A 130,542-nucleotide genomic window follows, 5' to 3' on the forward strand; every position below is an offset into this window, starting at 1 on the left:
AGCGAGGATTACAGGTGTGAGCCACTTGCATGGCAGATATGAGGGCAATGATAGAAAATAAAATTTTGCCATTCTCCCCCAAACTACTCCAAAATAGGAAAATTATTTTTATTCATGATTGATAGTACTGCACGTGAAGTTCACTGGGTGAATATAGTGGGAAGGAAATGCCAAAAGTAACCACAGATTGTTTCCATTTATGTGATTCCAGACATGTCAGAATAGAAAATACTTCTTCCAAAAGCAAAAGTGCAGAGCAACATAGGATAAGAGGAGAGGAAATAGAGATGATGGGAGCCAAGAGAACATTCTAGTAATTAATGCTACATTTCAGAGACATTTTTACATGAAATGAATATCTAAAAGCACTACCATCAATAAGCACATTTCAGTTTTCTTTCTTTATCCTGTTTCATATGAATATTGTACTTTTTATACAAAAAAGAAACTAAAGTCATATCATAGTAATGAATTGGGTATATGGTAGTTTAGGATAATATTTTACAGTTTACTGATCATAAGCTGAATCTATATAATAGTGATATTTCTGATTCCTGACTCCATTTTGAAACCCACTAAAGTGCAAGAGTATCACTCTTTTTATTTGCCTCAAATTTTCTTCCTTTTTTTTGCCAGTCTTGGGCTTGAGTTGAGGGCCTGGGCACTGTCCTTGAACTTTCTCAAGGCTAGAGCTCTACCACTTGAGCCTCAGCACCACTTTCAGCTTTTTTCTATGTATGTGGTACCGAGGAATCAAACCCAGGTTTTTATGCATGCTAGGCAAGCACTCAACCACTAGGCCAAACTCCCGGCCCAAATTTTCTTCCTTTTAAGTAGAAAAGAATCAAGTCTCAAAAAACTCTGAAATTCAGTTGTGTTACAGTACTTGCTCCAACAGATGTGTGAGGATATTTGTGAAAGGCAATTGAACCTCAAATTATAACACATTCAGAAGCTTGTTTCCAAAATGAAGGGTTGCTGCAGTGGTAACAAGTAATATTAGCAATCTCAAGTCATTTTGTCTGAAGCCAAATCTAAGGAAGACAGAATTGTAAGGAAAAACAGTTCATGGGACTCTTTTCTTCAATACATTATCATCTTTCTATACATATAGCATGTCTAATTCACCATCATGAACTTTCTGAAATTGACCCATGTTTTAAAAAAATGGTTTAAAAATCACACCTTTCATCCTTTTTCTTTAGTTAAAGTTTTGAACTGAAATGTTATGTGTGACAAGTAGCTGGCCCAACTGATATAAACAACTAAATCATATTAAACTTCTTTGTCAGTGTAAAGAGCTACATCATTCTATCATACTTGCCTTGAATTTAGGCATGAGAAAAACTTATCATAGCAATTCAAAAGGAGCGGATCAAAGAACAGGAAAACTATAGAAGAAGCAAAGACTTGATGAAAGCAATATTTGTAAAACACTCAGATCTGATAGTCAAGTATTAAAAATGCTCTAAAGGAGATAATGAACAAGGTCTACTATAACAGTCAGAAAATAAGACAATCTCACAAAAAAGAAATGGCATTGATAGGCTCTCTGCTGTTAAATGTAAAGACTAATGATTCAGTCCACAATTCCTTTTGGATTCTCAAAGGGGTTCATTTGAACATTATAAATCTCTTACTCTATTTTTCTCTTGGTTCTTTTCAGGGAATAGTTAGTTAGAGGTAGCGGAGAGGGAGAGACAGAGAGAAAGAGAGAGGAAGAGAGGGAGAGAGAGAGGGAGAAAGAGAGGGAGATAGAGAAGTTTCCAGTATCCTTCAAGAGCATAAAGTAACTCATCTTGCAGAGAAACACAATGGTTATAACCAATGTGAGAAAGCCTACCCTTCCTCTACTTACCTTAAAAGCCCAGGAAAGAATTCACACTGGAGAGAATTCCTAGGAATGTAAACAATATGAAAAAACATTCCCCTTTTCCAGGGTCCTTTAATGAACTTACACTGGAGAGAAGCTCTATGGATGTAAGCAATGTGGGAAAACCTTCATTCTTCCCCATTTCCTTAAAAGACAGGAAAGAATGTACACCAGAGAGAAACTCTGTAGATATATGCAATGTGGAAAAACATTCTCTTTGTCTTGTTAACTTGAGGCACAATAAAGTAGTAACACTAGAGAGAAACCCTTCAATGTGAGTGATGTGGGAAAACATTATTTCTGGTTATCTTTGAAGACATGAAAAATCTCACACTGGAGAGAAATCCTAAGGATGTAAGCAGTGTGGAATAATATTTATTCATCCCTGCTACCTTCAAAAACATGAGAGAACTCAGACAAAAAACCCTATATGTGTAAGCAGAGTGGGATTTTCTTCACACAACTCTCTCACCATTAGAGACGTGAAAGAATTCACACTAAAGAGAAAAACCTATTTGCATAAACATTGTGTGAATAGTGTCTCTGGTCTAAGTGCCTTGCGAATCAAACTATACATGATGGTGAGAAACCATGTGGACATAAACAATATGGGGAAGAATTCACTCCTTGTCATTCCCTGTAAATCCTCCTCTTGTTTTTGTTTGTTTGTTTGTTTGTTTATTTGGGTTTTTTGTCATGAGGCAGAGCAGGAACCAGAGCACTGAACAGTGACCCTGCAGGTCAACCAGCTGCCCTTTGCCTCCTGTCAGGCCCTCTTCTGTGATGATGTATTAGGCAGTAATCCTTTCAGGGAGGAAATTTCATTTATTTGGTTATTTTTAAGTTTTATTTGTTATTGTTATTATAAAGGTGATATACACAAGGTTACAGCTACGAAAGTCAGATAATGAATGCATTTATTTTTCTTTTCAAACTTTTACTAGTCAGGGGGCTTGGGCACTGCCTTTGTGCTCTTTTGCTCAAACATTTTACCACTTTGAGCCACAGCACCATTTCTGGTTTTCCGGTCGTTCGTTGGAGATGAGTCTCATGGACTTTACTAATTGGGCTGGCTTTGAACTGTGATCCTCAATTTCCGCCTCCCGAGTACAAGGATGACAGGCATTCGCCACTAGTGCCCAGCTGTCACAGGTTCACTTCTTTTTAGACAGTGTCAGTCTGCCCTTTCTCTCTCCATTTATTGTTTGTGCTCATATTTGTACTTGAAATCAGCCTTTGGCATTGTCCCTTAGTTTTTGTTATCAAGGATAGTGCTTTACTCCTTGTGTCACAGCTCCACTTCTGGGTTTTGGATATTTTGGTCTTATGGTCTTTTCTTTCTGGCTGTCCTCAGATATCAGCATTCTAAGTAGCTAGGATTACTGACACTTGGCACTCTAGAGCACAAATCTTATCTCAGAAGCATGGATGGGCATGGAGGAATCTTTCTCCTCTGGGTCTTGGTGTACCAACACAGGAAGGTTGGCTCATAGGTGGTGATCACCTGATGCCAGGGCACCAGAATGTGATTACCTGTAATGCAGAAGGGCCTGCGGGGCCATATCTGGGGACAATTTGGCTGCCACACCTAAGGTAAGTGCTTCTTACATGAAGATGGAGGCCCCGGATGGTGTTCAGCACACTACAGTGCCCATGACAACCACACAGAGAACGATCCCATCCCAGTGTTCACAGTGTTTCCTATAAAGGGGGTGCAGGAACAGAAGCCCATAGACCAATCAGGAGCTGGGTCAGACCCTTCAGAAAGCCACAGAGACCAGGAAGCTTAATAGGAAGCAATGCTGTTAATCCCTGCCACCTGAATTGTTACTTCTTTTCTCTGTGCCTCAGTTTCCAAATGTGCAATATGGATATCCCAGTTCCCGGTTTGAAGTCTTTAGAAGGACGACTAGGTGAAGTAGTCTGTTAAAAATTCAAACATCCAGTTCCCAGTGCCTGAAATCTGAGCTAGTTTGGGGCTTGAGATTTGAGGATTGTGTTTTAAAGCCAGTCTTGACCAAAAAAAAAAGGAAGCTCAGGCACAGAGTTAAAGCCTTAGGACACACACGCACACACACATGAAAACAGAGTTTGAGAGAGGAGTGCTGCAGCTCTGGATAATTTACAGGAAGCGACTCAACTTGTCTCCTCTCTTCCAGATGACATCCAGTGGTTGGCAGGATCTAGTTCTCCCATCCTATGCTGAGCCCTCAGTGAGGAAGCCCTAGACCTTAGCTGACTGGCCAGAGGCCCTGGCATTGGGGCTGTGCTGTCCCTGCCCGCCTTCCTCTGGGCTCCGCCCCCACACTCTCGGGCATTCCCACTCTGCATAGGGGACAGTGGGTGACAAAGCCTTGGGTTCCTTGACTGGAAACCTCCTTGCTCTGCTCTCTGGGTAATGGATGCACTTGGGAGCTGCAGGAGGATGCAGCACCTTTCTGCCATGCTGCTCACTTCAGCGCCCGGTAGGATCAGGCCAAGTCTAGTTCCTCAGGGCCCCTCAAGGCCCACAGCCTTCCATGTCCCACAGGAGGCTCAGAACCCGGCATGGGCCCCCTGGGCTTCTCCCAGAGCCCACATGACAGACGTGAGCCACAGCATCCAGCTTTTTATTGAGCTGAAACTTGTGATATTTTGCTGTGATGTCCTTGGACTACCATACTCACTTCTCAGCTTCCTGTGTAGCTGGGATTATAGATGTAAGTCACTGCACCTGTGTTAACCATTCTTCTCTAAGTCTTTCTGCACATATATTTTTTCATTTTTTTCAAATTAACATTTTATATGGACGTTTCATGTTTTTGTGTTCTTCTTTGGATCTATACTCAAAATGTGATTATGATTTGTGCTTGTGATATGCCTCACATGGTAAAAGTTTAAATTCAAATCAGCCTTACAGAGCAGTAAGAATTAAGAATCCTATTTTGTTTTTAACCCTTAGCTTCTTACCAAATGAAAATAATTCTAAAGGCTCCAACTTCATAATTTCATATGAATATCATTAATGCCCAAGATAAGGATGTAAATATAGCATGTAGTGTCCAAGTGTTACTTTCTGTGTATAGATTGAGGGCGATAAGAGTCTGACATAACCTAACTTCTTGTGTCTGAAGGAGATAATTGAAAGGGTGTTTAATATTGCAAAACAAATAGAATCTTTCTTTTTAATGAGTGGAATCAAAAAAATACAATCAAGTGTTTATAGACTGATGTAAATACAGCTTAGCATAGATTTACATTGGACATTCTGCTGTGAGTATACACAGATAAAAGACCCTGTAGAGACTATAACCAAGTTGAAGGAAACCATTAACCCACATATCCTGTAGGAACATAGGAATTGGTAATTTATGCCATGTTAAAATTCTGTTATTTATAAAATTATGTATAAAATTGTGTTACATTGTATATTTGCTATGTATAGACACTGAATCAATTTCTCCTTCTGAAAATTTACCGCTGGAGAAACAGTTAATCAGTGAACAAACAGGATGCATATTTACATTGTAGTGTTGTATCAGCAAAGAATTGTCTCCAGAACCCCTTCAATGTAGGAATTGAGAAGGATTTTTCTTGGTGGCTGAAAGGAATACCAGTAGGAGGAAACATTCATATTGAGATATGGCTCCTCCAGAGAAAGAATACTGACAGACATGCCTCCAGGGACGCAGAGCAGAGAGTGCCTAGGTTCATCATTTTATCCTTCCAGTCAGGGAATGAGCAGGAGGCAGCTAGAAAGATACCCATTTCCTTGGCATCTATGTTGTCATAATGAATAGGAAAGGAATGATGGCAGAAGGAAATATTTCTCACATTTAAGAAATATTTTCTGAGTAACACACCTACTACCTGGTGAATGTAACTGTAATCCTTCTATACATTACAATAATAATAATAATAATAATAATAATAATAATAATAAAGAAATATCTTCTGGAAGTCGTGCTGTGGTTCAAGTGGTAGAGCACTAGCCTTGAGCTAAAGAGCTCAGGGACAGCATCCAGGTCCAGAATTCAAGCCCTACCACCGGAATAAAGAAATATCTTCCTACCAAACACAATTTATACTTTTGTTAATCAAGAGGGTGGGAACTGGAAGGTCCAAGTTCAAGGCCAATTCATCACAACAGTCTGGAAGACTCCCTGTCCATAATAAGTAGCAAAAACGTATGTAGGCATTGTGCCTCAAGTGGTAGAGCCCTGGAGTGGTCTAGAAAGCTGAGCAAGAGTAAGGGGCCCTCATTTTAATGATTGGAACTGGCTGAATCTGAAAACCAAAGAAACAAAGAATTGCCCTTTTGCTTTATATCTTAAAGCTTATTATAATTTTTTTCTCATAGAGGAAAGTTGTACATTGTAGGAAAACTTGCTCTATTAAGTCTAATGTGCAGAACAAAGTTTCCATTGAACTCTCTGATATGATTTACTACTCTCTTCTCACTGAAAGCTTTTCCTTACTGCATAGGTTAATATGCTTTTCTGTCCTTGTGTATCTAGGACAGAGCTCTCGTTTTTCCTTTTGGAGTTGCTCCTGAGTCTTGAATAAGGCCCAGGCACTGATTATTTTGTTCCGGGTTAGCAGTCTCCCACTTGAGCCACAGCTTCATTTCTGGATTTTTAATTGGTTCATTGCAGAAAAGAGTCTCACAGACTTTGCTGCCTAAGCTGGTTTCAAACTTTGATTCTTTGATCTCAGCCTCCTAAGTAGTTAGGAGTACAGGTGTGAATCACCAGAGCCCATCTGGCATAACCTTTTCTTTTGTTTAAATCACTATTAGGAATTCTCTTATCATGGGAATATCATCTTTTTATATATAAGCAATTCCTCTCTTGAAAAATGTTTATATTTAATTCTATCCCAGTGAAATAGTAGTACTTTTAAAATTATGTATTTGATACTCTATCTTCCAAAGCTCGTGGGATGTTCTTGAGTTAATTGCTTGCTGAAATATTCCCATCAGCCATAGTTCTGTGTATTTGCAAGGTTTTCCCATACTCACATGCTTGAAGGACATGACCAGTGACCTGACAACTATAGCAGCAACAACACTTGTTTTCAATGCTTATCAAGAAGAAATTGCCTAAATGATGAAGCCAGTACAAACAAGGTACTTTTTACTGAACAGTATTAATGAATATTGAAAAAATAATTTAGAAATAGTAGCCATTGTCATCAGAAAGAAGGATATCACCCATTTGTAAGGAAATGTAAAGACTTGGAAAAAATCATATTAAGTGAAGTAATCCAGACCCAAAGGAACATAGGCTCAATGGTTTCCCTCATTTGTCATAATTAGTACAAACCTTGGACTCTCCTAGCAGAGGATTACAATTAGCTCAAAACCAAGTTACAAAAGGCTACATAGGATGAGGCTAAATGAAAGGACCTCCAGGAGATGGAAACAAGAGAAATATAATATGAGATTGTTGTTCTAAATGTACTATGTTATTTCCCATCTCTTTTGTTGTCCCTTGTCATATTGTTACAGTATCTTACCTTGTTATTTGGTATATGGTATATACATTGATTTGATTACTTGAAAAAAGAAAAAGTAGAATGTATAAAAGAAATAGTAGCCATTATATATAGCTAAAGTAATATCGTCATGTCTTTATCTTATATATTTGCTTCTTAATTTTTCCTCTAACCTTTAATGAAATGTGTTCATTTCAGAAGTATCTTCAGTGCTAATATAAAAAGATAAATAATTACCATATTTATATATTTGATATATGGCATTGAAAGTACTTACAGAAATACATACACATTTTGAACTACTTTTACTTTATAGACCACACACCAAATAAATGGAACAGATGATTCTTTTTGTTATTTTTTATTATAATGTTTTGAGGGGTTACAGTTACATTCGACAGATGGTAGGTGAATTACTGGAACAGATGATTCTAATGTCTCCTCTAAGTTGTCTGAATCAGTCTCGGAAGAGTCTGAATTGCCATATTATGAGTATTTCTCCATACAAAATATACATCAAATGGAGGGTGAAGGTAGGGCCACCACATTGAAAGGAGGATGAAGTTTGGACAACTAAATATGTCAGAGGTCTTTTATCCTTTTTTTTTTGACCTGGGACTTGAACTCAGGCTTGAGCTCTGTCCCTGAGCTTCTTTTTGCTTAACACTAGGGTTCTACCACTTAAGCCATAACCCCATTACTGTCTTTTTCTGAGAATCTTATAGGATGTGAGGGACTTATGGACTGTTTTTTTGCCTTGGCTGTCTGTCTTTGAACCACAATCCTCACATCTCAGCCTTCTTAGTAACCAGGATTAGACTGTGAGTAACCAACACCTGAATTCTGAGGTCTTTTAGATGACTTACACCACCACTGCTTACCATTGTTACACAATACCAATGTGTTATTGTTGCATTAGGGTCACGAATATGCCTTAGGTTACAGTAGAATGAGGGCTACACAGTCTGCCATACAGAGATGCTCCCCACTGCATCGTTCTCAGTGGGAAATCACTCCTGTGTATTTTTCATTGAGTGCTTCTCCTCTGTGCTTTCCCATTCTCACAGAGGGTCACACCACATACAAATACAGTACTGCAGGAACCTTAGACGCCTCTTACATTTACCATAGCTCTGGAGACCATGGTCAGTTCTGCAAATGCTAATCCCATAATTAGTGCCCATCAGATCTTTTCAAGCCTTGGTTCAAAAGCCAGCTACTGTTTCTCATTGGCATGTTACAGACCTCACTTCTCTATATTTCTCATGTACCTTCCCATATCCTAACAGGGGTGTTCTTGCAGTAGAGCATTTAGTTTTTGTTCAATTTTTTAGGTGTTGTTGATGCCTGATGAACTACACATAATATGAAATTTACAGTTTGTTTTCATCTATATATTCCATATATTTTTTATTAAAGAATTTATTAACATTGATTTTTATATCATATTTCAAATGATATGTTTAACAAATGAGTATTCAAGAAGGGAATTTCTATATATAACCATTGGCACTTAGTTTTTAGAACATAATCAAAATTAGACTAAGGGTTTGTATATCATAGATACATATTGATCTATGTAATAAAACATTATGTCTATAGAGTTATAGGTTTTTATGTCTATGTAGTTGTGTTTATATTTCCAATACCATGTCCATAGCATTGGGTATGCAAATATTGAGTCCTCTCTCTTTTACTGTTTGGATCTAATAGCCACATATTAAGAATACCATGCGCCTTTTATTCCTTTGGTCTTGACTTGTCTCACTCAACATGATTCGCTCTAGATTCATCCACTTCCCTGCAAATGCCATTATTTTATCCTGTGTGTTGGCTATGTAGAATTCTATTGCATATATATACCACATTTTCTGTATCCATTCATCTACAGTAGGGCATCTGGTTGGTTTCCATCACCTGGCTATTGTGAATAGTGCAGAGATAAACATAGCTGAGCAGGTATCCATATCATATCTTGGGTTATGATATGCAGGGTAGATGGCCAGAAATGGTATGGAGTGATCATAGGGAAGGTCAATTTTCAGTTCTTTAAGAAACCTCCACACTGCTTTCCAGAGTGGCTGAATTAGTTTACAATCCCACCAGCAGTGTAGTAGGATGCCTTTTCCTCCAGAACCCCGCCAGCATCTGTCATTGTCTGAATTCAAAATCTTGGCCATTGTTGTTGGAGTAAGGTGGTATCTTAGGGTTGTTTTTATTTGCATTTCCTTTATGACCATGGATGATGACCATTTTCTCATATGCTTTTCTGCCATTTTAATCTCTTCTTCTGATAAGTCTCTCTTTAGTTCCCTTGCTCATTTAATGGTTTATTGGGTTTGGGGCGATTAGTTTCTTGATTTCCATGTAGATACTGAATATTAAGCATTTGTCAGATGTATTATTGGTAAATATCTTTTCCCAGTTGGTTGGCTGTCTTTCTACTTTAGTAGCTATGCTTTTATCTGTGCAGAAACTTTTTATTTTTAGGCAGTCCCATTTATCGAGTCTCTCTCCAATCTGTTGTGACCCTGGGATTCTGTTCATTAATCTTTTGCCTGTGCCTATGAGTTCCAGTGTCTCTCCTACTCTATCATATAGCAGTTTCACGGTTTCTGGTCTGACATTGAGGTCTTTGATCCACTTTGAGTTAATGCTTGTGCATGGCGAAAGGCTAGGGTCAATTTTTAGTTTTCTGCATGTGGCTACCCAGTTTTGCCAGCACCAATAATTGAATAGACAGTGTTTGTTCCACAGTATATCTTTGGCTCCTTTGTCAAATACAAATTGCCAATAGGTATGCAGTTCTATTTCTGGATCTTCTATTCTGTTCCATTGATCTTCTGGTCTGTTTTTATGCCAATGCCAAGCAGTTTTTGTTATTATGGCTCTCTAGTAGAGTTTGAAGTCTGGCATTGTAATACCACTAGCATTGCTCTTTTTGCCTAGAATTGTTTTGGCTATTCTAGATATTTTCTTGTTCTATATGTACCTTTGGATTGTATCTTCTATTTAAGTAAAGAATGTCTTTGGGATTTTGATGGGGATTGCATTGAATTTGTATATCAATTTTGGCATATAGCCATTTTCACTATGTTGGTTCTCCCTAGGCATGAGCATGGGATGGCTTTCCATTTCCTAATGTCCTCTTTAATTTCTTTTGTTAGGCTTTTATAGTTTTCATTGAATAATTCCTTTACATCTTTGGTTAAGTTAATTCCTAAGTATTTTACTCATTTGGGGGCTATTGTGAATGGGATCATTTTCTTGATTTGGCCTTCTGTTTATGTATTGTTGGTGTACAAGAAGGCTACTGACTTCTGAAGGTTAATTTTGTGTCCTGCCACTTTGCTAAAGTGGTTTATTAATTCTAGAAGTTTGGGAGTGGAGTGTGTTGGGTCACTCAAGTAGAGGATCATGTCATCTGCAAATGGGGATAGTTTAATTTCTTCTTTCCCTATGTGGGTCCCTTTGATGTCCTTTTCTTTCCTTATTTCTCTGGCTAAGGGTTCCAGCACTATATTGAAGAGAAATGGAGAGAGTGGACATCCCTGTCTAGCTCCTGATTTTAAGGTAAATGGTTCCAGTCTTTCATCATTTAGTATATGTATTCCATATATGTTTAATCATGAATGCTAAAGAAGTGAATATTCATCAGCCACAAAAGTCTCTTCATACTCCTTTATATGGTGTGTGACCTTTCCAAAAGCCAGGCATGTCAACATGTATTTGTACTCCCAAAAAACCGGTTTGAAGTTCCAGATCATCTAGGACTACATAGTGAGAACCTGTGGCAAAAGTGAGATGAGGGTGGGGAGTGAGGGGAACAGAAGTTAAAAGGAAACTTCCAAAAGTTGTGTAATTTTTCATTGCCATCAACATTAGCAGTTTCCTTTTCTTGGCTTTACAGATACACCATAGTGTGACATTTGTTGTGAGTTTTAGCATTGTAGCTGGTCCATGCACATACATGCCCCTTTACTGTATCACTGATGAATGTTGGTATTTGCTGTCCTGTCAGGGGTGATTTGTGTTTGTGTATCGTATCATCGTTGGTGAACTGTATTTCCACAGTTCATCTAGAAGAGTTTAGATCATCCTTAGTCTAACAGCTTTCTTTTTTTATAGTTTCATATTTTTTATTTTAATTAATAGAAGGGTTACATTATATTCATCAGAGACAAGGTGCACTACTTCACAAACATTGATACCCCTTCTTATGTTTTTGTCCTGATTTCTCTCCCCGATCCCCTCCCCTATCTTGTTTTCCCCCTTCTCTATCCTATTTCAAATAAACAAATATACAATATACCAGATAACAATGTAAGATAATTTAACAATATGAGATAACCAAGGGACAACAAAAGAGATGAGAAATAACATAGTACATTAAGAACAATACTCACACATTATATGGCTCTTGTTTCCATATCCTGGAGGTCCTTTCATTTAGTCTCATCCTACATGACCTTATCTATCTAGGTTTTGCCCTATTGTAAACTTCTCCTGAGAGAGTCCAAGATTTATACTAATTATGAGAAATGAGGAAACGATTGAGCCTACATGTTCCGTTGAATCTGGCTCACTTCACTTGATATTGATTTGCACTTCTTTCATGGCCAGAGAAGTCAAGCATTTCTTGGATCCATTTGAAATTAATCCTGGTGCAGGGTGACATAGAAGGATCCAACTTTAGTTTTCTGCAGGTGCCAGCACCATTATTGAAGAGGCTGTCTTTCTTCCATTCTATTTTTTTGCCTCCCTTATCAAAGATTAGGTGACCATAGGTCTGTGAGTTGATTTCTGGGTCTTCAGTTCTATTCCATTAGTCTTCAGGCCTGTTCTTGTGCCAGTACCAAGCTGTTTTGATAATTATAGCTCTGTAATAGAGTCTAAAGTTTGGTATTGAAATTCCTCCTGCACTGTTCTTTCTGCTAAGAAGTGTTTTTGCTATATGGAGTCTTTTATTATTCCATATGAAATTTTGGATTGCCTCTTCTATTTCTTTAAAGAATGACATTGGGATATTGATGGGTATTGCGTTGAATTTGTAGATAGCCCTTGGCAAGATTGTCATTTTCATGATATTGATTCTTCCAATCCAGGAGCATGGGAGGTTTTTCCATTTCCTCAGGTCTGCATTAATTTCCTTTTTCAGGGCTTTAAAGTTTTCATCAAAAAGTTCCTTTACATTCTTAGTTAAGCTAATTCCTAGGTACTTTATTTTCTTTGAGGCTATTGCAAAAGGAGTTGCTTTCCTGGTTGTTGCCTCATTCCTCTCACTGTTGGCGTAGAGGAAGGCAGTTGATTTTTGAGGGTTAATTTTATACCCTGCCACCCTTCCAAAGTTTTGAATCAGCTCAAGGAGCTTGGGAGTAGAGTCTATAGGATTCTTTAAATATAGGATCATGTCATCTGCAAAGAGGGAAAGTTTTACTTCCTCTTTCCCTATTTGGATCCCCTTTATGCTTGCTTCTTGCCTTATTGCACTGGCTAGGAATTCTAATACTATGTTAAAGAGGAGTGGCGAGAGTGGGCATCCTTGTCTCATTCCTAATTTTGGAGGGAATGGCTTTAGCTTTTCGCCGTTAAGTATAGTACTAGCTGTGGGTTTGTCATACACAGCGTTTTTTATATTGAGGAATGTTCCATGGATTCCTAGTTTCTCCAGAGCTTTTAACGTAAAGGGGTGTTGGATCTTGTCAAATGCCTTTTCTGCATCTCTTTAGACAATCATGTGATTTTTGTCCCTGCTCCTGTTGATGTGTTGAATTATATTAATCGATTTGCGTATGTTGAACCAGCTTTGCCTCCCTGTGATGAAACCTGTTTGATCATAGTGTATAATTTTTTTGATGAGTTGTTGTAGACAGTTGGCCAGTATTTTGTTGAGAAGTTTTGCATCGATGTTCATCAAAGAAATAGGTCTGTGGTTCTCTTTCTTTGATGAATCTCTATCTGGTTTGGGGATGAGGGTTATACTGGTAAGCTCTTAATATGGTGTATGTGTGTTTGTGTGTGTGTGTGTGTCTGTGTGTGTGTGTGTGTGTGCTAAGACTTGAAATCTGAGGCTCAAACATGGCTTTTTGATTATGGTTAGTCTTGTTCCACTTGAGTCAAGCCTCCATTTTCTTGTCTTTTGCTGGTTAACTAAAGATAGTGCTCTCTTGTTGTTACCTGCCCCAGGTGGCTACAAACCCTGATCCACTGAGCCTTTTAGTATCTAGGACTATAGGGATGAGCCACTGGCATGTCATTTCTTTATTAAGATATATTGGCATGCTGTTTTTTTCTTTACTAAGTTCTTCCAAATGTCACAGGGAAGCATATCACTTACAGTTGGGACTACTCAGATAAGACACGGGTGGTAAACACATGGGTAACTTTAGTTATCGTCATCAACATTCTGCCTGATTTCTATCATAAATTGGTACTGCATAATTTGAATTTTTGAGCCACAATTTTGGAAACAACTGAGTTACTTACAAACAAGTGGATTCTGTCTTAGTTTTATAAATTGTTAGCTATTTCCAGGGTTGATTGTTAATTCTGCACTAATGAAGCATGTTAATTCTGCACTGCTGAAGGAAGACCTTTCTCATGTCCTCTGTTTTGTAAGGTCATCATTTGCCTGCAGTGTGTGTGAATAACAGGTAGTTTTCTGTCCCATCTTCCTGTATTTCAATCTCAATGCCAAGCCCTTTTCTGAACACATGTGAATCCACATCTGCTAGCCATAAATTAATAAACTACCCTAGGCAGCTGATCCTTTAAAGAATTAGCAAATGTCAGTACTACAGATGAAGAACCTTAAGAATGAGTACCCGTTTCCCTCCCCCCAACACCCCCCACCCGTCTTGGTTTTCCCCCCTTCCCTATCAAATTTCAAATATCCAAATACAAATAAATTCAATAGATAATAAAGTGAGATACTATACCAATATGAGATAACCAAGGGACAGCAAAGGAGATGAGAGACAACATAGTATATTAAGGACAACAATCATTCAGTATATGGCTTTTGTTTCACTATCCTGGAGGTCCTTTCAATTAGCTTCACATTATATGGCCTTATGTATCAAGATTTTGCTCTATTGCAAATCTCTGCTAGTAGAGCCCAAGGTTTCTACTGATTATGACGAATGAGGGAAACCACTGAGCCTAAGTTCCTATGAGTCTGGCTTACTTCACTTAATATGATTTTTTCTAAGTCTTTCCATTTCCTAACAAATGGGGCGATGTCATTCTTTCTGACAGCAGCATAGAATTCCACTGTGTACAAATACCACAACTTGTTGATCCACTCATCAACTGAGGGACATCTAGGTTGGTTCCATATCTTTGCTATGGTGAATAGTGCTGCAATGAACATTGTTGTGCTAGTGGGTTTAGTATGTCCTTGTTTCTGGGTGGTTGGGTAAATGCCAAGTAGTGGAATTGCTGGGTCATAGGGGAGTTCTATGTTTAGCCTTTTGAGGCACTGCCACACTGCTTTCCCTAGTGGTTGAACGAGTTTGCACTCCCACCAACAGTGTAGTAGTGATCCCTCCTGGCCATATCCCCTCCAGCATCTGTTTTCATTCGTTTTCTTCATCCTGGCCATTCTAGCTGGAGTGAGGTGGAATCTTAGAGTTGTTTTGATTTGCATTTCTTTTATGACCAGAGATGTTGAGCATTTCTTCATGTGTCTATAGGCCATTTTTGTTTCTTCTTCAGAGAAGACTCTCTCTAAGTCTTTGGCCCATTTTTTAATGGGATGGTTGTTACTTTAGAGGTTAGTTTTGGAGTGATTCAATTTTTTGAGTTGTTGATATATTTTAGATATGAGGCCTTTGTCCGTTGTTTGGTTGGTGAAGATCTTCTCCCACTCTGTAGGCTTCCTGATTAGTTTACTAGCTATGTCCTTTGCCATACAAAAGCTCTGCAGTTTAATGCAGTCCCACTTATCCAGCCTTTCTCTGATTTGTTGTGATTCTTGGTCCTTATTAAGAAAGTTTCGACCTGTGCCAAGGAGGCCTAGTGTATCTCCTATTCCTTCCTGTAGAGTTTTCAGAGTGTCAGCTTTTACCTCCAGGTCTTTGATCCATTTGGAGTTAATTCTAGTGCAAGGTGACAAAGAAGGATCCAGCTTTAGTTTTCTGCAGGTGCTTAACCAGTTCTGCCAGCACAACTTGTTGAAGAGGCTGTCTTTCTTAGACATATGAAAGGGTATCAATGTATGTGAATTAATGCACCTTCTATCTGGCAAATATCATGTAACCCTTTTACTAATTACAATAAAAAAAAGAATGAGTACCTCCTAAAAGGGCTCCTTCCCTTCCTCACTGCCTCTCCATCCACTACCCACGAGGGATATGCATCTGTCCTCATTGGATATACAGCCTTGGGCTGGGACCCCGCAGCCTTCAGAACCATAAACTTCTCAGAGTCAGGTCTTTTATTATAGCAACAAAAACTAAGACATCTACCATTTCCTCACACTCTCACTATTTTCTAGGTCAGGAAATGCAACTGATTGGAACAAGTAGAGACAATTTTGAAAAATACATACAAGTATAATATTTGATTTTTAACAGACTGTATGAGTTTGTAATATAGCAATCTGATATCCTCAAATATACTTCAATGTTAACTGCTGAAATTAGTATGTAATTTGCCTTTGGTTTTGAGTTCAGTTTTTGGTGGTGCTGAGGTAGTCTTTACCACACAGCTGTGTCCTCAGCCCACAGCACAGCTTCTTCTTATTAAATGTCATTGCACAATATCTCATTGCAATTGAACAATTTGGGAATTCTTCCCTTATGAGTTGGGGTGCTGACCAACAGAACTTACTCTTCATTGGGAAAGGCCTGTCTGTTCATTACGAAACACATGTTGGGCCTTACTGATTCTACTTTTGAGTGGAAAAGCAATATTCACTTCTGTGGTCCTAAAACCATTTTGAATCCCTGGCTGAAGTGAAATAAGAAAAAGATGACATAACAGATGAGGGATTTGTTTCAATTACATGGCATCACAGGCCGTAATTTACCATCTCGTACCCATAAACTTGGTTTCACCCAAGTGTTAAAATTGTCACATAGAAGCCAGGAGAGTGGTGTTGGGGTAAAATGCTTGCCTAGCATGCACAAAGCCCGAGAATTGGTTCTTCAGTACCAAATACACAGAAAAGGCCAGACGTGGTGCTGTGGCTCAAGTTGTAGAGTGCTAACATTGAAAAAGCCTAAGGAAATTGTCCAAGCCCTGAGTTGAAGCCCCAAGACTGGGAAAAAAATGAAAAATTGTCACATACACTGGCATGAGTTATAAATATGGATGTTCGGCTTATTCTATTTTTAGTGTTTTATCTGTAAATTTTTCCACAATAATTCAGACTACTATGTATATTGTATGATGAAACTGTATGGTAAGAAAAGTTTTAGTGACTATACCCATGGTGACAATGAGATTCTACCATGTCAGCCAGTCTATTTTTTTTAAAGATAAAAATGAGTTCAATATAGCCCGGAAGTCATTAAATATAGACAGTATTACTGGTAAACTTTATATTTTCATTGTTTCACTGAAATATAAAAGCTCCAACATTCACTTTGGTAAAGATGGCATGCTATAAATTTGATTGTGCACGGATGGAAAAAATGAGGTCTGAACATTCAGTAGAATATTTTCCATTTTCTCCATCTCTCTATCTCTATTTTAACTGCTGCGCTTTTATGATCCACGGTGCCACCCCTGGAATTTTGCTTATTTAGAGGTAAGAGTATCTCAGAATTTTCTGCCTGGAATGGCTTCAAACCTGGTACAAGTGTGAATTACTGGCACCCACTAATTCTCACTAATGGGAAATATGTTCACAGCCAAGAAATGTATGTAGACAGATTGATGGATGGATAGGAAAACAGAAAGACAGATTTTTACCAACAATTCTTTATTGAAAAAGACACTCAGCCAAGTTCTCTTTTGGGGCAAAATGAACAATGGAGGCCTCAAGTTTGCTTTTACCAGTTCTCCTGGTCATACAGAAAACCCTAGTTCTGCATCGTTATTTTGAGGTTATTTTTGATGTTTGCCTCTAGTGTGGCTAGACAGTGATCCTATATTCTGCTTCCTCCCATAGCTGAGATGATAGGAAGGTGCCACCATGCCCAGGTTTTCTGCTAACATGAAGTTTAACATGAACTTTTTGCCTGTGATGATCCAGAACTATAATCCTCCCAACCTAGCTTTCTACACAGAAGCTACAAGTGTGAGGAAATAAACGCCTGTGTTTAGGATCTCTGTGGTAGTGTTTAATGGCAAAATTGGATAACTAATATAACAAGGATGCGGAAACATAGCATGGAGAAAGGCTGAGCCAGGGTAAGAGGACTACGAACCAGGTGAGGGACAAAGTGAGAAGACAGCGTGCAGGGAAGGTCAGGGAGCAGGCAACAAGGAACTGTCATGCCCCTTTGTCAACTGAGAGGCCAAGCATCTGATTACCTTTCCACCTCAGGAGAATGAGAGGAGCTGATGTGATGATTATTATTTTTTCTGTGATTATTTCTAAGTAGTTGTACAAAGAGGTTTTAAATCAGCCAATGAGTTAATGAGTACACTGCACCTTGATAATTGTCTCCTTCTTCCCCATCTCCCTCAACCCTATGTATCTCCCCTCATTTTACTAGGTTCCAGTTTCATGGAAGTGCATTGAAGAGTATTATGCTATCAATCAAATCCTTACGAATTTTATTTACTTATTTAATACCTGAGTTGAATTCACTCAAAAAATATGACCCCTTTCTATATGCTTTGGACACAATGCTTCTGTTGTGGTCCCTGAGGCACTCACTGGAGGAGAAACCAGGCACGTGGGCATTAAATGTTACAGCAGAGGTGTTCACAGGGTCCTGTGGGAACGTAGTGCAAAAGAGGGCCTAAGTCACCACCACCCACATAATAATCATCAGTGACAAAGAACTTTCAGGATCACACACATACACACCAGACCTTGAAAACGTGCACTCACTGGTCCCTCATGTCTTGCAATCATAGTTACTCAAGAGGCTGAGATCTGAGGGCTATGGTTCAGACAGCCAGGAGAGGCCATGAGACTCTTTATTTTCAGAAAATGCTGATAGTAGTACATAGCTCAAGCGATAGGTGTAGCTTTGGGCCAAACAATCTCAAGGATGGAGCTCTAACCCTGAGATCAAGCCCAAACACACCCACACGTGATCTAGAGGAGTAGTGCTGCCCCTGTGGGTAATTTACAGGAAGCAGCTCATCATGTCTCCTCTCTCATGGATGACATCCAGTGGTTGGAAGGATCTAGCTAAACCATCAGTGCTCAGTCCTCAGTGAGGATGCCCCTAGTCCCTAGCAGACTGGCTGGAGGCACTGGCATTGGGGTTGTGCTGTCCCAACCTCTTCCTCTGGCCTCTGCCCCCACACTCTCGGGCATGCCCACTGTGCACAGGGGAAGGTGGGAGAGGAGGCCTTGGGTTCCTTGGCTGGAAATTGCCTTGATCTGCTCTCTGGTTAGTGGATGCGCTTGGGAGCTTTAGGAAGATGCAGTATTTTCTGTCATGCTGCTCCCTTCAGCGCAAGGTAGAAACAGCCAGGTTCAGTTACTGGGTGGGGGGGGAGGGAATCCCAAGGCCCATAGCCTTCCATATCACACCCAAGGTGCACAAGCCTGCATGGGTCCCAGGGGGCCATGGTAGCCAGGGTACTGCTCTACTATCTGAGCACACACTTTCTTGCTTTCATTCTTTCCTCCTTGACTTTCTTTCCAATTGTTCTCTTTTTTCTTCCTCTTCTTTCTTCTGGTTAATTAGAGATAAGAGTGTCAGTCAATGGATATTCCTGCCAGGGCTGGGTTTGAACCTCCATCCTCAGATCTTAGCCTCCTGCATAGCTAGGATTACAGATATGAGCCACCAGCTCCCAGCCTGTTCATGTTTTGAAACAGTCAATGCTTTTCCTTCTTATGGTTTTAGGTACAGCATATTCAAACATAAAACAAAAGCGATGGTTTGAGGCTCACACATGTAATTCCAGATAGTCAGGATCTGAAGATTGAGGTTCAAAGCCAGCTGGGGGAGAAAAGTCTGAGTTTCAACACTACTTAACCAGCAAAATATGCCAGAATTGAAGATGTAGAATTACAGCCCTGAGTTCAAAAGCTAAGGAGCAGTGCCCAATTCCTAAGTTCAAGCCTCAACACATACTTGTGTGTGTGCATGTAACACTCGCACACAAATGCACACTTACACACATACGGTTCCTACCAGAACCTCCTCATCCACCCCTCATTCAGCTGCCAGACTGGTATCTTCCAGGCAGGCTGCTGGTATTTGTCCACTTTCTTCTGGAAATCCCAGGAATCCCATCCCTAGCTGGAGACTTGGCAGATGCCTGTACTTCAACAGCCAGCCAGCTACTCTCCCAAATCTCAGGATACAGAGGTTCACTGGGCACTATTCCTGGGTTGGTTTATCATTGTCGAAAAAGAACAATCTATGCCTAGAGTTCTCCGCATCTCAGGATCTGAAATAGCAATAGCAACTGTAAGGATATACAGGAAACAGCTTCTCTTCTTAAAGAAAAATCACTAGCTGTAAGCTACCAAGGACTACACTAACAGTGAGAGGCTGTCTCAAAAGAGCAAAACAAGCCAGAAACCAAAGGTTCATGCCTAGACCTCTGGAACTTTAGATACCCAGACAATAAGAACAAATGTTTTTCCACACTGCTTACATTCATACGGTTTCTCTGGAGTGTATACTTTCGTGTCTTTGAAGATGATAGGGAAGAGCAAATGCTTTCTCACACTGTTTACATTCATAGGGTTTCTTTCCAGTATGAATTTGCTCATGTTTTTGAAGGAGAGAGGAGAAAGCAAAAGTTTTCCCACACTGCACACATGTGCAGCATTTCTCTGCAGTGTGAATTCTTTCATGTTCTTTAAGGGATCTAGAGGAAGAGCATGTTTTCCCACATTGCTTACATCCATGGTGTTTGGGTTTCCCTCTAGCATGAGACTTTTCGGTTTTCGAGGTCACTAGAAAAAACAAATGTTTTTCCACATTGCTTGCAACCATGGGGTTTCTCTCCAGTGTGAATTCTTTCATGTCTTTCAAGGTAGCGAGGAAGAATGAATGTTTTCCCGCACTGCAGACATCTATAGGGCTTCTCTTCAGTGTGAAGTCTTTCATGTCTTCGAAGGGAACAGGAAAATGCAAATGTTTTTCCACATAGCTTACTCTCATAGGGTTTCTCTCCACTGTGAATTCTTTCATGTGCTTTAAGGTAATGAGAGGAAGGGAAGGTTTTCCCACATTGCTTGCATCCATAGGGTTTCTTTCCAGTATGACCTCTTTCATGTCTTCCGAGGGTGCTGCTAGAAACAAATGCTTTCCCACATTGCCTACATTCATAGGGTTTCTCTCCAGTGTGAGTTCTTTCATGTGCTTTAAGATAACTAGAAAAAGGAAAGGATTTCCCACATTGCTCACATTTATAGGGTTTCTCCATGGGAAGAGTTCTTTTGTGCTCCTGAAGGGTAGTGGAGTTAGGGAAGGGTCTTCTACAATGCAGACATTCACAGCAGGGTTCAACTTCAGTGTCAATTTCTTCATGTCTGTGAAAAAGACAAGAATGGCTACAGGAGTTTTCACATTGCATAGCTGCAAATGGATTTTCCTCATGGTGCATTCTATGGCCAGTTTGATCCTGATGGGATTTCCTGCAGGCTCTCCCACATTCTTTATGAGTGGTGGGGATTTTCTCCCCTTCCTGATTCACACAGGCTGTCTGTCCTGTGTGAGCTCTGAAAGGCATACCCATGGGGGAAGGTGTAAGGATGGTTTCTCCAAACACATGGGTATTAAAGGGTGCTATTCCAGGTAGAGTCTTCTTATTCAAAATGCTTTCCACATTCTGTTGGAAGGCTTCTTCACACTGACTGACCTGTTCATGTTCATACACTCTCTCTACAAATTGAGTTCTGTGAAACGCACACACACACAGACACACACACACACACACACACACACACACACACACACACACACACACACACACAGAAACTGAGAACTGCTTGCAAACTAGGAAACATTAGAAAGTGTCTCCTGAGCTTTCACGATGTCCTCCAAATGCTCCCAATATTGGCATATTTTTTTAGATTCCTGAATTTTCTAGTTTTGGAGCTCCATTTGTATACAGTTTAAAAGGAAAGTTTTCTAGGATAAAATCAATTTCTATGTGTGTGCATTTGTATAGCAGCTCGGTTTAAAAATTTCCTGCCACTCTGCATAGTATTATCTCTGGTTAGTGCAATTACCTAACTTCCTCCCTGGGATTTTTGCAGTTAACTTCAGTCTTTTCTTTTTCTTTCTTCTTTTCTAAAATGCAAGCATAGAAATCAATGATTTTTCAACAATATAAAAAATATTAAGAATGCAATTATCATCATGAATAATGTGATCACAGTATATATATAATCATATATTCACCCGCATGTTCAATTTTTCATTCCAAATCATGCAGTATCACTCAGGGCAGGAACAGCTCACAGGTTAAGTAAGGCAATATTTACCTAGAGAGGCCAGATTTCTAATGATTTCCCCCATCACATCTCGGTAGAGCTTCCTTTGAGAAAGACTTAGTAAAGCCCATTCTTCCAGGGTAAAATTGATGGCTGCATCCTCAAAGTTCACAGTCTCCTAAAATATTCCACAAAGAATTCCAAAGCAAGAGTTAAAGTCACAGAAATGAGATGAGTCTCATCTTATTTTTATTTCAAAAAGATACCTTATGTTGTCTATATAGTCAATTATTAAATACTCACCAGACATCTTTTCTACATGGTACTTCTCACATAGTACTTTGTTACTTTTTCCTCCCCACAAACCCACAATTCTATTACTCCTTAAATCTGAGAAAGGAAGAAAGAGCTAAACGGGAAAAATATGATGTAACAGAGGAAGAACAAAAGAACTTTGAATTTGTCTAGATGATATTTTACAAAGTGACTGGCAAAATAGATCAAAGGAGGGGACATGAATCCTTACTAGGATAAAACATAAATTCATTCAGGACACAGTAGATAGCACACAGTAAGAGCAAGTCTACAATCTGACATCTATAGGGAAACATGTACTTCATTTCTTTGTATCAGAGACATTAATTAAATTGTCTTGAAACAGGAAAGCTAAAAGTAGAACACTTTCCCCTACATAATGGCAAAGGCCTAAAATTTAAAGCATGGAGAGGATGATGTAGCACAATCTGAAGTTCAAGGTCAGCAAGGGCTAAATAATTTGTTTCAGACTCGTGTATTTTTGTCAGGGCTTCAACTCACAGCTTGAACACTGTCATGTAGCTTTTTTCCTCAAGGTGAGTGCTCTACCTCATGAGCTACAGCACAGCCTCTAGTCATGTTTTGGTTAAGTGGTGAAAGGAGACCCATAAACTTTCCTACTTAGGCTAGCTTTGAACTCTAGTCCTTAGATTTCCGTCTTTTGAGTAGATAGGATTGCAGGAATGAGCTAATGGACATCTGGCCCAGCTCCAGACTTATGTCCTAACACTTTTGTCACAAAGTATTGTAGCCAATAAAACCTTGTCTGTAATAATATTACCCAACACATGGAGTAGTTTAATATGAGTAAACTAAGGGAGACAAAAGAAAATTAGGTGCAATACAAGTCAAAACAAAGGATTAATATATTCAGTACACTAATGAATGAAACTATATAAAAATACACAAGGAGGGGGCCAGGAGTTTGGCCTAGTGGTAGAGTGCTGGCCTAGCATGCACGAAGACCCGGGTTCAATTCCTCACTACCACGTACATAGGAAAAAGCCAGAAATGGTGGTTAGGCTCAAGTGGTAGAAGAGCTATAGCCAAGAACAGTGCTCAGGCCCTGAGCTCAAGCCAAGGATTGGCAAAATAAATAAATAAAAGAAAAAAACCAAATACACAAGGAATGACTAGCTAGTCAAGATAATTTTGTACATATAAACAAATTTCCCTGGGACTGACTCACAATCACAAAGTAAAACGTGTTAAAACAATAAATACCTTTAGTTATGCATGAATAAAATTGAAAATGATGCACACTTTACTAACTTGATTGGCTAAAATTAAAGATCTGAGCCATTGGCATCGGGACATATGCCACGTTTTTTTATTTGGCCAGTCCTGGGGTTTGAACTCAGTGCCTGAGCACTGTCCTTGGACTTTTTCAAGGCTATAGCTGTACCACTTCAGCCACAGCACCACTTCAAGTTTTTTCTATTTAGTGATACCAAAGAATTGAACCCCAGACTTTGTGCATGCTAGACAAGCATTCTACCACTAAGCTAAAGTCCAGTCTCTATATGCCATCTTTTCAAAATGTTATTATTGTAAAGGTGATGTACAGGAGACCATGGTTATATCAGTCAAGGACTAAATACATTTCTTTTTGGACAATGTTATCCCTTGCCTTTTCATCCCAATCCACAAGTTCTTAGTTCATTTTCCTTATAGTTAAACATACCACTGTTACATTTATTCACTGTTTGCCTGGCCATTTCTATTACTCCTTAACCTGGTAAAGACATATATACACAAAGAAAGAAGATGAAAAGAAAAGAAAACAAAAAGAAAGAAAAAGAATCCCCATTTCCACATGCTGGAGTTCATTTAGATAAGCATTATTTTATATGATCTGATGCACAGAGGCATTGCCCCTTCATGTTCCTCTCCTAAAAATATCCTCCTTTGGTCTCACTGTGGTAAATGACTGTAGTCCTGTGAAACATGTGCCATCTTTTTAATATCCAGAAAATGTAATGTGGATTTGTTTCTCTCGCATATATATGTGTTTTGAAAAGTCATCTTAAATGGCCCCAACATCCGGACCACCTTAATAAATGAGGAAGCAGGCTGTCTCTAACCTCATACATGTGTGAAACCTACAAAGGCAAAAAAGATCCTAGGATTTCATCTGGAACAACTTCAGCATTTGCTTTTGGAACTTTCAAGGGTCAAAAGTAAAAGAATAGTATTCAGTAATCATGCAGAGATACAATTAAAAATAGAAGGCCAGGTGCTACCACCTCATAGCTATAACCAAGCTACCAGGAGGCTGAGATCTGAGGATCACAGTTCAAAGTCAGGCAGGGAAAGAAATTCTGTATGACTCGATCTCCAATTAATCACCAAAAATGCCTGAAGGGAAGCTATGACTTAAAGAATATCCTTGAGTGGAAAAGCTCAGGTTAAGCTTCACTACCGACAAAATAATAATAAAAAAAAAGTTCTAAGGGGAAAGCAAGGGCTCCAGGACCTATGAAAAGCAGACAGGACAAGGGAGAGCATGTACACAGGAATGTGACAGTAGAAACTCAGACCCCAACACCCCGCCCAAGAAAGAATGGCGGGAGCAGGGGGGCAAGGAATTTAGAATCCTGTCCCTTCCCTCAACAGCCCCCTACCTCAGGCCATTGACTGGAGATTGACAGGCGGCTACCCATAAGACCCAGCACCACACCAAGGGAGGCGGGGCTGTCCCAACTCCCACCCGCCCAACGGGCTCAACCCCCAGCCCTCTGACTGGAGACTGACAAGCGGGCCGACCCTAAGACTCAGCACCCCACCAGGGGAGGCGGAGCTGTCCCAGCTCCCACCCGCCCACCAGGCTCCTCTCCCAGGCCACTGGATGTGGAGAGTGGAGGGCGTTGGGACCCTGCCTTACAACAGTGGGTAGGGGGTGAGGGAAAATAGGAGCCAGAATCTGCCCCCCCTCAATTCCTGAGCGGGGCATCCTCCAGCTGGGAATCCTGAGCAAGACACCACTGTTGACTTATACCACTACCAGCAACTGTTGAAGGGAGAGGTGGCTGAGTGGTGATCGAGAGAATCCAGGTGATTTGGCGATAGACTTGGATACTCGCTTACATATTAGTGATTGGGTACGTACAGGAGATTTCGAAGAGCCTGGGAATGTGGCCGGTCCATCTTTCCCATCCCAGAGCTGGCACGTCTGAACGATCAAAACCAAGAAAGAAACGACTGCAGGAACATCAGCAGAACTATCTTCATGGATCTGGAAAGATAAGGAAGAAAAATAAAAGGGGAGGCAAGCCCACGACCAACACCACTGGGGTCTGTAATTCACATGAGGGTGCAGCCAGAGACCAAGCTGACCCTGAGCCTCGCCTGCCTTCAGGCACAGTCGGAGCAGCCAGGGTCAAGAGTGTCACAGGTCCCAAGAACAACAAGGATCTGGAGAGGGGCTACCAATACCTGCTGCTAGCCCTGGACTGGAGCAAATTACGACATCAACAGCTCTTCAGTAAAATCCACCAACTAAAGCAGGTAAAGAGAGAGCTGCAGGAACAACAGCAGGAAGAAAATGAGAAGCTGGCCCAGGTGCAAGAAACACTGAAAGCAGAGTTAGAAGACCACAAGGTAGCCACACAGATGTTGCTTTCAGAAAAAGGCCACTTACAATCTGCCCTGGCCCACATGGAAAAGGAAGTCAAACGAAGTCAGGTGGAGCATGAAGATCTGACCAGCCGCCTGCAGGCTTCTCAGCAACGCAGCTTAGACCTAGAGATGGCCTTGTCTGCCCTCACCACCACGCAGAAGGACATTGAGCAGAAGAACAGACAGCTCATCCAAGACCTGGGTGATGTGAAGCTGCAGCTCGAGGAAAAGAGCAGAAGGTGTGACAACCTGCAGGAGCTGAATGCAGACTTACAGGGGAAGCTGGACGTGCTCCGGACCCAGAAGTCCAACATGAAATTGAAAATAGAAAAATTCCAACGAGTGCTAGAGGAGCGGGCAGTGCTGAAAAGAAGAATAGAAAATGTGCAAAGTGCGGTGAGTGCATTGAGGTTGGAGAGGGACAAGATTGCGGAGGACCTGAGGGTGGAGAGGTCCACGTGGACGGAGAAGGTGCGGCGGCTCTCACAGGAGATGAACCAACTCACAGACCAGCGCGAGGAAGACCTGTGGCAGATGGTGGATCTAGAGAACAAGCTGGCAGAAATGGAGAACAAGCTGGCAGAGGCACAGCCCCTTGCAGGACCATCTCAGGCTGACTTAAAGAACCTGGAGCAACAACTTCAATTCCAGGTTCAGGAAAACCAAAGCCTCAGTCTCCAGAACCTGGAGCAACAGGAACGGCTGCTGATACTGCAGAAGAGAGTGGGCGACAAGGCTCAGTCCAACATCTTTGAGGCCCAGAAATGCACAGACCTGCAAACGAGAGAGCTGAAAGAGCAGCTGGAGCAGCTGCAGGAAGCTTTCCATAGGCTGAGCACTGAGAAGGACCAGCTCACCAGCCTCCTGACCTCAGAGCAAACGGAGAATGAACACCTTCTGGAGAAGCTGGAGCAGCGAGAGATGGAATTAGGAGAATGGAAAGAGGTGGCTGAAGGAAGTTTTCAAACAGCCCAGAGTCTTCAGGAGCTCAATGCTCAGTGCCTGGCCCAGCTGCAGAAACTCAAAACCACCTGTGAAGAGAACATGGCCTCCATTCAGCAGCTGAGTGCAGAGGAGGAGGAGCTGCAACAGCACCTGCTGAGGCACACCCAGCTGCTGGAGCAGCAGCAGCAGCAGGACCTGACCCTGACCCAAGAGTTGCAGGACACTCTCCAGTGCCTGGAAGCCACTACACAAGAGAAGGAGCAACTCCAGGCCCAGCTGAGCTTCCTGGCTTTCCAGGAAGGTAAAGAAGGGGACAAGGAAGAAGCAAGGGCTGAGGAGGCAACTCCAGCCACCGTGACCATCCCAGAGGCTGTGGACATCCCACAAGTCATGAAGGCCTTTTACCCGAAAGCAAAATCAGTTGCTGAGGTGACAAAAGTGAAACCCAGCCAACAGCTGCAGGAGCAGCAGGCCCACTGCCAGTGCCTGGCCAACTTGGCAGCCCAGTGCCAGACCAAGCTGGAGCAGCAGGCCCTGTTTCCCAAGAGCAGGAACCATGGTCCCTCAGGGGACAGGAAGCAGGACACGCGGGTGTCTAAGAAGATGAGAATGTGCTTCCTCCAGGCCCTGCCTGACAAAGTGGAGCACCAGAGTCCATCAGGGGACCTCCAGCACCGGTGTGCCCAGCTGTCCAAACACATCAGCACCCTCGACGACTCCATAATTCTGTACAAAGAACAGATGGAAGCCCTGGACCAACTCTATAAGGAGAAAGACGAGTGTGTCATGGAACTCTCCCAGGAGAAGATGCAGAAGAAGAAGGAGTTGCAGGAATTTCTGGTGGTCCTTGTGGGTGAAGGCACACAGTGCCAGGGCCAGACGCCTGCAGACCCTGAGACCCCTGCTGCTGAGGTCACTTCACACCTGCCAAGCCCCTCAAACATTGAAGACAGCAAGGAGCAGAAAATCTTTGCAGATGCCCAACTCAACTACAGTGTGCAGCCTGCCCAGGTAGAGGCAGGGGGGCCTTGTCCCCGAAAGGCCTCCACCCCAGAGCCCACTGTGATGCTGATGCCTGATACCCAGCCCCCTGAAGAGCTTTCTGGCCAGGGCAATGAGCAATCCCGACCCTCTCCTTTCTTCTCCAGGCTGAGGAAAATGATGTGCTGGCGATAGTGGTTCTTTAAAGACTTGTTAGCCACCATGGCAATCTTTTAGGCCTGCACCTAACGGGTGATGACTGGACTTCAACCTCAGGCCAGATAGGACAGAGACTGCGGGAGGTGGCCCTAACTCTAAGTCATCTAAACAGCCACTGGTTGTCGGGGAAGGAGGGCCCTTGATATAGTTTTCACAAATAATCAATTTTTACAAAGAAAAATAAAATGTTATATTTACTGAATCCATCATGTTCCTTTTTTATATAAATGACTAAACACAATGTATTCTGTGAACATAGAAACAAACGACTCAGAGATTGGGCCAGACAAAAAAGAAAACAAAGTTGCATGCAGCAGTATCCTGAGGATCACAGAACAAAAATAGCTCCTTAACTAAAAAACTGAAGCAATCCCAATAAGCCGAAGGTTACTTACCAGCATGGTATCAATTCTAATTGTCTGTTTTTATAATTATACAAAGTTTATGGAAGATTTTGACATTAGGGAAAGTAATATGAAATGCTCTACTACTGCCTATGGACACTGTTACCAATTACTTACTAGAACTTTCTGAATAGCATTACAATAATTCTTTCTTTCCTTCCTTCTTGGTGCAGGGGCCTAGGTACTCTCTCTGAGCTTTGTTACTTAAGGCTAGTGCTCTACCACTTGATCAACAATTCTACTTCTAGCTTTTTTGTTGGATAATTGGAGACACGAGTCATATGCTCTTTCCTCTCAGGCTGGCATCGAACTGAGTTCCTTAGATCTCAAACTCCTGTGTAGCTACAAATACACTTCTGAAAATCCAGCCAAACTGGCTTCTTTAAAGTTCTGAAAGTCAGAAGTATCACTAAGTGAACGTCAAGATGTCAGAAGAGCTGCCTTACTTCTCAAAACTTAATCTGATAACTGTATGGTAAGCTACATCAGACAGACATTACTTTAAAATCACAAATTCAGATTTTCCAGGTTGAAAGACATAAAGGTCTTTCTCTTATCAAACTTGGGAGTCTTTAATGGTAGTGCTGTCTTAAAAGTACCCCAGAAGCTATCTGTGAAAAATGCCATGAGACTAAGAGTTCCTTTAGTGCTACAGTGCTTGGCTTAAACCCAGCTGTCCACTGAGACCTATGACTCCCTGCTCTCTATAGAAAGATCTGTAACTTTCCAGAGCCTCCCTGAGTCTCCAGATACATAGTCTGACATAAAAATATCTGATATCAGATATTGTGTACTGGAGATCAAACATTTCCCATGATGCACCACTATTGAACAATAAAAGAACTAGAAATAAGAAGTTGAAATCTGTGCTAAATCCTCTCCCCAGGAACATAGCCACAATGTATCACACTTTGGCTCTGCCATGCACTGTTGGCTCACACCTGTAACACCAGCTACTCAGGAGGCTGAGTGCTAAGAATTGCAATTCAATCCATATGAAGCAGTGAAGTTTGTGAGACTCTTATCTCCAGCAAAAATCCCAGAGTTGAGCTGTGGCTTAAGTGGTAGAGTGCAAGCCTTGAGCGAAAAAGCTCAGCAACAGTGCCCACATCCTGAGTTCAAGCTCCAGAACTGGCATAAAATAGACTCTTGGCCCAATGATATCCTTGAAGAGTGTCAGTGGGAAAAAGGCTGCATTTTCATGTCTTGTCTTATAACATCCCCTAATATCTTTATTTTATTTCAGCCCCAGATATGCTTATTATTTATTATCAAAACCTTTCCTGAAGAAATTATTTTTATTATCTTTGAGTAACAATTCAACAGAATAATTTATGAATAAAAGCATCTTGATCAATGTCATTCCTTTCCCCAATCTCGCCTAACTCCACCCAGCCTCTCAAGTTACTGGGTTCCTTTTTCACATAGATGCATTGCATATTATTATTGTGCTCACATACACCTCATCTCTTCATTCACAAGTCCCCTGCTCTTGACTTCCTTCCCTCCCCAGCAACACACATTTCAGCTTCCTGGTATTTATTTTCTTACACTATTAGTTATTCAAAGGAGTTATACCATTACAATACTCCCCTACATATACCATACTTTAGATAATACATTTAACTCTATAGACAAATAACTTCTCCTCAATCATAAGGAAATAGAAAGACTTGTAAAACTCATATTAAGTGAAGCAAGCTAGACTCAATGGAACATAGACTCCATGGTTTCCCTCATTTGTAATAGTACACATCTAAGACTCTCCTAGTAGAGGATCACAATAGCTCAAAAGCTATGCACATGAGGCCATAGAGGATGAGACTAAATGAAATGAATTCTAGGATATGGAAACAAGAGCTTTATCTTGTGTGATTGTTTTTCTTAATGTACTATGTTATTTCTTCCCTCTTTTGTCCCCTAATGGTTAATTTCATGTGGATACTGTATCTGACTTTGTAACCTGGTATATTGTATATCCATTTATTTGTTTATTTGAAATAGAGAAGGGAAGGGAAGGGAAGGGGGGAAAATAAGATGTTTGGGAGGGGGTTGGAGGAGGGAAATGGGGACAAAAACATGAGAATGGTTATCAATGTGCAAGAAGTAATGTACCTACTACCTGATGAATATAACTGTAACCCCTCTATATAATACCCCGATGATAAAAAAGGAAATGAAAACTGCTTAAAACCAAGAAAAAAGTAGCATTGTATGTGTGTGTGTGTGTATCATGTTTTCTAATATATCCTTTCACAATAATACAATATGGTTTATAGAATTTATCCTTGCCTATTTCATTCCATAAACATATGAGAAAAAGCTTATTCTGGAGAAAAAATTGTATTTTTGATTATTTAAACCATATGTTCATTTCCCAAAAATGAAGAAAAGAATGATACAGGAGTTATATTTCTCTTTCTCTTGAACTGCAGGACAACCACTTTAAGGCTACTACCCACTGAAAATTCAGAGAAGTCGCAGGGTGATGTCTTGCAACCTAGGATGAGTAAAATTCCAATGAACGTGACAGATGCAGGAAATCTCTGTGAAACCTCTTTCACCAATAACTGTTCTTTTTCTGACTTGTTCCTGGTCAAAATGAATTGAATGCTTCTTTTGGATTTTTGCTTTTTGATTTTTTAAGAATAATTCTATGGCTGGATAAATGGCTTTGCAGTGAAGAGCTGGTAGATAGAAAAATGCATAGAATGAAGTCAAATAGAGAAGACATTTAGCATCAGGCAAACTCTGAATCTTAATAAGAGGAAAAGCACCCCCCAAGATAATGATCTATGTAAAAAAGGGAATAGTTAATAAATTACCTTATATTCTGAATAGATTATAAGATATGTCTTGTAAGAAATAACAAGTGTCATGAAGAGAAATATAAAATCTGTCTTGTCCCCAAAACATCTATTACTATCACTAAAAACAAGAAAAAATGCTTGATGATAAAAAAATGCTTCAATGTCCCCCCAAAATTTTTGAATCTTCAAGAATATGAAAAGGAGATGAAATTAGATTGACAAAGAGATCAGAGTAGTACAAAAGGAAGCTAACATCCCAAAACAATGAAAATAAGCATAATTGATTATTAGCTAACTCAAAGGAAGCTCAAAGTTCAAAATTAAACACACACACACACACACACACACACACACACACACACACACACACCAAAAAAGAGTAGACCAGAATATCAGCCAAGTAATTTATTTAAAATCTAGGTTCTGCAAAACTACAATCATTATTTACCAGTGTTCTAAAAAATAATTGAGCTTCTGGAACAAAAGGCCTTTGACCTTCTATCAAAACCAGTGAAGTACCATCTGAAGAAAGTAGTTAATGTGCTAAGAGATGTCTTCTAATACAAATGTGATGCTCTTCCTGTAAAACCAATAGAGTGATTCACCCTAATGCACTTATTGAAAATAAAACTTTTAAAATAAGAAACACAGCGGAACTAGGGCATACTAAACCCACTACCACAACAATGTTCATTGCAGCATTATTCACCATAGTAAAAATATGGAACCAACCTAGATGTCCCTCAGTTGATGAGTGGATCAGCAAGTTGTGGTATTTGTACACAATAGAATTCTATGCTGCTGTCACAAAAAAACGATATCATCCCATTTGTTAGGAAATGGTAAGTCTTAGAAAAGATCATGTTAAGTGAAGTAAGCCAGAGTCAAAGGAACTTAGGCTCAAATGAGGTTCCCCTCATTTGGCATAATCAGTAGAAACCTTGGGCTCTACTAGCAGAGATCTGCAACAGAGCAAAATCTTGATTCATAAGGCCATATAGTATGAAGCTAATTGAAAGGACCTCCAGGATATTGAAACAAAAGCCATATAATGAATGATTGTTGTCCTTAATGTACTATGTTATCCCTCATCTCCTTTACTGTCCCTTGGGTATCTCATATTGTTACAGTACCTCACTCTGTTATCTGATATATTGAATTTATTTGTATTTGATTATTTGAAATTTGATAGGGAAGGGGGGAAAACCAAGACGGGGGGTGGGGTGGGGGGATGGTAAAAGGTACCAAGACATGTGAAAGGGTATCAATATATGTGAATCAATGCACCTTCTATATGGCAAATATCATGTAACCCTTTTATTAATTACAATAAAAAAATGAAAAATGATTGTTATCCTTAATGTACTATGTTATCTCTCATCTCTTTTGCGGTCCCTTGGTTATCTCATATTGTTACAGTATCTCACTTTGTTATCTGATATGTTGGATTTATTTGTATTTGGTTATTTGAAATTGGATAGGGAAGGGGGGAAAACCAAGACGGGGGGGAGGTGGAGAGGAGGGTAATGGGGACCAAGACATGTGAAAGGGTATCAATATATGTGAATTAATGCACCTTCTATCTGGCAAATATCATGTAACCCTTTTATTAATTACAATATATATATATATATAATATATATATATAAAAGAAACACAGTGGGATACTGGAATCAAAGACAGTTTACCTCCCAAACAGAAGCCCTGGTGTTCCTTTTTTCTTCTTTCTTTTTTTTTCTTTCTTTCTTTTTTACAAGTCCTGTACCTTGAGCTTATGGCCTGAGTACATCCTTCGGCTTTCTCAAGGCTAGAACTCTACCACTTGAGCTACAGCACCACTTCTGGCTTTTTTCCATAGATGTGGTACTGAGGAACCGAACCTAGATCTTCATGCATGCTAGGCAAGCACTCTATCACCAGGCCAAACTCATGGCTCATACCCTGATATTCTTTTGATGAAGGTTCAAGCCTGTCACCCTGCCACACTCCCATAATACCAACAAAGTAACAAGTCTATGCAAAAACCTCTTCCATTACCCCAGAATCCACTATCTGGGCTTCCATGGGAAAAAGAGATTTGTTGGAAAACTAAACCTTCCTTAAATATTTATTTGGGAAGAATGGTGGAGACTTGAGGAATTGGATAGAAGAAATCCATATGTTGTGAAGCATGTTATCAATGAAATCCAGATATATAACACACTAGTGTATGTATGAGAAAATACCACATAACTGTGCCCCCCCTCAAAAAAATTTAAAAAGAAGCTGCTTTAAACACTCCTCTCAAAATCAAATTTTCTAAGTCTGTATTTAAAACAAAGTCTCTACTGATTTTATAAGACATCACCAAAACCAAATGGAACTGAAACATTAAAATTAAAAGGTTATAGTAGCTGTCCATTAATGATTATAACTCAGAGGTTCCCATTTAAGTATCAAAGTAGAGTCCAAGGCAAAATGCATTAACTGGAGAAAAGGTTACTTTCTCTAGATAGAAAGTACAGCCCATAATGAAGACTTCACAATCACGAACCTTTGAAAATGAATTACAAAGCATCAGAGTACAGAAACCCGACTATTAGGATTGCAGGAGAAAACTGACAGCCACTATTAACAGTAGAAGGCTCTCAGTGCTATAAAATGTCAAAGACAGATTAATTAGGCCAAAAACAATCAAGGAAATAAGTAAAAAAAATGAATAAGGATGTAGAGATTTCACACCACATAATACATGTAGAGAAGTTTTATGACATGGACTTTGGATAGTAATGTCCTCTTCTCTTTTCTATCTTAGTCACCTCCCCACCATCTTCTATCACCTATAGTTTTCAAGCATATTTTTTTAAAGGAAAGCAGCGTGTTGTTAAAAAAGAAGAAAAAATACTACAGCATGCATTGATACATTTGAATTGGTGAAAGTCCCTTTAGAATGACAGAGAATGTAAATATTAAATAATCAAATGAGAAAAATGTTACAAATGGGTAGAGTAAAACACTCTAATGAGGTGCATGAAGCAGAAAAGCAAGCCACAGGAGTTGTCTCTGCCCTTGTCAGTCAGAGCCCTGATGAGGATTTCACAACCGTTCTTTGGTCTCATTACTACTTTCAAGGCACAGACTGCCTTGACCTCTGCTCAACTCCTCCTGTCCTTCCACGTGAAGGTAAGGTGTTTTGTCACTATCTTAGATTTGATGCACTTTCTCCCTCCTAGTTGTGAGTTTTGTTTGTATCTTATGAAGACTGTGGGCAGTTCTTCTCAAGCTATTATGATCCAAAATGAATTGGGAAGCCTCATTTTGGAGCATTTGAAGTCAGACAAATAAAGGACTAGGACACTGATTCCTCCCTTAGTTGCCACTAGTTTTAATTACGGCATGTGGAAAGTGACAGAAAGGATGGCCCAGCCTCAAAATTCCACTCTCAGTAACTGTGCAGTTGCTTCTAAAATAAATATCCATAAAGGAAGGAAGTGGAATTTGCCTAGCTCCACAACTAAGAAGACTGTCTAGCAATAAATAATTGCCAAGTGAATGTAATTTATTTAAACTAATATTCCTTGTCTAGTATCAAACATACTAGAAAATACATATAACTCATAATGATCTTATAGAGAGGAATAAATGACTGCAGAAGGTGGTTGGCACACAACAAATGCTCTGTACAGATAGCAATTATAGTCAGTAACATCATTATCAATATAATCAAGTTCAGAAGGACAACAAGCTTAGATATGGATGGAAACCGCCTGTCTTTGTCAGTTTTCAGCTACTGTAACAGGATATAAAAGGCTGATAATGTATGAATAGCAGCAACTTACTTGGCCCACAGTTCTAGAGATTACAAGGGGCCAAGAAAGCAGGGAAAGACCACAGAAGACAAACACCTTACTTCTGTGACAGAATTACAAGCTAACCCATGTTAAACAGAGGGAGAATGAGACCAGACTGGTCTTTTTTACAATCAGGAACCTGTTCCCCTATGGTCCAGCAATCCCACTCCTGGGCATTTACCCAAATGATCACAACTAAGGCCAACCTTAGGCTACAAACACAACCATGTTCATTGCAGCATAATTCACCATAGTTAAGAATGGACTCAACCCAGATGCCCTTCAGTGAATGAATGAATCAGAAAATGTGACATTTATACAAAATGGTATTCTATGCTTCCATCAGAAAAAAAATGACATAGACATTCCTAAGGAAATGGAAAGGCTTGGGGGAAAAATCACATTAAATGATCTAAGCCAGATCCAAAGAAACACAGGTTCCATGGATTCCCTTATTTTTATTAGTATCTGTCTAGGGTGGTCCCAGCAGAGGATTACATACTCAGTGGATTACTTATATAGTTCAATAGCTACGTACATATGATCATAGAATATGGTGTTAATCAAAATGAACTCCGAGATAGAAAAAGAGAGTATTTGGGTGGAGGACAGTTACGTATTTTTCTTTTTTGTTTTAATGCATTGTGTGAAATTATTTCTTTTCTCTTTCATTTGATTTCCTTTGGTTTATCCCCTCTTGCCACTGTTTGTTTTTTTTGCCAGTCCTGGGCTTGAACTCAGGGCCTGAGCACTGTGCTTGGAATTTTTCAAGCCTAGAGCACTACCACTGCCACAGCACCACTTCTGGCTTTTTCTATGTATGTGGTACTGAGGAATTGAATCTGGGTCTTCATGCATGCTAGACAAGCACTCTACACTAGGCCAAACTCCCAGCCCTGCAACTGTTTTGTTTGTTTGTTTGTTTGTTTGTTTTGGTACTCTGTGCTTTGTATATACATTTATCTGATTTGGGGAAGGAAAGGAGAATAACAAAATGATGAGATGAAAAACAAAGGGTGAAGCAGTGGAAAAGCAAGACTCAGATGACACTATGTTGGAAATGAACTTTACAATTTTAGGGGAAAGGAGGAGTGTTGGTGAGTGGGAGAAAACAAAGGAGAGGGTACCACTGTTCAATAAGAAATGTACCCATTACCTTAACATATAACTGTGAACCCTCTGTAATCACCTATTTAACTATTTAATCCTATTTTTAGTCATTCCTGCTAACATCCTCCTAGTTTACCATGATATATTGTTGTTCTTTGAATTTCATAGATAAATAACTATATTTATATTTTCACTTTTAAAAAATATAGATATTTGAAACTATAAAAAAATTCCTCCTAAACAATCTATCATAGGTTTGACTGGGTAAGTTATATGTGAACAGTATGTATTCTATGAAAGAAATATATTATTTGTATTTATTTCAGTGGAATCTCACAGAACTTAATGAACTTGGAGATGCTGCTTTGATTTTTTTGTTATGAGGTTTCATGTGATTACCTATATGTGCAAGCATAGGTAATTTCTTTGTTCTTTATGCTGGCCTTACAAGTATGATTCTATCAGATGGAGGATTTGAAAGGAAGAAACCCTATTAGGTACATTTACATACTTTGATGCCATAATTCTACTTTTCATACTCTATTCTCCGGAAATATTTCTAAATATGGAGACATATTTATTTACAGAGATATTTCTTATATTCTAACTTATTGATGAAAATGATTATTGAAATAACTTAAATATTCAACAATTGCTAGGCAATTTTTATTATTCCCATCTGCTGCAATATTACGAGTCACTAAAATTGTTTATAACGAGATGGTAATAACCCATAATGCAAAACCAACTGTCGAATAAAAAATGGTAATTAGGAAAAAGCAGGCAGAGAAAAAATGAAAAGAAATTTATTTAAATGCTATTATTTCTTATCTTTGGGTAGTAAGATTCTGGCAAATATTTCTCTTCCCTCTTCTTTTTTACTTTCCAAATTTCATGAAGTTTGTTTTTGATAGGACAATATTCTCTCTGTTTTTATTTTTTAAAGAAAAATATAAATGTATTTAGTAAAAGAAATGGTAAAATGTGTTTAAAAAGACAGGTCAGCTCAACAAAAGTTAGGCAAATACACCATCGACTTAAACAACACCATAGCCCAGCTAGGCTTAACAGATATATACAGTCTTCCATCCAACGCCGAAACTTTTTACATTTTTCTCAGCAGCACATGGAACATACTCCAAAATTGATCGTATTATACTTCATACAGAAAACTTAAGAAGATACAAGATGACTGATATAATCCCATGCATTCTATCTGATCACAGTGGAGTCAGACTAGTTCTGAACAATGCAGTAAAAGTCAAAAAACATTCAAATAATTGGAAGCTGAACAACACACTTCTGATTAATTCCTGGGTTACAGATCAGATCAAAGAAGAAATTCAAAACTTTCTTGAATGTAATGACAATAAAGAGACATCACAAAGGAACTTATGGGACACAGCAAAGGCAGTTCTGAGGGGCAAATTTATCGCACTAGGAGCACATATTAAAAAGACAGAAGAGCATGTAAATAACCTAAAAAAACCCGAAACACCTAGAGGAGCAAGAAAATGTTAATTCTAAAACAACTAGAAGGACAGAAACAACAAATATAAAATCAGAAATATCAGAGGTTGAAATAAGATCCACTATACACAAAATTAATAAATCAAAAAGTTGGTTCTTAGAAATACTTAGGAATTAACTTAACCAAAGATATAAAGAAATTATTTAATGAAAACCATAAAAGCTCAACAAAAGAAATTAAACTCCTAGAAGAGGATTACAGTAGCTCAAAACCTAGGTACACAAGGTCATATAGGATGAGACTAAATGAAAAGAACTCTAGGATATAAAAACAAGAGCTTTATCTTGTGCGATTGTTGTTCTTAATGTACTATGTTATTTCTCTTTTGTTGTCTTTTGGTTAATCTCATATTGTTACTATATCTGACTTTGTTACCTGTATATTGTATATACGTTTATTTATTTGAAATATGAAAAGGAAGGGGGGAATAAGATGATTGGAAGGGAGTTGGGGGAGGGAAATGGGGACAAAAACATGAGGGGGGTATCAATGTGTGAAAAGTAGTGCACGTACTACTTGATGAATATAACTGTAACCCCTCTATACATTACCCTGACAATAAAAAACAATTGGGGAAAAAAGAAAAAAAAGTCTATAAGACTCTCATCTCCAATTAACCACCAAAAAAAAAGGAATTAAAGAGGACACTAGGAAATGGAAAGACATCCCATGCTCATGAGTAGGGAGAACCAGCATAGTGAAAATGGCTATACTGCCAAAGTTGATATAAAAATTTAATGCAATCCCCATCAAAATCCCAAAGGTATGCTTTACTGAAATAGAAGATACAATCCAAAGGTTCACATGGAAAAAGAAAAGACCTAGAATAGCCAAAAAATTCTAGGCAAAAAGAGCAATGCAGGTGGTATTACAATACCAGATTTCAAACTCTACTATAGAGCCACAATAACAAAAATAGCATGGTATTGGCACAAAAATAGACCAGAAGATCAATGGAACAGAATAGAAGATCCAGAAATAGAACCACATAACTATAGGCAACTTGTATTTGACAAAGGAGCCAAAGATATACACTGGAACAAACATAGTCTATTCAATTATTGGTGCTGGCAAAACTGGGCAGCCACATGCAGAAAACTAAAAATTGACCCTAGAATTTCGCCATGCACAAGCATTAATTAAAAGTGGATCAAAGACCTCAATGTCAGACCAGAAACGGTGAAGCTGCTACATGATAGAATAGGAGAGACACTGGAACTCATAGGCACAGGCAAAAGATTCCTGAACAGAATCCCAGGGTCACAACAGATTGGAGAGAGACTCAATAGATGGGACTACCTAAAAATAAAAAGTTGCTGCACAGATAAAAGCATAGACACTAAAGTAGAGAGACAGCCAACCAACTGGGAAAAGATATTTACCAATAATTCATCAGACAAATACTTAATATCCAGTATCTACAAGGAATTCAAGAAACTAATCCCTCCCAAACCCAACAAACCATTCACTAAATGGGCAAGGGAACTAAAGAGAGACTTATCAAAAGAAGAGAATAAAATGGCAGAAAAGCATATGAGAAAATGTTAATCATCCATGGTCATAAAGGAAATGCAAATAAAAACAACCTTAAGATACCACCTTAGCCCAACAAGAATGGCCAAGATTTCGAACTCAGACAATGACAGATGCTGGCAGGATTGTGGAGAAAAAGGAACTCTACTGCACTGCTGGTGGGATTGTAAGCTAGTTCAGCCACTCTGGAAAGCAATTTGGAGGTTTCTTAAAGAACTGAAAATTGACCTTCCCTACGATCCCACCATAATATTTGTGGGCATCTATCAGGAACATCATAACCCAAATATGATAAGGACATCTGCTCAGCTATGTTCATCTGTGCACTATTACAATAGCCAGGAGATGGAAACACTTCAGATGCCCTACTGCAGATGAATCGATACAGAAAATGTATATATATGGATACAGAAAATGCGGTATACACACACACACACACACACACACACACACACACAATGGAATTCTACATAGCCAACAGACAAGGTAAAATAATGGCATTTGCAGGGAAACGGATGAATCTAGAGCAAATCATGTTGAGTGAGACAAGTCAAGACCAAAGGAACAAAAGGCACATGGTATCCTAAAATAATATGTGACTATTAGATCCAAACAGCACAAGAGCGAGGACTCAATATTTGTGTACCCAGTGCTATGGACATGGTACTGGAAATAAAAACACAACTACATAGACATAAAAACTTATGACTCTATAGACATAACGTTTTATTACATAGATTAATATTTATCTATGATATACAAACCCTTCGCCTAATTTTGATTATGTTCTAAAAAGTAAGTGCCAGTGAATATACATAGAGATTCCCTTCTTGAATACTTGTTTGTCAAACACATCATTTGAAATATGATGTAAAAATCAATGTTAATAAATTTTTTAATAAAAAAATAAAGGAAAACTCCCAGCATCTAGACAATGGCTAGGACTTGAAAAGGCTAGAAGACAAATTTGGGAAAAATGAAAGGATCGAGAAATTTTCTACCTTTCAGACTTGCCTCCATTCCTGTCCTACCCCTCCAAACCTTATACTCTCTTCTGCTCTCCAAGTCAAAGTCTTCCCTTGGACAGCTCACATTTCAACAAATTTGTAGCTATTTGGTTTATCATCACTGGTTCAGGGACAATTTAGAGCATACTTAGGCAGGCTCTTATAACAATCCGCCCCGTGGTGTGCCTTATGGAAGACACCTGCTTTGCCAAGAAGATGCATTAGCTGTGGGTGACTGAGTAAGAACACAATTAAGCTGTCAAAGATTCTGCCAGACCTGGGCACCTGCTAAGCCTGGGCACTATGCATCTCAAGGATGCCTTTTCTCATGTTGGCCTCAGGAATTGTCCAAACAGAGGGTGGGGCTTCTTTCCTTCCTATATTTTGTCTCATGAAACATCAATACTGTCACAAGTTTCTTGGGATAGCGAACAGGGCTGATTGATATTTCATCCTCCATTCCTTCCAGACTCATTCTAAACTAAAACAATCCTGGAGCTTGCCTAGAGCAAAAGCAGCACCTAGAAATCTGAACAGAGCCAGAATGGGCTTATATCAGGGACCAGGTACTGCTTCAGTTGGGTCTTCACCTAGGTCAACTATTGATGGATGGAATGACAGCTGAAATTTTTTTCAGCAGAAAAATGGCTATTTTGGGAGGAAGAGAAGGCCAGAAACTTCTTGAACTTTTACATCATTTTTCCCCTGACCCCAGCCTAGTTAGATTCATGAAGAAATTGTTTTTGCTGTTGTTTTATTGGTTGTTTTGTTTTTTAAAGGGAAAAAAGCCTCTTTGTATTTTTTACTTTTATATTTATTGTTTTACATTTGCGTTTATTTTGATCATGTTTTAACTATCTTTAAGTAGTTGTGAAAAGGAGTTTCTACTCCACATGTGAACTTATTTATACAATATTTCTTGATAAATGTCATGCTTTTGGGATTTTTTTTGCCAGTCCTGGGACTTGAAATTTAGACACTGTCTCAAGGCTTGTGCTCTACCACTTGAGCCACAGCACCACTTCCTGCTTTTTCTGTGTATGTGGTACCGAGGAATCTAACCCAGAACATACAAGGCAAGCACTCTACCACTAGGTTACACTCCTGGCCCCGGTGTCACAGTTTCTATCATTCTTCTCCCTCTCCATTTTATCCCAACCTTACTCATCCCTTCAAGGTTTCTGGTTCCATTTTCAGCCTGTACATTGTGTCTTATGACACATCTTGCCTGTCTCCATTCTTGGTTTTGCCCTCTCTCATCAATGCCTCAACTACCCAAAGCCTACAGTTTCTGAGCCTCTAGTATAGCACGCGCGCGCGCGCGCACACACACACACACACACACACACACACACACACACACACACACCTTTTAATACCATGTTGTTGATGGAAAGGGCTGGCAGCTGCAGATCTCGCTCTGATCCTTTAAAGCTGCAAGGCCGTGACCTCTAAATATCCTATACATTCAAATGTTAAGTAAATAAAATTATATTGGGAAAATACCTGATAATGGCCTGATAGGTAATAGTTCCATCATCATACACTCAACCAGTGTATGATACTTACAGGTGTACAAGAGTATTTAGCCTCTTGAAAAATGAACTGAGAAATCCTCATTGTATAGCTGGAAAGGAGCTGACCTGTTTTTGTGATGGGGCAGGGCTTCCTGAAAGATGCATAAGCACATTGTGGCCTTCTTTCTCAGCAGTGGGTTTGGCGATTGGGAACTTACAAGTCTACAGCTGGCTTTACTGTGCTACCACGCTCTTCCACTGTGTCCCTAGATGAAGCTCAAGGGAAGAACTTACTCAGGCTGTGGATCCCTCAGAAGGCACCCACATCTCACCAAACAAGGGAAAGCCAGACTATTTCTTTACATTAGAAACAGAATGAACTAATTGCATGTGCTTTTCACCACAGAGACTGAAAGCACAGATCTTGAGCATGTGCCACAAGACACCTTCTGCCTGTGTGGGAGCCAGATCTGGCCCCAGTTATCAAGTATGCCTAATATTTCTTAGTTGGGAAAAGAAAACATCTCCCTAGTAAGAAGAGAGAATTATGTTGTTATTCCTTAGAGAAATGTAAAACAAATAAAGTAATAATTTAAAAACCTCATTAATCAGCTAGAATCTTCATCAATAAAGTATCATCTCCTTCATAAAGTCAGAAGAATTCTCCATGCCGACTAAGATGAATGGTGTAACTCAGACATTATATATTTTTTCCAGTCCTGGGCCTTGAACTCAGGGCCTGAGCACTGTCCTTGGGCTTTCTCAAGGCTAGCACTCTACCACTTGAGCCACAGCACCACTTCTGGCTTTTTCTATGTATGTGGTACCGAGGAATCGAACCTGGGTCTTCATGCATGCTAGGCAAGTACTCTATAGCTAGGCTAAACTCCCGGCCCTCGGATGTTATTTTTAAGAGAATAAATTTCTATAAAGTTTTAAAAGGAATTTGGAACCTGGGATATATTTTTATATTTATATTTATATTTATACCCAAATATATATGCCACTATGATTTTGCAAATTGTGATTGATTTATGGAGTTCCAAGGCATTATCCATCCATCTTGGAAAACATCTAGTAAAGTTACTGAGACAATCCTCCTGTAGGTGGCAGTGGACTGTCTGGTGGACAGGGTACCTGTCTATACTTTATATGAAGTTGCCTTCATCAGCAACTGGCAAAGGTGATTTATATACATGAACATGGTAGCTCTATTTTTATGACAACTATGCAAAGCAACAATTTTCCCCCATGTGGGAAATGTTTTATTTACAAAGATGTTCATCACAGCATCACTCAAATAATGCAAACAACCTGAATGTCCAATAGTACAGAAATGATTAAATCAACTTTAGTATTCATGGTTGATATTTATGAACTGCTTATAATAACATGGGAGAAAAGCCTTGCTATGCTATCATTATAATTTTATACTTAAAGGATAGAAAACTGCATATGCTGCATAAATACCACTATGTAATGCAAACAAAGCAAATTAAAAGCTATTCATAATGAAATTGTAGCAATGTAATAAACTGAAATATATATTAGCAGCAGTTGTGTAGGGGGTAGGATTACCCATGCTATATTTTGCCTCTCTAATTTGCTCTATTTTCCATATCTTTTAATGAGTATGCATTCATTTTTATATTAGAGTCTACCAAGAAACTTTAGAAACAGAAAATATGCATTAGAGGTGGAATTAAAAGATTTCATTGCTGAAGCATAAAGACATTGAAGCACCTGATGCAGTATTTCAACATTTGTAGGAGATGCCTCAGTACCTTGACAGAGAAAAGTCTTCGTACTAACTTCTCCAGAAATCTTCATAAAGGACACACCTAGGAGAATGGGAAGTTCAGAAGAAAAGAGATGAGATTTCTGTAACAAGTGTACCATAGTATGATTTTCCTCAGATTTCTAAAACATTTCACCAGTCCCTGGTGAAGCACAATATCAACTAGCATGAGATCAGTAAGGAAGGAGCATGCATCTACACTGAAGGATGGGAATGAGCCACTTACGCCAAATTCTGGCTTCATTTAGAGTTTTCACAGATAAGTTAGTGCTTCCTATACCCTACAAGCACAGATCATTGCAATCTCATTACTTTACTTGAATTTTGCCATGCCTGTTTATGGCTTCCCTTTCTCCAAGGGCTTTTCTTTTATTTCACTGATGTCTTATTCATGAACCTATCAAAGCTATGGCTTTTGCAAGAACTAGTATAAGGAAGTGACCAAAAGTAGCCATACAGACAGAGCATCCTCGTCCTTCCTAAAAAGTCAGCTCTCAGATATTACCGGATATACAATAGTTTTACTGATATAGATTATTTTTCCCAAGAGATTTTGACTCCATATTCCTGTATAAAGGTCAGGAATCTAAATTATTCATTTTTTATTGTCAGGGTAATGTATGGAGGGGTTACAGTTACATTTGCCAGGTAGCAGGTGCATTGTTTCTCAAAGATTGATCCACCTTCTCATGTTTTTGACTATCTTTCCCTCCCCCACATCCTCCCAATCCTCTTGTTTACTTGAATTGTCTTAAGGCTTGAGCCAAGGGCCTGGGACTGTCCCTGAGCTTTTATGGTCAAAGCCAGCACCCTACATTTAAGCCACAGTTCCACTTCTGGTGCTTTGCTTGTTCACTGGAAATAAGAGTCTCTTAGACTTTCCTGCTCAGGCTGGCTTTGAACTGCCATCTCAGGCTCTAAAGTAAGAGGTAGGAAAAAAATATGCTAATATACAGCAAACTAATATTAAAATTAAAATTAGTATTAATTAATCAATTAATAAATAGTTAAAACCAGTATTACTAGTATTAAAATGCTTTGGGATGCAGTGGGGCATAGTAGTTCAATATAATGGAGCTGAGAGTTGAGAAAATCCAACTTAAACTTTGATTTTAATTCACTGTGACCTCAGACAATAATCTCTTTTCAATGTACAAAATGACTAGAAATAAACATACCCATTAAGAAGACAAAAAAAGCGATAGTGTTTCATTGTGAAGAGAAAATAAAATCATGTATAAAGGCATTTTCCAAAGAGCCTGCTACTTCTTAAATTCTTAACAAAGCTCTGTTTGATGGTAATGATTATGGTGATGATTGTGACAGTTATGATGATGAGGATGGTAGTAATTGTAGTGATGATGACAGTGGTGGTGATATTGCAGGAGGAATACTTAAATCTACAATGGGCTGTAAAGTATGATTGTTCATTCTGAGTGTGTCACATTTTTCCCAAAGAAAGCATCTGGTTTCTGAAGTTCTAGTCTCAGAGGAAACAAAACTTACATGAGCAAAATGGAGGAGAACAAAAAACAAAAGTCCCTCAAAGAAAATGGCCCAGATGTCACACACAGAAGACAAAATGTCAAAACTGGATAGAATCATTAGATGTATAATCTAATATTTTGTCATCATTGTTTCTTTCTCTTTTTTGTGCTGGGCCCAGAACTTGAACTCAGGGCCTTGTAATCTCATTTGCCTTCTTCACTCAAGGCTGCCACTCTACCAGTTCAGGTACAAACTCTTCCCCGATCTATTGGTCAATTAGAATTAAGAGTCTCTCAGACTTTTGATTTCCTTACAAATGGTCAATGTCATTCTTTCTGATGAAAGCCCATTGTGTATATGTACCATCTCATTTTCTTCCATTGAGGAGCATCTGGGTTGATTCCATATCTTAGCTATGGTAAACAATGCTGCAATAAACATGATTGTGCTGGGGTAGTTTTAGTGTGACCTGTTTTATTGCCAATTGGAGTGCCCAGGAGTGGGGTTGCTGTATCATAGGAAAGCTCTATGTTTACTTTTTCAGGGAACCATACTGCTTTTTTTTCCAGAATGCTTGAACAAGTTTACATTCCAACCAATAATGCAGTAGTGTTTCCTTTTGGCCACATATCCACCAGCATCTCCTATTGCTAGTTTTCTTGATAAGGGCCACTGTAACTGGGGTGAAGTGGAATTGCAATATTTTCTTGATTTTCATTTCTTTTCTTTCTCTAGAGATGTTAAAACATTATATTAAGTGAAATAAGCCAGACCCGAAGAAGTGTAGGTTGCATGGTTTCCCTCATTTGTAATAATTAAAATGTGCCTATAACCCTAAAAGTAAATTCAATGAAGAGTAAAAGACAAAAATAACAGCTAGACATGATAAAACAGGACTCTAAACATTCGCACAAAGGAGGATATTTTCAGGAGAGGATCATTCTGGCTCAGTAGCTAGGTGCTTATAATCATATAAAATGATGTTTGCTGAAATCAACTCCAAGAAGTGGAAACTAGAATGGCTTTTTGTGGTTGTTTATTTTCTGTTTCTTCCCAACTTTGTCACTGTTTCTTTTCTATTTTTTAACTTCTCCACTTTTGTCCTTGCATTTAAGTTTATCTGATTTGGGAGGGGAAGGGAAAGCACAGAAACCATGGGACAACCCCTACACTCCCCCCCCAAAAAAACCCCACATAGTAGGAAATCATGTCACTTCTTAAAACAAAAAACGTTTCCAGACTTTTCCACCCGAGCTGGCACTGAGCTATGATCCTCGAATCTCAGCTTCCTGAGTAGCTGGTAGGCATGAACCATCAGCTCATTCTTTTTTTTGTTTGCAGCATTTGAGCACTGATTTTTTCTTTGGAAAGCCTCTCTCTCCCACTCTCTCATCCTACATATGTGGTTACACTAAAATCACTTCCAAAATCAAAGCGTGAGTTCTAGAACCAAGCTTCTCTGACCTGTGTCAGTGGGAAATGGCTGGCCAGGTCACTCAACCACAACATGTCTAGATCAACTTTTAGAATGCTCCCTGAAGTTTTCAGGAAAGAAGCTTGATGCTGCTCATAGATTGGGTTTATTAGTTTTAGACTTATCACTGCCTCAGTGGTGAAGATACATTCTTAAGAAAAACCCAGATATAAGCCAACAGGCACATGTGCAAAAGCTAGAGGTAACGTTAGAGAGAAGGAACAGTCACCATCCCCACAATATGTTTGTTCTTCTGATTATTTTTGTGTATTAAGCCGGTCTTGGGGCTTGACCTCAGAGCTTAAGCACTGTACTTGAGCTATTTTGCTTGAGGTTAGCACTATACCACTTTGAGGCACAGCACCACTTCTGTTTTTTGGGGTGTGTTTTTTTTCTGGTTAATTGGAAATAAAAGTCTCAGGGACTTTCTTGTCCTGGCTGGCTTGTAATCACAATCCTCAGATCTCAGCCTCTTGAGTACCTAGGATTATAGGTTGAGAGTCAACAGCACCCATTAACAGTACCTCTCCATCTCCAGCCATAATTCAATACTTTCAATCTATTTATATCTGAATCAATTCTACCCCTTGGCATCCCACATCCACATGTGTTCATCCATAGGAGTTTAAACAGGGTTCATTTCACTTATAAATAAAGTATTCTGGTCCAGGATGGAGCTGATGCCCAAGAATAAAGAAAATTGAGATGAGAATGCATTTTAGAGGACCTGTATTGGAGTCTGAGCTCAAGGCTTCACACTTGGTTCCGCTGATTCTCTATAATCTAAGCCATGCATCCAGCTTAGCATTTTGCTGGTTATTTTGAAGATGGAGTCTCATGGACTGTTCTGCCTAAGCTAGCTCCCAATATGGATCCTCCAGATCTCAGCCCTCTTAGTAGGTAGGATTACAGGCATACCTTACCGCTGGCCAGGCACCTGCGTATGCTCTCTGTGCCTACATACATACATGTGTGTTCAGATGTTCATGAATAAGGAGTTCAGATGAATGCATGTGAACTCTTCAGCTTCTCAACAAGCTAGAGCTAGCAATTATTATGTATACTCTCAGATATAAAGAAGAAACATTCGAAGATATAATGGGTTTGGCTACTAATTAAAAAGGATGGACTTCAAGTCATGTTAATTGGGTTTTAACGCCCATATCTGACACCAGTTCTGACAACTACAGTTTGAGAGAATTAAAGGGACTGGTCAATAGAACCTGTGTGACAAATGGATAGGGCTTAGGTGAGGCAGTGGTACTAAGTGATAACAAGAGTAGCATATTGTAGGATTCAGAACAGAAGAGTTGATTGTCCTTTTTTAGAGAGAAGCCAGCTGGGCAAGAAACAGACGTAGAGAGCAGATTTCAGTTCATACTGTTTCTTCATACACATTTGAATGATCTTGGAGAATTCCCTATATCTATTTCTTCAGTGAATTCTAAGAGTCTTTAACAATAGTATCAGAGATCAGGTACATATTAGAGAACAAGTAATAGTTACACGTGAAACAGGCAAAAAATTGATATGTTTGTTCATTCAACAAAACTTACTGAAAGCCTATAGATAACAATAATGTATTTCACTAGAGAAAATTTTGAAAGTCTTCAATATAAAATAATGATAAAGTAGGGAGGCACGGTGACTCAGGCCTGTAATCCTAGCCTCACAGGAGGCTGAGATCCAAGGATCAATGTTCAAAGCCAGCCTGGGCACAAAAAGACCTGAGACTCTTATATCCTACTTACCTCTAGAAAATGGGAAGTAGGGCTTGGCTCAAGGGTAGGGTAGTAGCCTTGAGCTGAAGCGCTCAGGGACAGCACCCTGGCCAAGTTCAAGCCCCAGGGATATAAAAAAAGGAATGATAAAGTGGGAGAAAAACATGGGAAGGGGTAACAATGTTCAAGAAAAAATGTACCCACTACCTGATAAATGTAACTGCTGTAACCCCTCTGTACATCACCCCAACAGTAAAATAAATTTAAAAATAGGTAATGATAAATGTTTGAGAAGGCACATATGCTTAGCTGTATTTAAGCATTACGTGGGGTATATATAAATGGGAATATTTTGTGACAGTTCATTGATGAGTATATTTTTTATGTTCATATGTATCAGGTTAAACCACTTTTTTTTAACTGCCAGGTGCCAGTGGCTGACACCTGTAATCCTAGCTACTCAGGAGGCTGAGATCTGAAGATAGTTGTTCTAAACTAGCCGGGGCAGAAATTTATCTCCAATTAACTACCCAACAAACAGAAGTGGCTGTGGCTCAAGTGGAAGAGCACTAGCCTTGAGCACAAAAAGGCTCAGGGACAGTACCCAGGCCCCGAGTTCTGTTCTAATGAATAAAGAACTTTAATTTTAAATAACTGAAGCGTAAAAAAGAAAATCAAGTAAAAATTTACCACTGAGTTTGCTTTTAAAAAATTGGAGATTCTTGGATTATTGTAAAAACTTCTCATCATTCCTCATTCCTGAATGTCACAAAGAATGGCATCGGTTTCAGAAGATGGCCTGGAAGGTATAATGGAAAATTAATAAAGGCTAGTGTTTCTTTTATTACTCAGGTAGCCAGTGAAGAAAGACAAGGAATTAATGTAGTGCCAGCACAAGTACCTCAGCTCCCTGTATATGCCTATGATTTATTACCATTACCTCTCTTCCACCCCACCTCTGGCCCACCGGCACACAGGCAAGCCACAAGACTATGGAGAACTGAGCCAACATTCTAGGCTTGTCTCTTCTAATGTCGACACAGCTGGAGAGATGAGTTATTTTGCCCTACCTCTCATCTTTACCCTGTTCTTTGTAGTTGAAGATACAGCTCTGCTTAGCCTAGGGCTCCCAGATTCAAAATGATAACTACGCTCGAAAAGAATGCCCACAGAACTCATATCCTTCCTGTCCTAGGCTGCTGGAGGTATGAGCACCAGGCATACATATGAGCCCCTGTCAAAGTGGGCCGTGAGTCCCAAATGCAAGGCCTTTCCAAGAACTAAGTGAGTTGCCTCTCATTGCAAACCAATTGGAGGAACCTTCGCAGGCTGAGCTGTCACCTGCAGAGGATAGGGCGTGCTGCAAACACCTGCTCTGGCAGGTGAAAAACTAGATGGTAACTTGCTTCCATCTGGAGGGAATGGACATTTGAGAACATAATTCCTATTTGAGATTTCATTCCAAGACTTAAGGTCAATAAATCAGTTGTAGCAGTATAAAGAGGCAAGAAATGTACTTGTACTTTACTATGGTGCTACATGGAGCATCCAGATTTTCTGACCAAATCAAGAATGCTTGATAGCCAGGGGCTGGTGGTGGCTCACTCTTGTAATCCTAGCCTGAGATCTGGAGGATGGTGATTTGAGCCCAACCTCAGCAGTAAAGTCTGCAAGATTCTACCATTAAAGAAAAATAAATTTCAAAACCTTGAAACTGCTGGGGCCAAGGCTTCACATTTGTGATCATAGCTATTCAGGAGACTGAAATCTGAGGACCCAAATTCAAAACCATCTCAACATCTCAAAATTGGTGAGATTTTTCTGTAAAAAGCCAGAAGTAGAGCTGCAACTCAGGTGGTAGAGCACCAGACATGAATGGGAAAAGCTAAAGATTAGTGCCCAAACTACGAGTTCAAGTCCTGATCCTGGCACAAAATATGACAAAATAGGACTGGAGGCCTGGCTCAAGTGGCAGAGCATCAAAAAAGCCACCAACTAAGGTCAGGTTGATCACTTTATGTTGGTTAATGGATATGACAAGAACAAGAAAGAAGTGACTCTACTTTTACAAAAACTCTGAATTTCTCTGTCTGCATTACTGATAGGCCTGCTTTATGGGCTACTTTCTTCTCCATCATTAGCTTGTAATGATAAAACTCAAAGCATGTCTTTCCACGCTAGGTGAAAGAAAGGTAAGTAAAATAAGGAGCACTAAGACATTTGTTAGTTACTTTTTCTGCACCAGACACCTACCAGATGCTTTTTATTAATCACTGTATATTCTCACAAAAATGCCTGCAAAAGATGATAAATCATTTTCATTTGCGGATGAGAAAGCTATGAGTGAGAGACCTAATGTTGCTTAAGAGCATAAGGCTAAATAAGAGAAACATTCAATTCACAAATCCAAACCTCTCTGATTTCCAAATGTCTATACTCAGAGATCTACTCATGGGAATACACACATATTTGCACATCTGAACACACACACACACACACACACACACACAAACACACACACATACACATACACCTGGAACTCTTTTGCTTTAGGCACAGAGGCACACTATAAGAAGAGACAGACAGGCTGTGTATGCATACCTGCCTGTGTACATATTCTCTCCAGGCTTAGTCTTCAGCTCTTGAAATAAAACCTCATGCTCCTGTGAGTGAATGATTTTACTCCAGCTGACCCCAATACTAGAAAAACAAGTTAAAAGTAGACAAAATGGTATTGCCACCTTCAAAGGGCTGGATACTTCACTGACTGAGTCAACAACTGCCAAGGGATTCCCAGGAGCTCTTGAACATCTGGATCTACAGCTACTCATAGACATTTACCAAGACTCTGGGATTTTCCTTCTCCCAAGTCCTGAAATGCTTCTATGAGGAAAGTAATGACTTTGGTTTAAGTGCTGAATTACATGAGGACTGAACCCAAAAGAAGAATACTTCAGTCCTTAGGCAGGCCTTAGTCTAAGCCCCACACAGAGTAGTAAGTCACTGCTCTGTGTAGTAGCTCCACTTGCAAATCTTCTTCTGTGAGTGAAGATGTTTGCTATACTGCAAGTCTGCAACTGCTCAGAAAAAAATCCAAATCGATTTATCCTTAAGCACAAATTTTTTGGATGAGAAAGAAGCCTTTGGCAGCTTGGTTGAGTCTCTCACTTTCCAGATGGCATGGGCATCCTTCAGTGATGCCTGTCTGGTGATTCCATTAAAACACATAGGCCCTGTGCCCCAGAAATAGACTTCAAACATGAGCACCTGAGGCAAAGTGCTCTCTGCTTCCTTGGGCCACTTCTCTCTCTCAACCCCAGAAGAGTGACTTCCTGTCTGTCAGTTCATCTGCTTCCATTTGGCTACCTTTGTAATCTCCTTTAGGTTTCATTCATTTGGCTTTCTGCTCACATATAATTCTTTGGATTTACATTATTTCTAGCATGTGCTGGAAGATTTTTGTATGTGTATTTTTTTGTATGTGCTAGGGCTTGAATTTGGTGCCTGGGTGGTATCCCTTAGCTGTCTTCCCTCAATGCTGGCACTCTACCAATTCCACACCTCCACTTTCAGGGTTTTGCTGGTTGTTTGGACATAACTGTCTCTCACACTTTCCTGCAGGATCTGGCTTCTCACTGCAGTCCTCAGAGCTCTACTACCTTGAGGAGCTAGGATTACAGGCATGAACAACAATGGCTCAAAAACATTTAAAACAGACCTAACAGCCTCCTCGCCCCCCAGAATCTCAATAAAAACGGCTCCTTTTCCGTTTCCCATCTTGAAGATCACTCCTCCCAATATGTCACAAGCTACCGAACACACAAGTCCATACAAAAATTTGAGAAAAAAGGGAACTAGGAATCTGCTAGACCCATCGTTGTCATTACGAAAGGGATGTACAGTCTTCCATTCCTTGGCAAGTGTACTCAGTTTTACAACTTCCAAATTATATGTAAGCATAATTTGCCCTTATAAAACACAGCTCCTCCCCGACTCCCACCAGGGACTTTATCGGTAACCACAGCAACAGCCCAGGTGCAGTAACAGAGCCAGCAATTCTATAAAGGTAGAGAGCCCAGAGGAAACAAGATGGAAAAGTTCTGGAATGCCCCACGAGCCTGGGACTGCCCAGGAGTCATCCATCCTCACTTTGTTCTGGCCAAGAGAGGCGGGAACATTCACATCTGTTTCACCAGGTAAAATGAGCCTCTACTAGTAGCAAAATCCTTCTGCCTGATAGCAGAGCCTCAGATCCATCAATGTACTTTAGCTAAAAGAAATGGTCAGTTTCAGGACCTAAATCTCTAAAATCATTGGTTGACCCTGGAAAACAAAGCCCTATGTGTTTCAGTTTGCTTTTTCAATGGGATGAGATATTGCTTTCCATCTTTCTCTGGGTTTCTGTTTCAGTCTGTCCCTGTCTATCACTGACTCTTTCCTTCTCTCCCTCTCAATAACAAATGTATGTACACACGCACTGGCAGAAGGGAGGAGGAACAGGGAAAAGCTATGATGAAATTCCCATTACCTGATCACAAGACACACTGCTAGTGCTTTACAAATAATATTTTCCAAGTGCAGCAGCCATGCTCTGGTGTGTATGTGTCAGTCTCTACATCTCTATGTACGTGCACATACATAACTACACAGAGATTTAGCAACTCTCCTAAATTACAATAACTGTCAGAACTAGACATATTCAAGTTTTATGGCTACAGGAATTTCTTTTTAAGATGCTCTTATTCAAAAGAATATCAAGAACTGAGCAGAGGCAATAAATTAATAATGACTTTTATGGCAATTTGACTAGCATTCTAAGCACACCACTGTTGGTGAAGAGAATAAACAGGATATCACTTCTGATGAGACTCGGGACCAGACATGCAACAGACATGTCCGTGGGTCATGGCTGTGCTGGCCCCTGGGAAGGGTCTGTGACTACACATGGATATCCTCTTCCTGCAGGCACACACTGATTATTGGAAGACATTAAGGAAGAAGAAGCCCTTGAGGACACAGTTACATTTTTTTAAATGCCCAAAAATAAGGTATTAGAAAGGATTCTCCACTAAACACACACACACAGAAATCATTTTTTACCTTGTGGTGAGGATCTCGTGACCTCCACCTTGGTACTGTCCTTTGTTCTGACAGAGTGACAGCCATTTGTTATGCATCCCTCATAGGGCTTGACTCTCAGCTTCACCTCGTTTACACTGGCGACTCTGACCACTCAACCAGTTCAGTTTCCAGCTCTATTACTGATGTCTAATGGAAACTCTGCTCCACAGAATTGGAGAGCACATCGCTCCTACACTTGGACAGTTCCTTCCAGATCAACTCAGTCAGGTCAGGGTGTGGCACTTGACACTTGCCATGGCCTGCTCTATTCTGCTTCATCACGACACTTCAGTAACAGGATGTTAAGTGGGAATCTTCTTTTGATTCAGTACATCAGCTACACCGCTCAAGTTGAGAACCTGGTAGTAAAGAAGAGATCCCCAAGAATTAAAACCAATCAAGAGGCCAGCAAAGAAATTCCTTTAGGGTTGGAAAGCTGATTCAGTTTTGAGGTCTACATGGTTTTGAAATCTGTAGAATTTTTAAAACCTAAGTATATAATTTTGAGAATATTTTTAGAAATTTTATTGTCGGGATAATGTATAGAGGAGTTACAGTTACATTTGTCAGGTAATAGGCATATTACTTCTTGGATACTGATACTCCTCATGTTTTTGTCCCTGTTTCCCTCATCCCACTCCCTCCCAATCATCTTGTCTTCCCATCTTCCCTTCCCTATTTCAAATAAACATACATACAATATACCAGGTATGAGATTTTATTTTGGAATGAGGAAAATGTTTTGGGATAATATAGTGGTGGTATTTCCATAAACTCTGTGAATAGTGTTTTGAAATATTGAATTATATCCTTTAAAAGATGAATTTTCCAAAAGTGAAACTAAATTCAATAAAAATGTGTAATCTCAGTCTAATCATAAGAAAATGGTAAAGAAACACAAACTGAGAGTTTTATATTATAAAAGAAGTCTGAATGGGGCTAGGAATTTGGCCTAGTGGTAAGAGTGCTTGCCTAGCATGTAATGAAGACCCGATTCCTTGGTACCACATACTTAGAAGAAAGCTGGAAGTGGTGCTCTGGCTCAAGTGGTAGATCTCTAGCCTTGAGATCAGGAGGCTGAGATCTCAGGATAGCAGTTCAATGCCAGCCCAGGCACTGAATATTAGGAGACTCTTATCTCTAATCAATCACTAGAAAATAGGAAGTAGGGCTGTGGCTCCAGGGTAAGATGGTAGCCTTGAGCTGAAGAGCTCAAGGACAGCACCCAGGCCCAGAGTTCAAGTCCCATGACCCACCAAAAAAAAGGAAAGTAAGAAAAAGGGAAAAAAAGGTAAAAAGAAACAAACAAAAAATAATGACACAAACCTGCAATCAAGCTATAGAATGTGGCTATAGTAAAACTAATGTTGCTTTTTTGTTGTTTAAATTCATCACCAAATTTCACGTAGCCATTACATCTGTCTTGAACATCTTCTTGAAAACATTTTTCCCTCATCCTTTTTCTTCTCCCTTCTCCTCCATCACAGTTTCTCAACTCTACCCCTAAACTTCAGGAGCTTGTTCACTCCAGGAGGAATGAGCACACCTTTACATAAGAATTCCCAGGTCCTGTCTACATCTCTCCTATCTCTTTATACTGGCTGCCATTGTCAACTTTCCAAATTCACATCTCAACTTCCAACTTCAACCTATATTCATGCACTTCTTTTATCAGACAGTTATATCTCTCAAATCAAACTCCACCTTCCCCTCAATTCCAAATAAATTATCTCTACAGCCTTCCCCATTACAGTAAGTATCAGACATTGGCTCAGCTGCTGGTAGCGTCAAATAGAATCCCACTTTTCATCTCTAAGATTAGCCATCAATAAACCTTGGATTTTTACATTCTGGAAATTGCTCCTGAAGCTGTTATGAGAGTTAACTGAAATACAGGAGCAAAAGTCACATTTGCCTACAAAAGGTGACTTTATTCTATTTCATTTCCATGGGATCATCTGCATGGGCCTTTTAATGTTTTCTTCCCTTCCACAAAACAGGCCTCTACATAGTCCTTGCAAACTATTAAAGAATTTGATCTTCTCTTTATCTCCCTTTGCAAAATTCACTGCCTTCTCTCCATGATCAATGCAAACCATGCTCTTTGTTCACTTACATCTCTATTCAAGGCCCCTGGGTACTTTCTACCAGATTTAAGGACTTTATGAAACTCCATACCTCCCCCTTCTAAAGAAAATCAAGACTGGTACTGTGCAAAAATACAGCCTCCGCTTTCTAAATAGATTCCTAGAATTTCCCAAGTCCCCAAGCTTTGTGAAACAATTCCCTGAGACTATTTTCATTTAGGGGCCTAGTAAAATAGTCCTTGCTGATAATACATTGAAAAGACACTTGCATGTCCTTATTAAGAGTATTAATAGGCATCATCCAGATCAGTAACATGTCTGCTGGCCATTGTCCAGGCTGTTTATGGTTGTATTCATCATCCAGCAGAGTGCTTGCCTCCACACAGACTTAGCCCTGAGGCTGCCAGTTCATTTCAGAAGCTAGAACTGCTGACTCTGCAGGTTGCAGTAGCAGCTTTGGAATAACTTTCTGGTAAAGCCAAAAAGGAGAGCTTCCATGTTCATTCTACAGCTAGAGCCCTATAAAAACAAAAAACAAAAACAAAAATAACATTAAGGAAGACAGAATCACGTCATCTGCAAAGAGGGATAGTTTTATTTCCTCTTTCCCTCCTTGGATCCCCTTTATGCTTGCTTCTTGCCTTATTGCACTGGCTAGGAATTCTAGTACTATGTTAAAGAGGAGTGGAAAGAGTGGGCATCCTTGTCTCGTTCCGGATTTTAGAGGGAATGGCTTTAGATTTTCACCATTAAGTGTAATACTAGCAGTAGGTTTCTCATACACAGCCTTTATTACATTGAGGAATGTTCCATGGATTCCTAGTTTCTCCAGAGCTTTTAACATAAAGGGGTGTTGGAACTTGTCAAATGCCTTTTCTGCATCTCTTTAGACAATCATGTGATTTTTGTCCTTGCTCCGGTTGATGTGTTGAATTATATTAATTGATTTGCGTATGTTGAACCAGATTTGCCTCCCCGTGATGAATCCAGTTTGACCATAGTGTATAATTTTTTTGATGAGTTGTTGTAGACGGTTGGCCAGTATTTTGTTGAGAAGTTTTGCATCGATGTTCATCAAAGATATAGGTCTATAGTTCTCTTTCTTTGATGAATCTCTGTCTGGTTTGGGGATGAGGGTTATACTGGCTTCATAGAATGAGTTTGGTAAGGAACCTTCATTTTCAATTTCGTTGAAGAGCTGGAGGAGTATTGGTGTGAGCTCTGCTTTGAAGACCTTATAGAATTCAGCTGTGAATCCATCTGGCCCTGGGCTTTCCTTAGGTGGAAGTTCTCTAATTGCCATTTCTATTTCAGAGCTTGAATTAGGCCTGTTGAGTTGGCTTAGTTCTTCTTGGTTCAGTGTGGGTATGTTAATATTGGCTAGGAATTCATCCATTTCATCTAGATTCTCAAATTTGTTGGCATAAAGGTTTGAGAAGTATTCCCTCATGATATTCTGGATCTTGGTAATTTATGTCGTGATATTACCATTTTGATCTGCGATTTTGTTTATTTCGGTATGCTCTCTTCTTTTTTGGTAAGATTTGCTAAGGGATTGTCAATTTTGTTAATTCTTTCAAAGAACCAACTCCTTGTTTTGTTGATTCTTTCTATAGTTTTTTTTGGATTCCAAATCATTTAATTCTGCTTTGATTTTACTAATTTGCTTTCTTCTACTGGGATTAGGGTTGGTTTGTTGCTCTTTTTCCAGGATGTTAAGGTGAGACATTAACTTGTTGGTTTGCAATTTTCCCACTTGTTGTTGTAGGCACTCAGCGCTATAAATTTTCCTCTGAGTACTGCCTTTGCTGTGTCCCAAAGGAGTTGGTATTTTGTGTGCTCCTTACTGTTAAATTTCATAAACTGTTGGATTTCTGTTCTGATCTCTTCGATGACCCATTGGTGATTCAACAATGTGTTGTTCAGTCTCCATAAGTTACAGGGTTTTCGTTGGTGAAGATGTGTGTTCAGTTCCAATTTGATGCCTTTGTGGTCTGAGAGTGTGCATGGAATAATTTCAGTGTTTCTGAATCTGTCCAGGTTTGTTTTATGGCCTAAGATGTGATCTATTTTGGAAAATGTTCCATGTGCTGCTGAGAAAAACGTATATTGTGTTGTTGCTGGGTGGAATGTTCTGCAGATGTCTGTTAGATCTAGTTGGTCTATATATTTGTTCAGTTCTAAGGTTTCTCTGTTGAGTTTTTGCCTTGTTGATCTGTCCATAGGTGAGAGTGGTGTGTTAAAGTCACCAAAAATCACTGTATTTGGATCTATGTATGGTTTCAGTGTAAGTAAAGTTTGCTTGATGAAGTTTGGAGCTCCAGGATTGGGTGTGTAAATATTTAGGATCGTTATGTCTTCCTGGAGGAAAGATCCCTTTAGTAGTATGTAGTAACCTTCTTTGTCTTTTTTTTTTTTACTAATTTTAGTTTGAAGTCTATTTTATCTGATATGAGGATGGTAACTCCAGCCTGTTTATGGGAGCCATTAGCTTGATAGAGTTTATTCCAACCTCTCACTTTCAAAAGATGCTTGTTTTTTTGGGTAAGATGTGTCTCTTGAAGACAGCAGAACGATGGCTCTTGCTTTTTAATCCAACTAGACAGCATATGCCATTTAATTGGAGAGTTGAGTCCATTGACATTGAGAGTTAGGATTGAGAGATATTTATTAGGTCTTACCATTTTTAAAAACTTTTATTTGGGCCTGTGTCTTGACAGTTCTTGTGGTCCTTAGATGGTATGCTGTTTAGGTGCCATTTCTTTCCCTATATTGCCTTTATTTTGGTTTTCTATGTATAGAAGATCTTTGAGAATTCTCTGTAGTGTTGGTTTTGTTGCGACATATTGTTGCAGCTTTTCCCTGGAATGGAATGTTTTTATTGTTCCCTCAATTATGAATGAGAGCTTAGCTGGGTACAGGATTCTTGGTTGGTAGTTATTTGACTTAAGGGCATGACATATATGCTTCCAGTCACTTCTTGCTTGCAGGGTCTCTGCTGAGAAATCTGGGGTTATTCTGGTTGGTTTTCCTTTATAGGTTACTGAACCCTTTTCCCTGGCTGCCTTTAGGATCCTTTTTTTGGTTTCTATTGATCCAGTTCAGATTACGATGTGGCGGTGGGATGTTCTTTTCTGGTCAGGTCTGTTTTGGGTTCTAAAAGCTTCTTGTATCTGGATGGGCCTGACCTTCTGGATGTTTGGGAAATTCTCTGAGATGATTCCCTGAAGTATATTTCCAATACCATTGACCTCTTTCTCCACGCCCTCCTCAATACCAATTAGCCTTAAATTAGGCTTCCTAATTGTATCTTGGACCTCCTGAAGCGCTCTCTCATTTTCCCTAGATTTGGATTGACTCATTTTCTGTTCTTTCTCTAGAATAACTAAATTATCTTCAGCCCTGGAAATTCTCTCCTCTGCATTGTCTAACCTGCTATCAAAGCTATCTACTTTATTTTTCATCTCCCTTGCTTCTAATTGCTCATTTTTGATGCCTTGCATCTCTTCTTTTAGATCATGTATGGATTTCTTTAGCTCCTTGATTTCCATTTGAGTGGTTAACTCAGTAGCTTTACTTTCTTTGAACATTTGCTGGAGTTCAGTCACCGTTTTATTTGTGGATTCTATGAATTCATCCATCTTTCTTTGAAAAACCTTTATTATGGCCTCCTTTATGGCTTCTTCTTTTTCACTTATCACCTTGCTTATGTTTTCCTCTTGTTCAGCTATGGCTTCCTCCCTTATATCTTTCTTTACATTTTCACATTTTTCATTAATGATGTTTATCAATTGCATTTGTATAGCACTTGGAAGACTCTCCTCTAGGTTTGCCAGTGACTGTTCCATTGTCTGTTTACATTGGGTGGGGGATGTTGTTTCTTGATTTGACATTTTTCTGAGTTTCTTGTTCTGCCCATTTGAAAATGGGAGCATGATTAATACTAAACACTATTATAGTTTTTCAGATATAACCAACCTAGACCTCTGTAGCTGGCAGACTCTAGATGTTCACAAGTTTTGACTGGTGTTATCACTCTTTCTTTTTGTGCAGTTACCGACCAGTCTAATAAGCCACTGATAAGTGATTTATACCCAAAACAATAAGCCTCTCAATCCAATCTCTATTGTCTTTAAGTCCCTCTGAGCCTAGAGAATAATTAAACACCAAGATATACAGAGTTGCTCAACAGCCATCAAGTGTAAATCCATGCAGTATAAGAGTTGAAAGACGAACAGAGGTCCAGAGATAGAAAAATAGAATGAGAGAGGTCAGGGGGTAAGTAGGTAGCGTATTTGAGTACAAAGTTTGGAAAGTATTAGAATAAAACTTATGTGTTGCTGCACGACTAGCTCTTACCCAACCAGTGGCCTCACAGTGGACCATGGGACAGCTCTGCGAGCTTCTGTCTGAGCGCAGTTGGCGGATGTTTTCCTGTGCTGCTTCCAGGGGCGGCCCCAAGCCAAGGGTCTGGGGGTTGAGAGTTTCAGGGGCTCTCAGCAGGACCAGCAGGAGACCCTTCTGTTCCCAGGGGCAGGGCCCAGCTGGGGACGTGGGCTCCAAGGGCGGAGCCGGGCCTTTTTGGTTCTCAGAAGGGGAGCTTAGCTGCTGGTCGGCCCTTCAGATCCCTGCTGTGTTTCCACTGCTTTGTCAGAGTCTGTGACTGTGGGGGGGGGCCCCTCGGTGGTGTCTTGCTCAGGATTCCCAGCTGGAGGATGCCCCGCTCAGGAATTGAGGGGGGGCAGATGCTAGCTCCTATTTTCCCGCACCCCCTACCCACTGTTGTAAGGCAGGGTCCCAACGCCCTCCACTCTCCACATCCAGTGGCCTGGGAGAGGAGCCTGGTGGGCGGGTGGGAGCTGGGACAGCTCCGCCTCCCCTGGTGGGGTGCTGAGTCTTAGGGTCGGCCCGCATGTCAGTCTCCAGTCAGAGGGCTGGGGGTTGAGCCCGTTGGGCGGGTGGGAGCTGGGACAGCCCCGCCTCCCTTGGTGGGGTGCTGGGTCTTATGGGTAGCCGCCTGTCAATCTCCAGTCAATGGCCTGAGGGAGGGGGCTGTTGAGGGAAGGGACAGGATTCTAAATTCCTTGCCCCCCTGCCCCCACCATTCTTTTTCGGGCGGGGTGTTGGGATCTGAGTTAAGTTCTAATGCTTGGCACCCTCTCTGCTTTCCCGATGTGTTTGGGGACGCGCTGTATTACTCACGCCTCTGCGTCCATCTGCGGGTGCTCCACGGTGGTGGGGAGTCTTTCACTCCCCTCGGAACTCCGCCGCCGCCTGTGTTCCACGTCTGGGTTCTGCTGCTTCCACCGTTCGCTGGCCCGGTTCTGAGCTGGTTTCTGCAGCTGTTGGGCTCCCAGCCTGGCTTCCTCCACTGCCGCCACTTTTCATGGATTAGATCCGGCGCCCTCCGCCGCTTTCCCAGCGTGGAGCAGGCACCATAGCAAAGATATGGAACCAACCTAGATGTCCCTCAGTTGATGAGTGGATCAACAAGTTGTGGTATTTGTACACAATGGAATTTTATGCTGCTGTCAGAAAGAATGACATCGCCCCATTTGTTAGGAAATGGAAAGACTTAGAAAAAATCATATTAAGTGAAGTAAGCCAGACTCAAAGGAACTTAGGCTCAGTGGTTTCCCTCATTCGTCATAATCAGTAGAAACCTTGGGCTCTACTAGCAGAGATTTGCAATAGAGCAAAATCTTGATACATAAGGACATATAATGTGAAGCTAATTGAAAGGACCTCCAGGATATTGAAACAAAAGCCATATAATGAATGATTGTTGTCCTTAATGTACTATGTTGTCTCTCATCTCATTTGCTGTCCCTTGGTTATCTCATATTGGTATAGTATCTCACTTTGTTATCTGATATATTGAACTTATTTGTATTTGGATATTTGAAATTTGATAGGGAAGGGGGGAAAACCAAGACGGGTGGGGGGTATGGGAGGGAGGGAAATGGGTACCAAGACATGTGAAAGGGTATCAATGTATGTGAATTAATGCACCTTCTATCTGGCAAATATCATGTAACCCTTTTACTAATTACAATAAAAAATAAAATTTAAAAAAAAAACATTAAGGAAGACTGAAATGGTTCGCAAGAGTATAAGCAAAGCATATTAAAAACAATAAAAATGGGACCATCATAAACTCTAACTTGGTAGCATCCAAATTTCCTTCTAGAAAAGCCATACTCAGCACATGGTAAGTAAGCAAATCAACTTCCCACAAGCCAAGAATGTGTCTCCAGAGAAAACCCATGGGAACTAAGCTTTCCTCTATCTGTTTCATTGTCAATAAAAATAGAGTGTACAGTAAGGGTCATTTGGGATTCTTCTTCTAGTAGGTGGATGTGCTGTGAACACAGATTGTAGATTTGGATGTACCACATATGCTTACTTAGCTCTGAACTTATCCAACTGTATATATTAAGTATTGAGTGTTTGTGTGTCATTCTGCCTATAAGTCATTTGAAAATATGTAAAAAAATGAAGTGTACCTAACTAGTCATGTAAAAGGTCTAGGGGCAGGCTCTAGTGTGAAACTGTGGTGAGCCCAACATACTCCATCATATCTGACATGCCAGTAGATCCAGCATATCCCACCCACACAAAAGAAATACCCAGGGTAGACATACCTGGATATAAAGATGGAAAGAAGGAAAGAGAAGGAAAATCAGTCCATTTTTGAAGGAACAGAAAATAAACTATCCTTTAAAATAAGAATCAGAATACAAACTACAGGGCTGGGAGCATGGCCTAGTGGTAGAATGCTTGCCTAACATGCATGAAGACCAGGGTTCAATGCCTCAGTACCAAATACATAGAAAAGGCTAGAAGAGTTGCTAGGGGCTCAAGTGCTAGAGCTCTGAGCCTTGAGAAAGCCCAAGGACAGTGCTCAGTCCCTGAGTACAAGCCCCAGAATTGGCAACAACAACAAAAGAAATACAAATGACATTGCAGATTTCCATTTACAAACATGAGAGCAAAAGCAGAGTTGACCAAACTGTACAATCCTGTATTCTTAAGGGGCATTATCACCAAAATGAAGGAGAAAAAGAGTTTCTGGCAAAAATAAAAATAAGAAAATGACATAGGTCAGAAACTCAATTCTACACAGATAAAGACAAAAACAAACATTTGGGAGGGTACTAAGATTTAAACTCAGAGCTTCCACATTTGCTCAGCTTGCTGCTTAGCTGGTGTTCTTCCACTTGAATCATATCTGCTCTTTTGGGGGACATAGAATCTCACTGTTTTTTCTGCCTGGCCTGACTTTGAACTGCAACCACAGCTCCTAAAATGCTAAAACTATAAGTGTGAGAAACCAGTGCAGTATATTTTCTGATTCTTATTTGATCAGAGAGGTTAACAGTTTATTCAAAATGATAGCAGTAACATAAAGAGTATTTGTAACTGTGGATGAGCAAAATGAATAACAGCAATGTTATAATAGAAGGGGGGTATTTACTTCTTTTTGTTATGAAATTCCCAACCTACCTCTGGAACAGTGCAGTATCATTTAAAAGTGGCTCAAGTTAGTTACTGACACACTAATCTCTTATTTCCTACAATCTTGGCTTCCATAGGTTTAATTACCCATAGTCAGCTGAAGCCTAAAAGACATTAAACTGGAAATTTCAGAAATAAACCATTCATAAAGTTTTAATTGCATGCCACTCTCAGTAAATACGATGATACCGATATCATTTTATTCTGTTCCACCTAAGACCTGAATCCTTCTTTGGTCAAATAAAACCATAATCTAGATTTTATATGCCCATTAGTCCTTCAGAAGCCTTCTCAGAGGTCACCTCACTTATGGTAACCTTACAAAACCTGTGTATAAGGTTTAGTGTTATTAACAATTTTAGGCATCTATTGGGTGTATTGGAACATACCTTCTTATGGGTAAAGGTAAACTATGATATTACACACTAAGGTCTATTTTTTTAACCTTTACATCCAAGTACTTTCCAAACTAATAGCCTTCTTTCTCAACCCAGAACATTAGAATACAGAAATGAACAATAATAGAGAAATAAGTACCTAAGATGTAGGATCACTTTAGTGATTGTTTCCTGGGTGACAGTGGAAAAGACAGGCTAGAAAGGCACTGACTCCAGCCATATACTGCCTTCACAGTTAACCAAGCACTTCAATTTCGCACTAGCCTTCCCCCAAATCCACTGGAATGCAGTTTATCTAACTTTATATCTCCCTCACATACTCCCATCAGTCAAATGAAAGCCATAGGCAGACACCTTAAATAACCCCCAATTCCTGTATGCCCCATCCAGAGTCAGGGTAGAATGACTTTAGTCTTTTTTTTTAGTGCCATGAATTAACAGCATTAATTCCTAGCTACAGTCAACCCTTTGTGCACAAGGCTTCTGTCCTTCACACATACTCGTAAATGTAGCTCTCCTCTGGTGTATCATAATTTTTCCCCTTTCTAGTGGACATTCAAAAGCACAATGTCATTTCTCTCTTATTAAAAAAAATGCTTGACTCCGAACCCAAATTCCATTTACTACCAAAGTTCTCTTTATAAAGAAATGAATTTGATGAATTACATTAACTTACTGGTTCAATTTCTCTTGCTCTGTTTTGCTCTGGACACTGTGTGATCAGGTTTTACAATTCTGCCACTCTTATCAGAATCTCTAGAAAGCTCTACATTACCAGACCAATAGATATTCCAGTCTTCATATGCTTAGCCTTCAATTTTTATTTGCACATAATCCTATAAAGGCCTATATAATGCAATTAATTTATATAATATGACTATGCCAATGATTCTTATATTTATAGTTCCAGCTAAGGCTTCCACTTGGACTTCCAGACATCTTCATCCATCCAATCACCACTAAATCTCAACTTGGTTGGCTAAGAGGCAGATCACACATAACAAGAATAAAGCCCCCCCTACTATTTCTACCATCCTAAACTTTCTAGAGCCTTCAATGAAATTAATAGTGATTTCATCTTTCCAAGAGTTTAACCCATAATCATTTTTATCTTTCATTTCCAGATTTAATCTATCAACATCAAGAAAGCCTTCCTTCCCTTACCTACTGAAAACTGACTTTCCATCTTGTTTGTTTGTTTCAAATATATCTACCTCCTTCATAATGCAGGTTCCACAAGGTAGAACATTTTTGTTTCAATTTTCCTTTGCACCATCCCCAAGATATCATCCAGTATATAAAAACTGGAAAAAATTCTAAGAAATGACAAATATTTTCGAATTAATATTTAATCATTTGTTTTCTACTCCTCCATATATAGCCTTCTACTCCTTTAACCTGTCTGATAAAAATTTCTTGGCCTTTTTCTGGAGATTGAAGGCCTCTTTTGCATTGCAAACCATTGAAAGTGGACAGCTTCATACAATCCAATTAGTGACCCCTGATTTTCACAGGAAACCCATCATAGATGGGTTGCAATTCTCCATGAAAAACGTTTACCTTCCGGGAAGCTGCTGCTTTTGATGTGGCATTCCAGGAAGGTGTTAGAACAGCCTGTGTACCTCTGGTGTTTCAGAAACTTCCCAAATTCTTTTGCGTTCAGTGATTATCCCAAATTATTTAAATTGGTTCCCAGTCATCTTTGATGCAACTCTGGAATCTTTTCTGAATGTAAGAAAATCACACAAATAGCACAGAGAGAAGATTACAGAATCAGTACTTCCCAGGGAAATTCTATCAGAACCAAATAGCAGGTGTTTGAGTTGAATTTGAAGCTCCACAGCCACACTTCTATTGTACCTTTACCCACAGCTCATAGATGAGTACATAAAAGTTCACAATAATTGCTCATAAAAAATTCTCCACCCAAATGAGGAGCAAGTAAGGCAATCACCGAAGTTAATGTAATTATACAATCAAAATTTTATTAATATGTCCTCATTTCCATTCCCCAGTTGTCCCATATCATTTTATCACGCTGTATTATTCTCCTTGCTTCTCCTGTTTTGCAAGCAAAGGAAATGTCAAGTTAAGATACATCCATTCAGGGGGACCAAAAATAGCCATTTCTCACTTCCCATGATGCTTTCTGTTGTCATCTGTCATTGAGCCTGCCTCCTGTATGAAGTGTTATTCTTCTGCACTTAGTAGAGTCTTTTTCTGCCAGAGGCCTCAGAAAACTAGGTTCCAACACACACACACACACACACACACACACACACACACACACACACACACACACACACACACACATTCCTTAAATACAAAGATATTTTCAGTAAGTGTTCTAGTATGTAGATGTGGGATTCCCTCAGAGAGGTCTGAGGAGTCATAGGTATGGAACACTCTAGTAACTATTTCCCTTTGACCAAGGCCAATGTCACCATCTGTGTGACATATGTCACACTAGAGCTGCATACTAGTAAATTTTCAGCCCCTTTCCAGGAATGCTGTAGGGAAGAAATCGTTTTGAATTTGAGTTACACATTAACAGATTTTCACTAAATATAAAATCTTAAGTAGTTTTATCATCCCTATTTAAATTTCTGAATAGGCATAATTTGGTCACTGAATTTCCTATAATAAAAGAAAATGCACAGTATGCTCAGTGGAATAAGACAGATGAAAACGAATGAACACTGTATGATATCACTTGTACATGAAATTCAATAAAGTTAATTTCATAGAAACTGAGTAGAATGGTGGAACTACCATGGTGGTACTACCAGAGAAAGTGAGATATTGATCATGGGTAAAAAGTTTTAGTAGGGGGGCTGGGAGTTTGGTCTAGTGGTAGAGTGCTTGCCTAGTATGCACAAAGACCTGGGTTGTAGAAAAAAGCTGGAAATGTTGCTGAGACTCAAGTGGTAGAGCTGTGATCTTGAGAAAGCCCAAGGATAGGGCTCAGGCCCTGAGATCAAGCCCAGGACTGACAAAAAAAAAGTTTTAGTAGGACTTGAAGAACAAGCTACAATATGAGCTATTGAAGTACTCTGTGACCACAATTAATAATACTGTACAATTCAAAATTGCCCAAAGAATTGATTTTTAACATTTTCTTCACAAAAATGGTGAGTTAGAAAGGTGATGGATATATCAGTTACCTCTATTGAATATTTCCATACTGTATAGACAGATCAAATATTATGTTGTACTCTATAAATTTGCATAAGTAATGCCAATAGGAAGGAAGGAGGGAAGAAAGGAAGGAAAGAAGGAAGAAGGAAGGAAAGAAGGAAGGAAGGAAGGAAGGGGGAAGGAAGGAAGGAAAGAAGGAAAGAAGGAAGGAAAGAAGGAGGAAAGAGAGAGGGAGCATTTCTAGAATGTACATAGCTGATCCAAGAAACAATCTCTTTTCCAAATGTCTGAAATTCTCCACTCTACTAAAGCTTTCCTTCCATGCTATCCATGCTGTACACTCCAAGCTTTGTTATCACTACTAGTAACTACTTTACCACCGAGCAATCTCCAATACATGGATCCTCTTTATCGAGCCTCCACCTGCTGTCGTTCCCGCATACTGTTTATGATATTGCCCCCCTGCCATTCAATGATGTGATTGGGACCAGGAATCCTTCCTGTGACTTCCCTCAAGTCTTCCCTTCCCTTCTTGCCAAGCTGGGAGCCAATTGCAGAACATACTAACCTAAAAGTTTCATAAACACCCTCCCTCTTTTCATTGTCCTCTTGGCGAAAAACACTACATGTATCTTCTGCTGTCACTAAACTAAACTAGATGCCAGTAAGCTATAATTTTGGTCCAAATACAGACCACTGCCAGGTTTTATAAATGAAGTTTTATTGGAATAAAACAACATTCATTCATTTCTGTATTATCTATTTCATGCAATAATGGCTGTGTTAAATACTGGGACCAAAACTGTGGTCCACAAAGTTAAAAGTACTTTATGTGTGTACTGAATACATTTGTGAAACTCTGAGTTAAATTATTCCTTAAATCCAGATTTGCCAACCATTCTTAGCTTTGATTTATAAACTCAAGACTCTAATCAACACCCAACTCTCTAGCTCACATCTGTATTCCTGACTACTTAGGAAGCTTAGATCTAAGGATCCAAGTTTGATGTCAGCCTAGATAATCATGACTATCATGCCTCAGTTTCTTAACTCTAATTAATCAGCAAAATTTGGAACTAAAGACATGGCTCAAGGATAGAATGCCAGCCAGGAATAAAACAGAAAACCAAGCATATGAGGGCCTGAGTTCAAGCTCCAGTAATGACAAATATGTTCGGATGCATATTCAGGCATGTATAACACTGACACACGGACAGACAGGCAGACACACACACACACACACACACACACACACACACACACAGAGAGAGAGAGATAGAGACAGAGAGACAGACAGATAGAGACAGAGAGACAGAGACAGAGAAAAAGGTAAATCAGAGGTCTTAAAGCCAAAGCATGGGAATGCCTTTTGGAATTTCTCTCCTTGCACTCTCCCTATTTACCTTTGCTAAGCTGTGTTTCAGTATTTCATTATGTTCTGTTTTGTATTCTGTATTTATTTGAGACCAAGCCTTGCCATGTAGCCCAGACTGGCCTTCAATTCACCATGTTGTCTAGGCATGCCTTAAGTTCTCTGTCTTCCTGACTCAGATTCCTGAGAGTAGAAGTATATATTACCATACTTCACTTTTGCTGATTTTTCCCCTATAAACGGTCACAGCAATGTTCTCATCTCATTTGCCCATTGAGTGTGATTTTAACAAGTCTTCCACAACAACTAATATCTAGATGCCCTCTCTTTGTATGAGAACATGCATGTATGGACTTCACAAGTAGAATGTGACCACAGTGGTGCTTCCTGAAGCAAGTCATGAAAGAAATTACAGGTGTCCTTGGTTCTCTCATTCTCAGAGCCCAGCTGCCAAGCTGTTAGGAAATCTAAGCAACCCGTGGAGTGTCTCACAGAAAGCTGCCTATATAGAAAAGGAACAGAACCCCTGGCTTTCTACCCAGCCAAGCTCCCAGCCAATAGCCAAGAGTATCTTACCATCTGTACATCTCAGAAGTAGAATATCCATGCTAGGTACCAGTGGCTTACCCTTAACGACTCAGAGAACTGTGGTTCAAAGCCAACCTAAGCAGAAAAGTCCATGAGACTCTTATCCCCAATTAAACATCAAAAATGGCAGAAATGGACTGTTACTCAAGCAGTAGAATGATAGCCTTGAGCAAAAACGCTCAAGCATAGTGCCCATACCCTGAGTTCAAGTCCCAAGACCTGTACACAAAAATAAATGAAGTAGAAAAGCCAGTTCTGCTCCAGTTTGCCCATTACACAAACTACAAATTTTTGACGTATAAAATTACAGCTATTTTGGATTTCAGTTTTTTAAGATTAGAAGATTGGGTATATACAAAATGGTAAGACCCAACATAATTCACAAGATTCATTACATTTGATGTGCACCTTATACAGATAATCTGAAAATAATTTTATATAGTATTTGACTGGGTCTGCAATTTGACTATGACTCACCAATTGGGTGTGGAATTTTCCACTTGCAGTCATGTCAGCATTCAATATGTTTCAGATTTTGGAGTGTTTCTGAGTTCAGGTTTGGTGGCTGTTCATCCTGCACCGTTCTGAGTGACTATGGGGGAGGGAAAGGGCGCTCATTTGTTACACATGGCACAAAACAAACCAAAACAGCAGCCATCTGGTCTTTTCCTCTCTAGGCCTAGCTTTCTTATCATACAGACGAGGTGGTGCGTCCTTTGACTCCTCTCTCAATCATCATGGGACAGTTCTGGCCTCTCACCTCACTCAGAGTCAATATGCTATTTGTCTTTCAGCTTCTGAACTAAGCACCACTACTAGGTCATTTCTGTTCCTGACATGTATTATTTTAGGCCCACACCCAGCTTCATGACCTCCTTGGGAAGCCAAGTGTGGGAAGCCATACTCTCATAGGCCCATACCTAAAGTGGTGGGTTGTCTAGTTTCAGATGCACTTAAGATTGATGCTGTTGAAAGCATAGGCTGAGAAGGAAAGGACAGGTCTCCAAAATTTGATAGTTTCTCTGTATGAATTATTAGTGCCAAGGCAAACTGTGACACAGTCAGTCATCAGTAATGGGTGACGGGTTGGCAGCACAGCATACATAGAATCCAATGTGAGTCAGAGCAGGGTTGTAAGCAAGGCAGTAAGTAAATGCTTGAGAAAAACTCATCAAAACAACAACATTCTACTAGTAATCGGTCCTTGAAAGAGGGTCTTGAGTGTCAATCACTATCTCTGGCAGTAATTTCTGAGGTCATTCTCTTGGTAACTTGTCATATTTAGGAACTCAATCAAATAGATTGCTGTAGTAAAGCAAATTATGTCTTAGTCACCACATCTTCTTTAACACATGCACAAATTTCCCCCATGTCTCTTTATGTCTCTCTTATTCCTGTCTCTCTGTCTCTATCTCTCTCTGAAATGTGCATACATGGATATTTACACATGCATGTGTGTGTGTGTGTGTGTGTGTGTGCTTGTATGTGTGAGAAAGCAGATCCTATGTCACCACCTGGCTGAGCCAAATATAAGAAAGACAGTTCATACTGATCTTCCACCTCCAAAATGTGGAGACAACTGGACAATGTGTAATGCAGATTTTACCATTTATCAGCTATGTGACCTTTGGTTAGTCACTAAATCCTTCTGAGCATCTGTGTCTTAATTTACAAATGAGACTTATATTAGACAGAGTATGACAAGACTGTATGGTGTGTGTGTGTGTGTGTGTGTGTGTGTGTGTGTGTGCTCACACATGAGTGCATGCAGGTCCTTGGGCTTGAACTTAAAATCTCGTGCTATCCATGAACTTTTTTTGCTCAAGGCTAATGTTCTACCACTTGAGCCACAACTTCATTCCCAGCTCTTTGTTTAGAGATGAGAGTCTCATGGATTTTTCTACCAGAGCTGGCTTTGAACCATTTTTCATTCTCTTGAGTAGCTAGATTATAGGCCTAAACCACTGGCACCCAGATGAACTTATTTTTGTTTTTATGACTAAATAAAATCACAAGGAAAGTATCAAGTATTTCTAGTGAATGGTTCATACATGTTGAATTTCCTTCCTCTGCTGGACAAAACAGCCTGGTCTAGGACTGCTGTACTAAGCCATTTGTCCCCACATTTTATTTAAAGTTTAACCTAGCATATCCTAACTTTCAGGTTTAATCTAATTAGTCACTTCTAGTCTGTAGCTTTAGGAGTCCTGACACCATGCTAAAAACACTCATCAGAAATTTTCTCCCTTACTTTGGCCATTAGTTGCTTTCTCATTTTATCACCAACAAAATCACATTTTCTTCCTTAGCCCTGTCGAAAGCAACAAGCTTACCACTGAGATGCTTGGTCTACATCCTGCAAAGCAATCCTGCCCCAGAGCCAGGGCCTGATTTAACATGGTGCCAGTGGCTCTCTTAATGAAAGGCAGGTGGCAAGGCCTTCAGAGATTCTGTCACAGTGGGAGCACAGCAGGAAACAGATTGGGTTAATTCTCTATGTGCCTCCTGATTTGCCAAGCTTTCAAGCATAGCAAAACTGAAAATAGCCTACTTTCTCACATTTTCACATAGGCATTCCCTTCTAAATCATCTCTCCCCGGCCCCCCCCCCCACCGAATGCCTCATCTTTAGGGATATATATTGTTAGCTAAGACAGGAAGTATTCTGGGAAAAACCTTCTCTGTGTTATGAATTCTGATAAATTCTACAGGTTTGAACAGGCTATCCTACTATAGGTTATCTTTGTACACAAAGGACAACTCTGTCTTAAAGAAAATGCCACAGAGGAAATGAACATGGGGGTAAAAACTCAACAAGGAAACCATCTTACCAAAGAAGCCCCAATGTGGTAGTTCACAACTTTAACCCCAGCTACACTGGCTGGCAGAGATAAGCAAACCACAGTCTAGGATAGCTCTGAGAAAAAACTGCATGACATTATCTGAAAAATAGTACAAAAAGGCACCAAGGACATAGCCTTGATGGAAGAAACACCTTACTAGCAAGCAAGAGTGCTGAGTTCAAACCTCAGTACTACAAAAACAGAAAAAGAAAGAGAAGGGGGAAGGGAAAAAGGGAAGGAAGGAGGAAAAAATGAAAAAGGGAGGAAGGGTTACAGTAAACCAGAATAGAACTATGCTTTGTATATGGCATTATTCAGGACTCAAGAAGCTTCTTTATGAAGAAGCTCATTAACTCAGCCTTAGACAGGAATGGGATGCAAAGATCAGCCCTGATGGAACCCTGCTCTTACGGAATCCTTCACCAAGGAGGTTAAAATAGGACAAGTGCCAGGATCGTCAGGACAAGTTTGGAAAGTCCCCTCTGGAAGACTTTTCCACCACTGCTCTCCCAGCTGAGTTTGGTTCTGCTTCTGACAGCCTTCATTCAGAAAAAGTCCCAGGTCTGCCTGTCCACAGCCAATCATCTGTATCGAGGGTTGCTCAGTTCCAACTCAGATCCAACACTCAAGGGAGTCCCATACTCAGGTTTCCTGGAGTCCCTGCAAAAGCCCAGAGAAGCAGCTGGTGTTAGAGGAGGAGGGATCTTGGACTTAATTATCTTGGGACTTTGTGGAAGTCCTGCTCTGGGCTGACATCCTCCTATTCCAGCTCTGTTCACAGGAAGAAGGCTGGCAGTGATCCCTAGTTCCGGTTCCAGTCTTACCCATCCTTGCTTACTTGTCACACATAGTCTGGGTGGACCCCTTTTTTCTTGGTTCTCACCTAAGGCTTCCATTCTGCAAATTTGGGTCTTACTTTTTCTGATTAATGAAATTAAAAGGTGGAGAGCGCGGAGGTAACGGACTGCGGCCTGCTTCCCCGGGGCCCTTGGGGCCTGGCGGCCCCAGGCCAGAGGCTGAGCGGAGGGCCCTGGGGGCCGGTCCACACCCAGCCGTCCTCCCGCAGGCTCAGGGGCACTCGTAGCAGCGAGCTCTCCGCATCCCCGCGCCCCCCTACCCCAGGCCCCACGATGACTTGAAGGCAGCGGTGGCTTCTCGGAGCCCGGGCTCCATCTTGCCAGGCCCAGACACAGGCTTCACCTGGCTGCCTAGGACGTGGCGCCCTTGAGTGGTGGCGGACGGGCATGGCGCAGCAAAGCCAGAAGAATGGCGGAGGCTTTGTGGGGCTGGAGGATGGAGACCTTAGGCGGCCTGGGAAGCTCACCGCGGAGCCCGCCGGTCCGGAGCCTGGGGTGACCTCCCTGCCCTGCCACCAGGACCGACTAAGACCCTAACAGTCCTGGAAGGTGAGTGGAGCCCCGGATGCCAGCAGGTGCAATGGTTGGTGGCCCCGGCGGTTGGGCTGGTGCCACCGGAGAAACGGTGGTGACGACCACGGGTGCCCACGGAAGCCCGCGAAGACTTACTGGCTGGTTCTAGGCCTGTGTATATAATATGAAAAGGCTGCTCTCAACCTCCCCCAACCTTCAAAAGACGACTTTTAGTCCTTCTGGACTTTGCAGACGTGAAGAGGTTGCCGACGTTTGACACAGTAGAGGTAGAAAGTCACCCTTGCTGTCAGGGCCCATTTTCTGTAAAAACCATAGAAATGTCTTCTGGAAGTGACTTTGAATGGCGATGGTAGACCACCTCTAGGCGAGAACCAGAGCGACACTCCATCCGCGTTTGTTTTGTGGATGGAGGACGTGGAACAGAAGAGAAGAAGAGGCTATCGACCAATACGATCCAGTGACAGTCACGGATCTGTGTGCATCTCATTTCCCTCGCTGTATATAGAGTCGACTGTGCTTAAGTATCTTTTATGTTCTGAAGTGCCTGATGTATTTTTAAAGTAGGAGTAGGGGAATAACACATTGTGTAAACGTCTGTCTTATAAGCCTTGTGGAATGCATGGAGTGGGGGGAAGGGGGGGATGGTCCAACGCTTGAGTTGTAGGCATGGTGCTTTGTAGGCCCTGGTTCCAAGGAGAAAGAAATGTAAAGAGGGCCACACCAGTGCTTACAGTGAAGAGTCACATTGTCCCATTTTGTTCTAATTTCTTGTGTATATAGTGTATATAAAGGACAAAGAGGTCCTAAAGTACATCTAGGCTTTCTAGATGTTAAAGAGGTTGCCAGTGTATGACAAAAATAGTTAGTAGACTTTGTATGTTTTGTGTTAAATCCCTAAAAAAGGTCTTCTGAAAATTTGAGCATTCTAGCATACTGGGTAGGTGGACAAAGGTTCTAGAATGCTCATATTTTGAAGACACTTTTCAGATTATAATTTGTTACATATGTGCAGTCAATGAAGCCTGCTATGTATATAGTGGACGAACTGAGTCCTTACTTGAAAACATCTAGTCTGTCTAGATGTTTAGAAGTGCCCAACGTATGTTGTCTTTAAGGAATGGAATGGGGAAACCACCATGTCATTCTGTGAGCAGAATGACATGTACTGCCTGTACTCATTCATTGGTTTGGAGGAGGTGGAAGGGAGCAATTGTGAAAGGTCATATGCTAGTGTGTTCATACCTGGACATCCTCAGGTGCCATTTTTCTATAGTGTGCATTTTGTTTTGCTGTGTATATAGTGTATATATAATGGACAAATAAAGTCCAAATTTTGCAGCATCTAGTCTCTAGATGTTAAAGAGGTTGCCAGTGTATGACAAAGTAGTAAAATTAGCACATTTTGTGTACTTTGTGTTGCATTGTCATAGGAAGCTTTCTCTCTACAAATGACATTTAGATATGAATTTAACTATCTCTAAGCATTACATATACCTGTACTTGTCCACTGGAAAGAAGGAATTGAGGGAATGGCCCAGGGCCAAAATGGCCATATTTAGAAGATACCTTGGACCATAACCACTGCTGCATGTGCAATTGTATTTACCAGTGCTGTGAGCACAGCATGCAAGTTCGCAAATGAAATAGCCAGTTCTAAGGTATTTAGAAGTGCTTGGTGTACTTAAAAAGTAGAAGTAGAATAATACTGTAAATAGCTTTGCAAAGTTTGGGAAAATACTGTCTGTTTGGAAATGGAGTTGCTAAACCACCTCTGTGAACAGTGTACTGTCTGTTCACTGGGTTGAAGAAAGTGGCAGAAAAACTGCTGCAAAAGTTGTGTGTGTGTGTGTGTGTGTGTGTGTGTGTGTGTGTGTGAGAGAGAGAGAGAGAGAGAGAGAGAGAGAGAGAGAGAGAGAGAGAGAGAGAGAGAGAGAGAGAGGACATTCAGCTTATCCTTTCCCTTGTATGTTACGTACATTTTAAGTTTGCTGTATTGTATATAATGTGTATAGACTGGACAAATGAGTCCTAATTTTATAATATCTAGTCTCTAGATATTAAAGAGGTTGCCAGTGTATGACAAAAGTAGAGTTAGTAAACTTAACACATGTGTATGCATTGTGTTAAAATTCATAGAAAGGCTGTCTTCTGAGAAAGACTTCTGAAGCAAAATTGTAACATCTGTGACTACGTACCTGTATCAAGTGTGATACTAGAGAGGAGTTGGAAGAAATGAAAGGTTCTAGGCTAGAATGCTCCTGAATGCTCTTGCTTAGAAGACACTTTCAGACAGAATCATTGTTACATGTGTATGGTTTATTCAACACTACTGTGTATATAGTGGACAGTTAAGTCCTTATTTGAAACATCTGGTCTCTCTAGATGTTTAGAAGTGCACAAAGTATGTTAAAAGTAGAGGTAGTAAATAATTCATTTTGTAGATATAGTTTTACTAAAATTCATAATGAAATTTTGTCTTTTGGAAATGGAATGATAAAATCACTCCTGAGCAGTACATAAGATGCTTGCACTGCTCAGGGAGGGAGGAGATGTGCTGAGGTCTTTCAACCAGTGGGTTTATGGTGAAGCAAGATTGACCATTGTCTCTTGTGTCTATGCATTTTAATTTTGTTCTGCATATAGTGTATATAAAGGACAGGTGAGTCCTAATTTACAATATCTAGTCTTGCTAGACGTTAAATAGGTTGCCAGTGACAAAAGTAGAGTTAGTAAACTAACACATTGAGTATATTTTAAAGTTTAAAGACGTTAAACATTGATGTGAAATTATTAAAGATCCCCTTGAAACTTTAAAAAAAAGAAATTAAAAGGTACCATGCAGTTATTTTTTAAATGAAAAATCACAATTAAAATAAAAATTGCCACCTTATTCCTCCCTCAAAATAATGCATCCCTTAGGTAAAGTTGAATGTGTATTTTACACCTCGAAAGACAGATTTTGAAAATGTAAGAGACAGAATATACCGGATTCTAAATCAAGAAGCTCTGAGGAGGATGATAATTCTCACAATTCTGCATTTGGAACAGGCTCTAGTAAGAATGAAAGGCCTAGTACTCAATTAAATAATTGTGTGGGCAGGAAAGAGCAGTACAGAGTCCAAATGCCTCATCCATGGCATTCAAACTCCTCTCTGTATTACAGTTGTCAGATCCCCCAAATTGAGATGTGACATTTATGCCATGTGTTTACAGTGATGACTGAGCAAGATAATACACTTAAAGTGGCCCCTAGTAAAAGCCCAGTGGATTGGGGCTATTATCCTCTTTTGTACCAGATCTATTCTAGGTACCAAAGACAAAAGAATGAGGCTTAGTCCCTGCTTTCAAGCAATTCTCTGTCATTTGAAATAACTAAAATGCAATGGGTATTGATCAGTACAAAGTATAGTTGTCTCAAAAGATCCCAGCAATCCAACTGGAGTAAGTTAATCATTTTGTCCATCAAATAACAAATTATCTAAAGGAAACAAGGTCTGCCCATTGAGGGATAATTATTCCAAACTATAAAATTAAACATTGAGGTGATGAAAAGGAAGTACAGGAGGAGTTGGGTACAGTAGTTTATGCCTGTAATCCTAATTACCCAGAAGGCTGAGATCCAAGGATTGAGGTTCAAAGCTGTCCCTGACAGAAAAGTCAATGAAAAATATTATCTACAATTACCTGCCATAAAAGCCCAAAGAGAAGATGTGGCTCAGGTCGTAGAGTATCAGTGTTGGTGGTAAAGCTAACAGAGCTTGTCCAGGCCCTGAATTTAAACCCCAGTAGTAACACAAAAACAAACACAAAAACTTGAAGCACCAGATGAATCTTGACAACTGCAGCGACCCACAGTAAGCTAATTCTTGATTGTTCTGAGATTGAGGAAGTACAAAGAATCAATAAACTAAGAGTCAATAGAAGTGAGTAAAGAAAAATGGACTCTCCTAACTTTGCTTCTTCACTGGCTTGATATTTGGACTAAAAGGAATGATATAGAATTATCATGAAGGAATGAGGGCCTTAAAAAGCATTACAATAATCTAAAAACACCTATGATCCCATAGTGTTTTTAAGTCTGTTGACTAAGACTTTAGAGCTAAAGGAATAAAGAGGGCTTTCAAATGAAAGAGGCAAACTTCCCTACTTAAGGATAACGAACTAATGTGAAGAGGAAGATTTCTAGCACATTGAAAGTGGACAAATGCAGTAGCAATTTCAAAGGAGCAGAATTCTGCAAACTAGAGACAGAGGCTTGGCTAAGGTGGTATACTAGAATAAGAAAAAAATTGTATAGAAGAATCTGGAAGTAATGGATGAATTTCTAGTCTATATTAACATACCCGTACTGACCCAAGAAGACCTAATCCAACTAAACAGACATATTTCAAGCAGTGAAATAGAAAGGGCAATAAGAGACCTCGCACCCAAGAAAAGCCCGGGGCTGAATTTTATAAGGTCTTCAAAGCAGAGCTCATACCACTACTCCTCAAGCTCTTCACGAAATTGAAAATGAAGGCTCTTTGCCAAACTCATTCTACAAAGCCACTATAACCCTCATCCCAAAACTAGACAGAGATTCATCAAAGAAAGAGAACTATAGATCCATTTCTTTGATGAATATTGATGCAAAACTTCTCAACAAAATACTGGCCAACCATCTTCAGCAACTCATCAAAAAATTATACAATATGATCAAATAGGATTCATCACAGGGATGCAAAGCTGGTTCAACATACGCAAATCAATTAATACAATTCAACACATCAACAGGAGCAAGGACAAAAATCACATGATTGTCTCAATAGATGCAGAAAGGGCATTTGACAAGATCCAACACCCCTTTACACTAAAAGCAATGGAGAAACTAGGAATCCATGGAATATTTCTCAGTATAATAAAAGCAAAACCTTGATACAAAAGGCCATACAGTATGACAATAAATGAAAGGACCTCTAGGATATAGAAACAAAAGCCATATGAGTAATTGGTGTCCTTAATGTACTATGTTATCTCTCATCTCTTTTGCTGTCCCTTGGTTATCTCATATTGTTACAGTATTTCACCTTGTTATCTGATATATTGGAAATATGTGTATTTGGTTATTTGAAATTGGATAGGGAAGGGTGTAAATCAAGATGAGGGCTGGGGGTAGGGGAGGGAAATGGGGTCCAAGACACGAGAAAGGGTATCAATGTATGTGAAGAAATGCACCTTCTGTCTGGTGAATATAATGTAACCCTTTTATTAATTACAATAAAATATATGAAAAAAGAAAAATTATATAGAAAGGGAGCCAAAAGAAAAAATATTCCTAAGGGGAAAAATGATGAATTATCGTCCATTGCAAGAAAATAACAGATTTCAAAACTGTGTGTATGCTATATACCTGGTGCTATTCTAGCTACTTTTATATGCACGATCTTTTTAAATTTCCCAGTAGTCAGTATATCAGTCTGTTCACATCTTATAGATTTGGAAACAGACATATAGAGAAAAAGATTGAAGCTAAAATCAATATTTAATAGTCTACCACTGGTCAATGAGCACTAGGAATCCCAGATATACAGAACTTCCTCTAAAAAGGAATAAATCCTGATAAGCACTAGTAATCCCAGCTTCTCAGGAAGCTGAGATCTGAAGTTTGAAGCCAGCTGGGACAGAAAAATTTGGGTTGAGATTCTCACCTGCAATTAACAACTAAAAAAACTGAAATAGAAATAGGGCTCAAGTGATAGAGTACTAGCCTTAATAGAAAAAGCCAAAATAGAGATTAAGGCCCCGAGTTCAAGTCCCAGTACCAGTACTAAAATGGGGGTTGGGGGAGAATGAGGCCAATCATGTCCAATGAATTGTGGCAGGCCCCCTTTTTTTATTTCCAGCTAATATACTCTCTTTTCTGAGAAATACCATCTTAATTTCAGACATAAGGGAGAAGTCAATGAGTGTTTTCCTCGGAAGGAAGGTTTGGATATTTTGGAGACTTTAGTCTCACTTGTTTGAATTGAACTGAACTAGAGTTGGGAACTTTGTACTTATGTCACTGGTATATATGATCTTAGCCATATGTACAAAAGCGATACAAATGAGTAGATGACAGACTACAAAAGACTTAGCAACTCTACAAAATAACTCTTACTCTAGTTGTTTCTTCAGGTCTTCGATTGGTGTGTGTGTGTGTGTGTGTGTGTGTGTGTGTGTCTGTGTGTGCAGAGAGAGGGAGGGAGGGAGAAAGAGGGAAAAGGAGATAGAGAAACACACACACATATATTGCTGGTAGATTTTCTGACAATATTCTTTTTTAACACACAGAAAAGAAGACATTTATTAGGCTAAAAAACAGACGGTGTGGTCATGTTTTCTGATAATATTCTTTCAGATTCTTATAAAATTTTGTTTCCCATAATTAAACTAGGTTGCTTGAGCTTTGGCAAATAATCATCAAAATACCTACTTTGGATGACTATCTGTTGCTGTGACAACTAAGGTCTCCTAAGACACAATTCTGAAACATGACAGAGTCTTATGATAGGCACTCATGAATCATGGAGTTCCCTCATATCAAATGAAGGAAAATTAGAATCGAAAGAACATGAACCATACATCTAGAAATTTAGAACTCTGAAGTAAACCTGAAGTTACAGAGATGGAGGTGGTATTTTTTCTATCTACCAATCTTGTCTTTGATATAAGTATCAAAATTCAAACTTACACATGGCTTCATTTCCCAACTCATGTGTTCATATAGCAAAAGGAATCATGAAAAAGGAGAGAGATTTCTGTCATAAGGGACGAATGTAAGTCAGTAGGCATAAAAACAGTACCGATGATGATAATAGGCAATGCTATCAAAAAGGTGAAAACTTCATCACAAAAATAGGCAACCAAAAAGTATGAACCCAGCAGACATGTCGCAGAAATGATTTTCAGATAAAAATAACAGGGGAGGAAGTGAAGAAGAAAGCATATTGTCATTCTTGGAAGATGGCATTATGACAGAATTCAGATAAGTTCCCTTTCCCTTTTCTTTCTCAAAATATCCATGACATTTTCTGTCAAAGGGTAAAAAAAACCTACATTAACACCCAAAATGTTTGACAAGAATTTCTAGCATATTTCATATTCTGTAGCAAATGAATACTTTCTCTTACAAAATTGGAAAGGATTAACTTAGCACCAGATGCCAACCCAAGTCTAGAACACTTGGTAGAACATAGTCAGAAAGGACCTAGGGTCAGGATAGAAAGACTGTTTAGGGCCTGTAATGTCTTGGAGCCAGTTCCATGTTTATAGATACACAACTAAGGCAGGCTTGAGAATCCTTGAACTGGAAGCTTCCAGCCACATTCTGAACATGTTTGCTTTCATCTAAGAGGCTGTACCAACTAGCCTGAGCACTAACAGAAATTGTAACATGATATAGGAAAAAGCAGGCCTTTTTTAACCCTTCATCCAAATGGAATAGAACCCACTCTCCTGACCTATTCTCATTTAGAAATAGTTGATATTCTGAAAAGTGAGGAAAAAATGATAAACTTCTTACGTTTGGTAAAGACTTGAAATCCTAAATATAAAAATAACATTGATTGTGTCTGGAGTTTGGCCTCCTGGTAGAGGGTTTGCCTAGTATGCACGAAGACCCGAGTTCGATTCCTCAGTATCACATACATAGAAAAAGCCCGAAATGTGTGCTGTGGTTCAAATGGTAGAGCTCTAGCGTTGAGAAAGCCCAAGGACAGTGCGCAGGCCCTGAGTTTAAGGCCCAGGACTGGCAAAAAAAAAAAGTAACGATGATTATAAACATCAATGAAGTAAACTAATGTTTTATATTTCAACAGCCCCAAGAAGCCAAAACAAGAATTAAGAATGTCCCATCACAAAAGATGCAGAAATGCAGCCATGGTACTCAGTAGACACTAGCTGGAAAATCAACTAGATAACTTGTCAGTGGGATGGGAGGGAAAACTGTGAGGGAATGAGTGCCATTGCCGCAAAAGAATGTCCTCATTACCTAAATTATGTAACTGTAGTCCCTCTGTATATCACCTTTAAAATAACAATAAAAAATTAAAAACAATCGGTATACAATATAAGCAATGGCATTTCAAAAACAAAATCAAGACTGTCCCTTCAATAATACCTTTTGACAATAAAAATAAATGCAACTGTGTAATCTGGGACAATGTGGCTAGACCTGGAAATCACTGTGTAAAATAAAGTCAGAGGGGCACAGAAAGGTAAGTGTTACTGGTCTAATTTATTTGTAAAATCTAAAAGTCTCGGGGCCTGGAGTTTGGCCTAGTGGTTAAAGTGCTTGCCTAGCATGCATGAAGACCCGGGTTCGATTCCTTGGTACCACATACATAGAAAAAAGCCGGAAGTGGTGCTGAAGCTTAAGTGGTAGAGCTCTAGCCTTGAGAAAGTCCAAGGACAGTGCTCAGGCCCTGAGCCGAAGCCCAGGACTGGCAAAAAAATCTAAAAGTCCTGACTGGTATGTAATATACATATAGTCCCATCTTCTCAGGAGGCTAAGACAGGAAAATCACTTATGCCCAGGAACTTGAACTTTAGACAGCTTAGCATGACTTTAGGAGAAAGGAGCAATGATTAAGCAGATGGACATGCTTAACCTGACTTAAATGTATACGATTTTGACATTAGTACATTGATAACTAATAAGGTAGGAATCAAGAGGACAGCAGTTAAAGATGAACACAGAAAGAAAGCTGCACTTTATCTGAGCCAATAAGGCTGGGTGTGATAGTGCAGAACTGTCATCCCAACTATGGAGGATGTATAAGTAAAAGTACATGATGCAGGCACACACACATACACACACACACACACACAAACACACACAATCCTTTTTAAGAATGACAGAATGACACAACTCCAAATTTAGAGCCTGAGCAATTTACTGTATTTTTAAAAATAATGGATAGAGGGGTCACAGTTATATTTGCCAGACAGAGGGTACATCACTTCTCACACATTGATACCCCCTCTCATGTTTTTGTCCCCATTTCCCTCCCCCACCCCCTTCCAATCATCTTGTTTCTCCCCCCTTCCCTTTCCTATTTCAAATAAACAAATATATATATATATATATATGTATATACCAGGTAACAAAGTCAGATACTGTAACAATATGAGATTACCCAGTGGTCAAAAAAGACGAAATAATATAGTACATTAAGAAAAGCAATCAAATAATATAAAGCTCCTGTTTCCATATCATGGGGAACCTTTCATTTTTCCTCATCCTATATGGCCTCATGTATCTAGGTTTTGAATTATTGTAGTCCTTTGCTAGGAGAGTCCTAGGTTTGTAATAATATTACAAATGAGGGAAATCATTGTGCTTATGTTCCTTTGGGTCTGGCTCACTTCCCTTAATATGATTTTTTCCAAGTCTTTCAATTTCTTTACAAATAGTCAATGTCTTTCTTTCTGATGACAGCATAAAATTCCATTGTGTATAAATACCACACCTTCTTGATCCACTCATCAACGGAGGGGCATCTTGGTTGGTTCCATGTCTTTGCTATAGCAAATAGTACTGCAATGAACATTATTGTGCTAGTGGCTTTAGTGTATCCTAGTTTCTGGACCATTGGGTAAATGCCAAGTAGTAGGATTGCTGGGTCATAGAAAGAGCTCTATGTTTATTCTTTTGAGGAACTGACATATTGCTTTCCAGAGTGGTTGAATGAGTTTATACTCCCACCAACAGTGTAATAGTGATCCCTCCTGGCCACATCCCCACAAGCATCTGTTGTTACTAGATTTCATGATCATGGCCATTCTAACTGGAGTGAGGTGGAATCTCAGAGTTGTTTTGAGTTGCATTTCTTTTATGACCAGAGATGTCAAGCATTTCTTCATGTGTCTATAGGCCATTCTTGTTTCTTCTTTAGAGAAGATTCACTTCAAGTCTTTGGCCCATCTTTTAATGGGATGGTTGTTTCTTTGGAGATTAGTTTGGGAGTGATTCAATTTTTTGAACTGTTGATATATTTTAGGTATGAGGCCTTTGTCAGTTGTATGGTTATTGAAGATCTTCTACCACTCTGTGTGCTTTCTGTTTAACTTGCTAGCTATGTCCTTTGCCATTCAGAAGATCTGAAGTTTAATGCAGTCCCATTTGTCTGAACTTTCTTTAATTTGTTGTGTTTATGGGTGTTTATTAAGAAATTTTTGACCTGTGCCAAGGAGACGTAGTGTATCTTCTATTCCTTCTTGTAAAGTTTTCAGTGCATCTGCTTTTACCTCGAGGTCTTTGATGCATTTGGAGTTAATCCTGGTGCAGGGTGATAAGGAAGGATGGATCCAACTTTAGTTTTCTGCAGGTGCTTGAGCAGTTCTGCCAGCACCACTTGTTGAAGAGGCTTTCTTTCTTCCATTCTATTTTTTGGCTCACTTAATTTATTGTCTTTAAACATATGAACAAGAAAAAGATAATTTTAAGGCAGCGTCTCAGGTAACTTGATTACTCAGAAAATTAGAAAAACCAGGGCTTGGAGTTTGGCCTAATGGTTAAAGTGCTTGCCTAGCATGCACGAAGACCCAGGTTCGATTCCTCGGTACCACATACATAGATAAAAAGCCAGAAGTGGTGCTGAGGCTCTAGTGGCAGAGCTCTAGCCTTGAGAAAGTCCAAGGACAGTGCTCAGGCCCTGAATTCAAGCCCAGGACTGGCAAAAAAAAGAAAATTAGAAAAACCAGAAAATACACAGACACACATACACACACACACACACACACACACACACACACACACACACACAGAGGAAATTCTTTGGCATTACTGAAAGGGTTACAGAATGAACTCAGCTCTGACTACAAAACAATTAAACTATTAGAAGTGAAATTGGTTAATAGTGGAATTTTGGATAAATAGGCACCATAGGAAAGAATATATATAAATTCTTGTTTTATTCCACCTGACTCCTCAGGCTGATGAATCTTAAACACAAGGAATCGGTTTGCAAATGCTGTCAAGGTGGTACTACCCAGTAAAAAAAGATAAATAAATAGATACTACCCTACATGTCACTAGCTAATTTCAGTGCATTACTCCAGAATCTTAGGAGTGCATGATTAGTTTTTGCCTGTTTTGTTTTATTTTGTTTTGGTCAGACACACTTGTAATATGGGCTTCTCAGGAAGCTGAGCTCTGAGAACTGAGGTTTGAAACCAGCCAGGCAAACATTTCTGTGAGACCTAGTGAAAAGCTGTAAGTGGAGGTGTGGCTCAAATGGCACGACACTAACTTTGGGGGAAAAAGCTCAGGAAGAGGTTGAGGCCCTGAATTCAAGCCCCAGTGAGTGTATGTGTGTGTGTGTGTGTGTGTGTGTGTGTGTGTGTGCATGCGCATGTGCAAATAGCATGTAAAAAGGGAAATTAAACAATTAAACATACTGCTGGGCACCGAAGGCTCACACCTGTATTCCTAGCTACTCAGGAAATTGAAATCTGAGGATCATGGTTCAAAGCCAACCTGGGCATGAAAGCCCTTGAGACTCTAATCTCCAATTAACCAACAAAAAACCAGAAGTGGCACTGTTGCTTAAGGGGTAGAGCACTAGCCATGAGCTGAAGAACTCAGGAACAGTGTCCTGGCCCTGAGTTCAAGCTCTACAACTGCAAAAACAAAAAAATTAAACATACTATTACAATACTTTTTAACAGAAAAAATTTAGGCTTTGTTATTAGGATACATACTACTAATTCACCCCAAATTTGGAAGAGTCAGCATTAGTCTTCATGCTGAATAACAAGATGAAAATTAAGAGACAGTCTTTTGGGAGGAAATGATAAAATTTATAAAACTATGTATCCCTAAGTATAAATAAAGTACAATTTTATGCAGAGAGAAACAAGGGCACCATTAATATGTTTATCACCGTAAATGATCACATGATAAAGAAATTATCATATGGAGATAGGAGAGAGAGTGTTTAATGAACCATGGAGAAACAGAAAATGCTCAAATATTAATAAAATAGACAAGACAAAAATTCAATCATAAAATAAAACTATTTTTTTGCCAGTCGTGGGCTTGAGCTCAGGGTCTCAACACTGTCCTTGGTCTTTTTCAAGGCTAGAGCTCTACCACTTGAGCCACAGAACCACTTTTTCTATGTATGTGGTACCAAGGAATTGAACCCGCATCTTTGTGTATGCTAGGCAAGCACTCTACAACTAGGCCAAACTCCCGGCCTCCATAAAAAAAATTAAATAAAACTATTTTTAAATCACAGCAAATCCCTTTTTCATGCCTTGGTTGCACAAGAAAAGCATTTTTCTGGTTTGAAAGTAGTTTGCAATAGGTGAGATATGAGAGAAGAAAGTAAACATCTGAGAATACAAGAATCTCTAAACATAAAACACTATGGAATTTCTGCAGCAAAATACTCAGTAGAGGAATTCATTTCAGATATGGTAGATGCATCTAGTCTTGACTAGTTGAGTCTACCGTTTTCTCTCATTAGATGCAACTACAGACCGGTCAGATTTTTCAAGAATCTGAAAAGTAAATAATGCCAGTAAATTTAGGGAAGCAGAATAGAATTCAAAGTAAAAGCACGTTAGCACAGAACCATGGTTAATCAGAGATTTGAATCATGGTGACTTCACCGCTCCCATTTTCACAGTCAATGTCATAGACATATGGAGCTCAGTTTTACCAAAACACTAGACCAGGAGTAGAAGCAGTTTCCCAATGGCACCTCAAACATTATGAAAATACAACCTGAAATACTGAATTTGGCACGAGGGTGATTTTTTTCTAAAACACTAAAGGAAGCTTTGTAGCTCTAATTTATTGAAACACCTCATATTCAAACAAAATATGAAAATCTTGGCCTCTGCCTAAGCATGGGTGGCACACACACACGCACACACACACGCATGCACAGAGGACAGCTCCAAATGCCACCAAGATGGCCTTGAAAACAGAATCAACTGTGGAACATTCCATGGAAAATAGAGTGGTAAGTTCAGCTTAAATCTAAATTAATTAATTACCTGCTTTATAGCAAACAAAGCATTCTCCATAGGATTACTGAATGTCAAAGCCTCATAACATAATAGTCAACATTGCCAGGATAAAATTTGAATTTACACAGTATTCAAAGAGCTACAGAAACATCAGTTCAGATAATGGGAAATCAAAAGATGCTAATGAGAAATTATTCTTAAAAAATGTTAAAATTGTCTGACAAGGAATTTAAAGCAACCACTACAAAAAATATTTCACCAGGCAATTACTAACACTCAGGAAACAAAAACAGGAAGTCATAAGAAATAGAAGAGAAAGAAGAATTGAATGGAAATATGAACATTACAAAGTAAAATAACTACATTCATTGGTCTTCATACCAGGATAAAGATAACAGAGGAAGAGCCTAGGATCTCGATTGCAATTTGTTAAAAAGAAAAATATTTACTCTTAAAAGGAGAAAAAATTGAAAAAATAATCAGAAACTAGGTGACAGAATACTAATTAGTGTGGTAACCTGTCAATGGAGGGGAGACAAGATTGTAGACTTAGATAAATAAGCTTAAAGAATTAAGGGCTAAGATTCAAAGGATCATAGGCTCAAGGGTTTCTCTCATTTGTTATAATCAGTAGAAACCTTGGGCTCTACTAGCAGTGATTTACAACAGAACAAAACCTAGATGCATAAGGCCATATAGTATGACGATAAATGAAAGGACCTCCAGGATATAGAAGCAAAAGCCATATAATGAGTGATTGTTGTCCTTAATGTACTATCTTATCTCTCATCTCTTTTGCTGTCCCTTGGTTATCTCATATTGTTACAGTATTTCACCTTGTTATCTGTTATATTATATGTATATACATATTTGATTATTTGAAATTGGATAGGGAAGGGGGGAAAACAAGATGACAGGTGGGGGTTAGGGGAGGGAAATGGGGACCAAAACATGAGAAAGGGAATCAATGTATGTGAAGTAATACACTCTTTCTATCTGGTGAATATAATGTAACTCTTCTATTAATTACAACAATAATATATGAAAAAAAGAAAAAGAAGATACAACAACAACAAAAAGAATTAAGGGCTAAAAGCTTGTCATTTAATAAAATAAATCAAAATATGATACAATAGACCTCCTTGGTACAGGTCGAAACTTTCTTAATAAGGACCATGAATCACAACAAATCAGAGAAAGGCTGGATAAGTGGGACTGCATTAAACTGCAGAGCTTTTGTATGGCAAAGGTCATAGCTAGTAACCTAATTAGGAAGCATACAGAGTGGGAGAAGATCTTCACCAACCATACAACAGACAAAGGCCTCATATCTAAAATATATCAACAGCTCAAAAAATTGAAGCAATCCAAAACTAATCTCCAAAGAAACAACCATCCCATTAAAAGATGGGCCAAAGACTTAAAGGGAATCTTCTCTGAAGAAGAAACAAAAATGGCCTATAGACACATGAAGAAATGCTCAACATCTCTGGTCATAAAGGAAATGCAAATCAAAACAACTCTAAGATTCCACCTCACTCCAGTTAGATTCCACTCACGCCAGGATCAGGAAAACTAATAACAACAGATGCTGAAGGGGATGTGGCCAGGAGGGATCACTACTACACTGTTGGTGGGAGTGCAAACTCATTCAACCACTATGGAAAGCAGTATGGCAGTTCCTCAAAAGACTAAACATAGTGCTCCCCTATGACCCAGCAATTCCACTACTTGACATTTACCCAATCATCCAGAAACAAGGACATACTAAAGCCACTAGCACAACAATGTTCATTGCAGCACTATTTACCATAGCAACGATATGGAACCAACCTAGATGTCCCTCAGTTGATGAGTGGATCAACAAGATGTGGTATTTATACACAATGGAATTCTATGCTGCTGTCAGAAAGAATGACATCGCCCCATTTGTTAGGAAATGGAAAGACTTAGAAAAGATAATATTAAGTGAAACAATACTGAAAAGAAAATTGAAACATGTACAATGAAGGAGAAAAAAAACACACAAAATGTTTTTCAGATCAATATAAGACTTTTTCCTCAAGAGATTCTTAACACTTGTTTTGCTGTTAAAAGTTAAAATAATGACATTTTCTCCTCACGTTTTCTGGGAATATATATGGTGATGTGTGACATCACGGGAGAGGTGAAGGAATTGTGCATATGGGAAAATTTCTACATTCCATTTAAACTTGATAAAATTGCTGATACTCACTAAATTGTGATAAAGTTATAGAATTCCCCAGAGTAGCTATTCAAAAAGCTGTTGTAAACTAAAAACTCTGTGGTTATATTAAAATACTGTACTAAACAGATATTTGAAGCAACACAAAACAGAGCAAGAAATGAGGGAAGAATGAAGAAACCAGAAGGAATAAAACTGAATAGAATGTACAGTGGTAAACTTTCCACATGTATAAATACATTAAATATAAATAGTTTGAGCACACCAAAGTAAAAGACACAGATTTTAAGAATGCATAATGAAACATAACACGATTATATGCTTGCTGTGTGTGAGACTTGGCTCAAATTTAATTCTTCAGGAAGCTTAAAACCAAAAGGACAGAAAACAATACCCAAGGCTCTTACTAAAGAAAATTGTAATGGTGAGGGAAAAACTTATAAGAAATAGAAATTTTATGCAACATATTAAGCGTATATCCAGCATGAAGACATAAGGTTCCAAAATGTATATGAATCTAACAATAGAACTCCAAAAATACAGGGCATATAAATATCAACAAAAATAAGCAAATTTACTATGATCAGTGGAAATTATAAAACTCTCCTGTCAATAATAGTAAAATAAATTTTTATAAAAATCAACAAATACATGATTCAGCGTAATCATTCTTATAATATTTTCTACTAGAGAAACAGAGGAACCCAGTTTGAGGTCAGCCAAATGAGTTAATCAATGAGCTGAACAAGGTAACATATATCTGTAATCCCAACTACAAGGAAGGCTACCTGGACAAAAGCATGCAATTCTAGCCAAACAATAATGAAAGTCCAAAAAAAGATTGGAGGCATGGTTCAAATGGTAGCAAAGGTGGGGCCCTAAATTCAAACCTGAACACTCCCTCCCCACCCCCAAAAAATTCACTAGCATATTTGTGTTCAGGTGCACAGAGAGCTTATACTAAAGGCAGAGCATGAACAATGACAAAGATTCCCCTGTAACACAGCCTGCACTCTGTGCACCAAGAAATAAAACTGAAATTTAAGAGTAGTACCTCAGTGAAGGTAAGAAACAACTCAGCTCACTTCTTGAGTGTATTAACTGACTATATTTTTATGAAGGTAACAATGGAATGTAATCTGGATAATCTATACTGCTATCAGAGTAGACTTCAGAAGAAGGAAAAAAGGAAGATTACTGGAAATAATGTATGACATTTCCTAAAGCTAAAGGGACCAACTCAAAAGAGATCAAATCAGTCCTAAATATGTGTCAATGGAAAACAACATCAAAATATCAAAAATGAAGTAGAGTGTAGTGGTGGTATGAAAGGTAGAAGCAGGAGCACTGGGGATATGCAGCCAAGCTAGACTAGTAGTTAGACTTTGTCTCAAAATATAAAGGCAGAGGATGTAGCTCACTGGTAGGGTATTTCCCTACCAAGTGCAAGGTCCTATATTCAATTCCCAATTCTACAAAAATCATGTAAGAAAGGGAGGGAAGGAAGAAATGAAGAAAAGGATGAAAAAAAGAAGGGAGGATGGCCTAATACAACTAAAGTTAAATGAGAAAATCCACAACTGTAGTAGGAAACATTGAAATCTTTTCTTAATTGGCAGAACAAGACTGGAAATTATACAGAAAATGTGAAAACATTGCCAATTGACTTCACCCACCTGACATTTAGAAAGCACTTTTACAGTAACTGCTGCATACACATTTCTTTTTCAGTGCTCCCCATAATAAACTCTATTGAAGGCCATAAAACACTCTTCAACAATTTTAAAATAATTAATATTATACAAAGTGTGCTCCCTTATAAGATCAAACAGGAAATCAATTATAGAATGATAGCTGAAAAATATTCAGACATGGAGATAGTTCCAAACAGTTTTACCTAGCCCAAGTGTCAAATATCAAGTCATAAGGGAAATCAGGAAATACATAATTGGAATGAAAATGAAAGCATAGCAGACTCAAACGTGTGAGCTGCAGCAGTTGGAGATAAATGTGTTAAATGATTATCATAGAAAAGATCTGTGTCGATTATTAATTTATTCCACTTTTCCTCCACATTTACCCATCAGTATGTGTTCTGCAGTAATGGAAATATTTCTTTGAAGCACCTTCTCTTTCAGGAAATCAATGAGATAAGCTTCTAGTGGAGGTCATGAGATAGACTTTCAGGAGGCAAGGACTCTCCTGATGGTTTAGCATATACACAGGAGAAGGCAAAAGAATGGGTAAGGGACATGTGAATGCGGGGAATCCATGGAACTCTGACCCAGCTGCAGGCCCAGAATATGCGAACATTCATCAACTATGCAGCTTCTTGTAATAACATTTCTACTGTGGGTGTGTGTATGTGTGTGTGTGTGTGTGTGTGAGAGAGAGAGAGAGAGAGAGAGAGAGAGAGAGAGAGAGAGAGAGAGAGAGAGAGAGAGACAGAGAGAGAGAGAGAGACAGAGACAGAGACAGAGACAGAGAGAGGGAGAGACAGGCAGACAGAGAGACAGAGACAGAGACAGAGACAGAGAGGTGGAGAGCGTTCTGCGAATTGAACTCAGAGCCTGGGCACTGTCTCAGCGATTTTGAGCTCAAGGATAGTGCTCTACCACTGGAGCCACAGATCCACTTCTGGCTTTTTTTTTGGTGGCTCATTGGAAATGACTCCTAACAAATCTCCCTGCCCTGGATGGCTTCAAACCTTGATGATCTCAACCTCCTGAATTAGCCAGAATGACAGGTGTGAGCCACCAGACCCTATCTTTGCTCTCTTCTTGACACAAAATCTCCCTCTCTTTAGGTTTTCTACATCAAGATCTTATTGGTGCCAATGTCTACCGGCCTCAACCCATTCCAACATGACCTATCAGTATCCCCAATCTGTTTCTGAGGAGCTAGCTTCCTCTGAAGATCCAAAATAACTCATTTGTGCCCTGAAAATTTCCCACTTCCATGTTACATCAATGCGATGGTTGTTTATCTCCCACAAGACACCTGCACTCAAGAGGATTGCTTCCTGTTTCTCACATCCTGCTTCCCCAGTGACTGCAGATTTTCACTTGCTTGACTACAATAGCAAGCCTCTCTGTTACCCTGGGGACTAAACTACACTTGCTGCAGCAAAGTCCAAACACTTTGCAAGCCTCTGGTTCCTTGGTGCAGTAAATGCACAGACTAACCATAAACAAGTAAGAATTATGAAAACATACATATTAAATATAAATCAAAGAAGGCAAGTGCAACATATGTAGGGTGAACATTATAAAATGTGGCTCAGAAATGTTAGAAATATTAGAATGTAGAAGAAAATATTATGTGTTAGATTGGAAGTTGAACAATTTTCTAAACATTTCCATAGAACAATGGAATGAACAAACAAATCTTAGCACATGAACAGTCACAGAACAAACTGTTTCATGGGAAAGGGGACTGAGAGAGAAAAACTAGGAGAAAACAAGGGGTGAAGGTGACACCGTTGAAAAAGAAATGTATTCATTACCTACCTAAGTAACTGTAATAACCTCTGTATAACACCTCGACAGTAAAAAGAAAAATACAAAACTGTTCCAGTGATTTAAAGTAATTCTGTTAAAAATTCCATCACATACTCACATATGACTGTACATATACTCAAAACTGGAAAGATACAGAGAGGATTACTGTTGCTCCCCTCCGGGGCAGCAACACAGGAACGGGAAGGGACACACAGGGCCAGCCTGTAGTCCCCCGGGGGCCGAGCGAGATGGTAAGTGTCCAAGACCCAGCCCTCCCCCAATCACCGGGGAAGAAAAAACCACGCTGAGTCAGAAGCAGTGTTAACCATGAAAGCGCATCAGATCTCTCTGCTGATCTCTGCTGATCTCTGATGCTCTCTGATGCTCTCCTTATTTATTGCGTCAGACAATTAGTTATATACTGTTAGGGTAGGAGAAGGTGGGCACTGGGAAGCTAGCCAATAGGAAGAGGGCCCCTGTGCTACCACTAAGGGTCTGGGTGGGCTTTCAGGTAGTGGGCAGGACAGGTGCAGGAAAGCGCGCGAGACTTGAGCTGCTGTGAGACCCGCGAAACTGCGGGGGGTTCAATCGAGTCACGTACACAGCCTTAAGAGAGGTATGCAAAAGACCAAATGCCTGGACAAAGCCCTTTAATTGCAGCTGAGCCAGAATCAGGCCTCAGAGATGGAGGCTAGGCCCCAACAATTCCCCCTTTTTTGTTTATTAGAACAAGGGGGACAAGCGCGCAAAACCCCTGTCTTAGGTCGTCCCCTTCAGGGGATCTTACCCGTCATTGAGCGCTCTGCGGCCTTCTGTCCCACAGTACAGATCACCCCCGGGCCTGTCTTAGGTTGTCCCCGCTCCAGAGATCTTACCCGTCATTGGCTCTCGGGGAGACATCTACGGGGAGTCAAGGGATCCTTCCTCGTCATTGGGCTCTCCTTGGTCATAGGAGTTATTGGCATTGGTAGCAAGCCTCTGGTAATGCACCTGTACGTTCATCAATTGAGTGGATTCGTTCATCAACTGAATGGATTCTATCCTGCTTTGAATGAATTGTAACCTTATTGATAACACAGGGCCCAAAAGTTAAGAGTAAGAAGAAGAGGAGTATAGGGCCAAGGAAGGACATAGGGTAGCCATCTGTGCAGTCCGGTCCAGAGGATGTTGATGATGGGTATCTTGACTCCAAGAAGAAACAGGATCAGCACTGTAAGGTCCATCATTTATTCTGAAAAAGAAGAGAGAGAGAGATATCCTCAGGAGGCAGAGAGCCTTCTGGGTGTTCATCAATATTATTGGGGTCCCTCCATATTTGGGGACAATATTTAAGATCCCTTGTAGGGACCCAAATTGGCTTTGTTTCATCAGTGGGGAAAACACAACCAAATCCTCTTCCAGCTGTAATGAGGGGGTCAGGGCCCCTCCACTCCCCATTAAGGGGGTCCTTCCACCGGACATAGACAGTTCGATAGGGAATAGAAGTTGTCCAATGTTTCTGGAAGGGTGAGAGATGTTCCCCTTTGGCAAAATTTAAAATATTGAGAGTAAACAAAGCCATCTTTAGCTGATCATGGGGGGGGGAGTGTATTCCCCCTTTTTTGTTTTATTAATTGAGATTTAAGGACATGGTTATATCTTTCTACTATTGCCTGTCCTCTGGGATTATGAGGGATGCCAGTAGTATGGGTAATTTGCCATTGTTTAAAGAAGTCATCAAGAGACTTGCTTACAAAACATGGACCGTTATCGGTTTTTATTTGGTCTGGCAATCCGAGAGTAGCAAAACATTGAAGAAAATGACTGATAGCATGTTTAGCTCTCTCCCCGGAATGGGCTGTAGCCCAACAGGCATGGGAAAAGGTGTCTATTGTTAAAAAAAATGTATTTAAGTTTTCCAAAAAAGGGAAAATGTGTAACATCCGTTTGCCACAGATTATTAGGCCTAAGGCCTCGAGGGTTGACACCACCCATTTGGAGCGGTGGAACCTGTAAGAAAGGGTGACATGATTTGCAGGTTCTAATAATCTTTTTTAGGTCTTTAATAGCAACTTGGGGAAATCGGTGGTGTAGTCCCCTCCAGTTGGCATGCGTGAGCCTATGGAAAGAGATAGCCTCCTGTAAAGTGTAACATTCAGGATTAGAGGCTAACTGGTCAGCGAGGGCATTGCCTTTGGTCAAAATACTTGGAAGGCTTTGATGTCCCCTCAGATGTTGAATAAACATAGGCGCAATCCTTTGTTTGAGCAAATTTCTAGCTTGAATCATCAAAGGAGTGATGGGGTTACTATCAAGTTTAATATGAGCTTCCATGAGGTTAGCTAACAAATTGACCACATACAGGCTATCTGAGAATAGGTTAAGAGGACCAGTAAACTCATATAGAGCTAAGACCACAGCATAAAGTTCCTTAAACTGCGCTGAGCCCTGTATTTCATGAGACAGGGTCACTGCAGGAGAAGAATTGCCTTTACCTGGGGGGAAAATAACAACAGAAGCCCCCTTCTTGCCTCCATCCGTGAATACGGTGGGGAAGGAGGGATCAGCTTCACCTAGAAAAAGTTTTGGAGGTCGCCACTCCAGCTGACTAAAGGTGCGCATCCATTTATGGAGACCATAATGACAATCCACTTTACCTGGAAAGCCTTCCATGGCTATTGCAAGTCTAGCATTATTTCTTTGTAGCCAAGAGAAATCATTAATCCTAAAAGGGACAATAAGAAAATGGGGTTCACTCCCAAAAAGACGAGTGGATAAGTCTCGTCCTTTGACAATGCAATCTGCCATCTGGTCAGTCATGGAGTAAACTCTAGGTGTTCCTCCGACTGACAGGTGAATCCAGTGAAGAGGTTCCCTTTCCTGGCCTAAAAGGGCAGTAAAGAGGGTCTGTCCTGATAGGACATAGAGTGTTAGGGGCATAGCAGGATCATACCTCTTTAAGGCTGCTTTATTGATAGCTAATTGAATTTTATTTAGAACCTCTTTATGATCAGCTGACAATGTTACTATGGAGGTCAGATCAAGACCCTTTAAGAGATCAAAAAGAGGTGTGAGGGTTGCAGTGGTTATGGAGATCCATGGTCTCATCCAATTAATTTCACCAAGAAGTTTTTGAAGTTGGGGCAGGGTGTAAGTATCTTGGATAGCTAATTGGGGTTTTAAAGGAGACACAACATCCAGTGTTAGGACAGATCCCAGGATTTTAAAGGGGGGTATCTTTTGGATTTTTTCTGGGGCAATCTGGAAGCCATTAACTTTTAACAGTTGGAGACATTTATTAAAAAGACAATCTAAATGCTGAGTGTCCGGGCTTCCTATAATGATATCATCCATATATACATAGAAAAGTGAGCCTGTCTCCTCGTTAAGAGGGGATAAGACTCTAGACATATAGTCCTGACATATAGGAGGATTATTGGCCATACCTTGAGGTAGAACTGTCCATTCAAAACGTAAATCAGGGCCCTTATAATTTAATGAAGGAAGGGAGAAGGCAAACTTCTCAGTATCTTCCGGGTGGAGAGGAATAGAGAAAAAACAGTCTTTGATGTCTATGACTATGAGATATTGGTCATTAGGAATGGCAGGTATCCAGGGCATCCCCCTTTGGGGGGTCCCAAAAAGTTCCATCCTCTCATTTATTTTTCTCAAATCTTGAAGTAGTCTCCACTTGCCATTAGGCTTTTTAATCACAAATACTGGGGAATTCCAAGGGCTTAAAGACTTCCTTTTTATGCTTTTCTCAACTCTATCAACAAAAGTAGACAGGTCCTCTCCTGGTCTTTGGTTGATTCCTGCTATCAGAGACTCAGAGGGACCCTCCTCCAGTTTTCTCCAGGCCGCTAGGCCCAAAGCTCTAATCTGATCCTGATAGGGAGGGGGGATGGCGGCCTGCTGGATCCCCGTTGAGTACTGATCACAGGTCCCTGCAAGCATCCCCAAAGTAATGGGGATTACAGGTTGCACGTGTTGGTTCCTCTCTGCCTGTTGGTGGCATTCTTCTTTATACAGGGCACACCACTTAATGAAAAGCGGGCCTGGAAGAACTGCTTTGGCTAGAGCCATCCAATCGGCTGCAGTATATGGTTGATGAGCAAGGCCTTGGAGGATGGCTTCCGTCCAAGGAGCATTAGGGCCAACTTCTAAGACGGCTTTTTTGAGTTCCTTAAGGTCGCCAGGCTCCCAGGGATACCCGGTTGCAGGGCGGTTACCACCCGGGTCAATATTAACCAGGAATAGCTGGCAGGACTCCGGGCCAGGTTCAAATGGTGCCTCACTAGTGACACTGTCTGTTGGGGTCACGCTCTCCGGCCTTTCTGACACACTTCCACTCAAAGGCTGCAATATCTTGTGGGCCTCAGAAGCACCATGCCTGTCTGGTGAATGGAGCCCTGGCAGGCCCAGACCCTCCTGTGAGACTACTGAGGGTGGATGGAGCCCTGGCGCTGTGGGGGTTGGGAAACTACCTGAGCAGCCCAGGCCCTCCTGTGAGACTACAGAGGCCTCATGGCCTGGGTTTGATGGGGGAGGGGTAAAGGGTGGCTCCTTCTCATCTCCCTGAGGGGAACTTGGCCTTTCAGTAGACAATGAGAGATTAGCATCTCCGCAGGGAGTAAGGGAGGCATCTAGCCTCTCTTTGTTAACTGTGTCCCCAGGGGACTCAGCTCTCAGGTTGAAAAGTTGAGGAGAAAAACTAGAAACGCCTCGTGGAGGAATCTCCCCTTGATTAATCTGGGCTTTTCTGATTAGATGCTCAATTTTGTCCCAAGTATTCCAGTCTACCAAGTTGCTAGTTGGCAGCCACAGGGCGATTTTAACTAAAGTATCCCAAACTTTACATGTCTGTGTAACTAAAATCTCTAACCCTCGACTTTTAAGGAAGACCTTAAGAGAGTCGAGGGAAGGGTCATTCTTAGAAAGGTTCTTTCCCATATTTGATGGGAGTACACTTACCCGCAGTCCGATTAGCTCGTCGGCGGTGAGTTTCTCGAGCACGTGGAGCCCTCACACGGGCGGCAGTTTCCTCACACGGGGCACCAGCTGTTGCTCCTCTCTGGGGCAGCAACACAGGAACGGGGAGGGACACACAGGGCCAGCCTGTAGTCCCCCGGGAGCCGAGCGAGATGGTAAGTGTCCAAGACCCAGCCCTCCCCCAATCACCGGGGAAGAAAAAACCACGCTGAGTCAGAAGCAGTGTTAACCATGAAAGCGCATCAGATCTCTCTGCTGATCTCTGCTGATCTCTGATGCTCTCTGATGCTCTCCTTATTTATTGCGTCAGACAATTAGTTATATACTGTTAGGGTAGGAGAAGGTGGGCACTGGGAAGCTAGCCAATAGGAAGAGGGCCCCTGTGCTACCACTAAGGGTCTGGGTGGGCTTTCAGGTAGTGGGCAGGACAGGTGCAGGAAAGCGCGCGAGACTTGAGCTGCTGCGAGACCCGCGAAACTGCGGGGGGTTCAATCGAGTCACATACACAGCCTTAAGAGAGGTATGCAAAAGACCAAATGCCTGGACAAAGCCCTTTAATTGCAGCTGAGCCAGAATCAGGCCTCAGAGATGGAGGCTAGGCCCCAACAGATTACCACAGAGTGGGATTTTTTTTTTGGTCTGAGATCATGACTTGCACACGGTAGCTACTGCTTTCACGCATTGGCTAGCGCTCTACCAACCAAGCCAGGCCTCCAACCACATAGCACACAGCCTCTATACAAGAAAGACCACAGATTCATACATCTTTCCATATATATATATTAATGAAACCAATTTTAAAATCCCAGCATGAGTTTTTTTGGTGGTAGGCAAGGAGGTCAAACAGCAATTTGATTCCAAAATGAGAAACAGAACCATCACAACAGGCTATAACAGGTCAATTATTTTTTTAAAAAGGATAAAATCAGTTAATAATACTATCTGATTTTGAGACTTATTGTAAATTACCTATCAAGACAGCATTGGTAAGTCAAGAAATAAACCCCAGGCCAAAATGCATATGACAAATGTTAGAACTCCATGGAGAAATAATTCAATCTAGAGTTACAGTCATAGACTTCAACATACATACCTCTACCATTAATTAATACACCAGTAGATATAAAATCAGTAAGACTGTTGTTCTGCTGGATGTAATTGACACAGAATGCTGTATACAATAGCAGTCAAACACACATTCTTCTTACATTTAAAATGGAACAATCCCCAAGACTAACCACATTCATAACTATAAGACTAAAGCAACAAATAGACAATATTAGAAATCACATGAAATATGCTTTGAGATCGTAATGGAATTAAACAAGAATTCAATAATAGAAAGTAGTTGGAATATCCCAAGTATATGGCAATTCACCATTAAACTTCTAAATAACTCATGTTTTCAGGAGAAACCCTAAGAGAAATCTAAAGGATTTAGAACTAAACAAATACAAAAATATATGACATGTCAAAATGTGTGTAAGCAGCAAGAACAGTACTTATGGGGAAATTTATATTATTAGGTAAAAATATTTTTAAAAAGAACTAATATCAGTAAGTCAAGATTTCATGTTAAAAGATTAGAGGACAAAAATAATACAACTGTAAAGCAAGCTGAAGAAAAGCAATAATATATACTATAGGTAGAAATCAAGAAACCTGAATATTGGCACCAAAAAGGAAAGAGAGACAATATGCTATCACGAGAATAACAAACAGATTAATAGACCAAGCAGACCTGAAACACATGTATATATGTGTGGTATGTGACACACACACACACACACACACACACACACACACACACACAAACATATACGAACAAAAGCACACACATGCTGATCTTTAACAAATGATGGTAGAAACATTGGATACAGAAAGACAAAAAATATTTTTTATAAATTTAGATGATAAACTTTTTTACAGAAAGTTACTCAGAATGGACCACAGCCCTAAATGTATAATAGAAAACTATAAAGATTCCAGGAGATAAATTAGGAAGAAATCTAGGTGACTTAATCTTTTAAATTTATTTTATTTGTTTTCTTACTTTAAGTAGCTGAAATGAGACATTCCAATTCAGAAAATCAGTTTACAAACATCAAGCATCCGATCAATATTACTTCTTCCATCCTTCCTCCCCCTGTCATCTCAACCCCAACCAACCCTTAGGTGACTTTTGATCTGGCCATGAGTTTTTGGTAGGCCACCAAAACCATTATCCATGAAAAAAAAAGATAAGTCAAATTAATTAAAATTGAGCAATTCAGAGTGTGGAATGTGGCTCATGTTCAAATACTTGCCTAACAAGATCCAGGCCCTGATTCAATTTCTAATACAACTCCTGTCATCAAATTTTAAGCAATTTTACTTTACCAAAAAAAAAACTGGGGATCTCTAATCTGCAGGATGGGGTTTGTTAAAGTTGTCAAGAATAAGGCCTACTTTAAGAGATACCAAGTGAAATTTAGAAGACGTCGAGAGGGCAAAACTGACTACTATGCTCGGAAACGCTTGGTGATCCAAGACAAAAATAAGTACAACACACCAAAATACAGGATGAGAGGTCGTGTAACCAACAGAGATACTATTTGTCAGATTGCTTACGCACGCATAGGAGACATGATCGTGTGTGCAGCATATGTGCACTAACTACCCAAGTACGGTGTGAAAGTAGGCCTCACCAATTATGTGGCTACTTATTGCACTGGCCTGCTGCTGGCCCGCAGGCTTCTCAATAGGTTTGGGATGGACAGGATCTACGAAGGCCAAGTGGAGGTGACTTGTGATGAATACAACGTGGAGAGCATTGCTGGAAAACCTGGTGCCTTCACCTGCTATTTGGATGCAGGCCTTGCCAGAACTACCCCTGGCAATAAAGTCTTTGGTGCCCTGAAGGGAGCTGTGGATGGAGGCTTGTCCCTGGCTATGATTCTGAGAGCAAGGAGTTCAATGCAGAAGTACATCGGAAGCACATCATGGATCAGAATGTTGCAGATTATATGTGTTACCTAATGGAAGAGGATGAAGATTCGTACAAGAAGCAGTTCTCCCAGTACATAAAGAACAATGTAACTCCAGACATGATGGAGGAGATGTACAAGAAGGCTCATGCTGCTATAAGAGAGAACCCAGTCTATGTGAAGAAGCCCAAGAGAGAAGTGAAGAAGAAGAGGTGGAACCGTCCCAAGATGTCCCTTGCTCAGAAGAAAGATGGGGTAGCTCAGAAGAAGGCAAGCTTCCTCAGAGCTCAGGAGTGGGCTGCTGAAAGTTAAACCAAGTGATTTTCTATGAAGATTTTTTTCAAAAAGACAATAAACTTATTGACAAGCAAAAAAAAAAAACTGTTACGAATTAAAAGGCAAGCTAAGACCAGGAAAACAATACCTGCAAAACACATGTGGAAATATTTTTAAAATACATTTTGTACCTATATAATTACATAAAATATTCTTAAAATTCAACAGTAAACAAAATAAATCTCCATTCTCAACATGGATGAAAGATCTGAACACCTCACCAAAGATGAAAAACAGATGGAAATGAATATAGGAAAAAAATACATCTGGCGGGGAGTTTGGCCTAGGATTAGAGTGCTTACCTAGCATGCACTCTAGTCTTGAGAAAGCCCAAGGACAGTTCTCAGGCCCTGAGTTCAAGCCCCAGGACTGTCAAATAAACAATTGAGAGCACCATATGCAGAAAAATATAAAGCCACTAGAGCACACATGTACTGCTATTGAGAATTCAGAAATGGAATAGCCACTCTGGAAAATGTTTTAAGTATTTCTCCTGAGGCGAAACATGTCTTTTATATACCACCTTGCAATTGAACTCCTAGGTATTTATCTAAGAGAAATAAAAGCATGTTCACAGAAAAACTGGTAATAAATATTACAGTGGCTTAATTCATAATCACAAAGGCAACATATAAAGTCCTTCAGCAGGCAAATACATGAAATGTGTTTCACTTTGCCATGAAAGAAAACATCCCAATCATAATTTTAAAATAGTAATAAATACACCATAGCTGAATTGCTCATGCATTGTACAAAATGATTTTTAAAAAGCCTGCCTCAAAAGATTGCATATTGTTTGATTCCAATTGTGACATTCTGAAGTCAACAGTACAAAGACAAAAATCAAGTGATTCTCAGGAGATGGGGTATAGGGATAAGATAATTGTTGTCCCAGGCAACAGAAATGTTCTATACCTTGATTTTTTATTAGTGGTGTCATGAATATACATACATTTATCAAACAAATAGGAGTTTTCACTAAAATGCTTGATTTTAATTAGGGAAATTTTAGCTGAACAAACCTATTAGTTAAATTTGTCTTCTATATAATTAATTCAAATATTTTGTCATAAAAGTTGCATTTTGTCAAAAGCTTTTCCTGCATCTGAGATTATTGATTGAGATTATCAAAAGATTTTTGTCCTTGATTCTACTTAAGTGCTGAATTATGTTCATTGATTTACATATGTTAAAGAATGCATGCATCTGTGAAAGAAAACCAATTTGATCATGGTGTTTGATCTTTACATGATAAATTCAGTTTGAATTTTACTGAGAAAATTTCATCAGTGTTCATCAAATAGGTTATTCTCTCTCCTTCTTGCTCTCCCTCTCCTTCTCGCTCTCCCTCTCCCTCTCCCTGCCCCTCTCCTTCTCCCTCTCCCTTTCTCTCTTCCTCTCCCTCTCCCCCCCTCCCTTTCCCCCTCTCTGTTGTTGTTGCATTCTTTTTTTCCATATATTTTATTGTAATTAATAGAAGGGTTACATTATATTTGCCAGATAGAAGGTACATTAATTCACATACATTGATACCCTTTCTCATGTCTTGGTCCCCATTTCCATCCCCCCACCCCCACCCCTCATCTTGTTTCCCCCCCCTTCCCTATCCAATTTCAAATAACCAAATACAAATACATCCAACATATCAGATAACAAAGTAAGATACTGTAACAATATGAGATAATCAAGGGATAGCAAAAGAGATGAGAGATAACATAGTATGTGAAGGACAACAATCACTCATTATATGACTTTTGTTTCTATATCCTAGGGGTCCTTTCATTTAGTGTCCTACTATATGGCCTTATGTATCTAGGTTTTGCTCTATTCAAATCTCTGCTAGGAGAGCCCAAGGTTTCTACTGATTATGACAAATGAGGGAAACCATTGAACCTAAGTTCCTTTGAGTCTGGCTTACTTCACTTAATATGATTTTTTTCTAAGTCTTTCCATTCCCTAACAAATGGGGTGATGTCATTCTTTCTGACAGCAGCATAGAATTCCATTGTGTACAAATACCACATCTTGTTGATCTACTCATCAACTGAGGGACATCTAGGTTGGTTCCATATCTTTGCTATGGTAAATAGTGCTACAATGAAACATCATTGTGCTAGTGTATTTAGTCTGACCTTGTTTCTGGACAATTGGGTAAATGCCTAGTAGTGGAATTGCTGGGTCATAGGAGAGCTCTATATTTAGTCATACTGCTTTCCATAGTAGTTGAACAAGTTTGCACTCCTACCAGCAGTGTAGTAGTGCTCCTTCCTGGCCACATCCCCTCCAACATCTGTTGTTATTAGTTTTCTTGATCCTGGCCATTCTAACTGGAATGAGGTAGAATCTTAGAGTTGTTTTGGTTTGTATTTCTTTTATGACCAGAGATGTTCAGCATGTCTTCATGTGTCTATAGGCCATTTTTGTTTCTTCTTCAGAGAAGACTCTCTTTAAGTCTTTGGCCCATCTTTTAATGGGATGGTTGTTTCTTTGGAGATTAGTTTTTGAGCTGTTGATATATTTTAGGTAAGAGGCCTTTATCCATTGTGTGGTCGGTGAAGATCTTCTTCCATTCTGTAGGCTTCCTAATTAATTTACTAGCTATGTCCTTTCCCTCTTTGCAGATGACATGATTCTCTATTTAAAGAATCCTATAGACTCCACTCCCAAGCTCCTTGAGCTGGTTCAAAACTTTGGAAGGTTAGCAGGGTATAAAATTAACCTTAAAAAAATCAATCGCCTTCCTCTACGCCAACAATGAGAGGAATGAGGCAACAATCAGGAAAGCAACTCCTTTTGCAATAGCTTCAAAGAAAATAAAGTACTTAGGAATTACCTTAACAAGAATGTAAATGACCTTTTTGATGAAAACTTTAAAACCCTGAAAAAGGAAATTAAAGCAGAACTAAGGAAATGGAAAAACCTCCCATGCTCCTGGATTGGAAGAATCAAAATCGCGAAAACGACAATCTTGCCAAGGGCTATCTACAAATTCAACGCAATACCCATCAATATCCTAATGTCATTCTTTAAAGAAATAGAAGAGGCAATCCAAAATTTCATATGGAATAATAAAAGACCCCGTATAGCAAAACACTTCTTAGCAGAAAGAACAGCACAGGAGGAATTTCAATTCCAAACTTTAGACTCTATTACAGAGCTATAATCATCAAAACATCTTGGTACTGGCACAAGAACAGGCCTAAAGTCCAATGAAATAGAACTGAGGACCCAGATATTAAACCACGGACCTATGGCCACCTAATCTTTGACAAGGGAGCCAAAAAAATAGAATGGAAGAAAGACAGCCTCTTCAACAAGTGGTGCTGGCAGAACTGGTTAAGCACCTGCAGAAAACTAAAGTTGGATCCTTCTTTGTCACCCTGCAATAGAATTAACTCCAAATGGATCAAAGACCTGGAGGTAAAAGCTGACACACTGAAAACTTTACAAGAAGGAATAGGAGATACACTAGACCTCCTTGGCACAGGTTGAAACTTTCTTAATAAGGACCAAGAATCACAACAAATCAGGAAGCCTGGATAAGTGGGACTGCATTAAACTGCAGAACTTTTGTATGTTGTTGCATTCTTATCCAGTTTTGGAAGGAGAGTATAGTAGATTTATAAGGTTCATTTAGAAACTTTATCCCTGTCTATTTTATGAATACTAGTATTAGTTCCACTTTAAAGGTCTGCTGAGCTTCAGCTATGGATCTATCTGATCTTGGCTTTTCTTTGTTAAAAGACTCCTTATGACTACTTCAAACACACTGTTTATTATGGATCTTTTTTCATATATTTTTATTGTAATTAATAGAAGGATTAATTAATGCGCCATCTATCTGGCAAATATCATGTAACCCTTCTATTATGGATCTTTGTAAGTGGTTTATATTCCCTAGCTTCTAATTTTGGTAGATCAAGTGCATCTTTATGAAGTTCTTCTAGGTTTTCAAGTATATTTAATTACAAGTTTTGAAATTATTCCCTCAGAATCCCCTGGATATTGTATAAATATTTATTGCAATATTCCCTTTTCCATGTCTAAGTTTATTGTTTTTTTCTCCTTATTTGGATCAAATTGATTAGGAAGTTATCATATTTTATCTCCTTAGAGTACTTTTAAAATTGATTCTTTGAAATATTATTTTATTCTCATTATCCAAATGATAGACTTTTGGAAATGCACAGAATGAATAAAGTTGCTTTTACAATGTTTTGTGTGTGTGTGTTTGGGGGTTTTGGAGGGTTTGGGTTTGAGTGCCAGTAGTGAAGCTTGAACTCAGGGCCTGGGTTATGTCTTCTAATTCTTTAGCTGGAGGCTGCCGCTCTACCATTTGAGCTACAGCTCCACTTTCAGTGCTTCAATGGTGAGATCTCAGATATGAAAACTACTCCAGATCCTGAAAAGAAAAGTTGTGGGTTCTTCAGTGTGACAACTACCATTCATCTCCTGCTTTCTCAATTTTTGACATGACTATACAGTCAAAGCAGCGGTCCTCCTAGCCTATCAAACTGTTTTGGCAAAGAGGTGCCATGTGCACAGATTTCTGCAGGTGAGATCTTGCCAACTATAATGTGAATTATAGCTCTCTCTCAGCCCCCACACCTGCTCTCATAGCTAATCACCACCTCCTAGGCTCTGCTGCTTTATGAGGAGAGGAAATGAGATAATCCCTATGGCTATTTGGGGCTGGGCTCTGTGAAAGCCACCCCTGACTGGAATAGGACAGCTGTGTTTGGAGCACTGAGTGATGCTAGGTTCCTTTCACTAGCACATCCCTGGTGCCTTTAGCACATGAGTTCCCTGAAGGCCTCACAGAACATAATGCGTTGGTGGTCTTTCACCTTCAAAGACATTCAAGTATGTCCACTTTCTGGATCCCTTTAACCCTTCTCTGAACCATCTGACACAGAAATTTAGGCATTGTCAACAGCTTCTGCTACAGGATACTTTATGTTCCCAAGACTTTTAAGAGTTCTCTTTACAGGAATTTGCCCCAATTCCCATTTTCACTCCCAAGAGGTTAAATTGCTTGCTATTTTTTTTTTACTGTAGTCCCTTTCACTAAGCACAAGCAGAAATTAGTCCCATGGGTATTTCCACCAAGTTCATATAATTCCTTAAGTGTAGGTGCTTTGGGATCTGTTCCTGCAAATAACTTTCCCTTGTAAGGAAAGATCCCTACATCACATCCCACATTGGGTTGGGAGGTGGACGCTATCAATGGGAGACACTGGGATATTTATAGAAATATGATGAATCCTTACAGTCACAATACAATGCTCTATATACACAGGTAAAATGTAACCAGGATAATGAGTAAGATTAGGATAGCTGGGGGAAAATAATGAAAGGGGTAACACTGAACAGGATGCTTTAGCTGGCATGTTGAATTAAATCCCCTTTATTCAACTACTTAAAGATAATGAATAGAATATGAGGAATCCAATCTTTCAGTAGCATCCACACATATTAGCCCTTGTTATGGGTCAGAGACTTTAAATTGAGACTTTGATGTTGGAATTAAAAATGATCCACTCCCATTGATCCCTCAACCACCTTTGAAATGAGGGTGCTCTGTTATATCTTATATATGTTCTTTATTATTTTCATTTTTTAAATTGTAATGTATAGAGGAGTTATAGTTACTTCTCACACCAGCTACTTCTCACACATTGAAACCCCTTCTCATGTTTTTGTCCCCATTTTCCTCTTCCACCCCCACCCAATCATCTTGTTTCCCCCTTCCCTTCCCTATTTCAAATAAACAAATACATGTATATATAATATGGTAGGTAACAAAGTCAGATACAGTAGCAACATGAGATTAACAAGAGGACAACAAAAGAGAAGAGCAATAATGTAGTATATTGCTCATTTCATGAGATGACACTGTATTGTAAACTACCAAAAGGACTATATTTTCTAACTGTTAATATTCCATTCCTTGTTAATTCCTCTCAGCTTTGCATTATCTGTTGGTAGGATGTCCAAGAAATTTAGTCACCAATATTCAGTTTCATTATCCTGATTCTGATGATGGCGTCTGCATATTCCAAGGCCTGAATTAGAGTGCTGATCTGTGAATAGTCCTATCCCAGAACAGTTGCTGCATTTCACTTTAACAGCTGGGACACCCCAAGTGTTAATCTGTACAGGTGCCACCCTAATCACCCAGTGGACCCAGTGGGTCCCTGTGGACCCAGTCACAAATCCCTGCTGTAACTGCTTGCTCCTTAAGGACAAAGCCAGTGAGAACACAGAGACTCGCTGAGCTAGAGGTGGAAATTCAAAGATGTATTGGGTAATAACTCTTGTGGGAGGAAAAAAAGAGGAAGGCAGATCAAGCTAGAACAGTCAGGTAGAAGTGTCAAAGAGTGAAAGCCCTTCTAGCATGGTAGGAAACACCAGAGGAAAAATGTAGAAGAGGAGGCTCATGTTGAGTAGAACTTTCTATGCCATTGTATAATTGCTTTGCTTAGGCCTTCAGCAAGAGTAATGTGACCTCTGCTACCTCTGCCTTCTTTATTTATTAACTGTGGCTGTCTTGAGAAAAGCATGACCCCAGTTCAGAAGCTGAAGTAGACTGGACAGTAGCTAATAGCTGGAGGGTACCCACTAGCCATCCTCCTTACAGCTAAGCAATACATTTTTTAAGGAGGATCTGCACACCATGCATCTATGTCTATCATAGCCTAAAAAAGTATTTTAATGTGAAAATTAAGAACAAAGTTAGAAAACTTTGGACATTGAATAGCAAGAGCTATAAAAAGCTATAAAATAACAGTATGGGATCAAAATGAAAGGCAAATACAGGAATGCAACAAAGTAGAGCTCCAGAACACACCAATGCCCTCAATTAATGTCTAAGTAAAAGCATTAAATAACTGCAGAAAAGAGAGGAAACCCTTTCCAACTCATGGTTGTGGTACAGTGGATATCCATTGAAAGAAAATAAATCCTAACCTCTACCTCACACCTTATACTAAATTACTTTAAATTGTACCAAAAATCTGAATGTAAAATCTAAAGCTATAGTTTCAGGAAGAAAGCTTTACAGAATATCTCTGCAGCATGAGAAATGGAAATGATTTCCTAGACAAGAACCAGAATAAAATTAACTATGAAGGAAATTTTTAATAAATTATACTAGGTTGGATTTAAAGTTCCTATTCATCAGAAAAGAAAAACACCAATAAAGAATAGGAAACTGACACACTGAGAAAAAATATTGCATGATGTATGGTTGATAAACAGCTTAGATAAAAGCAATACAGATATATAGATAGTTTTTAATAATAGGAAATTTATTTTAAATTATTTTAAAGTTTTTCATATTTAGTGTCAGAATATATGTGAATGGCCAATAACCATTGCAAGTTTTTATTAGTCATTAAAGGAAATGAAAATTAAAACCACACTAAGATTTTGTTAGATATTACATATCTACTGAAATGAATAAGATTATTTTTAATTAGATAATAATATTGAATATTGACTAGAATATGGAGAAACCAGAAGTCTTATATATTATTAAAAGAAATAATAAAGGGTTCAACCATCTCCAACAAAACCCTCTGTTCCTCTATTCAGCAATATAATTCTCAGGAATATCTGGGAGTTTTTAAGACATAAGGGCACATAAACAGAGTAACTGAAAGATTAAGTCATATAGTATTTTCCCCTCAACTTGGCCTCCCTTCCTTATTCCTTAATACAGTTATCCAGTAATTACCTGAGTCTCAGAAAATTTTCTTATTAGAATATCCATAAATAACTTGGGGGCTCATATTTATCCTGCATTTCCCTTCATTGGTATAGAGTACCTATATAATTTGGGGTATGTTCGTATGTATTGATCTCAGATATAGGAAAACATATTGAATTGAATGCCCTGGTTTCCTGAAAGTTCACCAGAAGAAATGAGGAAACATCCCTACATGTCTGACTTAGAAGGAAAGAACCAAACATCAGTTTCATCAAAACTCAAGCCTTAGAAGGCATTCTGCACTGTCCTTTACCAATCCCCAGCTTCCAAAGATATTCATGTTACCCAGAACCCAGCTTGTTTTCAAGACTGGATACCAGGCAAGGTGATTTCTTTGTCAGTAGCCACTAATAGAAGCATGACCCACCTCCCAGGAAGGTATGGGGTCATTCAAGGTTGAAGATCTTAGTCTTCTCAGGGTGTTATAACAGCAATACTATAAAGTTGGGTGGTCTATAAGTAACAAAGCCAAGAGGCATTGTATTCATAAACTCCTTTGTTGATAGTAACTTCTGTGTACAACTACTTTAAAGGTAATAAAAATATTTTTAATTTATTTCTCCTGATTCTAAAACCATGGCACTGGAAGGTTCAGTGACTGCCAAATACCTGCTTCTTGTTCCTCAAGGACATTTTCTTGGCATCAGCTCCCATCCTTCCTCTCTCCCTCCCTCCCTCTCCCTCTCTCTCTCTCTCTCTCTCTCTCTCTCTCTCTCTCTCTCTCTCTCTCTCTCTCTCTCTCTCTCTCTCATGCACTGGTCCTGGGCTTTGTCCTCAAGCTTTGTCTGAGGACCTGATGGTTATGAACCTCCAGTTAAGGCAGAATAGAGCAGCAAAGAGAGCTGATGGGTTGGAAATTTGCCAAGTTGACTACTGACATTTCCATGCTCAATCCCCCACAATGGTCCTGAGACACAAATGATCCTTACTTTATAAATAAACAAAAGACTTGAGTACTGAGCCTCAGTACCTGTATGGGAAGCAGAGCTGTTTATACTGGCACAACTATATCCAATACGAAAGCTTATGCCTTCACCATTACCATCTAACAAATATTTATACTCCAGCCATTAGAATGCAGAGGTGAATCTAGCACTTAAAATGAGTTTTTGAAGGGCCAGGAGTTTGGCCTAGTGGTAAAATGCTTGCCTAGCATGCACAAAGACCCAGATTTGACTCCTCAGTACCACATATATAGCAAAAAGCCAGGAGTGGTGCTGTGGCTCAAGAGTTCTAGCCTTGAGAAAGTCCAAGGACAGTGCTCAGGCCCTGAGCCCAAGCCCAGGACTGGCAACAAAAGAGAAAGAAATAGTTTATGAAGGTAGCTAAAGAATGGAAGAAAAAGTAGGATAGTATTATTTGGATAGAAGGACTAGAAGCCAGGGAAATTCTCTCTCAAGTTGGATGCTTTTGTTTTTGTTTTTCACTGGCCCTGGGGCTGGAATTTGGGGCTGGGCTCATCCCTTCTTTCCTACCCTTGCTCAAGGGTGGTGCTCCACCACCTGAGCCACACTTACACGTCCATCTTTTCAATGGTTAATTCAAGATAAGAGTCTCATGGACTTTTCCTGTGCAGGCTGGCTTTCAAACACAATCTTCAGATCTCACCCTCCTCAGTATCTAGAATGACAGTCATGAGTCACTGACACTTGGCATGAAGTTGAGTTATTATTGCATCATAAATTATACAGTTCCAATGTACACAATTTGCTAATATTTTACAAATGTCTACTTCCAGAAAGCCTTTGCCACTATTGAGATTATGAATCCATTCAACATTTCAACATCCCTCAGTTTCTTCTCTTCCTTTCATAATTCCTTTCAGGACTCCTTCGCTTAACCCTATAGATCCTCGGGCAACAAAATATTTGCTTCTGTTACCGCAGCTTGATTGACATTTTCTGTGTCTGACTTTCTTCACTAAGAATAATTACCTTGAGACTTGTCCATTTTGTTCCATAGAACAGTTGTGCGCTCACTGTTATTGCTGAATAGTATTCCATTGTATGCCTGGACCAAATTTTGATTGCACATTCATCTGCATTCCTATTGGACATTCATGTACACTGAAGTGAGATAAACCCATGTGCCAGATGTTCATGATTATGTCAGGCTTCTCTCTCCTAAAGAGCCATAGACAGAAAGAGGCCTGTCCACCGTTATTATTTCTGTCTGCTTCCTGTTGTTGTGGATGCTCTGCTCATTAAGACAGTCACTGATCCTCATAATGTGATGGCTAATTTCATGTACCATTTTGATTGGATTAAAGGATGCCCAGGTAGGTGGCAAAACATCCTTTGTATCTGAGAGGGTTTCCAGAATACCGTAGCATCTGAGTTGGTTGATTAGGTAAAGAATATCTGCACTCAGGAATCTGAGGGGTCTTTGTCCACCCTGTTGCAAATCTGAATAGAACAAACTGATGGAAGAAGGGAAGGTTCATTTGCTCTGCTTAAGACATCCATGTACTCTGGCCATCAACACTTGATTCTTAAGCCTTCAGCCTCAGACTAAAAGTATTTCATTTGTTTTCCTGGGTTTCCAGTTAGCAGAAACTAGATCTTTGGACTTCTCAGCCTCCATAATCTATAAATCTCCATATATATCTGTCTTCTTGACTCTGTTTCACTGGGGATAAACTAACAAACATGATTATACCCAGACACGTGTCACAGTTTCTTATCCCTCTCTTATAAGGATACTTATGGACATTTCCCAAAAGGACCACGATCCCAAGTCAAGCATAGCCAGCATTCAGTGCCTATTGTAGACAGAAGCATCAGTCATTAATTTACTCATGGACTAAAACCTAAGCAAAATGTCCATCAAAGTATGGCAGAGCCGGCAACAGGTGTCTCAGGCCTCATTCAGGGGCCTCAGCACTGACTCTAATGGAATGTGCAGTGGCTTATAGGCTCAGTGTGTGCCCTATATTCACCCCATCCTGTCAAATGTCCTGGATAAGCAGTGAGCAGGCCCACTGCAATCATCTCCAGCACAGAAGTTTATCACAAAGAGCAGAGGAAATCACCTCTTCAACCACAGCCTCTCGTCCTGGCCCAATTTTCCTGTTACTCCAATTTATCTAGTAGGCAATTTGGGGAGGCAGAAAGAGATTTCAAATCGTCAAAGATAAGAACATAAATTACAATAAAATTCTCTCATGTGGTTAATTCACAATGAGTGTAAGACAGTGGGTTCGAATGGATCTAATACCTACAACTCCAACACTGTCAGAAACACAATTCAACCATCATTACACCCTATGCATGGTTTCCATTTTTGTACATGGTCCACCTTTACCTTGACTACAAGACATAAAAGAATGTAATTGATTTAAAAATAAATCGTGCAAATGACCCAGAATGGTAGATGAGGGAAACAGCGCTCATAAGCATTTCTTTGAAAATTGGTTCCTTGGATTTCGTGGCATTGCTGACTGGTCTTCTACAGATCCCTCTCTGAGGCTATCATTGGTTCAGAGGTCTACAGATGAGCTGCATAAAGCATATAAGCCAGCTCAACTACCTTAGTGAAGGAGCATGGGTCCAAAAGAAACAAATAAGAACTGAGTTTGACATACCCCTATTTTGGTTCTGTCATTAATGGATTGTCGCGTCCCCTTCGGCCGGTAAGGAAGACGCAACAGCAGCAACTTCTTCTCAAGCCACGTTTATTCAGGGAGCTTACTCTCCTCCCGCCGTTCACCCACGGTTCTCTCTCCGTTCTCCTCTCTCTCTCTTCTCCTCCCCTTCCGTCCTCCTCCCCTTCTGGCCTCGTAAAGCTCTCTTAACCAATCAGATTAACTTCCTTAAACAACTAAGCCAATCACAGTCTGACACATACACAACATAGGCAGGCTCCAACATGGCGGCAGGCAGACTTCCGATCACGCAGGAAGCACGTGAACATTGTAACAGATCAACAGCTAAAAGTAACAAACCAAGCTGCGGAAGCCGGTGCCATCTTGTAATGGCGAATTGCTACTTACTGGCTACCTACAATGGATGTTCAAAGATTCTAGGTAATTCACAGGACTTCTGCCCAGTTACTTAATCCAAGCACTTCCGAACTGTATTAAATCTTTAGTTCTTCCAGTGGATGTATGGGAACAAGGAGTATTAGAACCCCAAGCACTTAGGCATACTAAGTGAGATGATAGCTTCTTCAGTGTCCTAGTATAACCACTGAAAGGAGACTTGGTTTCACAATTAAATTTCTGCATGTGTCTACGCTTGGTGTCAGCGAGTTGTGCTGTTCCCCCGAATCCTGCCCCATGGAAGAGACTGTAATGCCACAGGATTCTATTTGCAGCTTTTCCAAGTAGAGGAAGGTATCTTGGGATAGAATAGAAAGAACTGATCAGGATTTAATGTTATGTATCTGAGATTTTGCTTCTGGATACCTCCTGTGCTAGTTGTCTAACTTTAGGCAAAATACACATATTCTCTGGTTCTTTAGAAAAGTAAATGTAATAGTACTTACTCAACAATTTAGGTTAATGTGGGATATAAATTAAAATGCCTGCCAAGGGGCTTTCTGACATCAGCAGGTGCTTGCTGGCTGTGAATTCTTCTCCCCTGATATCTTCCTCCTCTCTCATCCTCATATATCTCAGCCAGAATCACCCAAATGATGTATTCCTGTTTTTGTCAGCTATGGAAAGAGAAATGGCAAGAGTTCAGACCTGCTGGGCACACTTGAAGTTGTGCATTAAGCAAGTTTATAGACATTTGTGACCCCAGTGGGGGATGACAAGAGATACTTTCTCTCCTTTCCCATCTGGTCTGGCACCATGGAGCTCCCCAGGATGTATTACACTGACAAAAAGGCATGCCCATGATGGCAGAGTCATGAAATCGGTATCAACAACTCATAGGCATGATAGGATTTCATTAATCCCTGATGTCCTAGGCTGAGGTTTCTGTGGTCTGTGTACTAGGAGAAGAAATGCAAGTGATGATTCTAAACACCTGCCCTACCTTGATCATTTGAAACAGACTAGGGGTAAAGTCAGAGGCTGTGTTTCATTCTTGTTATCCTCACCAGATTAAAGAATTCTGAAACTAACGATGAGAGACATATATTAGGCATCCAATGAGAACTCTTTCTTCAATTTCCTTGTATTTCCTCACCCCCACTGAAACTTGGCAGCCTCTCCCTGATAGACCATGAGAGTCCTCTGTCCTTGAGTTTCCTAAATCTTTGTTAGCAGAGGTCAGCAAGCTATGGATTCAAGGCTTTTGTAAGTAAAGTTTTATCAGGATGCAGTCATGCTTCATTATGTCTGTACTGAGTGTGACAGAGTTTAATGGTGGTTATAGAAATCTTACTGCCTACCAAACCTCAAATATTTACTCTCTGGCCATTTACAGGAAAATGTTTGTTGATTTCTGCCCTTGAAAACAATCTACATAAGCCAATCCCTAGTCTATGCTCCACAAAGCACTATAATCCTGGGAGTTTAGTTAATGAAATCTTATATTTTGAAAAAAATAGTCTTAAAGTTATAAAGCTTAAGGCTAATCAAGATTTACAAAGAAGTTTCTGGAAGCATCCACAAAAAATCATTAATAGGTTTATATATATACAGAGTCTCCAGAGGAGAAATATTGTGGTCTGGGTGTCTTAGCCTCATTTTCAAAAGAAAATGAGCCTGGGGCAGGCGCTGTATGTGCTATTACCTTATTAGAAAGTACATGGAACATGCCAGAGGGACAAGGGGAAAATCCAGAAAGAAAAGAGGGGAAATGAGCCTGAATTGCCAGGCTTGTTCCTATAAACACTACCTCAGCAATGTGTCTGGTGTGGGAGGAAAATGGAGAGGGACTCCACCAACCTGCGCAGGCTCATAGAAGGCATCCATAGTGACAGGCAGTGTCGAGTATAGGTGTGACTGCTTCCAGTAGAGCCCATGCAGAGCTATTGGCCAGAGATGGACCTGGAACCAGGGGGAAGGATAGGAAGAGAGCTCTGAAATTAGACACATATCCTGATAGTAGCGAACAAAGAGTGCTTGTGTTTTCTAGAATTATTTGACCAAGAAATCACATAAATGATAAATGATCCACATGTCAAAGGGAAACAACATTCCTTATAGCAGTTTGTGTTCACCAGAGAATATGCAAGGCACAGCCTGCAGCTTGGGCTTCATTATTACTGTACATCACTGACCCTTCCTGGACCTCTTCTAAGCCAGTGACCTCTTCTCAATATCAATCTCCCACCAAGAAGACAATGAGCATAGTAGAAATCAAACACATCTCAAGGGCAGAGACCCATGCAGAGCCACTCGCTGAAGGAGCTTGATCAAGTTTCTCAGCTTCTGTGAGCTTCAGGTTTCTGGACTGAAAATGGAACTGACATACTCCATTAAGAAATCCAAAGCAACTAATGCCAATGACTTGCACGATACCTTGTAACTATGCTTTCTGTTACTTTATGTTCATTCATTTTTTAACATCTATTACTCATATAAAATAACGGGTTTCACCATGAAATTTTCAAATATGTGTAAATGAACTGATTATATTCAATCTTCTACCACCCTCACATTTCCCTTTTCCAATATCTCTCTGATCTCTTTCGTTTTTCCTAATGGTTTTCTCCTACATCCAGGTTTCATAGTATTTATTTTCTAGATCCAAGATACAGAAAGAAAATGTGGTTTAATTCACTTAACATAATGATCTCCCGTTCCACCCGTTTTCCTGAACATGACATGATTCCATTCTACTTTATGACTGACGTAATACTACATCAATTTGTGCTATAGGCTTTGCATATTCATGATTTTCTCTCTACTCTCACTTTCCCTGCTGCTCCATATGTTGCCATACTTCTTTTTCACCATACTTCTGTCACCTTTGTCTAGGGGACTGAATTATAGACCATCCCCCAATCATCCAGTCAATTCTTGATACCCTTTCACATGTCTTGGTGTCTCCTTTATTTGCTGGCTATAGTCACAGGTCCTCCTCAGCTCATAGATCATCTCATTGTCCAGTAGGCCAAAGCCTTGGCAGGTTGTGTACTCAATTCAACTTCAATTACAACTGCTTATTGACATTCTACTCTGCAGCTGGCGATTGCTCATGTGCAGTGTGCACAAGCAGTGAAATAAAACCTCTTGCTTCCATTTCTTGGAGTTCAGTCTGATAGGTATCATTTATATGATTATATGCAATAATTGTGGAACCCTTGTCCTCCTCTCCTAAGAATATTCTCCTTTGTTCTTACTGTGTGAGTATTCGGACTGCTGTTTAGTTAATTATGTCCAGGTGTAATTATCTGTCTTTTACTATCCATTGGGTTTATTTGCAGATTTATAAGCACATACAAATTATTAAAAATGAGGGAAACCAAGCAGCCTAAGTTTCTTTGGGTCTGGCTTGCTTCATTTAATATAATTTTTTTCCAAATCTTTCCATTTCCTTTACAAATAGGGCATTGACATTCATTCTTCATGATGGAAATATAGAATTCCATTGTGTATATATACCATATTTTCTTGATCCATTCATCCACCGAGTGGCATCTGGACTGATTTCATATCTTGGCAATGGTAAACAATGCAGCAATAAACATGGCTTTGCTGGTGGCTTCAGGGTAGGCTAGTTTGTGACCCAGGAGTGCAATTAGTGGGTCATAGGGAAACTCTATCTGTAGTCTTCTGAGAAACCTCTATACTGCTTTCCAGAGTGGCTAAAGAAGTTTGCATTCCTACAGTGTAGTAGTTGATCCCTTTGGGCCACATCTTAGCCAACATCTGTTATAATATTTTTTCCTAATAATGGCCATTCTAACTGGAGTTAGGTAGAATTTCAATGTTGTTTTTATTGCATTTCTTCTATGGCCAGAGATTTCGAACATCTCTGTCTATTCTTGTCTATTGACCATGCATTTTTTCTTCTTTGAAGAAGTCCCTCTAAAATCTTTAGCCCATTTATAAATTGGGCTACTTCATTTATTTATTTATTTGAGGATTAGTTCTAGACAGGTTTAATTTTTTGAGCTCTGAGTATATTTTATTTTATTTTTGCCAGTCCTGGGCTTGAGCTCAGGGCCTGAGCACTGTCCTTGGACTTTCTCAAGGCTAGAGCTCTACCACTTGGGCCTCAGCACCACTTCCAGCTTTTTTCTATGTATGTGATACCGAGGAATCGAACCCGGGTCTTCGTGCATGCTAGGCAAGCACTTTAACCACTAGGCCAAACTCCCGGCCCCCTGAGTATATTTTAGATATGAGATCCTTGTCTGATACAAGTAGCAAATATATTCCCCCACACCATTCTGTGGGTGTTCTATTTATCTTTCTAGCTATGTCCTTTGCTATGCAAAAACCCTTCAGTTTGATAATTTCCATTTATCTAGTCTTTCTTTGATTTGTTGTGATTTTTGATCTTTTACTTAGGAAATTACAACCTCTGCCAAACACTTGTGATTCCTCTATCCATTCCTATAATATTTCCAGGGTATCTGGTCTTACATTGAGGTCTTTGATTCATTTGAAGTTTATTCTAGTACAGGTTGATATATAAAATCTAACTTCAATTTTCTGCATGAGGTTAGCCAATTCTGAGAGTACCATTTGTTGAAGAGCCTGTTTTCCTTCCATTCTGTGTTTTTGGCTCCTGTATCAAAGATTACGTGGCCATAGGTCTGTAGGTTCATTTCTGTATCTTCTATTCTATTTCACTCGTCTTCAGGCCCATTCTTGTGCCAATACCAAGCTGAATTTTTTTTAATTACTACAGCTTTGTAATAGAGTTTGAAGTTTGGATACCACTTAATTAAAAAAAGAAAAGAACAGGAGGAAAAATAAAATTAGAAAATAAAATGAAGTGAAATTGAAAATTTAAATGAAACAAATTACTTGGATAATGAATTTTAATGATACCATTCAAAGGACCATATTCTGGTGGCTCACACCTGTAATCCTGTCTACTCAGGAGGCATGATCTGATGATGCCAATTTGAAGCCAGCTGGGGCAAAAAAGTCCCTGTGAGACTCTTATCTATAATAGACCACTCAAAAATTGGAACTGGCTCTATGGCTCAAGTGATAAAGTGCTAGCTTTAAGCACAAAGAGGCTCAAAGAAAGCACACAGGCCCTGAATCCAAGGCCCACAACAACTTGTTTATTTCAAAACAAGTTTCCTGGAATTAAAGCATGTGATTTTGGTACTGAAAAGGCTCATCAAATGTCCAGGATAATGAACTCTGATGTACTCAGATTCAGCATCATAAAACCTCAGTAAAGTGAAAGTAAAGAGAATCTTATAGAAGTTTCCAGAAAGAAATACCAATTCACACACAAGGTGTCAGGAAGAGGATGAGTTAGAAATTTTTAGCAGTAGCACAAGTTGCCAGAAGCAATAGAATGATGTCTTTAGATCCTAAAGGGAGTTTTGTTCCAATTGGTAGCAGAATTCATGCCCAGAAAAAAATCAATTGAAGATAGGTGTAAGATAAAAGATGCTTGTAACATATATAAATTTGTCAACCAGGAATTGGGAGCTTATTCTTATCTTAACTATTCAGGAGACAAAAATCTGAAGAAATATGGTTTGAGGTAGAAAAGTTCACTATATTCCATTTCCAAATAACTAGCAAAAAGGACAAGCTGGAGGCATGGTTCAAGTGGTATAATGCCAGCCTAGCAAACAACTATGAGGCTGTGAATTCGAAAGCTAGTGATGTCAAAAACAAAAGCAGATGAGAGGGAAGAAAGGAAGGAGGAAAGGGAAGAAGGAGGAAAGATATATAAATTCCAAACTCCTTGCCTTCTGGTTAAGCTCCTGAAGGGTACTGTGCCTTATCGTGCCTAACATCAACCAACTTTATAATTGATAGGGCATCAGTAGAGTATTTCAATTATGAGGAAAATTAGCTCTAAATTAAATAAATGCCTATCTGTCTGGTCCTGCCTAGCAAAAAAGAAAAAGAAAAAGAAAAGGAAACACACACACACACACACACACACACACACACACACACACACCCCACACAGGAAAACTTTGGCTTTCCTGTTTAAACAAAACTTAAGATAACATATATATACATATACACAAAACATTCCACTTGAATGAATAAAATTCCAAAGCCTGTTAGACAATCAAAAATGTATGTGTATGTAAAAATGAATGAAATATAACCCCCCAAAAGAGACTCAATTTAAAATATGGAAGCCTAGACATGACATGGATGATAGAATAAATGGCAAGAGAGGAAAAGAAAGATTATGATTGTGTTTCATATAGTCAGTAACCTAGAAGAAGGATTCATCATATTAAAGAGAAATGAAAAACTACCAAGGGTCAAATAAAACATGTAGATATAATCATTAAAATGATAGAGTTAAAAATCCACTAGATGAGCTTAACATCAGATTAGTCACTGGGAGGAGGAAAAAGATTAGTGATTTGAAAACATAAAATGTCCAAAAGTTATATTTAAAGCATAAAAACATTGGAAAACTGAATACCATGTTAATTAGTTATATGACTATTTCACAAAGGATTAATAATCTTCATGTAAGTAGAATATCTGAAGAAAGGGGGAAATGGTAGGTAATATATAAATATACATATATATTTGAAAAAAACAAGTAAACTTTCTGAATTGCCAAAATTATATGCCTAGAATTAGGCACCAGTAGCTCATGCCTATAATTCTATCTACTCAGGAGACTGATATCAGAGGATTTAAGCTCAAAGCCAGCTAGAGAATGATAAATGTACAAGACTCAGCTTCAATTAACAACCAAAAAGCCAGAAATAGAGCTGTAGCTCAAGTTGGAGAGCATCAATATTGGAGAAGGAGGAGGAGGAGGAGGAGGAGAAAGAAGAGGAAGCAGCAGCAGTAGCAGCTCAGAGAGAGTGGCTAAGCACTGATAGTCAACTGCCAGTCCAAGACACACACACACACACACACACACACACACACACACACACACACAAACACACACACACACTAGCTTAGAAATACAAGAAGCTATTCAGGTACGGTGTCTCATGCCTTTATCCTAGCTATGAAGAAGGCTAATTTCTGGGGATCATGGTTCAAAGCCAGCTTCGGCACTTAAGAACATGAGACTCTAAACTCCAATTAATCACTAAGAAAAAGGAAGTGGGGCTGTGGCTCAAAGGGTAGGGTAGTAGCCTTGAGCTGAAATGCTCAGGGACAGCACCCAGGTCCAGAGTTCAAGCCCCATGACTGACAAAAAAAGAAAGAAAGAGAGAGAAAGGAAGAAAGGAAGGAAGGAAGGAAGGAAGGAAGGAAGGAAGGAAGGAAGGAAGGAAGGAAGGAAAAAAGAAAGAAAGAAAGAAAGAAAGAAAGAAAGAAAGAAAGAAAGAAAGAAAGAAAGAGAAAGAAAGAAAGAGAAGAAACCCAGAGACCATCTGGCACAGAAAACATGAGAACTACACTAAAAGACATAAACTACCCAAAACAACTGCGAAAGACAAAAATCTTAAAATAACCAAGAGAGTTAAAGATCCATAAAGCAAAGAAAAATAAGGAGACAACAGATTTTCAACTCAGAAATCAAGGAAGCAACATCTTCACAGTACTAAGAGAAAAGCAAAACCTAAAATGTCAACCTAACACTATATGGCCATTGCAAGCATCCCTTAAATGAAAGCAAAAGAAAAATACATTAGACACACAAAAGCTTAGAAAATCCATTATCCACAGAACTAGAGTATAGTAAATGTTCAAGAATGTTTTTCAGGTGAAAGAAATGTGATTTCAGATAGAAAACTAAATCTAGACAACCAACCGAAGAGCACTGGAAATGAAAATAATGTAGGGAAATATAAAGAAAATTCTTTTGTTTTATATCTCCCCAAAAGATTACTAGTTGTATAAAATAAAATCAATGCCGTAGGTATCTTGCACATATGTAGTGTTATATAGTCTTTGACAGCTAAATTACCATTATTAGAAGGGAATATGGAAAATACAGTGTTATGAGGAGGTGACAGCTTATAGATGTGATAGATTTCCATTGCCATAACTAAATATCTGGCATAGTAAGTTAAGGAAGGGAAGTTTGCATTTCCTGAGTTTTCTGCACATCATGGAGTGAACGAATGGGATTCTATTACATGTTCACAAATATATATAGAGATTTATATACACATATAATGATTTGTAATGTATACTTTCATTGCAGTAGCCAAGAAGCAGAGACAAAGAAGGCTTGTGCTATCTAGCTTTCTCCTATTCTGCATAGGTTCCACACCTACGGAATGTTGACATCTAGATTCAGAGATCCTCCCCCTTCCATAATCCTCTCTGGAAAACTCTCACAGACACCCCTACAGAGGTGCATTACAAATCCAGGGGCTTCTGGATCCATCAAGCTTGCAATCACATATAAACATCCCAGCCACTTGCGTTAAATTCTAAGATAAGCACTCAATCAGTGGATAGGTAGAACCAATTAGCTGGCAGTGAAGATGAAAATGGTATCCTAAGGATGAACTCAGGAAGATGGCAGGGTAAGTACAGAACCTACACAGCTATCTCTGAGAAACCAGAGTTTTAGAAGCTGACCAATTGGCTGCAACTAGAAAGTCACACTAAGTGATTGTACAGACATAATTCTACCTACTCAAGAAACTGATATCAGAGGATTTGAATTCAAAGCCAGCTACAGGAAGTTAAGTGCATAAAACTCAGCTTCAATTAACAACCAAAAAAGCCAATTGTTCAGAGACCTTTGTTTTCTCCAGTCCTTGGGCTTGAATTCAGGGCTGAGCACTGTCACTAAGCTTCTTTTGCTCGAGGCTAACATTCTACCACTTGAGCCACAGCATCACTTCCTGCTTTTTCTGTGATGTGGTACTACTTTAGGCATGCAAGGCAAGCACTCTACCACTAAGCCACACACTCAGCCCTATACAGAGACTTTTACCAGAAAGCAAAATTACAGGCACTTTATTTAAGAAGATACTTCTGAATCTGGGCAGGGTGACTCACATTTGTAATCCTAGCTACTCAGAAGGCATGCAGTTCAAAGCTAACCCAGGCACTAAAGTCCATGAGATTCTTTTCTCCAATTAACCACCACAGAAAATGGGAAGTGGAGCTGTGGCTCAAGGGGTAGGATGGTACCTTGAGCTGAAGAGCTCAAGGGCCCAGGCCCAGAATTCAAGTCCCACGACCAAAAAAAAAAAGAAAAAAGAAAAAAACAGAAAGAACTGAGCACAGTTCAGTGGCACTGGCTACCGCAGAGGCCAGAGATAGCCAAGACAAAGGCACCAGAGACAGACTGCACCCAGCTTGTCAGTCACCTCCAGTGGGAACCAGATGACTAGGAGTAGAAGATCATTGCCTGCTGGCCACAGATGGACTCAGAGAAAACTCGTCACGTAGCATATAATCCGAAACACAAGGGAAAACATGAGTACCCCCACAGAAGCTATGCTTACTCCCACCCAGAGCACAGCTTCTGGAAAGAACTCATCTCCTTCCCACACCACCAAGAAGAATGCTGTCTTTGATATTAGCATAGAGCCAGACAGAGCAACTAGCAGGTAACATGGAACTGACAGTAACTGGCTCCATTTTTCAACAGGGCAAGGGAATCTGACCAGCCAGTCTGCTCCACCCAGGGGACAGTTGCCCCTCCCAAAAGCAGAAGTTCCTCCCAGGAAGGGTTAACTTTACATGGGTAGGCTTTGGGAAGGTGAAGTGGCCTTGCCCTCTTCAGCAAACAAAGACATTCCAGTCAAATAGCTAAACCTGCAGCCTTTCTGTAATTATTTTGTGTGTGTTTGGATCTTCTAAAATCAGTGCAATTACAGAGCTAGGTATTGGGTATTTTTTCTTAAAACTGCATTCTGTGGTGGTACTGCATCTGGTTTCATATCCAATAAGAAGAGAGAGAGAGTGAAAATACCTATCTATGACTGTACTTTCAGAGCTAATACAGAACTGTGGGTTGCTGTTTGTCTTAAAATTGTGTCCTAGTATTGGATTTGCTTTAATTTCCAAATGGGCAAAAGAAGTCATAGAAACATAAGAAAAATTACAAGTCAAGGAACATCAATCCCCCCAACTCAAAATCAACAGACAACAGAGCAGTCAATGAAAGATCTAGAGGATAGTTATCAAAGTTCTCTGCACACCCTACTGGTAAACATGCTGGAAGAAAAGATTGAAAACCTGCACATGACTATGTGTGTGTGATAAGGCTAACCAAAAATTAATAGAGGAATTCATGGAAACAGAAAGTTTGAATGGATTCCAACAGAAAGAAAGGGAGTCCAGGGTAAATACAGCCCACTCAGCAGAAAAATTTAAGAGAGAACCCTGAAAATCAAATTAAGGAAGTAAAGAAGTCCATAAAAGATTCAAAACAAAGCTTCAACAAAGAAATTGAAGCCATTAAAAATGACCAACAAGAAGGCTATGTACAAATTCAATGCAATATTCATCAATATCCCAATAACATTCTTTAACAAAATAGGAAAAGCAATCCAACAATTCATATGAAATAATAGAAAAACCCAGAATAGTGAAAACAATCCTAAACATGGAAAAAAGTGCTTGAAACCCTATTATAAAGCAATAGCTTTTTAAATATAGTTTTATTGTAATTAATAGAAGGGTTACATGATATTTGCCAGATAAATGGTGCCTTAATTCCCACACATTGATACCCTTTCACATGTCATGGTCCCCATTTCCCTTCCCCCCTCCCCCACCCCTCATCTTGTTTTTTTTTTCTTGATGGTGAAATGATTATCAAGGAATTTTATTGTTGTTTTATGTAGATAATGGTATTGCAGTGGTGTTAAGTTTTTTTTATAATTTTTTATTGTAATTAATAAAAGGGTTTTTTTTTAAAAAACAAAAAACAAAACACCTTGGTACTTGCACATGAACAGGCCCAATGGAAAAGAATTGAAGACTCAAAAATCATCCCACAGACCTGTTGCTACCTAATTGTTGATAAGGGAGCCAGAATCTCCAGACGGAAGTAAGGCAGTCTCTTCCACAAGTGTTGCAGGCAGAATTGGCTATACACATATAGAAAACTGAAGTTTGATCTTTATATATCACTCTGTACCAGAATCGACTCCAAATGGATCAAAGATGTTGAAATAGGAGAAGATACCTTGAAAATATTGAAATTAACCCACAAAAATCAGTAGCATTTCTGTATGCCAACAATGAGTAAAGCCAGGAAGAGTGAGGGGAGACACTAGGGCTCCTTGGAAAAGGTTGAAACATTGTAAAGATCCAGACACAAAAAATCACAGAAAGGGGGCCGGGAGTTTGGCATAGTGGTTAAAGTGCTTGGCTAGCATGCACGAAGACCCGGGTTCAATTCCTTGGTACCACATACTTGGAAAAAGCCAGAAGTAGTGCTGAGGTTCAAGTGGTAGAGTTCTAGCCTTGAGAAAAATCCAAGGACAGTGCTCAGGCCCTGAGCTTAAGCCTAGGACTGGCCAAAAAAAAATCACAGAAAGGCTAGACAAAATGGCATAACATAAAACTATAGAGTTTCTGCATATCAAAGGACATGGCTAGCAAAATAAATAGAAAACCCACAGGTTAGAAGAAGATTTTTAACTAGCTATACAACAGACAAGAACTTCATATCAAAAATAAACCTAGAGCTCAAAAAATTGAACCTCACCCCAATAATACCTCAAAGAAACAACTAGGCTAAAGAACTAAAAAGAGATTTCCCTGGAGAGGAAATAAGAATACCCAATAAACACATGATGAAATGTTCAACATCTCTGGCCATAAAATAAATGCAAATGAAAACAATATTGATATTCTATCTCACCCCAGTTAGAATGACCATTATGAAGAAAATAAAAGATATTAGATGCTGGTGGGATATGGCCAAAGGGAATGCTACTACACTCTTGATGGGAATGTAACCTGGTTTGACCACACTGGAAAGAAGTATGGAAGTTCCTCAAAAGGCTAAACATAGAACTCCCCTATGACCCAGCAATCCCACTCTTGGGTATTTACCCAAATGATCACAAAGAAGGCCACACTAAAGCTACCAGCACAACTATGTTCACTGCAGCACTAGTTACCATGGCTAAGATATGGAATCAAGCAAGATGACCTTCAGTAGATGAATGGATCAAGAAAATGTATATATACCCAATGAGATTCTATGCTTCTGTCAGAAAGAATGACAATGCCCCATTCATAAGGAAATGGAAAGATATGGAACAAAACATATTAAATGAAGTCAAACCCAAGGAAACATAGGCTGCATGGTTTTCCTCATCTGTAATAATTGATACATGTATAGTATATTCCTAGCAGAGGACCACAGTACTTCAATACCTATGTTCCTATGACCATATAAAATGACGCTAATCAAAATAAACTCCAAGATATAAAAACCAGAGGGTATTTTTTTTGTTTTTGTTTTGATGTACTGCGTAGTTATTTCTTCTCTCTTTTGCTTTTTCCCCTTTGGTTTATCTATTCTTGTCACTGTTTTTGGTTTTGTACCCTCTTTTTTATATGCACATATATCTGATTTGTGGAAGGGAAAGGAAAATTACAAAATTGTGAAACAAAGGACAAAAGGTGAACTAATGCAACAGCGATACTCAAAAAACACTACATTGGAAATAATCTTTACATTATAGGGGGAAGAGGAGTCAGAGGTGGGAGAGGAGTACAAAAAGCATGGAAAGTGAGACAAAATGAAGGAGGGGGGTAACAATGTTTGAGAAGAAATATACTCTTGCCAGGTGTGGTGGCTCTCACCTGTAATCCTAGCTACTCAGGAGACAGATCTGAGGATCGACATTCAAAGCCAGCCCAAGTACTTAAGTCCATGAAACACTTATCTCCAATTACCCACTAGAAAAACCAGATGTGACACTATGACTCAAGGAGTACGGCAGTAGCCTTGAGCTAAAGAGCTCAGAGACAGCACCCAGACTCTTGAGTCCAAGTTCCACAACTGACAATAACAACAACAGAAAAGAAGAGTTTAAGAGAAGAATGGGTACTAATTATTATGATTACAATGATGGATTCTGGGTGTATCTTTTGGTATACTGGATATTGCTGCATTTGTTTTGGGGAAAAATTGGCATTATCATCTCTCCTCTCCTCCAGAAGCATCTTCTCATGTCCTTTATTGCCAAATACATTAATTGGTCTCTCCCTCCACAGTAGAGAGGTGGTAACGCGTACTCATAGGACCTTGGCAGTTTATCTTGATATCTTAAGTTTTACTGAATTTTATAAATGCCATTTCTTTCATCCTGTTTATGTAATTATGCTTTCATATCTATCATGTCAACTGTGAACACTTATGTCTAATGAGCTTTTTGTTTTCAAAGCCATTATTGGATTTCATTGATGATTGCTACACAATACAATTCTTAGCCAAACAACTTAGGAAAATGTGGACGCTTAACCTTTGCTATTGTATAATACCAAAGTAAAACAACACATTTTTCCTCCCAGGCCTTCTCCTCAAATTCTTGGATCACAATTGTTGTATTACTGGGTCTTAGTCTATATCAATAAGTCACCTGCCTTCCACTCACTCCTTCCCGTAGATATTTACAGAAGAGGTCTACGAGTCTAAAGAAGAAAGTTGTCCCATCTGTATTTCTTTTTCTTTTTCTTTCTTTCTTTCTTTCTTTCTTTCTTTCTTTCTGTTTCTGTCTGTCTGTCTTTTTTGTCAGTAGTGGGGTTGAACTCTGGGCCTGGGTACTGTCCCTGAGCTCTTTTGCTCAAGGCTAGTGCTCTAAAACTTAGTACCACAGCACCAGTTCTGGTTTTCTAGCAGTTACTTGGGGATAGTAATCTTAGACTTTCCTGCCTGGATGGGCTTTGGTCCAGGATTCTCAGATTTCAGCCTCTTCAGTAGCTAGGATTACAAGAATTCCTTTCCCTCATACTGCATGAACTTAAGATTTACCAGAAAAGTACAATACTATCACAGAAATCAGGAGCAAGAAAAGGTATTGGTACAAGATATATTGCATGAAAGTCTTAAAATCAGTCAAGAAATAAAGATACATCTAACCTCCTGGACCACTGAACATTTGTCATAGAGCCTGTAGAAGAAATGGAGTGATTGTCAACAAGGTGATACTCAGTATAAAGTCCTCCTGCTGCTTTCCCCAGCCTATCTATTGAGACAGGAGGAGATATGTGGTGACAAAAAAATCCATATACAGCTCATTTGTAAGAGTCACCAGTGGATTATCAGTAGCCCCAAAACTCTAAATTCATGAGAATAGTTGCCCTAAATCTAACTTTTACTGTTCTCGTGGCACAATTCCACAAACCACACATCATGGCAACTGCTTTCCAGATGGCTTCACCTGAACCTGAATGTGGCTGTGAGTCTAGGATAGCCCCCCAAGTACAAACATCAGGCAAGATCTCTGGTAGAACATCTGGATGACCCTGCATATTTGATAAAAAGCCAGCAAGTGCTCTCAAAGGAATAAACAGGTACTGTTGCTACAGGTGTGCCAGTGGTATGTACACACACACACACACACACACACACACACACACACTACCACCACCAACATAACAACTTTGCCAAGTGTGAACCTTACCAAACTCAGAGCTTGGGTAGAATTTAGACAATTTCAATTTCAATTTAGACAATTTAGACACATTTCCAGTGACTGAGACCCACATGAAACATCAGGCAGATTCTGGAGGCCCTCCCAATACTGTCTTGTCACAGTACCAGAGAGGAACAAAGACAATTTTACAAAATGCATTATAAAGCATTGGGAACTCTGAAGTCTACAACCACTCCCTTTGGAAGTAAGGAGTGGAAGCCACCACTGTCCTTCCTTCCCTGCCTGAGTGAGAGTGACACAGAGCAGAGACCCCAGGCAACCTTTAGCGGGGATAGAATATCTGAGAGAAGAACCATTATTGTTTTTAGCCACTGAGATTCATCATTATTGTTGCCACAGCAACAGCTCATCCTGATTGATGCAGTGGGTGACAGCTGTGCACTAGCACAGAGCCGACAGAGCAGATGGAAGCAAGGTAATATAACAGGAAGGACTGGGGGTGGGGTGCCAGCACCAATATGCCTTCTGATGCCTACCATTCTACTAAGTACCTTTCAATTAATAATGTTTGGGTGAGTCTAGCTCAGACCCCTTTATTTTCTGATATTACTTGACAGGACTATAAGACAATGTGTGTGGGATGTTTTTCCCATTAAAACCTTAATATCAAGCCAGGCCCGGTGGCTTATGCCTGTAATCCTGGCTACTCAGGAAGCTGAGATTTTAGGATCAAGGTGCAAAGCCAGCCAGGACACAAAAGGACCTGAGACTTTTATCTCCAACTAAGGGAAATGGGGGGCTTGGCTCAAGGGTAGGGTGATAGCCATGAGCTGTAGAGCTCACGGACAGCACCCGGGCCCAGGAGTAGGGAGCCTTGAGCTAAAGAGCTTAAGAACAGCACCCTGGCGCCAACTTCAAGCCTCATGAATCACAAAAAACAAACAAACAAACAAAAAACCTTAATATCACTCTTCACTGAAGTGGTCTGCTCTTACCCTAAAATCCAGACATGGGCTAGAGTAAACTAAAAAAGCAGATTGTTGACCAATCCTCTTGAGCACAACGCAGGTTAGGCCCATCATTTTATTTTGCCTTCCTACAGTTCTAAAACACTCCTTCACAACCCAATCCCCCACCATCCCTTTCTCCTTCACCACTGTGGCAGGAGCTCCTTTTATCTAATCCAACAGACACAGAAGACTGTGAATGAACCAGAGACCCCCACTGAGTTGATCTCCTAGAGACCATCCCCTAGCAGGAGTAGTAAAGTTTTCATAAGCAGCTTGCCCCTCAATATTCTATTAACTGTCCTTCTCAACCATTTAAATATTGCTTTAATAAAATAAAATGTTCAAGGAAAAGGAGAGTTTAATTTCATTCATTCATTACTGGAATTTTCTTCCTTCTCAAGTTTACTACAAATGTGCTCACAAATCGAATGTGTAAAGCAATGGGGGTGACAGGGCACTTTAACACCAATCATGGTTAAAGTCATGCCTAAGAACCTAGGAACATTGTCCCAAGATACATGACAGGGCTCAGGTTTGGGGGAAGGCTAACAATTCTAAGGTACATTAGGATTTATATGTTATGCTCCCTAGACATACAATGCAACCATCTCCTTTAGCATCTTGATCCCACTGCTATTTGGCAGTGTGGGCATACACCAAGCCCCTAATGCCCACTCCTGGCCTTTGTTACTGTCATTTCTTAGACTACAAACAAATAAACAAATAAATGAAAACTCCTACTGCCATGCTTCTTTAACAGCCCCAAAAGCCTGTGATAAAATTACTGGAAGGTGAGAGAGAGAGAGAGAGAGAGAGAGAGAGAGAGAGAGAGAGAGAGAGAGAGAGAGAGAGAGAGAGAGAGAGAGGGTTGATATGACTTTGATTATACACAATAGAGCCTGAATGAAGGTCAGGAATAATAGAGGTTTTAGGGATTATCCTGAATATCCACCTGGGTGCCAAAGGTTTATACCTGTAATCCTAGCTGCTAAGGAATCTGAAATCTGAGGATCACAGTTCAAAGCCAGCCCAGGCAGGAAAGCCCATGGGACTCTTATCTGCAATTAACCACTAAAACAACAATAACAAAAAAAATCCAGAAGTAGATTCTTGTGGATCAAGTAATAGAGTGCTAGACTTAAGCAAAATAGCTCAGGGACAGTGGGTAGAACCTGAGCTCAAACCTCAGGACCACACACACACACACACACACACACACACACACACACACACACACACACAGCAGCATTTCCAACACAACAGTTTCCATAGACAGCACTCGTGTACAAACTTATTCTCCATTGTTGATTAAAATTATTCTATCATTATCTTTAAGACATGAGCTGAGAAACGATATCTGCCAGCATATGGAGATATGTGAGGAAACCATGTGTGTGTGTCTCTCTGTGTGTGTCTGTGTGTGTGTGTGTATTACAAGAGATTCACTAGATTATCTTACACAATCAGAGACTGTAGGGTCCAATACAGGCTTCTAAACATTGAAGAGCCAGAGAACCTGGTAATTGCTCAATCCACAAAGCTGGAGTACTTAGAGGAAGGGGACCCAGTGATATATTCCCTATGTGAAGCAGAAGCCTAGGAGTTTCCTGGAAAATCACTAGGGTAAATTTGCATTTGAAGGCTAAAGAAACTGGGGTCTGATATCCACAAGCAATAACAGTATCAAAAAGATGAACTCACTCAAATAAAACGGCTTTTGTACACACAAGCTGGCTTTCTCCTTCTCTTCCACTTTTATTATGTGTGGACTTCCAGCACATTCAATGGCATCATCACTTGCACGGTGGTCTTTCTCATTCATTTGTCCTCATATATGTCAATCATCTCCGAAAACATGCTCACAGACATTTACCCACAAGTATACCTTAGTAATTTCTTAGTCATCTCTCAATTTAGTCAAGGTGACAACTCAAATTAACCATAATAGCCTGGACAATGAAATACAAAGAAATTTGTAATCAATACCCTCCAAAAGAGAATAAATTAATAAACAAAATGCTTAAGATAGAGAAACATAAAATTCACATGTATATATACAATTTAGGGAATCTGGTAAATGAAGTAAACAACTGTTTGTTTTTCCAGTTTTCCAGTGCAATCAAGTCTTAGTAGAACTTTCTTGAACTCTTTCTTCTACAGTGGCATAAAGCATGAATCCCAAGTGTTCAGCCAACATTGTAATGGATCAGAGAATTTAATAGGGGCATCTGATAAGCGATATCAGCAGCTACTGTCCCATTGTCTCTTATTTACTTTTCTGGATCGAAACGCCATTTTTGTGGCTGCAAACTGCAGAGCCCAACAATGCAAAACGTGCCTGCAAAGTGAAATAAAATGAGGTTTATTCAGGGACTTCTAAGCCCAATTTTCTATAATGAAGCTCTCATTTCTGCCTCTCCCTGGCCTCAGTGCTGACGTGGGAACATGACCGCCAAAGCTATGCTTTCTCTCTGCATTTAGTGCTAGCATTAGGTACAGACATGTTCCCCTCAAGTCTGACACTTGCAGGCTGCCTGCGTTTCCCAGTGAATGGCTCAAAGAAAGAACATTTTGCAAATTACTACTCTGTGGGTCACAATTGTCAATTCGTTCTTAAAAACAACTGCAGTACCCCATTTTGAAAATGACTATTGTTATATAGCACCGTAAGGAAAAGACCAACATTATTGAATCCAGCCATCAAGAGCAATTTAGACCCATTTCATACCTGCCATATTTATCCCCAATTCTTGGAGGAGCTATGGTAGGTGAGTATTTAATATCCATCATGATGAGGACTGTCAAGCTGGCTAGGCATTCTTAATGGATCTGTTTCCAGAGTCCTGGGATGAATGGAGAACTTCAAGTGCAACTCCTGTCTTTGACACATGTCAAAAATTATGTGTCACAAAGCTGGGCCCGATTTTCACCACATGCAAATGCATACGATTACTCTGCATCACAGACGGGGCTGGGGTGACATCCCGTGTTTTCACTGGAGCAGAGAGTGTATGGGATTATCCTGGTGATATAAAGAATAGAATGTCCAGTGCAACAGACTGGGAGAAACATGAGAAATATGCAAAGTACCCTCCACTGGGTACAGACAAGACTGGCAGAGATGTCCCCTCGAGAGTTACCAGAGACTAAAATTAGTCCTCCAATCATGTTCATCTACGAAGATAAAACATGCTTGTTAGCAAGCCCCTTGCAGATATGTGAGGGAAACCCTAATTTAGTGTTAAGGAGAACACTAGGGTATTGGTGGCCATGGAAAGTCAGCTGTCGACTGGCTTATATCTGATAGCTTTACTTACATGCCTGCCAATTCAGCTGAGGTGCTTGAGTACTTCCACATGGACTTACCACAAACTGGTTCTTGAGTGGGCATGGTACGATGCACACTAGCTGTCAAGGATCTGCTCATACCACATTTGCTGGTGTTGCACTGGCCAAGGCAAAGCCACTGGGCTGACCTAAAGACAATGTCAGGGTTGCAAGGATATGGAAACCATTTGCGTAATCACCTGCCAGAGACTGCCTGCTGGCTCATCTTCCACTAACTTGGAAACCCCCTAGGAATAA

At 39.7% G+C, this 130,542-nt stretch overlaps 1 protein-coding gene, 3 long non-coding RNA genes and 1 pseudogene across 5 annotated transcripts; 1 reads left to right on the forward strand and 4 right to left on the reverse strand.

The window, feature by feature from the left end:
- Positions 1-18,129: 18,129 nt before the first annotated feature.
- On the reverse strand, positions 18,130-22,024 carry LOC150039485 (zinc finger protein 627-like). Its single transcript, XM_090327794.1, has 4 exons — positions 21,930-22,024; positions 21,675-21,735; positions 20,848-21,338; positions 18,130-18,237 (listed from the first exon to the last, which is right to left on the reverse strand). Coding segments are annotated over exons 1-4 (588 nt in total). The 5' UTR covers positions 21,964-22,024; the 3' UTR covers positions 18,130-18,235.
- A 3,248-nt stretch (positions 22,025-25,272) lies between these two features.
- LOC150039486 (uncharacterized) lies at positions 25,273-50,854 on the reverse strand. Of its 2 annotated transcripts, none has more exons than XR_016534353.1 (4): positions 50,781-50,854; positions 48,870-48,978; positions 43,483-43,539; positions 25,273-25,428 (listed from the first exon to the last, which is right to left on the reverse strand). It is a non-coding gene; the product is annotated as an uncharacterized LOC150039486 (long non-coding RNA). The 2 variants fall into 2 exon arrangements; XR_016534354.1 differs by lacking the exon at positions 25,273-25,428 and adding an exon at positions 36,943-37,037.
- Positions 50,855-55,531: 4,677 nt separating this feature from the next.
- LOC150039487 (uncharacterized) lies at positions 55,532-64,901 on the reverse strand. The gene is made up of 3 exons (XR_016534359.1): positions 64,864-64,901; positions 62,894-63,009; positions 55,532-55,906 (listed from the first exon to the last, which is right to left on the reverse strand). It is a non-coding gene; the product is annotated as an uncharacterized LOC150039487 (long non-coding RNA).
- A 46-nt stretch (positions 64,902-64,947) lies between these two features.
- On the reverse strand, positions 64,948-111,046 carry LOC150039488 (uncharacterized). Its single transcript, XR_016534355.1, has 4 exons — positions 110,970-111,046; positions 71,655-71,903; positions 68,879-68,993; positions 64,948-65,028 (listed from the first exon to the last, which is right to left on the reverse strand). It is a non-coding gene; the product is annotated as an uncharacterized LOC150039488 (long non-coding RNA).
- Positions 98,714-99,606, forward strand: LOC150039489 (large ribosomal subunit protein uL18 pseudogene; annotated as a pseudogene).
- Positions 111,047-130,542: the final 19,496 nt, after the last annotated feature.

This window comes from Megascapheus bottae, unplaced genomic scaffold (genome assembly GCF_031878675.1).
Source record: "Megascapheus bottae isolate mThoBot1 unplaced genomic scaffold, mThoBot2.hap1 HAP1_SCAFFOLD_139, whole genome shotgun sequence".
In the NCBI taxonomy this organism is placed as follows: domain Eukaryota; kingdom Metazoa; phylum Chordata; class Mammalia; order Rodentia; family Geomyidae; genus Megascapheus; species Megascapheus bottae.

Excerpts from the sequence above, each read along its gene's own strand:
- LOC150039485 (XM_090327794.1), bottom strand. The coding sequence starts at position 21,963 with ATGGGGGAAATCATTAGAAATCTGGCCTCTCTAG. Across the intron at positions 21,736-21,929 it reads TAGAAATCTGGCCTCTCTAG|AAAAGAAGAAAGAAAAAGAA; the intron begins GTAAATATTGCC and ends CTTGCATTTTAG. Across the intron at positions 21,339-21,674 it reads AATCCCAGGGAGGAAGTTAG|AACTCAATTTGTAGAGAGAG; the intron begins GTAATTGCACTA and ends TGCGTTTCACAG.